Raw genomic sequence first — 111810 nt, forward strand, 5'->3', positions numbered from 1 at the left:
GATGTGTCTCCAGGGGCTTCTTCCCAGGAGGGAAAAGTTAGGACAGCGGTTGTAGTTGGTAATTCGATTATTAGGCATGTAGATAGCTGGGTGGCTGGTGGGCGTGAGGATCGCCTGGTCACTTGCCTGCCTGGTGCGAAGGTGGTGTCACATAGATAGGATTTTAGATAGTGCTGGGGAGTAGACAGCTGTCCTGGTACATGTAAGTACCAATGACATGGGAAAATGTGGGAGGGAGGTTCTGGAAGCCAAATTTAGGCTCTTAGGTAGAAAGCTGAAATCCAGATCCTCCAGGGTTGCATTTTCAGAAATGCTCCCAGTTCCACGCACAGTACCCAAGAGGCAGGTAGAGCTCCAGAGTCTCTCAAGTGTACAAACTGCACATATCCAAAACACGTGAAAAACTAAGGCATCCTGGAGGAAAAGTCCATAGTTTGTTATTGAGAAAAACACGGGGGAAGCCCGTATTGGTAGTATGGAATATTGCTACACCTTGGGTTTTAGCCAGATACTAGTGACCTGGATTGGCCACCGTGAGAACAGGCTACTGGGCTTGATGGACCATTGGTCTGACCCAGTAAGGCTATTTTTATGTTTTTATGATACATGTGTTTTCCAATAGATAAATCCTGAAAGAATGACATTCTAGTCCAAAACTAATATTAATGTTTACATTTTATGAAACTCCTTCTACTCCGTGCACCCACCCATCAGCAGCAGAGGAGGTCTAAAAATTTAAATACAGAATGGTTTATTAATCTTGTTATACCACCTGCTATACAAACATCAAGGCAATTTACAAGAAAATATAATAATAAAACATAAAAGAAATACTCCGGGGAGGAAATTGGATGGGACCAAAGTAGAATTTTCTCTTGAATTGAAAAAGGTCTCTGACAAAGACAGACAAACTTGAAGATTTAATGTCCAGGATGGTAAAGGAAAGAATTGTTGTCACTGCTGTCAATAGGAAGATTGAACAAATAGAAACCTTTAATCGTAGATTAAATATAAGAATTCTGAATTTCCCTAAATCTCTGGTGATGACTCCCGTTGAATTACTGAAAAAATATTTGCCTGAAATTCTAAGTTTTTCCTCTGAAAATATTCCGCCAGTAAATCGTATTTACTATTTGCCAGTAAAAAAAAAGAAATGGGTCCTGAACCAGTGAATTCACAGACAAGTCTGGTTAATACCCCTTTAAATGTTACGGACTTACTGGAATCTATTAACTTTTTGAAAACTCAATAAAATTTAATGGAAAAAAAAAATACTGAAAGAGCAACTTTATTGGTATCTTTTGTGTTTGAACAGGACGTTAATGCTGTCTTCAGAATGTTCTTTAGAAATTCTCAGGTACCATTTTGAGGTAAAAAAGGTCTGGATAGTTCCAGACGTCACCAGATAAACTCAAGAACAAAGGAAATTATTTCTTGTCATGAGACCTGAAGTGGTTTCCTTGGGTGCTTCATTTCTGCTCTCCTATCCTTGTAAATGTATGATAAAATATTTGGGGATAAAATATGTGTTCTTCTCCCCAGAACAACTAAGGGCATTTATTGATATGAAGAAATTGGTTGCTGGGAATGCTTAGTGTTAGCAAACAGTTAAATTTGAATTGTAGGACAACTGTTAAGTCTTGCCTTAATATTTGTTTTCTAAGATAGAATAATCTCCTCATTAATTTCACTTGGATTTTCTGATTCCTGATTTGATTGAGGTCTAAGAAAGATTTCCTTTTGTGTAATTCTTTCTGTATTTCCTAAACAAGCATGTTGTTGGATATAATTACTAAATATTAACAAAATAAATGAAAAATAAAAGAAGGAAAAATTTAAATGCCAATCATATTTTTAAAAGAAACCAGTACAACAAATGGAGGTTAAAAACAAGTCTGTGGTCAGGGTCTCTACATTCTGTAGGGTACTTTGAATAACCCAGGTAGGCAACATTAAAAAGATGTTTTTAGTGCCTCCCTAAAATTTGGGGGTATGTGGGTTCTATGCACAAGTCCCTAGAAAACAAATTCCAAAGTGAGGATGATAAAAAGAGCAAAGCATACTGATAGAGGTTATTCTTTTATAGACATACTGTATTTATTATGAATGTTTTTGAAATTGGATTATTGTTTGTTTTAAATGTAATGTTTTGCAGACTATCTGCTTGATATTCAAAAGTACTTGTTTGGATGCCAACATGAGCTGCCAGTCAGCGAATTTCAGTGGCATTAGCTACAAGACTGCCACTGAAAATGATACAGACTTTCCTAGAACAATCCAGATAACAGAACAAGGGCAGTCCCCAGAGTTATCTGGATAGTAGCGATATTCTGTCCAGTGTCCACTAACTGGTAACTCTCAGATAGTTAAGACAACAAAAAAGCTACCCTAACTTTAATCTGGTTAGCTATCTGGATATCGGGCTGAGTATCACCGCTAGCTGGATAAAGCCAGCACTGACTGCCTTATCTGGCTGAATATTACTTCTATCCAGTTGGCACTGGCCGCCCTATCTGGATACCTGCACTGAATATCATCTTATTGTTCATTTTAGAACAAACGCCAGGAAGTTCTTTTTCACACAGAGGGTGGTGGATACATGGAACGCGCTACCAGAGGATGTGATAAACAGGCGCACGCTACAGGGGTTCAAAGAAGCTTTGGATAGGTACTTGGAAGACAAAGGAATTGAGGGGTACAGATAAGAGTTGAGGTAGGTTATAGGGATGGGATTAGAGGTAAATTACAAAATTAATCAGGGACCACTGTTCAGGCACTAGGCCTGATGGGCCGCCGCGGGAGCGGACCGCTGAGCAAGATGGACCTCTGGTCTGACTCAGCGGGGGCCACTTCTTATGTTCTTATGTCCTTTGATTTCTTATATATTACGTTCAAGCCCAAAAGCTATTAAGGGAGTTCATTAATGTACTATAGGTATTTCCCTATCCCTGGTGGGCTCCCAATCTGAGTCAGCGCTGCGCACGTCTGGTAGTGCTATAGAAATAATTAATAGTAGTAGTTTGCTCCTGAGGTAAAGGAGGGATAAGGGCCTTTTACTAAGCTGTGGTAAGGGCTAGTGCATGCATACTGTGGCATACGCTGAGATGTCTTCAGTAAAATCCCTATGTGCATGCACAAACCATGCTCTAAATTTTTATTTTTCCCTGAGGGATCTTGACTGCAGGGTGGAGAGGGGGTGTGAAAGCACAAATCAGTTAGTGCAGCCACATTACCCTGACGAGCATGGGATTAGGGGATGAACCCTTACTGCCTACAAAATAAGTGGAGATAAGGGATCACATGCTAATTTTGGGTAATGGCCTTGCTTTAACCCTTTCAGGACCATAAGGATCGTAGGCCAATTTTTGTGGTTTTGACGACATTTTTATGGTAAAAAGGGCTTGCAGATGCCAAAAAATTGATTTTTTTTTGTGAAATATCATTATTTTTATTTAAAAAAATCACACTTCTGGCTTATGGACAGTGTGGCAAGTGAATCTTCTCGTCAATCTGGCAACGACGCTAATGAATGAATGTCGGAACCAGTTTGTTTACATAAAGGCAGTATCATATGGAATCCGTACATATCAAATTTAGAACCGTAGACCATCCCAATCAAAATTTATAGGATTTTAAAGTTATGGAACAAATATGTCCCTTGGTCCTGAAAGGGTTAATGGAAAATTGGCTATTTTCCAACTGTGGTAAAAACAGCATTATCGCGTGGGAAAATACCCTAAGACCACTTTTTACTAGAGCCTAGTAAAAGGACCACTACGAGTAAGTGACTTATCCAAACTCCCAAGGCGTTACAGAGGGATTTGACCTGGTGCGTCGCTGCTTCTTAGGCTGCTGCTCTAACCATGAGGCTATTTTTCCACTCTACTGAATCTTTATTTTTGGGGGTTTTTTTTATGCGAGTCAGCGTTTTTTAGCACCTACTGGTACGCTCAATGCTCTGCACTGCTCCCAGTGCTCATAGAGTTCCTACGAGCGTCGCAAGCAGAGCAGAGCATTCAGTGCGCTGGCCTGCACTATAAACTGCTTTCGTGGTTTTGTTAAAGGGGGGGGGGGGGGTTTAGTGTGGATATTGTCACAGGGAACGCCCTGTGAAGGCAAAGGAATCCTTGCAGTGCCCCAGAACTAATGAGCAAAATAGGGAATTGTCCCAGGAGAAAACAGTAGATAAACCTAAAATTCCTCCTAGGGCACTGCAAAGAAAGAAAATGCCTTGCATAGCAGTACACAGAAGGAGATAAAGACTCCTCATGCCTGTTTGCCTTTTTCTAAGCAGCAAGTGAAAAGCAAGGTAACAGGACTACAAATCCCATCAGGCCAAGGGCAAGAATTCCTAAAGCCAGGACAGGAACAACTCCAGTGCCTAGCAAATCCAGAACTGGTTTAAACCAGCACAACAAGCAGCTGAGCTCAGAATTAGCCATAACTAAGGGCATACCTGCACTCCAGCACAGGCAGTTAGCCACTGAGAAAGAAAGGGGTGGGACTCCTAGTTGAAGGGAAGCAGACATTGAAACACACACTGAGCCACACAGGAGAAACCCAACAGGGAGAGAGAAGGGAACTAGACCTTCTCTGCCAGGAAATAGAAATGCACCAGAGCCTTATACTCCAGAAGGGCAGGTAGGACCTCAAGCTTGGGAGGATTTTGTTGAGGACTCATTCATAAATGAAGATGATGAAGAATTGAATGAAGCTCAGAGTATTGAAGAAATGAGTGAGGATTTTTCATACGCTGATGACCCTGATTTAATAGAGTGGGGCTCAGGAACAGTAGAAAAAAGTTTGGAGTTTATCAAAGGGAAATTGTTGGTGAAAATTCCAGACTAGCCAGGCTGTATTATTTAAAGCCTCTGGCTGAAAGAGTTTTTTTCCCCCACTTGTATGGAACTTGTAGGGAAAATTGCACAGCCTAAATCCAAGTAGGACTGAGTTTTGTTTTTCTGTTATGCTGTTTGGGGGCAGTGCATGAAAATTGGTTACTGAAGCACTGCTGGCCACAGGACACTGGGGAACTCATTCAAATCTAGTGGGATCTTGGTTGGGATTTTTGTACACCAAAATCTAGAGGATGGGTACAGATCCCAACACCTCTGGGGGTATTTTAGCTAAGAAAATCCCAAGGTGAACTTTTCCCTGGTGAAAAGACTTATAAGAAATCATAGCAGAAGTTGTTTGAACTAGCCAGGTGGCAAACAGTGACTGGGCCGGGAAGGGCCTGGTCCAGTGTGGCAGGTGTAGGCCTGAGAGCCTCAGAGAAGGCCATTAAAAGGCTGAAATAGAAGTCAGTGGATGGAAACAAGCCAAATAAAGGAAACAAATGGATTGGTTGTTTTGTTTTGTTTGCTTGTATTTTGGAACTCATTTTGAATTGCTACTAACTTGAGTTAAATGCATCAAGTTGATTTCTTTTGTGGCACACAAGTGTTTTTCACTGTTTTTGAACTTTATTGCAGTCCTTCTCGCTTTCGCTCGGCTGAGGTCTGTGTGGCTTAGGGTATTGGCCCCTGGACAAGTCCAATCGGCCACAATATACAGTATAAGAATTGAATGTATGAAATAATTGTAAACCACCTAGAGTTGTGGGATAGAATTTTTTTAAATAAATAAAAAGATTTGTCCTCAGCAGCCAGTGTTTAACAAAAATGCTACCCATTTTACCTACATTTGATCCATATGTTTTTATTTTATATTTTTACCTTAATGCTTATTTTATTGTCATTTATGTCTGATTGTTTTGATTTAATTTAATTTTTTGGAGTAAATACACTGTTATCCACATTGGGCTAGATCCAGTAAATGGCACTTAAAAATCGGTGTCGTTATTCTGTAAAGGCTGCGGCAAGTGGAGTGTGTTTTGTAGAATAGCACTTGGAGCTGATTCCCGGGCCTAAAGTTGAGCACCCAAATTTATGCTGGTGCGGGACTTAAGGCTTTTCAGAATGTAAATGGTGATAGAGACATTTAAATACTGATCAAAATGAATGGAAACAAGTTCTTGTCTATACCGACCACAGGTAAGCAAACTTGTAAAGTGAATGTTTCACATATAGAAATGAACTCTCAGATGCCTGCTCTGGTGAATCATCAAAGATTTCTATCCAGATGTGCAGGAGAAGGTATCATTCATTGAGTTCTTGATAAATAATCAAAGTGACAAAAAGTGTAAATAAATCAAACTTGAAGTAAATGTATAACGTTAAAAAGCATCGCACTTATCTTTTCGTTGTGGTGTGCGGATGCCAAAGTGTAAAACCCTACGGGGACCCGTTTCACCATACGTGGCTTCCTCAGGGGTCAAAATGGTACAGCTCGACTCTGTTAAGGAGACAAAAAATGGCGCTGACCTTAACAGAGTCGAGCTGTACCATTTTGACCCCTGAGGAAGCCACGTATGGTGAAACGGGTCCCCGTAGGGTTTTACACTTTGGCATCCGCACACCACAACGAAAAGATAAATGCGATGCTTTTTAACGTTATACATTTACTTCAAGTTTGATTTATTTACACTTTTTGTCACTTTGATTATTTATCAAGAACTCAATGAAGGATACCTTCTCCTGCACATCTGGATAGAAATCTTTGATGATTCACCAGAGCAGGCATCTGAGAGTTCATTTCTATATGTGAAACATTCACTTTTTACAAAAGAGACATTTAAATACCTTCATGGCGTAAATGCGCCTGAGTCGAGTCTCTTTCATTTGAAAAGAAGCTCTGGAATAAGAGGGCATAGGATGAAGTTAAGAAGTGATAGGCTCAGGAGTAATCTAAGGAAACACTTTCTTACAGAAAGGATGGTAGATGCATGGCACACACCCTGAAGAGGTGGTGGAGACCGAGACTGTGTCTGAATTCAAGAAAGTCTGGGATAGGCACATGGGATCTCTCAGAGAGAGAAGGAGATAATGGTTACTATGGATGGGCAGACTAGATGGGCCATTTGGCCTTTATCTGCCATCATGTTTCTACTCTATAAAACCATGCACAATGTTTGGAATGCTCTTGCCCCTCCCCTTGTCCACACCCTCTTTTCCGTTACACTTTAGAGCAGGGGTATCAAATTCAGTCACATAAGAGGCCACAATCTAAAACACAGGCTAAGTCGTGGACCGAATACTTAGGCCCAGATTCTGTAATCGGCGCCTATCTAAATTGAATACCAAGCTCAATTAGGCTTTTTAATCAGCGCTGACTGAAACGTAGGCACCTATCAAGAAAGCATGATTTTGTAACAAGGCGCCTCTAAAAATTTAGGCGGCCTTCAAAAAAATAGGCGCTATGCATGTTGGGTGTGGCTATGTGTTGGGTGCCTTCTTACAGAATCGCTGCTCTTAAGCGCCTAACTTTTAGTTGTGCCTAGAGCTGGCCGTTTTATTGGGTGCCTCCAAAATAGGTGCCCAAATAGGTGCCGCTCAGCGCGATTCACTAAACAGCACCCAATTTTACTTGAATCGCGCTGAACAGTGCCTAAGTAGGGGGCCTAACTTTTGGGTGCTTCTTATAGAATTTGCCCTTTAGTGTTGGTAGAAGTATAGATTCTTCCTCACCCTGAGAAAACCATATCACATGCCATCCTTGTGCATGAATCATTTTCTGAAAATAACTATAAGCAAAACATGGAGTTGTATAGTCAGGCACTTGACCCGCGGGAAACCTTGCCGGCTGCGATTTTTGGCACCCTGTTGGGGGTTCTTTCTTATGTTGGTCTTCCCCCTGTTTCTGCAGCGTTTGTAGCAGGGCTGTGGAGTCGGAGTCGAGGAGTTGGAGTCGGAGGAAATTTCGGGTACTGGAGTCGGAGTCTGAAGTACAAAAAACTGAGGAGTCGGAGTCGGAACATTTATCTTCCGACTCCATTTTTGAACTTGGCATGCCAATCACGAGCGATTCTTTCAGCTATAGCACCCACTGTATACACAGCACAAATGTTGCGAGCAGCTTCTGCGGCCTTAGAACCTTGATTAAAAGCAAAAAGAAGGTGGTGTCGAAAATGCTCATTTCTCTCAACTTGACATTCCATTTTAACGATCTGAAAATTAACCAATGCTGTGGAGTCGGAGTCGAGGAGTCGGAGTCGGAGGAAATTTCGGGTACTGGAGTCGGAGTCTGAAGTACAAAAAACTGAGGAGTCGGAGTCGGAACATTTATCTACTGACTCCACAACCCTGATTTGTAGACGGTTTCTGCGGGCCCTCGGGGACATCTTTAAGCACTGGGGGCAGGTGGCCATGAGGTTCGCCTCCCTGAGGCAATGGATGCACACCTCGTGGAGGTCCGTGGAGCTCATTTTTCTTTTGCAGTCCGGGCACTTGTTAAAGCCCGGTTTTGCTGCAGTCTTCTCGTTTTTCTCAGCCATTCTTCTTTTTTTTCTTTCTCTCTTTTCTCGGTTTAAATTGGAGAGCGGTGATCCAACCGTCGGGAGGGCGGATGAACTAAACTGAATTAGAGAGGGCCAGCATAGGGCAACCTGCACATGCTCAGATGAGGCTCCCAAAAGCCTCACCTGAGCTCTGGGAGAGCAATTCTGAATTGGGAACGTTAGATGATGTCACCAAAGTGTGGCTGACTTAAGACTGCTTGTCCATGGAGAAAGCCTTAATGTTTCAGAATTACTTGAAACCAGCATGTCAGAATTAACTGAAAGATCAACTTTGTTGGTGTCACTTGTTTTTGAACAAGATGTCAAAATGGCATATTTAAAATCAATTTTCATCAGTCCCATGCATTATTTTATGGTAAAAATCTGGATGTTTCCTGATGTTATAGGTCATACGCAGGAATGAAGAAAATTGTTCCTAGCCATGGGGACTGAAACATTGACATTGGGTGCTTCATTTTTATTGGCTTACCCCTGTAAATGCCTAATTAAATATCTGGGGTTAAAATATGTAATCTATCTGCCGGAGCAATTAAGATCATTTGTAAATTTTGAAGAAATTGGGGACTGTAGGTAATTAGTAGTTATCAGCCATTTAAAAATAGCGGGATCCTTCGCTAAGCTATGCATATTTTCATTTAATAATTTAATGTAAATTAGATGCTCCTCTCTTATTTCAGGAACTCTACATTCTTTTGTAGTCTGAGGAAGAAAATTGTGTTTCAAGTATTTTGTATTAGAACACTAATTTTTCTAAGTCTAGTTATTCTTATTTCTTTTTCTGTATTTCCGGAGCAAGATCATTCTTGTGCATTATGTTAAAAGCAATAAAATAAAACCTAAAACTGAATAAAAAATAAAAAATAAAGGGGAGGGGGATAAATGGTTTAAATCAGGGGTGTCCAATGTCGGTCCTCGAGGGCTGCAATCCAGTCGGATTTTCAGGTTTTCCCCAATGAATATGCATGAGATCTATGTGCATGCACTGCTTTCAATGCATATTCATTGGGGAAATCCTGAAAACCCGACTGGATTGCGGCCCTCGAGGACCGACATTGGACACCCCTGGTTTAAATAAACACCCTCTTTTACTCAAGGAAGATGTTACAGTGATACATTTAAAGCATGAATGCAACAGAGACAGCTGAATGGTGGATCTTCCTCAGAGGCCCATGATGCAAACATATAGCATGGACAGCAGAAAAGAGGACGTAGGGAAGGAAATTGTAAAACAACTGGAGTTTGATCATAATAATATTCTGAATGTGTTAACATAACAAGAAAAGTTTGGTGATGTCTCTAAGGGCTCCTTTTATCAAGGCACGCTACAGGGGTCAGCGTGTCGCACATTTCATCATGCACTAACCCCCGCGGCAGCGTAAAATCCTAACGCCTCGTCAATGGAGGCGTTGGGTACTAGCGTGGCAGACGGTTTAACGCACGGTATTCCGCGCTTTAAACTGCTACTGCGCCTTTGTAAAAGGACCCCTAAGTCTGCAGGTGTGATTGGAAACCATGAAAGGGGGGTGGGGGTGGGGGGTGGAATGAGAGGAATGGGAGTTAGCAGGTGTTTTAGATTTACTTCCTTTTTCTAAGATCAAGGACAGTTATTTAAGGTTTTTTTAAAATCTGCCCCAGTAGACTCACAATCTGAGGTAATACAGGGTGAAGGGACTTTCCCAAGGTCATAAAGAGTGTTGGCTTCCCAAATTCACACGCAAAACACAGGGGAAACAAATCCACAGGAAACAGAATAGTAAAAACAAGTGGAATTGTCCAATAAGAAAAGGTGCAACAAATAAAGATGTCTTTCAACTCATCTGGATAATCAGGTTATTCTTTATTCTTCCAAAAATACTCGACCCGACGTACATGTTTCAGCCCTACGGTCTGCGTCAGGAGTCTTGGAGATCTTTGGGTATAAATAACCACGAGTATGGACCACTTTAGAATACTGTATATATCAGAACGCCGTCGTGTCAATACTTGCTGTAAAGTAAAAATCGAAAAGTATTCTAAAGTGGTCCATACTCGTGGTTATTTATACCCAAAGATCTCCAAGACTCCTGACGCAGGCCGTAGGGCCGAAACACGTACATGTCGGGTCGAGTATTTTTGGAAGAATAAAGAATAACCTGATTATCCAGATGAGTTGAAAGACATCTTTATTTGTTGCACCTTTTCTTATTGGACAATTCCACTTGTTTTTACTATTCCCAAATTCACAGCCACTTATCTAAGAGCTAAGCTATTCCACCATTTTACTGGACTGAGAGTGGGCCAAGGGATTACCATCCTGGCCATAAAACATGATAACATGTCCTTACATTTTTTTATTTTTTAATAAGAAGGCAACTTAAAAACTCTAAGGAAAATTGAAACTATTAAACAAATTATCTTTTTACTTACTAGCCCCCTCTTTTACTAAAGCTGATTTAGCTCGCACTAAATGATAACGCGTCCATAGACTATAATGGACACGTTAGCATTTAGCACGCGCTAATGATCCGCTAGCGCACCTAGGTGATTTTATTTTTAGAAGCTATAAAAAAGCGTAATAGTTCTGAAAATTAGAGAAGGAAAAAAAAAATACCCTATTAGTAAATGATTTAAGAACATAAGAACATAAAATGTTGCCTCCGCTGAGGCAGACCAGAGGTCCATCCTGCCCAGCGGTCCGCTCTCGTGGCGGCCCATCAGGCCTAATTGCCTGAACAGTGTCCCTGACTAATTTTGTAACTGCCTCTAATCCTATCCCTATTACCTACCTCTACTCCTATCTGTACCCCTCAATCCCTTTGTCCTCCAGGTACCTGTCCAGACCCTCTTTGAAGCCCTGTAGCGTGCTCCTGCTTATCACATCCTCCTTAAATTAAACTAAAAGTAATATTAGGTATAAACAAACAATGAAATAAATGCTTATTTTCTTTATCTTCTCTCTTTTAGTTATTTGTATTTATTTTTCTTCAGTCAAGTAACTTTTGCCTTACCATTAACAGGAATGCTGATGAAATCAACGCCGTTTTCTGCTCATTGCAAGATGGCTGCCTAGCTACCACCCCCCTGTCCAAGCTCAGCATATGCTGTTAGATGGTAACCCACCTTCCAAGAACTACCATTTCAGTCTCTCTTCCTGATGCACCAAGAGCAGAGATCCAGCGTAAACAGACCACCAGGCAATCAACAGAACGTGACATTGCTCGTTGTGCGATTAGCAGATGGCACCAGGCCCAGCCTGTCATAGATTTGCTCCTCCTTGCAACTCAGTCTTGCTTAAAAACTACATTTTTCACTGTGCACTTAAATGGTATTGGAACTACAAATCCATGCATGCAATGAGGCCGGGACCGTATCAGCCTGTCCCCAATGACCCTGGTAACCCTAGCACATTGTTACCCAGTTGCTAGGTGACAGCTTCCATGCTGCTACAAACAGAATAGGCCCAGAGGAGATGAGAGTCAACAGAGCTGCCTTAGATCTGGAAAGGAAAGGAAAGAAAGTACATTAAAAATCCTAATTATCATCCCTAAGCAGCAGCCCTGAGCATGGCATATAATGAAGAGGCCGACCAAGGCTCCCGAGGCATTAGTATTGGTTATCTGGCTGAGGGTGATCAGCTATTTCAGAAAGGAGAGTATCGAAAAGCCATTGATTGTTACACTCATGTAAGTATAAATCCTAATCCTCTGTCGGAAACAGGTATTTAGGGCTTGTGCAGACTTGCCGGGGCCCATGGCAGAAATTTCAGAGGGAGACCTAAATCCTGCCAGCAGACTGCGTTCCCTTCAGCTTCAGGCATGCTTGAGTCCTCCTGTGGCATGAGGGCCCAGGGCAATTGCCAAGTTGCACTGCCTTTAACACTGGCCCTGCAGAGACTCTGTTTTATGTGTATACTTTCCATGGGGCTTTGGAGTTCACTGTAGAAAACTACTGATTTGTCTGGAAATTCCCAAATATTTGATGGCTTCTCGTGTACTAAATACATCCGGGGAGCTTGTATTCCTGTGTGACTCTGAGGGACTCGGAAGGATTTGATGACTGTGATAATCTAAATTTTAAAAAATGTTTTCAAGTGTATGCAGCTCTGTCCCCAAAAATCTTTTTCCCAAAGGGCTTTTGTTTACACCTAGAGAGAGTAAATAACCTGCTCAGAGTCCTACAACGCAGGATGGAAAGAACAGAACCAGGTTCTCCTGCTTGGCAGCTCTTTGCCTTCTGTCTTAATTCTGGCTAGAACTACAGTATTGTGTACAAAGTTCTAGCACCACCAGTATTTTAAATAAAGAAACGAAGACATTCTGCTACAAGCCTGAGGGATTCCATGCTCGGCGGTTCTTAATGTTCAGATTCTGGAGGTTCTGTTGATATCATTCCGAGGGGTTTGAGGGTTCTGCTGAAGATTTTAGATATTTTTACTAAGAACATTTCAATACCGTGGGAGATTCTGGTATAGTACAGAGACTCTGAAGAACTGAAATTCCTAGAAATGCTCCCCCCAAAAGAAAAGTGCACCAGGAATGAAGATACCAGAGGAGACTGCAGGGCTGAAAATGGCAGAACAGGCGGCATCAAAACGTAGGTGACGGAAGCATGGGAAATGCCAGGGGCATCTCCTGCAAAACGCAGAGGCCCACAGTGGCTAAAGTTCAGGCGCTGAGCGCAAAGTCATGGCAATGAGACGTGTAATTTCAATTTCAATTTATTACTTCTAGTCCGCCTTTATCCAAGGCAGATTACAGAAAATACATACATAATAAAACAATAATAATACAAACAGACACTCTCACAAAATAAATCTGCAGTCGTAGTAAAACCCAACATTACTGAGCACCATATTTCATATTACTACTGCTACTATTATTTCTATAAATGCTTACACCAGGGGTGTCCAATGTCGGTCCTCGAGGGCCGCAATCCAGTCGGGTTTTCAGGATTTCCCCAATGAATATGCATGAGATCTATTAGCATACAATGAAAGCAGTGCATGCAAATAGACCTCATGTATATTCATTGGGGAAATCCTGAAAACCCGACTGGACTGCGGCCCTCGAGGACCGACATTGGACACCCCTGTCTTAGCTCTTGTCTCCCACTGCTTTAACGGAAGAAGCAGCTAATTAGCCAGTCTCTTTCTCTCCCCACCCACTTATCAGTCTATATCAGGGGTAGGGAACTCCGGTCCTGGAGAGCCGTATTCCAGTCGGGTTTTCAGGATTTCCCCAATGAATATGCATGAGATCTATTAGCATACAATGAAAGCAGTGCATGCAAATAGACCTCATGTATATTCATTGGGGAAATCCTGAAAATCCGACTGGACTGCGGCCCTCGAGGACCGACATTGGACACCCCTGGCTTACACCTAAATGCTGGCAGCTACTGTATGTATGTGGCTGACATTGGAAAAGCTCAACACACCCATGACCTGCACATTTATTTAGTCCATTTTCTATACCTTTCTCACAGGAGAGCTCAGAACGGTTTACACGAGTTTATTCAGGTACTCAAGCATTTTTCCCTGTCTGTCCTGGTGGGCTCCCAATCTATCTAAAGTACCTGGGGCAATGGGGGGGATTAGGTGACTTCCTCACAGTCACAAGGAGCAGCGTGGGTTTGAACCCACAGCCCTAGGGTGCTGAGATTGTAGCTTTAACCACTGCACCACATGCGTTTCCCATGTCCTGCTTGCAGTAGAGCACTTAGGTGTGAAGTAGAGAATGACGCGGGGACAAATTTTTCCCTGTCCCCCACAGGAACTCATTTTCCCGTCCCTGTGAGTTCTTTGCATGTTCCTGCCCCATTCCTGCAAGCTTTGTCCTCACCTGCGCAAGCCTCAAACACTTTAAAATCATAAGTTTTCGAGGCTTGTGTGGTTAAAGCAGAGCTTACAGCAGGGGTGTCAAAGTCCCTCTTCGAGGGCCGCAGTCCAGTCGGGTTTTCAGGATTTCCCCAATGACTATGCATGAGATCTATTTGCATGCACTGCTTTCATTGTATGCTAATAGATCTCATGCAAATTCATTGGGGAAATCCTGAAAACCCGACTGGATTACGGCCCTCGAGGAGGACTTTGACACCCCTGGCTTACAGGAATGGGGCAGGGACAGCGACCTAAACCTGTGGGGATGGGACAGGAAAATTGAGTTCCTACAGGGACAAATTTGTCCCCTTGTCATTCTCTAGTGTAAAGTTAGCAGTTATTTTATAGGTACAGTTAGGTGCTTCACTGCTGTTTTCCAACAGTTTAGAAAAAGGATGGTAAATAAGACTATGAATATTATGATGCCTCTGTTTTGCTCCATGGTGCGACCTCACCTTAAGTATGGTGCACACATAGCTCTGGTTGCTGTATCTCAAAAAAGATATAGCGGAATTAGAAAAAGTTCAAAGGGATAAAGGGATCGTGGGATACTGAGAGAGGTGCTGGGATGTAACACAAGTATAGAAAGCTAACCAGGTAATAAGTATAGAAACCCAATCAGGTCGTGCATGTGCAAGACCGGAGGGTTAGGACTTCGATGGGAAGATAGGACTTCAATGAGAAACCAAGGTGGCAAGGGAGCCCCTTCTGGTGATTCAGACAGGTCGTGACCTGTTTGGGCCGCTGCGGGAGCAGACTGCTGGGCAGGATGGACCTATGGTCTGACCCGGCGGAGGCACTGCTTATGTTCTTATGTTCTTAAGAGCGACCAAGATGATAAAAGGGATGGAACGCTTCTCATGTGAGGAAAGGCTAAAGAGGTTAGAGCTCTTTAGTTTGGAAAAAAGAGGGTAGAGAGGGGATATGATCGAGTCTACAAATCCTGAGTGGTGTATAACAGGCACAAGAGAATGATTTTTTTTTTTTTTTTTACTCCATCAAAAATTACAAAGACTAGGGGCACTCAATGAAGTTTCAGGGAAATACTTTTAAAGTCCCTTGTATTTTTTCACTCAAAGAATAGTTAAGCTTGAAACTCGTTGCCAGAGGATGTGTTAACAGCGGTTAACGTAGATGAGTTTAAAAAAGATTTGGACAAGTTCTTGGAGGAAAAGTCCCTAGTCTGCTGCTGTGACAGACATGGGGAAAGCCATTGCTTGCCCTGGGATCAGTAGCATGGAATATTACTGCTATTTGGATTTCTGCCAAATACTTGTGACCTGGATTGGCCAGGATACTGGTCTGACCCAATATGGCTCTTCTTACGTAACTAACAACTTCAGAGGGACAAACTTTCTATAAATTATGAAAATGTTTGCCATTGTACTAGGAAAATACACAGAGGTGCCTTTTACAAAGCCGAGAAAAAGGTTTCTAAGTTTCCAAGTTTATTATATAATTTGATTAATTGCCTATCACAATTTCTAGGCGATGTACAATTTCATAAATAATTAAATATGGGGAACAAATCAGACAAACAATAATCATATCGAATTAAAAACAACAAATACAAACATTTCTATATATAGTTTAACTTATACATATAAACTCAAAGCAGAGGGAAAATTATTAATGGGTTACAATCAATATAAATTTAATAATGTTTAAGGAAAAAACAATAGGAAGGGCAACAGATAAAATTTATAATGATATATAAAGTAGAAAGTAAAAAAAAGACCGAATCTTTGAGATTTATTCACTAAAAGCATCTATAAAAAGGAAACTCTTAAGTTTGGACTTGAATTTATCTAAGTGCTTTTCCTCTCTAATAAATAGTGGGAGGTCATTCCAAGATTGGGGAGCTGTTATAGAGAAAATGGCGTGACGCCTCGTATTGATAACTTTCAGTGAGGGAATGGCCAATAAATGTTGATCTTGTGAGCTTAACTGTCTTGAAGTAAGATGAGGAATTAAAACTCTAAAAATAAAAGCAGGGGTTTTAAATAATAATGATTTAAAAGTAAGCAGGCATATTTTAAATAAGATACGGTGTGGCCCAGAGTGCTAAATGGTCCAATGTTGCTCTGGATGGAGCATTTAGCGCTCCAGGTCATGCTAGAAATCTCTTCCGTGGCTTAGTAAAACGGGGCCTATATAATTGGTATATTAAAAGCGTTGTTCCAGCGCTTCTTTGGTGCGAGTCATGTGACCTACTTTGAGTTGTTTTGTTCTTTTTATACTGCGTTTGTCTTTGTTTACAGTATTTAGTGGTATGTTGTTTTTGTTCCCCGCTTAGATTTGTGGATAGGCGGGTATAAATAAATAATTTTAAATAAAAGAAATAAACCTCAAAGCTCTCTAAGGAGGTACCTTTATTTGCAAACTCCCCTCATAACGGAGACAATTCAGATTCTATTTTTTCCTTGGGACTGAATTGAACAGTCCCCCCCAAAAAAAACAAATCAAAAAAGATTTTCTCAGACCAAAATCCCTTTGGAGAAAGAAATGTCTTGTCCTACAAAAAAAAACCCCAGAACCGAATCATACAACGGCACAAAATCCATTGCATATTCCTTCCACCTAAATTAAAGACTTAGGGCTCCTTTACTAAGGCGCGCTAGCGGTTTTAGTGTGCACTTAGCGCGTACCACAATATCGCAGGTGCTAAACGCTAATGCCTCCATAGATGCTTGCATTAGTATTTTTGGTTAGCGCGTGGTTGAGCGCCGGCAGCAGCGGTAACTGCTCCGACGCTCGTGGGAATTCTGCAAGTGTCGGAGCGGTTACCGCTGCTGCCGGCGCTCAAACCTGCACTATGCGCTCATAAAAGAGGGGGGTTAGTCCAAGAGGTTGTTATTTTTACTGCATAGCACTTATCTTTCTCCATAGATCTGTTTTTTCCTGTCCTCTGTCAGACCGTAATGACTCCAACCAAAATAGTGGTTAGCATACACTGTTCATAAAGAATTATCCGACCCTTGATAATATATTATAGTAAGCATTATTTTAGTGCAGAAGTTAACCTAACTAATTGGTGGCTATTGTCAGATGCACTGTGTAGAATGAGGGGGAGAGAGAGTGATGGGCTAAATATACCAGAGCAGAGTCCAGGAAAATATAGATATTGCAAGGGCTGACAGTGCTTTATTAGTCATTCTTCTGTATAAGCTCCATTTGTTTATTCTTGTCTTTAGTTGGCTTCTTCTGCATCTGTTTAATGGTATTGTTTTAGAACATAATAGCCTTACTGGGTCAGACGAATGGTCCATCAAGCCCTGTAGCCCGTTCTCACGGTGGCTAATCCAGGTCAATAGTACCTGGCCAAAACCCAAGGAAGAGCAACATTCATGCTACCGATCTAGGACAAGCAGTGGCTTCCCCCATGTCTTTCTCAATAACAGACTATGGACTTTTCCTCCAGGAACTTGTCCAAACCTTTCTCAAAACCAGCTATGCTATCCGCTATTGCCACAACCTCTGGCGATGCGTTCCAGAGCTTAATTATTTTCTGAGTGAAAAAATATTGCCTCCTATTGGTTTTAAAAGTATTTCCCTGTAACTTCATCGGGTGTCCCCCTAGTCTTTGTAATTTTTGAGGGAGTGAAAAGTCAATCTACTTGGTCTAGCCGAAATCTGGTGTAAATCCTGGTATCCCCTGCCAAGCGGCCACCCCCCCCTTCCCTTCCCCTGTACCTTTTTAACTTCACCAGTGTGAGTAACATCTTCAACCTGCTGTTCACAACTTCACACCAGCCCCAGCTCTCCCTCTGTCATTTTCTGGTCCCGTGACCAGGAAGTGACTTCAGAGGGAGAGCCAAAACCCACAAGCAGCACGTTGGAGCTGCTGCTCGCACCAACGAAGAGTTAGAGGCACGGGAGTGGAAAAGGAAGGCGAATGTGAGGCCGGGAGGGGCATGAAAGGACCGGGGAGAGGAGGAGAGGTGCCGGCCCCCCACCTTCTACTACTACTGGCTACTGGGCACACAGCCCACAAATTCTATAACACAGTGTGTAAATTTTTGGAATGCCTCTGAGAAGCCCATGCCCCCTCCCATAACCATATCCCCTTTTGGGTTATGTGTGAGAGGATTTGGACGTGGATCCTTATAGAATTGTACATAGCCAGATCCAGGGGCAAATCCAAATTAGAGCCAATTAACGTCAATAACTGATTGTTAACAGCTTGTTAACTAATTTATTTGTACACGGATCTCAGTATCATGCACAATTTTGGATGCCATTTATAGAATCCGGGATTAAGCGTGCAATTGTCAGTGGGCGTTCTTGGAGGCACAGCAGGGGCAAGTTGCCAGGTGGGGTGCAGGCGTTTCCCAGCGCACTAAGGCACACCCACTTATCCCAACCATTGACCTGTCATAAGCAGGCACACCTAACTTTGGGCACCTTTAACCCCTTATAGAAATTTCACTAAGCGCACCCATTTGTGGTGCTTAAACGTAGGTGCCAATTTATAGAAAAAGGGATACTCTGGATCGTGGTGATATTCAGCTGTTATTGGATTTGGTTTAACCCAGAGGTTCTCAATCCACCAGGCCAGTCAGATTTTCAGCATACCCACAATGGATATACATAAGATAAAGTTGCATCCACTGCTTCCATTGTATGCAAATCTATCTCATGCATATTGATTGTGGGTGAAAACCTGACTGACTTGGTGTGTCCTGAGAACCCCTGGTTTAACCATTTGAGTAGGAGCTACCTAAACTGAACAGATAACCTTGTTCGATAAAGTTTAGGATCCTGTGTTCACCAGTTCTGTAAATGGATAGCACAATTCAAGGCCGGCTTAACCTGTGGCCCGGTTGAGGCTATGTCCCAGGGCACTGGCAATAAAAAACACCAAACACCTGGGTCTGTGACGTCACCAGCCCATAAGTTAAGCTACCCTGTTGCTTGAACACTTTCCTCCTCCCTCTTCTGATGCTGGTGTAGCTTCATAGGCCAGCTGCCCATGAGGTGGGAGAGCCAGCGTCAGAAGAGGAAGTGCATAACTCTATTGCTTGACACTGATGCTAGTCTATGAAGCCGCATCCTGATGGGACTGGGAAGTAGCATCAGAGGATGGAACTGGCTGGCGGCCAGGGCATGGACCAACTGATAATCTATTGAATGATATCAAGAGAACTTCTCTGGCTGTATTAAAGCTGTAGCCTCTTGCTGAATATTACCATTCTTCTCTTTGGATTTTACCATGTTTATGTTTATTAAAATTTGATATACTGCCATAGCATACAACTGTTCACAGCAGTTTACAATAAAATACAGCATAGAAACAGACTATCTAAAATTTAAACAATCCTTTAAGCACTGCCTTTGAACCTCTAAATTGTCTCCTTCATCATGACTTCAGTGGCAAGGCTTAGAAGACTTGAACAAAGAGCTGCTCTTATCCTTGTAAAGGCTTAAGGAACTGCAGTAATGGAATATATGTCTGAAGTAATATTACAGAGAACAAAAATAAACCCTAAAGTAAGGGAGGTAGAAAAATCACAAAACAAGCAAAAACCTCCCAAACCCCAAGAATAGAAATAAGATAAATCATTGGTTGCCAATATTATATAGAATTCAGTTTAAAATTTTGATGTTGGAACACATAAATTACTACATTTGCAGCAACCAATTTATCTAAACTCGCTTACTATCCCATAAGAATGTTGAGATCATTACAGGACAATAGGTTGGTTATACCATCAGTTAAAAGAACAAAGTGGGAGTTTACTAGAACTAGAGCTTTTTTTTTTTGTCTAGCGCCAAGTTTATGGAATCAATTGCCAAGGCAGATCCGTTTGGAATTAAATTTTAAATCCTTTAAGAAACTTTTGAAAACATATTTGCTTAATTTAGCGTTTGAACGCGAAGTTCCACAGAATGATCACATTTATTGAAGTACCGGGAGACGATCAAGGATTGACTTGCAGAAACAGCAATGCAAAATTATATTTTAAGATTGTTTGAATTTTTTTTTTTTTTTTTGTCATAATATTACTTCACAAAACAAGCAAAAACCTCCCAAACCCCAAGAATAGAAAATGGATAGGGGGGAAGAGACAAAGACAAACAAAGAACTCAGCTAGCTTTAATATAAATTATTAGAGCGGGAGAGCCCTCAGTCACACAGCCACCACTGGGAATTCCCAGGGGAGAGGCGGTCACGGGCTTACACCCAGAAGAGTGTTAACTGTGAAACATCCCCGGGCTCTCTCCGTGTGAATATATTAAAGCTAGCTGAGTTCTTTGTTTGTCTTTGTCTCTTCCCCCCTATCCATTTTCTATTCTTGGGGTTTGGGAGGTTTTTGCTTGTTTTGTGAAGTAATATTACGACAAAAAAAAAAAAAAAAAATTCAAACAATCTTAAAATATCATTTTGCATTGCTGTTTCTGCAAGTCAATCCTTGATCGTCTCCCGGTACTTCAACAAATGTGATCATTCTGTGGAACTTTGCGTTCAAACGCTAAATTAAGCAAATATGTTTTCAAAAGTTTCTTAAAGGATTTAAAATTTAATTCCAAACGGATCTGCCTTGGCAATTGATTCCATAAACTTGGCGCTAGACAAAAAAAAAAGCTCTAGTTCTAGTAAACTCCCACTTTGTTCTTTTAACTGATGGTATAACCAACCTATTGTCCTGTAATGATCTCAACATTCTTATGGGATAGTAAGCGAGTTTAGATAAATTGGTTGCTGCAAATGTAGTAATTTATGTGTTCCAACATCAAAATTTTAAACTGAATTCTATATGATATTGGCAACCAATGATAAAAAAAGATATAATGGTGTTATGTGATCAAATTTAATTTAATGGCTGTATTTTGGAGCGTTTGAAGGCATCTAATGTTAAATTTTAATAAACCAGCATCCGCTATGTTGCAATAATCAGTCTTAGAAACTATAAATGCATGAATCAATGTATGAAAATTCTTATTCTCAAAGAAATGCCTAACTGAACGAAGTGATCCAAGGGCATATTCTCAAAGTATGAGAAAAGTGAGTAGGATAGGGTTAAGCCAACCCATCATAAAAAGCTTTTCTCTGTCTTCCTCTCCAGAGCTTGCAATATCAGCCAACTGACAAGGACTGCCTGGTGGCCCGATCGAAATGTTACCTAAAGCTTGGAAAGCTACAGTTGGCCCTGCAGGATGCGGAGGCGTCTTTAAAGCTGGACAAGGAATTCTTCCGGGTAATCAAGCTCTCGTGGTTTTTGTGTTTTTGTTTTCTGCTTACTCTTACTCCTTTGTGAACAAATAGAATCATTGTTGTCTAAAAGATGGGCTATCGAAAAATAAATTGCTTTTAGTGGCATAGCAAGGATGGTTGGTGCCCGGGGCAGTGGTGCCCAGCATCTCTGGACCATGTACCTCCCCACTCTTTCCCGCTGTGCCATGCCAGCCCCCCCTACTCTTCCCTGCCACTTGAGTGCTGCCTTGCTCCCAGCGTAGCTCTTGAAATGCCAGCCTCGGCACCCTTCTGACATCACATCTTGGTCCTATGACCAGGAAATGATGTCAGAAGGAAGCCAAGGCCAGCGCAAGCAGCATGTGGAAGATGCTGCTCATGCCGGTGAACATTTCAATAGGTACACTGGAGGGCAGAGAGGAGGAGAGGTGCTGTCGCTGGCTCCCCCCACCCCTCCCGGGAAAGACAGCACCTGGGGCGGTCCTACCCGCCCCCTTTACTAAAACCACTGATTTGCTTTTTAACATAGTTATCAATGTAGGGTACTGTTAAGAAGGGTTATACATTCACAGCTTGCCCTATTTTAGCCCAGGTCCCATTTTATGCAATAAGGCCTAGTTGCTAATAACTAAGGTTAGGGTTACCAGACGTCCGGATTTCCCCAGACATGTACTGGGGGGGGGGGGGAAGGGGTCCGGACAGCTTTTCAAAACTCGGCAGTGGGGGTGGGGCTGGGGCGGGAGATAGGTGGGGATGGGTGGAACTAGGCGAGGCTAGGGGGCAACCCTAAGGTTAACATTAAAATAACACATCTCTTGGCCCCGTGCCATAAAATCTGGGATTTGGTATGTTGCCTGGAGATTGGCCTCCTCTTCATCACAACTGTAACACTGTGGGTTATTGTTCGGCTGGTGTGGGAGGGTTGGGTAGGGAGGTGGGGAGCTTCGGAGGGAGGGTATACTAGCTTAGGATTTGTTAATTAGTGTTCTAGTATTGCTGTCTGTTTTGTACTGGAGGGAGGTAATGTGGGTTATGGAGAGGTTATGGGTGGATTGTTGACACTGTACTGCTATTGATGTTTTGTTTGTACTTTTGATAAATTTCAATTAAAAAAATTATACAAAAAAAAACCCAAAAATCAACATGTCTTAACAATAACCCATGTTACTAACTTCCCCCCCTCAATGTTGGCATATAAGGACCATTTGGTCTAGCTAGCCTGGCCAGTTTCTACTGCTTAAGTCAGTGTTGTTTAATGCAAGAACTGGGAGCCAATGGTGGCCCCTGGAAACCTCTTTGGTGGCTTTTTTTCTGCTGCTCTGCCTCTCTACCCAGGTTTAGGACAGAAAGGGGAAAGTAGATGAGGGGCAAGAGCGCCTCATCTACTTGAAGAACAAGACATCTCTCAAAAGACCAAGAGAACACATTTGGAAACAGTCACAACCTGGGAAATACTCCCAAAAGAAGTCTGAAGTTGGGCTCCAGGGATGGATGCCAGCGGTACTGTGGCCCTTCCCCGATGGGAAAATATTTAGCTTCACTCCTTAAAAATTAATTGAAGACCACTGGCCTAGGGCGATATTAGAACCTGGCTGCAGTTTCCTATCAGCTGATTCACTGGTTTATTGAAATGTATCTTACCTGTCTTCTTTTCTTATCCTTTACTATCTAGTTCAATCTTTGTGGTCCTCAGCCTAATTACTTGATTATTCCCTCTGTTGCTAACTGAAGATTGCAGTCCTCAGGTAGGATTGCTTTCAGCTTCTTGGTCCCCTCACTTCAGTTAGAGTTCATACAATATATTTAACACAGTGGTGACGACCTGCTTTTTAAGCGAGCATTTGCACAAGTATCATAGTTTTATTCATGTTCATCTTTGTTGATGTGATCGTTTAGATCTTTTCCTTTCTGATAGACAGCTATTGTTTTATTATTTCATTTCACTCCATAGTTATATATATATATATATATATATATATATATATAGTTTTTTTCTCTTCTTTATTAATTTCCAGGTACTTTAGTTAGATTGTGAGCCTTCGGGACAGTAAGGGAATTTTTTAACTACCTTCTTACTTCTCATTTATAATCTTAATGTATATTTTCTTCAAACCGCTTAGAACCTAACGGATGTAGCGGTATATAAGAAATAAATTACATTACATTACATTACATTATATGTTTTCAGTCTTACTGGATTATATTATGTGGTTCTGCACATATCATCCCTTCCTCTATGGTTGTCCGATGTCTGGAATGTCTGATACAATAATCTACTGGCTCTTTAAACCACTGTGATGTTTTTGATTTGAATAGCAGTCTATTATATCTCCATTAAATAAATAAATAAATAAGAACATACCACCTCTCACACCCAACACCCCCCTCTCTCTTTTCCTTGTAGGGACTGTACCAAAAAGCAGAAACTCTCTATGCCATGGGAGATTTTGAATTTGCTCTTGTTTACTACCATCGAGGATACAGACAACGGCCTGAGCTGCAGGAGTTTCGGCTGGGCATCCAGAAAGCCCAAGAGGCCATTGACAACTCAGTGGGAAGTAAGTTGGAAAGGAATTTAGGGATGTTTGTGGACTGTGTGCTCAGGTCATCACGCTGTTTGGTCCTAGAGGTCTGCTCCTGGCAGTCCGTTGGTCAGTTCTTCATGCAGGACAGAGTATGCAAGGGTGTCTGGTGTCACAGGGCCAAGTCCTGCCACCTGCTGCATTTACTGAACAAGTTCTCTTTTCCTGTGTATAATGTGTTTTTGTATGGAGGGTGGATTCTAGTGAAGAGCTGGAGGAAGAATGAGACCCTCAAAGTAGCATTTCATTTTCAGTTTGGAAAATAAGGATTCTAGACCCAACACATATAGGGTTACCATAAGGCTCCAGAAAAAGGTGGACGGATTGAGACATCTTGGTTTTACTTCCACTGAAAGCAATGGAAGTAAGGAGGACAGATAGACAGCTGGGTTTTATTTCCATTGAAAGCAATGTCTTAATCCGTCCTCCTTTTTTCTGGAGCCATATGGTAACCCTAAATAGGTTTTAACCCATGTTCCCTCTAAGTTGTGCAGGAGTCTTCCTGCCAGTGGTGGAGTTGTTTCAATATCACTTTTTTTTAATAGCAGGGGACAGGCCGGTTCTGCAGGACTCCAGAGGACCTGCCTGTCCCTAGTAATTGAAAACATGATATTGAAACATTGCCTCCTACTGGTTGTGGATAATTTTTAGGGCCTGGTGATGTATTAAATGGTTTTTTCCATTGTGAGATCTTATCTTACTGGGATAGGTATGGGTTTTCCCTGCTGGAGAAGGGATATCTTGGGTGATTCTGGATCCAGGGATAAAGGATGAGTAGCAAAATACCAGTCTTAGGAAACAGAATCCAAACTGGTGCTAAGGAAGGGGCATTGCAGACATAGTACCTGCCACCCCCTCTCCCTTTCCTCCACAGGACTTGCCCTGTGGATTCTCAGGGTTGGAACAGAAGGAGGTAGCCCAGATTTGCTCCTTTTGAGTGCAGTTTCACCTTCTGATGTCCGCTGGGAACTCCTACGTCACCGTCCTTGGCATATTAACCGAGAGTCAGTTTTACATCTGCAGGCCCTTCCTCTGTGAAGCTGGAGACCAAAGGTGATTTGTCCTACTTTAAAAGGCAAGAAGAGGTGAGGCACTGGCGTTGACGCTCAAAGCTAGAATGAGGGATGGAGGGGAGAGAGGAATCACTGAGTCCATACAACAAACCCATTCTGCTTGATCCCAGGTAGAGAGGGTCTTTTTATGGTATCTTGAGACAAGCAGCGTGGGCATGGCTGGGAAAAGTGTTGGCTAGAAGCTTCTTGGCAGTTGATGTTTGCTGGTAATTGTGAAGCCATTTAGAGAAGTGGTTCTCAAAGTCTGGGTTGGGTCACATTTTCAGTAGATAGGAGGGAGAACAGCCCAGTTTTAGCGATCCTATCTGAACCTCATTGATAACCTGTGCCTAGTAGTGGTAGTCAGAATGTGGTCAGTGAACTGTCCCATTCTCCTGCACCAGCTTCCTATTAGACTGGAAACCTCTGCAGAGTACTGGGGTGACACTGACACATGGGCCCTGCTCTCTTCTTCAGTGTGGGCTTCCTATTGTAGTAGGGTTACTATATAGCTCCAGAAAAAGGACAGATTGAGACATCCGGGTTTTACTTCCATTGCTTTCAACGGAAGTAAAACCCTGATGTCTCAATCCATCCTCCTGGAAACCCAGGCAGAGTACTAGGGTCTGTTCTGACTGCTGATACTGTCACTGCTAATGCCACTGCATACCTTCATGCTTTGAACAAGTGGGTGGGGAGTAGAGGAGAGAGGAGGTGTGATATTTTGTTTTCATCACCATCTGGGATCACGTGAATTTTTATGTATTAAAATGAGGTCGTACTGGATAAATGTTTGAAGTATACTGCTTTTAAAGGTAATTTAGACATGGTTAATACTACAATCCTTAATCAATCCTGGTGCTAAATGCTAAAATTTAACTAAATAAACAAATATATGAATATAGTGATATATTGAGTGTGCTCAGAACCCCCACACACAACAATAAGCTCCACTCTGTTCTTTATACTTCCACAACTGTTTTATATAAGCTACTAGTATTTTAGCCCCTGTGTCTTTCTTCTTTTCTTTCTGTCTCCCTTCCTCCCTCTGTCTGTCTGTCTGTCCAAAGCAGCATTCCCTCCCCCTCCATTTCCCTCCCCCCACACCACTTCCCTGTGCAGCAGCATTAGCGTTTCCTCTACCCCCCTTTCCCTTCCCGTGGTCCCGACTATGAACCTGGCGATTCCAGCGTGTGCAGAAGTCTTCACACGCTGCTTTGGGTCCTTCTACTGCCCTGATTTACTCTGGCACGTCCCTGATGACATCATCAGAGACGCGGCAGAGCAAATCAGGGCAATAGAAGGGACCGAAGCAGCATGTGAAGACTGCTGCACACGCTGGAATCGCCAGGTTCGTAGTCGGGTCCGCGGGAAGGGAAGGGAAGGGTGGGGCGGCAAAGGACTCGGGTCCCGGGTGGCGGGGTCATCGCAAGAGCCGGTTCGGAAAGTTGCTGGACTCTTCTCGGCTCCGTTTTTCGGTTCATCCCGGAGGGGGCAGGAGGCGCTCTTTGTGCCCCAGTCCCGGCTTGTGGAGGCGATCGTCAGCTGGCTGGGAGCGGGCTTGTGGAGGCGATCGTTGGCTGGTGACGTACAACGCGCATGCACAGTCTCGCCTAGCGCGACAGATCAGATCTCAGGGAACACGCGGCGAGAGTGCGCATGAGCGGCTAGCATTTTATTATTATAGATTTTCACAAAATGCACTAATATTAATTATTAGTGAATTCAACCATCACCTAGAAAATTCTGTAATCCAGATTGAAACCCACTTAGCTGTGTGTCATTACAGACGACATCTATTTGCGCATGTTGCAGAGTACATAAGATGGTCTCTAGCATGCTCTGTTTCAAAGTCCCGACATAGTATGGTCCCCAACACCTTCCGTGCAAGTGAAAATAAGTGTGTTATAAAATACAAACTTAAGTTCATGTGGCTCTCTGTAAACTCATTGTTACTCCCCTTGACTCCGGCCAAATTTCAGGTGTCTTCATCAGGAAGGGAATAGCGTGAGTAAACACATAATCCCATGGGATCTATGGTGTTCCATTCATAAATCATTTTCTGTTTCAGCCAATGAGATGTCAGAGGGGGCTTTCATTCTCTGGGTACGTATGGTGCTGAGATGTTGCACAGTTCGTATTTTAATCTTTCGTTGAGTTTGACCTGTATAACATTTATCACAAGGACATCTAGTGCACTAGTGGTACAGTCAGTGTGATTTCGCAAGTGAAATAATTGATTACTATGGGGGGTTTTTATAGAAGAAATTTCTGGTGCATGAGGACAAATTGAGCATTTACCGCATTGAAAATGGCCTGGGTTCAGTTCCCTTTGGGTTCCCGTAGAAACTAAAAGTTTCCCTAAGTTTTTACTACGAGTGAACGTGAATTAAAAGTAAACACAGATTTGCGTTTACTTGGCATTTCCTTTTTTTTTTCCTCCATATTTTTATTAGAAGAACAGCTAATATCCAATACAAAACCAAAATAAACCAACAAGGTATCGTGTATACATATCAGGGCCACACATAATACAAAAGATATACCATAGTTCTTTATTACATGGCTAAAACGCATTAAACAACCCCAGCCCAATCTCTAAACCACCCTCCCCTCTCTACCCCCCAAACCAATAGCCAGAGCAGCTCAGGGAAAATGCAGAAAGCAAGGTGAGTGCACATAGAAAAAAGGAAGAACCCAAGAATAGGGGAAAGACATAGGAAGAAACCTCCCAAAGCACCCATTTAAATGGACTCAACCACAGTTCCCTCCCTCCATGCAGTATAAGCAGACCAAATTTTTTGAAAAGATGCCATGCGATTCCTGCGTAGAGCTGTGAGCTTAGACATATTATATAGATAATTCACTTTGATGCACCGCCTCCACTGTAGGAAGGTCCACACATTTCCAAGCAGCAGCTAACAACAAACGTGCCGCAGTCATTTCCGAGCAAGCAATATTTTACAGACTGAACAAGTGGAAAACCCCAATACTTCAGAAATGAAGCCCACCACCCGCATACTCGGCCCCTCTGACATCTCATTGGCTGGAACATCAGCACACTTTGAAATATCTCAGATTTGTGGTGCTGTTAAAGATACCAACTGACAGAAGGGGTAATATAACTAGTTTGCTAATATTTAAAGAACAGAAAATGATTTATGAATGGAACACCATAGATCCCATGGGATTAAACAATGAGATCGAGTGGCCCATAGGATGAGAAGAAGAGTTAACATCATTACGTCATCAGACGGATGACATCAGTGAGATGATTTAAACTTCGGCCAGCTGAACATAATTTACTAATAGCTTGGCGTTTTTTTCACCGGTTCCTGTTTGAACACTGTCGGGATGACTGCCAAGTAAATGATTTATTAGCATATTCAGAATGTGTTAAGTGATGTACACCATATGAAAGGTGAAGATATAGTTACATTTTTTTATTTTTCATCGACAAAATAGAGCAGGGAAAAAATTATTTACAATGTCCAACGTGACACGGACAAGAGGACATGGACTGAAGCTAAGGGGGGACAAGTCCAGGACAAATGTCAGGAAGTTCTGCTTCACACAGCGAGTGCTGGACACCTGGAATGCTCTCCCAGAGGAGGTTATTGCGGAATCCACCGTTCTAGGATTCAAAAGCAAATTAGATGCACATCTCCTTACGAGAGGCATAGAGGGATATGGGTGACTAAAACTACATCAGGTGTACACCTGACTGGGCCTCCGCGTGTGCGGATCGCCGGACTCGATGGACTGTAGGTCTGATCCGGAGATGGCAGTTCTTATGTTCTTATATAGAAATTAAGCAGAGGATGGCGTCACTATGTTTACTCACGCTATCCCCTTCCTGATGAAGACGCTTGAAACTCATCCGGAATCGAGGGGAGTGATAGTGAGTTTACAGAGAGCCACATGAACTTGCGTTTGGATTTTAAAACACACTTATTTTCACTTGCACGGAAGGTGTCGGGGACCATCTTATATACTCTGCAACAGGCGCAAATGGATGTCGTCTGCAATGACACACAGATAAGTGGTTTTCAATCTGGGTTAGAGAATTTTCTAGGTGATGGTTGTGAAAATAGCTTATACAAAACAGTTGTGGAAGTATGGAGAAAAGAGTGGAGCTATGATGGTTCTCCTTACTGTTGGGTGGGGGGTTTCTGAGCACACTCAATATATCACTATATTCATATATTTATTTGTTTATTTAGTTAAATTTTAGCATTTAGCACCAGGATTGATTATCTTTTGTGGACAAAGGGTGCTCAATTAATATTACAATCCTGCCACCTACAGGCAGCTTCCCAGTATTCTGGCTTATTTTGGGACTGTCCAGTCTGCCTGCACTCTACATTATCCTGGTTTTTTATTATTATTATTTATTTATTATTATCCTGGTTTTAATCCTTTGTATTTCCTACTTGCTTTCTGAAAATGTGAACTACAAGTTCATACGTGAAATGGGCCAAAGCCAGAACCAAAGATCCCAAATGAAACCCATCAGCCGGCAGTCCTACAAAACACAGGCATTCCCACTCAGGTCTGTCCTGAACTAGAAACACGCACCATGGGACATGCCCCCTGGAGCTCCTATCCCACCCACTGTGCACAGCCAAGCAGGGAAGGCAATGGATAGGACACAATTTTGGAGCCCCCCACCTCCGTGGCCACACCGCCCTCACATACACTAGTTCACTTCATCCGGCCCTGTTCCCACTCCTTCCCCCTAAAACATAGAGACAGGAACAAAACCAGAGGTGCTGATATACAAACCAACAAGTGTCTGAGCAAGCAGGAGTTAACTATACAAATCAAATTGCCTATACAACAGTTATCTTTGGGAGGAGCTGGAGGCCTGCTGGGGCCAGGTTTAGTTAACCACTAGCACTTTTTAAATTTCTTGTATATTGCCTATCAGCCCAAACACTTTTAAAACAGAGTGCATGCAGGTAGTTTTCTGACCTGGAGGCGGTGGAAGGTTAAGGCCCAAATTCTGTAACCAGAGCTCAATTAAGCTTTTTAATCAGCAATAATTGAAATTTAGGCACCTATCAAGAGAGAGCGATTCTGTAACAAGGCGCTTCTAAAAATGTAGGCGGCCTTCAAAAAAAATAGGCGCTATGCATGTTGGGTGTGGGCGTGGCTTCGTGTTAGGCGCCCTGTTACAGAATCGGCGCGCTTAAGCGCTCGCATGGCCGCCCCAATCTTTTAGTTGTGCCCAGAGCCGGCCTATTTATTGGGCGCCTCCAAAATAGGTGCCCAAATAGGAGCCACTCGGCGGGATTCGCTAAACAGCAGCCAATTGTTCTTGAATTGCGCTGAACGGTGCCTATATCGGCGCCCGACCTTTGGGCGCTTCTTATAGAATTTACCCCTAAGTGACTTGCCCAAGGTATCCCCTGCTCTAAGCATTCGGCTGTTTCGCCACTGTCTGCACGTTCTAATCCACGGCATCGACTCAACCAGATAAGTTTTGAATTAACTATAATGTTTGTTTTTTGTTTGTTTCAGACTTGATATACCACCTTAGCTTTAAACCACAGGTGTCGAAGTCGGTCCTCGAGGGCCGCAATCCAGTCGGGTTTTCAGGATTTCCCCAATGAATATGCATTGAAAGCAGCGCATGCACATAGATCTCATGCATATTCATTGGGGAAATCCTGAAAACCCGACTGGATTGCGGCCCTCGAGGATCGACTTTGACACCCCTGCTTTAAACAAACAAAAAAGGTCAAAGCGGCAAATACATAAAATACATAAGAAAAAGGACTCCAATAAAAATAGGAAAGCAGACATCCATGCAAACTAAAACACATAGGAAGGGAGGGGAGAAAACTGAGGAAAAAGTAGGGCGACAGGTAGGGAATTGGAATTAGATACCCCGAAAGCCCTTTGAAAATAATAGGTCTTCGGGAGGGACTTAAATTCAGGGGGTAAATTGTTCCAAAGTCTGGAACCCAAGAAAAATAATGCAGAGTTACGAGTTGATATGTAATATGCTTGTTTAAGGGAAGGCAACACCCTGCAATTTGCATCAATAGATGTAAGTGTACGGGATGGGGGGTATAGGGGACATAGGCGTTGGAACGGGGGAGGCCACAGGGTCCATAGTCTCCCCAAAAATTGGTAGTCAGAAGAATCATTTATGGCTCTACTCCCCCACCTGCCTCCTCCACTATCATTTTAAATCTATGGGTAGCCGCCGCGCAGCGTCGATGAAGAATAAAGACTTCAGGGGCAAGCCTGATTGCTGATGCTGTGCAGCGGCTGCTTGAAGATGGGTGGGGGAGTTGTCATGCCGCAAGGTCCTGCTGGGGCTAGGATGGAGCGCGCTCCCCCCCCCTACAAAAAAGCATACTTCTGCCTATGATAGGGGGTCATCAAGGACGCTATATATGATGGGCTGCCAAGATTATTAGGGTTACCGTACGTCTGGATTTCCCTGGACATGTCCTCCTTTTGAGGACTTGTCCGGGGGTCCGTCCGGGTTTTGAAATGCCTCCTCAAATCGCATTGGGCAGAGAGGAAGTCCGTGGACTTCTTCCCTGTCCGACAAGAGCAGTCAGCGGGGGGCAGGGCTAGGGTGGGACTGGAGGTAGGATTAGGGTAGGGATGGGGAAAACTGGGTGGGCCTGGGGGGGGCGGGTCTAGGGTGATATGGATTTTCTGATTGGAAAATCTGCCAACCTTAGCCAAGATAGAATGCACAGTTGAATACTGGTCTTTCTATGGAACCATCTATGGAATGTTAAATGTACAGCACTGCATACGTCTTTCAACCCTATAGAAATGTTTGTTTATTCAAATTTGATATACCGCTGAATCTTACTCAGCGTTCTCAGCGGGTCACATGAATACTAAATATATAAGATAAAATAACAAAGGAACGCCATATAAAATAGGAAAACAAAGAGAAAACAAAAGAAGAAAAAAAAATATGATACAACAAATTCCAAATTTAAAATACATTGTGTTTTTTCAAGGATGATCCACTGCAATCTTCAGTCTATTGCTAGGGAATCTGCCCCGATTGCTTGCTGGAAAAAATATGTTTTGAGAAGTATTTTAAAGGCTTAGGTGTTCATCTCTTATCTAATGTTTTTAGGGAGGCCGTTCCAAAGACTGGGTGCTAGTAGTTCTCAGCCTAGTCATTGGAACTCACACAGCCAAACGAGTTTTCTGTGAGAGAGAAATATGTATGCAGTCCTCATTTATATGCAAATCTATCTCGCGTGGTGGGTATCCTGGAAACCTGACTGGCTGGCTGTGGCCATAAAGAATGACACAGTGACAGAATTTGTCTCCATTCCCGCTCCTGCGGATAACTGCGGGAAACCATCTCCATGTCATTCTTTAAGGTGAGAGGGATGGATCGGAGTATGACTGGGCACAGCCACTGACCCTCAAGCCTTGCATTGAGAAATGCTGGTGTAAAAGGACTGAGGCTGAGATAGACATACTGGGACAGACTGAAGGTCAATCAAGCCCAGTATCCTGTTTCCAGCAGTGGCCAACCCAAGTCCCAAGTACCTGGCAGAAACTCAAAGAGTTAACAACATTCCAAAGCTGAGATTGTGATGTCATAATGCCTCATTCCACCAATGCCTATAAGCCATCCTCATCAGTGATGTCACAAAGGCTTCATTATCCTATACTTAGCTCACATAAGAATCAGAGTATGAATGGGCACAGCCACTGTCCCTCTTCCGGAAGCTGTTATAGGAGAAAACACTCTCCAGGGATTCAAGACAAGTTCCTGCTGAACAAGAACGGGCGCTGGTAGGGCTAGTCTTGGTTAGGGTGCTGGTCTTTGACCAGAGGGCTGCCGTGTGAGCGGACTGCTGGGTATGATGGACCACTGGTCTGACCCAGCAGCGGCAATTCTTATGTTCTTAAGCCTTGCATTGAAGAATGCTGGTGTAGAAGGACTGAGGTTCAGATAGACACTAAAGAATGACACGGAATCGTTTCCCGTGATTATCTGCGGGGATGTGAATGGTGATGAATTCTGTCACTGTGTCATTCTCTACTTATCAGGGCAAGAGTCTTAGTAATTGGGTATCAAGTTCTAGCTCATACCCAAATTTTAGAAGGATGTTGAAAAACTCACCTTTTTGATAAATTTTATAAATACGTTTATAATTCCCTGTGCATGTATAGTGTTTACATCTGTTAACTGCATAGAACTGAAAGGTATTGCAGTGTATAAATGGCTTGTTATGTTATGAATGAGCAGGCCTAGTAAGACCCCAGCTGATCCATGCCTGCTGACAGGGTTGCATGCATCTGTGATGTTCTTACTGTGCCCTGTGTTTCTGTATCCCAGCCGAAAAAATCCAAGCAGAAAGTTCATGCTCTGATTTCCAAGAAGGATATGAAACAGCAGAAGGAAAGAGACGAGAATGTGGCGAGAAGCGAGAAAACGGTCCGCAAGCTCCTCGGCCGCCTGTACACGGACAGGGCTTACCTGACGACGTTGCTCAAGGATGAAGGTCTTCACTCTGTGCTCTTTGGCTGGAAATAGTCTTGGCCCTTATTTCAACGGTCTTATGCCATTTCAGCCATCTCTTTCCTCCCACCACTATGCTGAAACCCGCTACCCGCTAGTGCTTGCTCTTAGAGGGGATATTTTAAGACTTCCATCCTATCCCGCTTTGGGCCACGGCATTTTTCACTTCCACTCTGAGATTGATCAGCTTGCAGCTGAACACGAGAAAGCACTTCGCTAAACCTGTACGGTAGGGGTGTCCAGAAATACCTAAAGCTGGAAAAAATATGCAAATTGAAGTTTTTCCCATTAATTTGATTGTGCGTGATCAGAAAATATTTTTTTTAAAAAAATTTTTAAGCCTATATTGGGCTCACTCAAAGCTCTGGGTTTTTTAAAAAATTTGCTATTATTTTTGCTTAATGGAGCAAATTTCTTGGTATTACAGCTATAAATATATTTTTCACTTGGCGATGATACATTGAAAAAAATACATTTGGGTACTTAGGCAGCTAAGTTAAGTTCAAAACATTGTTTAAAACGGTACGTACGTAAAAGAAATTTTAAGGTTCCTACTGGTGTTGGAATGGGAGAGGCGCAATTCATGTCAAAGGCAGGGACCAGAAATGTAGGCCTTGAAAACCCTGGCCTACATTTCTGGTGCCTACGTTTTCCAGAGGTGTGATTCTCTAAATGGCGCTGATGCATGATTAACATGGTGGCCAAACAAGTTGGCAAGGTGAAAGCGAAAGCTAGAAGGATGCTCGGGTGCATAGGGAGAGGTATGGCCAGTAGGAAAAAGGAGGCATTGATACCCCTGTATAAGACACTGGCGAGACCTCATTTAGAATATTGTGTACAGTTTTGAAGATCGCACCTTCAAAAAGATTTAAAAAGGAGGGAATCGGTCCAGAGGAAGGCTACTAAAATGGTGCATGGTTTTCGTCATAATGTGTATGAGGACAGACTTAAAGATCTCAATCTGTAGACTTTGGAGGAAAGGTGGGAGAGGGGAGAGATGATAGAGACGTTTAAATACCTACGTGGCGTAAATGTGCATGAGTCGAGTCTCTTTCATTTGAAAGGAAACTCTGGAATGAAAGGGCATAGAATGAAGTTAAGAGATGATAGGCTCCGGAGTAATCTAAGGAAATACTTTTTTATAGAAAAGGTGGTAGATGCATGGAACAGTCTCCGAAAGAGGTGTTGGAGACAGAGACTGTATCTGAATTTAATAAAGCATGGATATTTCAGTGGGAGGGGGGTGGGGGAGGTTTGGGGAGTATTGTGTACGGTATTGTTTTCTTATCTTATGTAATATGGGTAGACTTGACCCCTGTTGGGGACATACGCTGGGTCCGGTTCTGTGGCTTGGACCTTGTAGTTTGTATGTGTTCATTGTTTATTGCCCGATGGTCCTGTATGTGTTGCTGGTTGGCTTGGGTTTTTTTCAATAAAAATCTATTGATATTAAAAAAATAGAAAACATGGGATAGGCACATGGGATCTCTTAGAGAGAGGAAGAGATAATGGTTATCACGGATGGGCAGACTGGATGGGCCATTTGGCCTTTATCTGCCATCATGTTTCTATGACACACAATTGAGAGCCGCTTTTAAGGCGCTATTTAGAGAATCCGGGCCTTTATGTCAAATCTGTCCTATTGAAAAAGAATAATAAATCAGTACAGAAATAACACTACAGAGTCTCCAATAGGATTATTATAACAAGAGGGGATGGATTCCTTAGAACCCCATTAAACAAAGATTAGATTCTTACCTCGATAATCTTTCTTGTAGATGAGTCTACTAGTCCTAAACACAGAGGCGGAGGGGGGGGGCAAGGGGGATGGTCTGCCCTGGGCGCCATGTTGGTGGGGGTGCCGGCACTCCTCCTCCTTCTCTGTCCCTTTGCCTGTTCCCATTCCTCCCGTCCACGCGTACCCCGCCTTCCCCCATACTTCTAGTTGAAGTAGTTTGTGGTAGTCAACAGCAGGCTCTGCACTACCCCCCTCGTTAGCTCTCCCACTGACGTCACTTCCAGGTGCCATACATAGGATGTGACATCAGAGGAAGAGCCGATGGGATGGCGAGGAACACATTGTTGACCGCTGCGAGCAACAACTTCAACTAGAGATACAAGGGAAGGGTAGGATCGGAGAAGGAGAAGGGGTAGAGACGAGGGCAAAGGGTGGAGAGGAGGGCAGGGTGGGGCACCACCGCCCCAGGCGCCTCTCACCCTCGCTACGCCACTGCCTGAATGCTAGGGTTATGCATCTGAACCTGCAACTAGCTTGCAGAATACTGTCAATCGTCTTTGAACTGCACCGCCTTCTCAGGCAGTTGCTTCTGTCCCTTCAGTTTGTACACAAGCAATCGAGGAGAACTGCAATCACAGATATAACTGGAAGGAGGGAAACGGGGAAAATAACCCCGTTAATATAATTCTGTTCTGCTCTGTAACAAGCATATCAATAAACATTATAACATTCAACTGATCAGAACAGATACCAAAACTGTGTGCAACTCAGATTAATATTATACAGAGTTTGGAGCCACTTGTATGTCCTGCAATCAAGCAGAGACTTAGACCACACTTTACTGTCTTGTATGCTGTGTGTGTGTGTGTGTGGTGGGGGCTCACTTTGGTGTAGTCATCTACCAATGGCATGCCAACCATTCAGTCAATTACTGATGCCGTTGTACAGAGCCATAGTGAGGCCTCACTTGGAGTACTGTGTTCAGTTTTGGAGACCACACTACCGAAAGGACGTGCTGAGGATTGAGTCGGTTCAGCGAACGGCCACCAGGATGGTCTTGGGGCTCAAGGATCTCACGTATGAAGAAAGACTAAAGAAATTGCGGCTGTACTCACTTGAGGAAAGAAGAGAACGGGGAGATATGATTGAAACATATAAGTACATCATGGGACGCATCGAGTCAGAAGATGATATCTTCTGGCTCATGGGACCCTCGACCACCAGAGGGCATCCGCTGAAAGTCAGGGGAGGGAAGTTTCATGGCGACTTCAGGAAGTACTTCTTCACCGAGAGAGTGGTGGATCATTAGAACAGACTCCCACTCCAGGTGATAAAGGCCAGCAGCGTGACGGATTTTAAGAGAAAATGGGATACTCACGTGGGATCTTTAAGGGAGTAAATTCAGGGGAGGGGATACTTGGAATGGGCAGACTTGGTGGGCTCTAGCCCTTTTCTGCCGCTTTTTTTCTATGTTTCTATGTTACGCTCATGCACACAGTATTTTGTTACGTTGTTTCACATTTTTAAACTTGTGGCTAATAGCAGGACTGGACCTCAGAAGAAGGTCATTTCCACGACCAAAACAAGGCCTGCGTTGGATCTATGCCATATTTATATACCGTGTCTTTGTGTTATTGGATCATTTATATTTGATCTTGTACATTTCTGCACCATTTTCAAATAAAGTTTTTAACAAGATATCGGTTCCACATTTTTTGTGGAACTATTTTTGTGGACTGTTGGGGGGGTTTGTTTTTCTTTTCTATTCCAAACACTCAAGCATTCACTTTCTTCTTGAGGTAGTCAGGATAAAGCCTGTGATGCTGTTTAACTCTTTGCAATAAGGTCTCAAGCTGCAGTATGTTAAATTTCTGTTATTTTCCACCATAAAGTACAGATACTGAAGATGAGAGAATGTTTTTCTATTCTTATGTGGTTGTAACACTGTATTAGTGGGGTTCTAAGGAATCCCACCCCATTTGTTATAATAAGCATATTGGAGACTGTAGTGTTACCGTATTTCTGTGCTAATTTGTTGTTCTTATTCATTAAAATAGATTTGATATAACACCCCCCTCCCCTTTTACTAAGCTGTGGTAGAGGTTTCTACTGCGGCCTGGGCTGCTAAATGCTCTGACACTATGAGCATCGGAGCAGTGTTGGAGCATTTAGTGCCCTGGGTCATGCTCGAAAACTTTACTGTGGCTTAGTTAAAGAGGGCCCAAATGACTTTTTATCAATGTATCACTGCTGAGTGTGAAAACATTAAAAATATAGATATAATACCAAAAATTTGCTCCATTTAGCAAAAATAATAGCTTTGAGGTACCTCTGGATGGGCTTAAAAAAAATTTTTTTAAACTATTTTCTGGGGTGGGATGGGAGGCGTTGGGGATAGTTCTTCTTAGGAATTTCATGAATACCCTTTGCATTGTGATGATATAGTTTATAAACAAGCTTTTCAGAATTTATATTCTCTCCTGTTTGAATGTATGTTTATTTATATAAAATTTCAATGAAAAAAAAATTTGGAACTTTCTGATCAAGTACAATCAAAATCATGGGAAATACTTCCAATTCACACAGTTTTTCCAACTTTAGGTTTTTGTGGACAACTCTACTGTACAGGTTAAATTCTCCATCTCTCCCCCCCCCACGAAATTCAGATATTACTAAGTTCATAGTAAAGGCTGAGATGGCTCATAACCAGTGGCGTAGTATGGTGCCCCTCCCCTACCCCCCCATTGCACGCGTGCGCCCTCTTACCTTTCCCTGTGCCTTTTTAACTTCTCCAGTGTGAGCAGCATGCTCACGTTGGTGTGCGCTCGCCCTTTGACGTCACTTCCTAGGTGCGGATCCCGGAAGTGACGTCTGAGAGAGCGCTGATGCCGACGCGGGCAGCAACCTCACGCCGGGGAAGTAAAAAAGGTATGGGGGAAGGCAAGGGGTGCGCAGCAAGGAGAATAGCAAGGGGAGAGGAGGAGGGGTGCTGCGCCCTTAGGAAGACCGCACCCCTCTTAGTACACTGCTGCTCAAAACACATGGAATGGGAGTCTTCTACTACTCCCTACCCTGAACTTGTGATTTTATTAGGCATTTGCTTCTTTAATGTCACTGGGGTTCTAAGATCTCCTGCAACAGGAGTCTCACACCACACTCTGCTATAGAGAGGCGTTTTGCCTGTATCGGTGATTTCTATGCTAAACTGAGCAAACAGGCAGACAGAACAACACCTCACCTTGGAGTATAGACAGTCAGACAGAAAAGGCAAGGGAGGTGTCTTTTCAACCAATGATCTAGTCTTTATTTAAAAACAGTGGTCCCAACAAGGATCCCTGTTTCGGCGTATAGGAAACGCCTTCCTCAGGGGCACGTTTGCTTTAAAGACACTTGAGAACAAAACTCACGTGTGCAGTCAAGCAGCAGCGTTCAGAGCACTGGATAAAACAGCTCAGTATCTCGAGGATCTCAGTGGTGACATATATCAGAATACTGAGAAACAGAAAGACCTACCTGCTGCCCTCTAGTGTTTACTGGTAATAGCTCATTTTTATACACACTCAGTTACAGTATAAATAGTGGCGTAGTAAGGAGGGGGCGCCCCAGGCACCATGTTGGTTAGGGTGCCGATACCGCTCTTGTTCCCATTCCTCCCCTCGCCACATGCACGCCCCCTTCCCTTCCCCCGTACCTCTAGTTGTTCACCACTGCAAGCAACAATGTCAACGTGCTCCTCATGACTACATCATCTCTCCCACTGATGTCACTTCTGCGTATAGGAAGTGACATCAGAGGGGGAGCTGACGGGGTCGCGAGGAGCACATTGAAGTTCATGTTGCTTGTGGTGGTGAACAACTAGACGAATGAGGACGGGAAGGGAGCATGCAGCAGCGGGGATCGGGGAATGAGTGGGTGGGGGGTGGCGCCACTGCCCTGGGTGCTACTCACGCTCGCTACGCCATTGTGTATAGAGGAATGACCACTCTGTGCTGCTAAAGGTACCAAAAACAGCAAACACACAAACTATGTGTAGAGATATTTTTATATCAGAGGAAAAGACCTCGGAACACCCTGGTGCCATGTGATCACACCACACACCTTTTATAAAGAGAGGAATGTTCTGAGGTCTTTTCCTCTGATATAAAAATATCTCTGCACATAGTTCATGTGTTTTTGGTACCTTTGGTAGTTTTTGAACACATACATTAAGTCTCATCATTTTGGCTAGTTTTCACTCTCTGCTGCTGTTGCCTATAATTATCTAATGATACCAGTTTCCATAAAGAACACAACTTGCCCGTCCAATGATGTTTTCACTTTGCAGTATCCAAGAAGGGGTTCAAGCAGAAAGGAGTGATGCCCTCACCTATAGTGCCCTGAAAATCACTTGTTTAGAGTATCTTTTGCCAGAGGATAGGATATTTTCATGCTGTCACTGTGCCCTTTCAGGGCCATGGTGTAGAGAGTTGCGCGGGGACAGAAATCCCACCCGTCCCCACCCGTCCCCGCCAAAATCCCACCCATCCCCACCCGTCCCCGTGAGGAATCCCTCCGTCCCCACCCGTCCCCGTGAGGAATCCCTCCGTCCCCACCCGTCCCCGCGAGGAATCCCCTCCGTCCCCACCCGTCCCCGCGAGGAATCCCCTCCGTCCCCACCCGTCCCCGCGAGGAATCCCCTCCGTCACCATCCTTCCCTATAAACTTCAGAAATAGTTATTTTATTTAATTATGCTACTGAATTAAAGGCTCTGGTAGAGACCCATTTACAAATAAGCAAAGAGACTATTAATTTGGAAATATTAATTGGGAAGAATATATACTTTGTAAATGGGTTTCTACCAGAACCTCTAATGTAAATATAAAATATAAATACTCAGCTGATGAGAACCCACAAACTGTCAGCTGAGGACTTCCTTTGCAGTTGGCCTGGGGTCCCTTTTGCCAAGCTTGGCAGGCAGCAGTAGCGTCCCTGAGTCACAGATGCTGGCACCTCAGTGGCTCATGGATGCTGCCAGCGACTGCTGCGCTTGGTGGAGGGGAGTTCTGACCATCTCTAGAGGAGGTCCTCTGCTGGCGGTGCTTGGGGATCCCCACCAGTCACAGCAAGGGCCAACAAGTACTTCAACACTGTAGAAATAAAACCAGAAATGCATTTCCTTTTCTTTTGAACACAAAACAAAGATATCTGCCATATATATTTCCCAAGGCAGATGACTCTATGCAATGTCACCTCGGTAACAAAATACAAAAATAGACAAATACACCCCCTCCCTTTTTACTAAACCACAATAGTAGGTTTTAGCACAGGGAGTTACGCTGAATGCCTCGCGCTGCTCTCAATGCTCATAGGCTCCCTGCGCTAAAAAACAATATTGCGGTTTAGTAAAAGGGAGCCATAGTGCAAAATATAGACAGCAGATATAAATTCTCAAAACAGACACATTTTGATCACTAAATTGAAAATAAAATCATTTTTCCTATCTTTGCTGTTTGGTGATTTCATGAGTCTCTGGTTGCACTTTCTTCTTCTGACTGTGCATCCAATCTTTCTTCCTTTCTTTCAGCCTCCTGTATGTTTCCTCTCCTCCAGACCTCATTCTCTCCCCCAACTTTTTCTTTCTGTCTCCCTGTTCCCCCTTCTTTCTGTCTCTGTCTGCCCCCTTTCTTTCTTTCTCCGTGCCCTCCCCCAAGCCACTCGGTTTGCTGCCACCGCCATCGGGGAATAGCCCCCAAGCCACCGCCGTCCCAAGCTTTCCCTGCAGAAGCATCGCGCTGACCAGCATTCCGCTCCCTGACGTCAATTCTGACGTAGGAGAGGAAGTTCCGGGCCAACAAGGCATTTCTCCTCATTCCATCCAGCCTGAGCCCCATCTCTCCTTGATCCAGCATTTCCCTTCTGTGTCTGTCAGAATTACCATTCCACCTATTTTCCAGCATCACCCTTCTTTGTGTCCATCTCACCTATATCCCTATCTCACCACTTTTTCAGAATCTTCATTTGTCTCTGTCCTTGTCTTTACCCCATATTCACCATTTGCCCTTTCAATGTCTTTATCTCTCCCCCCCCCCACACACACTTTTTCAGCATTACTTCTATGTCTCTATTTCACCTCCTCTTCATGTCCCCTCTGTATCTCTATCCTTATTCAGTAGGTCCTGCTTACTCTTTCTCTTCTTTGTGTCACTATCTCCATTTTCAGCTTTCCCCCCTTTTCCTTTGTTACTGCACCCTGTAGCCAGAATCTTTCCACCCTCTCTCCACTCCGGCCCAGCCCAGTATGAAATATTTCCTTTTGTTTCTCTCCCCTCTCTCTTCTCCTCCCTCACCCACGAGTCCTGCATCTGGCCCTCTCCCTTCTACCTGCACCTGGCAACACCCCCCTGCTCCGCGGCTCTCTTAAGCAACTCGTCAGCAGCGGTGATCAAGACAAGCTGCCGACATCGAGGCCTTCCCTCTACGAGTCCCGCCTTTGTGGAAAAAGGAAGTTGAAACAAGCGGGACTCGCAGAGGGTAGGCCCCGACGTCAGAAGCTTGTGTCGATCGTTGCTGCTGAGTTGCCGAAGAGAGCCGCAGGTAGAAGGGAGAGGGAGATAGGAAGGCTGTAGAAGCTCCGGAGCATGACACCGAACCCGGCCAGGATGATTTCTTTTTCAGGCTGCTGCTGCCGCTGCCATCCCCCACCCGAAATGACAAAAAACAGCCTAATGCCCGCGTCGGGAAATAGCCATGCTGAGCAGTGAGCTCAGCACGTACACAGATGAAAGCCTTGCTTGCTGATTGGTCCGGCGGCACGGTGGGGCGGGGCCGCCGGACCAATCAGCAAGCAAGGCTTTCATCTGTGTACGTGCTGAGCTCACTGCTCAACATGGCTATTTCCCGACGCGACGCCAGACTTGTAAGCTGCATGCTTGCATCGCCAGAATTTAGGTAGGTTGTTTTCATCCCCGTGGGAGTCCCGTGGGCAAGGGGGCGTCCCCGTGGGAGTCCCGTGGGTCAGGGGGGCATCCCCGTGGGAGTCCCGTGGGCCAGGGGGCGTCCCCGTGGGAGTCCCGTGGGCCAGGGGGGGAACCCGCGGGATCCCCGCGGGACCCGCGGGATCCCCGCGATCCCCGTTCCCGTGCAGACCTCTACCATGGTGGAGGTTTTGCTGCTGCTATCATGACTCTCATTCTCTCTCTGTCTCCTGACCATGGCGGCCCTGGTTTGTGCAGACCTGGTGAACAGCAACAGCAAAACAGGGCTGAAGCTCCGAGACCTGATCATGGGTGGCATCACCTACCTGGATACCCGCACGGAGTTCTGGAGGCAGCAGAAGCCCATTTATGCACGAGAGAGGGATCGCAAGATCGTGCAACAGAGGTGGAGCAGGAACAAGAAGACAAAGCCATCTGATCCCACACGCTACATCCTGAAGAGCCTGGACGAAATCGACATGTGTAAGTGTATGGGCTGATATGGCTGTACAGCAACGCCTTCTCTGCTGAGCTCCCTATGAACTGCTCAGGCTCTGTAATAGGACAGCACTTCTCTGGGTGGGAAGTAGTTCTGTAGTTAGTGGAACCTGACAGCCCCAGGCTCATCTGAACTGAACTTGATCAGACCCAGCGTAGCTGGTTTTAAGAAAGGTTTGAACAATTTCTTGGAGGAAAAGTCCATTGTTATTGAGAGGGACATGGGGGAGGCCACTGCTTGCCCTGGATTGGTAGCATGGAATATTGCTACTCCTTTGGTTTTGGCCAGGTATTAGAGACCTAGATTGGCCACTGTGAGAACGGGCTACTAGACTTGATGGACCATTGGTCTGATCCAGTAAGGCTATTCTTATGTTATCAGACAGACTTTCCAATACCCAGCAGTTTGTCTGGGTTTTGGAAAACTCTGAGCTCCAGCTACATCTGGAGGGCTTCCAATAAGCATGCGCAATGTCACACGCATCCGTACATGCTGAAAGCCCTCCAAACACGGCCTGGAGATCAAGAGAAAAAGAGACATGCTTTTTTTTGGGGGGGGGGGCTTCTGGTGGAACAGGACGGGGCCATGTGCCTGAGTTTTCCCATTGGCAAATCTGGTAACCCTAACCACAGCAATGTTAACCACTGTTACCACATCTTCTGGCAACTTGTTCCACAGCTTAACTATTCTCTGAGTGAAAAAATATTTTCTCCTATTGGTTTTAAAAGTATTTCCCTGTAAATTCATCAAGTGTCCCCTAGTCTTTGTAATTTTCGATGGAGTAAAAAATCGATCCACTTGTAGCCGGTCTACACCACTCAGGATTTTGTAGACTTCAATCATATCTTCCCTCAGCCATCTCTTTTCCAAGCTGAAAATGCCTAACCTTTTTAGTCTTTCCTTATATGAGAGGAGTTCCACATATGTGTTTCCCAGTCCAGGCTGAATCAGTTCTGGTTTCACTCCATTGTACAATGGGATCCTGCATTGTTAGGGACACCAGAATTATGTCTTTATATTTGCAATGGGTAAAGCAAGGACCAGCTCAAACCACACAGGAAAAACTGAGGACCCTATGTTTGGTCCTCAAAATGGATGCAGAGGCTTCTGTGCATACTCAGCCATCTGCCCGCACTGCCAGGGCCCTCTTTGACCTCTCGCTTTGTGTCATTTTGCAGTGCTGACCCATGGCAACCCTGAAGGAAGCTGCAAGAAGGCCCAACATGTGCTGAAGCGGGTGGAGCAGTGGACAGATGAGGATGTGCCCAACCGGCATGAGCTGATCGGGAACCTGTACAGCTGCATTGGAAATGCTCAGATCGAAATGGGGCAGATGGAGGCAGCCCTGCAGAGCCAGAAGAAAGACCTCGAGATTTCAGAGAAATAGTGAGTACGTCCCCTTGGTTTGTATGTTTACTTGGGGGGGGAGGGGGGAGAGGGCATCATTGGCACTACACTCACTCCGTCTATACACACACACAGATGTACAGTGTTGAACTGAGTCTCAAAAGGAGGGAACACAGGTTCATTGACACCAAATGAGCAACAGAAAGGATGAAGGAGCAAGGCTGACCTCATTCTGGGACTGGGTGGAGGAACAGAGTTTATCTCCTCTAGAACTAGAAAATGCAAGGAGTTGTCACAGGGGTACAGAGCCTGCCGCCTCACGGACTCTAGGGTTCAGGGAACGGGCACACAGATACAGTCTGTCACCTCTAGGATTGGAAGGCTTGGGGTATAGGTGCAGGAATACAGAATCTGTCACCTCTAGGGATAAATGCAGGGATACAGGGGGACAGAGATTACTGCTGTGTGATTGTTTTTCATGAACTGATATAAGAATTACACAGAATGTAATGCATATGAACAGTGGCATAGTGAGGGTAGGAAATGCACGGGCAGTGGCGCCCTCCTCTCCACCCCCCACTCCTTTCACGCCTCTCTGCTCCACTGCCCTCCTATATCACACTTGCACCCTCCCTTCCCCTCAGTACCTCTTTAAATCTTCACCAGCGCGACCAGTTTCTCTGGTCTGCTCTCGTGCCAGCATTGGCTTTCCCTCAGATGTCACTTCCTGGCCCCATGACCTGGAAGTGATTTCTGATGGGGGGACAGGCCAGCGAAAGCAGCAAGCCAGAGAAGTTGTTCACACTGGTGAAAAGTTAAAGAAGTATGGGGTCGGGGAAGGGAGGGCATGAGCATGGCATGGGGGGGAGGCAAATAGGTGCCGTGCCCCCACCAAGATGGCGCCCAGGGTGGTCTACTTCTTCACGCTTCTTACTACACTACTGCATATGAATATTGGAAAGTGCAAACATCCTCTCTGGAATACCTCAGGAGGGCCCCTGTGTGATTCTGTGGCACTGTGGTAGAATTTCATCTCTTTGATTGATTTGATTTAATTCATTTGATATACCGCTCAACACCAAAGTGGTTTGCAATAAATTATACTCAATTATACAAAACAAGTTATAAAATAGCCACAGTAAAAATATACTTGCTGTACATTGTCTTGGGTGAATCTTCATAAAGGAGGTTAATAAATCCCAATAAGTAAATAATGTTTGGCTATATCAGTTATAACTTTCAGGCCTGCTATTTAAAATGGTACCCCCTCCACTCCCAGCAGATATTTAGTGCTGATGTCCAAACATGGCCTGACATTGAATATCCAGATCTAATTTGGCCAGTAGCAGTGAGCACTTTAAAAAAGCACTCACTGCTGCTTGCTGAATAGCGAGGGTGAGAGGCGCCTGGGGTGGTGGTGCCCCTCCCCCCGCCCCCTTCTCTGCCCCCACCTCCACACGTTCTTTCCCCACCCTCTCCTGCCGTGCTTACGCCGCTTCCCTTCCCCCGTAGCTCTATAATGTTCCTGGCGTGAGCAGCAGCCCCTCAAGCTGCTGTCAGCTCTTTCTCTGATGTCACTTCCTGGGCACAAGGAATGTTATAGAGGAAAGGGAAGCAGTGTGGGGGGGGGGGGGAAGAGCAGGGGAGTGGAGAGGAGGACAGGTGTCTGCACCCTCACCAAGATGGCACCTGAGGCAGATCACTCTGCCCCCTTACTACACCACTGAGCAGCTGGTTTATGTTTGAGTACAACAGAAGAGCATTGTTAACTATTAAAACCTACCTGCCTCTGGTGGCTAATAACCACAGGGACTGGCTGGGCTCCTACATTTCACCAAAGAAATGGCCAAAGAAACCAAGGCAGGATTTTCTTCTACACAATGTAAATACAGTCAAACCTCGGTTTGCAAGTAACGCAGTTACATTTTCGCAAATCATAACTCATAAACCGAGTATCGACTCGATTTTGTGAGTCCCCCCGCCAACGAACCAGCATCGCCCCCCCTTGTGAACCGGCATCCCCTGCCCGCCCAAACTGAAGCCTTACCCCATATCTGGCACCGGCACGCAGCACCAACCGACAGTAATAGTAACACAGTAAATGATTTTAGATAAAGACATATGGTCCATCTAGTCTGCCCAACAATGTGGCCAGAGCCAGAGCCACCACTCTGTTTCTACTATGCCAACCATATAGGCAGCCAAACTAATGGGGTCTTGATTATAACTACACATCATGCCCAAGAATTGCTGACAGTATTCAACTTTAAGACAAGATGTCTTTGACTCCCCCGAACTTCACAGCACCCTCACGCACAGCATGTGACAGCGATGCCCTAAATATATTTTTCTATCAAAGGATAATCTGAGAGATATACCTCATTCCCAACCATTCCCCATGAATGGTGACACAGAAAGGTCTAGAAAAATAGCCAGCTGAACCTCTGTCATAAAATGTGTGTTTATATTTATTATGTTCAAATCTTTTTATTGGCCAGAGAACAGTCCCAACAACAACACCCAAAAAAAGGTGAAACTACCTTCAGAACTGGAATAAAACTTGTACTTTATTGCATAAATTCTGAACAAGACATGTGACCCAACACTGACAGGGTTTCGGCTCTTGCCTGCCTCAGGGGTCTAAAATGAACATAAAAATATATAACAGAACATCTTGTATACATATAAACAGACAAAATTATGAAAAGACGTTTACATCATCTCAGATGTCTCGGTCACCATCAAACAAAGACTGATCACTGCCATTGTGTTCCCAATCACGACATATGACTGTGAGACATGGTCACTCATGAAAGCAGATAGAAGAAAAATTGATGCCTTCGAGCTGTTGCCCTGGAGAATCCCAACAAAGATGTTCTTCATCTTATAAACCCAGAGTTGTCCCTGGAAGACAAGATTACCAGACAGAAATTGTCCTATTTTAGACATGTGATGAGGGTAAATTCACTAGAAAAAGAAGGTACTACTTGGAATGGTCAGTTGTAAAAGGAAGCAGGGAAGACCAAAAGGCCTGTTGGCTGGATACCATCAAGAATGACACAGGAATGAACATCAAGCAATTGAAAGAAGCCATGGAAAACAAGGAAGCATGGGAAAGAAGAGTCGGACATGACTGAATGGATGTAGTAGTAGTGGTATACCACTGGGCTTTCTCAGAACAAAGTGGTTTAAAATAAAATATTATATAATTTATAAAGGGAAATTAAAGGAACTCCAGATAAAATTGAAAAGATCTAACACAATCAGACAAGAACTTACACATATCAATATTTTGCTATTTATTTATTTTAAAAAGTTCTATTCTGCCTATAACCTAAGTGAAATACAATATTCACATACATAAATCCAATTAATACAACATAGTAACATAGTAGATGACGGCAGATAAAGACCTGAATGGTCCATCCAGTCTGCCCAACCAGATTCAATTTAAATTTTTTTTTAATTTTTTCTTCTTAGCTATTTCTGGGCAAAAATCCAAAGCTCTACCCGGTACTGTGCTTGGGTTACTACTGCCAAAATCTCCGTTAAAACCTACTCCAGCCCATCTACACCCTACCAGCCATTGAAGCCCTCCCCAGCCCATCCTCCACCAAACGGCCCTACACAGACACAGACCGTGCAAGTCTGCCCAGTACTGGCCTTAGTTCAATATTTAATATTATTTTCTGATTCTAGATCCTCTATGTTTATCCCACGCTTCTTTGAACTCAGTCACAGTTTTCCTCTCCACCACCTCTCTCGGGAGCGCATTCCAGGCATCCACCACCCTCTCCGTAAAGTAGAATTTCCTAACATTGCCCCTGAATCTACCATCCCTCAACCTCAAATTATGTCCTCTGGTTTTACCATTTTGGTTTTACATCACAGATGTACAGCCCTTTACAGATAATCAATCATGCTGGATAGGAAAAAGAAAGATCCACCAATCTAAAGGAATGAACATAAGAACATAAGAAACGCCTTCACCGGATCAGACCTAGGTCCATCTAGTCCGGCGATCAGCACACGCGGAGGCCCAGTTAGGTGCTCCTTGTTGGAGACCCGGATTTCCCGTATCCCCCGATATGATTTGCAAGAAGGTGTGCATCCAACTTGCGCTTGAAACCCTGAACACTAGTCTCTGCCACAAGCTCCTCCGGGAGAGCATTCCAAGCGCTCACCACTCGCTGTGTGAAACAGAACTTCCTGACATTTGTCCTGAACCTGCTGCCACCCAGTTTCAGGCTATGACCTCTTGTCCGTGTCACATCTGAAATGCTCTAACAAATAAATGAGTTTTCAAATATTTTCAAAAGACTTCAAATTTTGACATTCCATAACCGTGGTCCAGCTGCTATAGTTCTTTTATAGTGTATCTCATGTACATTTTTAACCTCATTGTTGATTGTGAACGCAAAGAGCGAAATGGTAAATACTTCCTTAGAACTTGCATTAGAACTTGATATAGTTGTGTGTATGGTTTGATTTCTTATTTGTATCTGAAATTTTATGTATGTTTGTGTATACTGTAAGCTGCCTATTGGTAGGTGTACAGTGTTCCCCCCCATGAATTCGCGATTTGCGAATCGCGAACTCACTAATTCTCCATATTCTCCGACCGCCTCTTCCTATACTAAATTCAGGCTACACCAATCAGGAGCTGCGTGTCAAAGCAGTTCCTGATTGGTGTAGCCTGACTTTAGTAACAGGAAGAGGTGGTTGGAACATACCACGAACGATTTTGCACCTGCCGACGCCCCAGTTGCCCTCTCCTGCCTCAAGCAATTTTGCACACGCCAGCACCCCAGCTGCCTTAAGAGCATAAGAATTGCCGCTGCTGGGTCAGACCAGTGGTCCATCGTGCTCAGATGTCCGCTCACGCAGCGGCCCTTAGGTCTAAGACCAGTGCCCTAACCAAGACTATCCTTACTTGCGTACGTTCTGGTTCAGCAGGAACTTGTCTAACTTTGTCTTGAGGAATCCCTGGAGGGTGTTTTCCCCTATAACAGCCTCCAGAAGAGCAGTCCAGTTTTCTACCACTCTTGGTGAAGAAGAACTTCCTTACGTTTGTACGGAATCTATCCCCTTTTTATCTTTAGAGAGGGCCCTCTCGTTCTCACTACCTTGGAGAGGATGAACAACCTGCCTTTTAACTATATTTGCGGTTTTTCAAAATTTGCCCGTGAATTTTGGGGGAGTACTGTACATTTCTTTTTAAATAAGATAAGTTACTATGGTAACATGGGACAAAAGGCTTACTAAATTATACTGGGCCAAAAAAGACGATCTGTGAATCTTTGAAGCCAAACAGCCCTGTAAACCAGGAATTTTTTTCCCCAACAGTCACCTGCTGGAGGCCAAATCACGAGCAATGGACAACATTGGCCGGGTCTACGCTAGAATCGGGGAATTTCAGCAAGCCATTGATGTGTAAGTAGACAGATACATTGAGGGGCATTTTCGATGGGACATCTAAGTCTGACTTTGGACATTTTGAGAAAAACGTCCAAAATTTGGGTGGAGAAAATGCTCATTTTTAAACCCGCAAGCCATCTTTTTTTTTTTTTTTTTTTTTTTTTAATGGCCCAGCTAGCCATTTTGCCAACTAGATGTCTAATTTTTTTATTATTTTTTTTTGTCATTATCGAACACCCCCTTCCCCCAAATAAATGCCCTATTCTTTTATGGTTGTAACACTGTATTAGTGCGGTTCTAAGGAATCCAACCCCGCTTGTTATAATAAGCATATTGGAGACTCTGTAGTATTATTTCTGTACTGATTTATTGTTCTTTTTCAATAAAATAGACTTGACATAAAATGTCTTTTTATCAATGTATCATTGCTGAGTGTGAAAACATAAAAGTCATAGCTATTTTAAGAAAAAACGGAGCTTTATGTAATCAGTGGATTTGAGGAATCCCAGGATGGGCTTTAAAAATTCATGGGAAAAACTTCAATTCACACAGTTTTTCCAACTATAGATTTTTCTGGACAATCCTACTAGATGTTTTGTAAAATGTTTTATTTTCACTGTTAAAAACTCAAGTGCTAAGCCCACCCTAATCCCGCCCAAAACATGCCCCCTTAAGATTTAGATGCACTGGAGACAAAACGACAAGACATCTAGAAACTCAGTTTTGAAAATGCCCACTTGGACGTTTTGATTCGTAAGACATCCAGTGCTGGAGTATGCCATCTTTTGGACTTCTGTCTTTTTTGAAAATGAATCCCATTGTGGCATAATAGCAGACAGTAGATACAGACCAGCATGGTCCATCTCGTGTCTGCTTGGTGAGGAACCAACCTGCTGCTCGTGCCAGCCTCGTTATCCCTTTGACATCACTTCCTGGTCTCACGATCCGGAAGTGACATCAGAGAGCTGAGTCTGGCATGAGCAGCAGGTTGGAGATGCTGCTCTTGCCAGCAAAGAGCTAGAGATACTGGGGGTGGGTAGGGAAGGCGCATGTGCTCAGTGGGGGAGGGGTGGGAAGAAGCAGGAATGCAGAAAGAAGGAGAGGTACTGGTGCCCCCTGCAAAGACTGTGCCCTGGGCAGTCCGCACCCCCTTGCCCCCCTTGCTACACTACTGACAACGTCTGCTTTTGTTTAGGATTGTACTTTCTGCTCCATGCAAGTTACACCCATCTATGTCTCTTTTAAAATATGAAAGTTATTTGGTTGCTTGATCTCATCCTCTTGCTGCATAGAGCAGTGTTCTTCATCCTTTTTACACCTGTGGACCGGCAGAAAAAAAAAGAATTATTTTGTGGACCGGCAAACTACTAGGACTAAAATTTAAAAACCCCGTTTCCGCCCCATCTCCGCGAGCTCGGTCCCCACAAATCATCTGATCCCATCCACACAAGCCTCAGTTATGATTTTATATTGAATGTATTTTATATAAAGTATAAAAAGAAACAATATTCTGTACAATTGTCATTTTATAAATACAAATAATTCAGAGCAAGGATCAACAAAACCCCTGTCTCCCCTCCCCTTCACATATATCCCCTCTACTATCAAGAAAACTGAACAAGCCAAATTATTACAGAATGCTACACAGAAATATCATGCTAACAGAATACTGCAGTCACACATGACAGGAATAGTTTTAGGGGAGTGCAACTAGGGCAACTGCCCCCTGGTCAGAGAGTGCCCTAAGCCAGCTGGAAGCTAAAGAAGCACTGCCTGGGTTTTGCAATCCCCAGTTATGTCTAACACCAGCTCTAGCAGGATATATATTTCAAATCTGATATTCTAATCACAAAATAGAAATAAAATTATTTTTTACCTTTTGTCGTCTCTGGTTTCTGCTTTCAATCTTCTTTTCACTCTCTTCCTTCCAGTGTCTGCCCTCTCTATCTCTTCAATCCAGCATCTACCCCTTCCATCCACTGTCTGTCCTCTCCCCCTTCCATATGTTATCTGTCTTTTTATGCCCCTCTCCCCTTTCCATCCAGCTTGTGCCCCCTCTTTCCTTTTTACATGATTCATTCCAGCTTCACTGCTCTCTTCATTTTTATCTCTCCTACACCAGATCTATCATCGTTGTCTCTCTCTGCTTATTTTTCTGCTGACCCCTTCCTATCATCAATCTCTCTACTTTCTCATGCCTGTGTTTCCCCTTCCCCTCCTCTAATCTCTCTGCCAGCTGTTTCCTTCCTTTTTTCATTCTCCCTTCCCTCCTCCTCCTCTCCAGCAGTAACTCTCTTCCCTTCCTCCCCTCCCAGCAGCATCTCTCCTTCTCCCTCTCCAGTAGCAGCTGTCCCTTTTTTTCCCTTGCCCAGCAACTTCCCAGACTCCTTTTCCTCCTCCCCTCCCAGCAGCATCTCTCCTTCTTCCTTTCCCTCCTCACCTCCCAGCAGCATCTCTCCTTCTCCCTCTCCAGTAGCAGCTGTCCCTTTTTTTCCCTTGCCCAGCAGCTTCCCAGACTCCTTTCCCTCCTCCCCTCCCAGCAGCATCTTTCCTTCTCCCTCTCCAGTAGCAGCTGTCCCTGTTTCCCCTTGCCCAGCAGCTTCCCAGACTCCAATAGTGGCTTTCTCCCCTCCCAGCAGCTCTCCTTACTTCCCAGCGCAGTGATTCAGGAAGGCAGTCTCGGGTCCTTTGTTGGGTCGTGCCGCCTCTGAGGAAAGAGGAAGTTGCATCAGAGGCAGCCGCGACTCAGCAAAAGCCCCGAGGCTGCCTTCGTGAATCGCTGCGCTGGGAAGTAAAGGAGAGCTGCAGAGAGGGGAGAAAGCCACTGTCGGAGGCTCCCCAAGATCTCTCCGGCCCAGTGCAGACTTCAACTGTTGATCTTGCCGGCCCTGCGCAGACCGGCAGGAAATTGAAGGGAGTCAATCTTGCCGGCCCTGTGTGGACCGGCAAAAATTCCTGCGGACCGGCACCGGTCCACGGACCAGCGGTTGAAGAACTGTGGTATAGAGATTCTCTTTGCTTATCCCACGCCTTTTTGAAACTTGACACTGTTTTTGTCCTCATCACCTCCCATGGAAGAACATGCAGGCATCCAGCACCCTTTTCCTGAAAAGGTATTTTCTGATGTTGCTCTTAAGCTTACCTCCTGCAGTTTCATTTAATGACCTTTAGTTCTACATCTTCTCCAGCTTTGAAAAGGATTTGTTGTTTAGTGGCGTAGTTAGGGAGGAGAGTGGTCCACCCCAGGTGCAGTCATCTTAAGGGCATAGTCTTCCTAAGGGTGCGGCGCCCTCTCTCTTCCCCCCCTGCTCCTCTCCTTGCCACACGCGTGTCCCTTGCCTTCCCCCCCGTACCTGCGTGAGGTTGCTGCCCACATCCAGCATCGACACTCTCTCTGATGTCACTTCCAGGACCTGCACACTGATGTGGGCAGGCTGCTCACGCCAGAGAAGTTCAAAAGATATGGGGAAAGGGGGACGCAAGTGTGGTGAAGGTGGGGGAGGTGCGCCAATGCCCTGGGCGCTGCTCACCCTTACTACGCCACTGTTGTTGCTCAGTAAAACCTTCCAAGTACGTACACTTCTATATCATATCACCCCTGTCTCGCCTCCCTTCTCTAAGTTATACAAATTTTGATCTTCAAGTTTTTTTTCATGTGTCTTGTGGCACACATCCCATATCGTTCTTTTGTTACCTTCCTCTGAACCAGTTCAAGTTTTTGCATATCCTTAGCAAAATATGACCTCCAAAAATGAACACAGTACTTCAATTGAGGCTGCTGGTTATACCTCTCTCTCTGGAACCTTCTGGCTTTGGCCACCATCTTATCACATTGTTTCACTACTTTGAGATCCTCAGACTTACACCCTGAAATCCTCTCTTGGTCCTTGCACATCAGCCTCTCTCCTATTATCATATACAGTATAGTCACTTTGGATTTCTGCACCCAAAACAAATCACTTTGTATTTCAGAGTAACTGACAAATTATAGTCCATGCTTTTAATTTTTGTACTTCACTTCACATGTTGTCTACTCCCTCTGGAGTGTCTACTGTGTTGCAAACTTTCCTCTTAACCCTTAAGTAGTATAACTCAGAAAGACATTGAACAGAATTAGTACCAGGACCGATCCCTGTGGCACACTTCCACTCACATTTCTTTCTTCTGAGTGAATTCCATTTAGCACTGCCCTCTGTCATCTGTCAGTCAACCAATGTCTGATCCAGTTCACCATCTTAGGACTCACCTTCAGGGCACTCAGTTTACTTATAAGCCTCCCAGTGGAGTAGTAAGGGGGAGGGAGGCAGTCTGCCCCGGGCACAGTCTTGGTAGGGGCACTGGCACCCATCCTCCTCTCTGCACTCCTCACTCCCTTCCTGATCCCTCTGCCACACACGAGTGCCCCTTCCCTCGTACCTCTTTCATTTTCTCTGTTTGAATAGCATTATGAACTTGCTGTTCGCGTCGGTGTTGCCTCTCTCTGACACCACTTTCAGGCTCTGCATTAGCGGTCACCAATATCCAGGGGGCTGCAATTTACCTGGATACAGGTTCAGGAGAAGTTCCACAGGATGAAAATTCCTCTCCTATGCAAAAGAGAAGACTTTCCATCCTGGTGGATGTTAGAATAAATTGGACACAAAACGTTGTGTGCTATAATGAGCAGAATATTTGAGTTTATTTAAGAGATGTCAAGTAAAAATAATATAACAGAATTCCTTTGTATCCAGGGGAGGAGAAAAGGACCATTTAAAATTCTCCTGCAAATGTCCTTCCAAAGAAAAGTTATGAAATACTAAACATTTATACTTTCCCTGGCATCATTCTATAGAAATTAGCATACAATGGGCTAGCCAGTAACGTAACCAAGCTTTCCAAAAACATCTTCTTTGCACACACTTCCTGTGCCTAGTATATTTACAAAAACATATATTTTTTATTGTAATTATTCAATTAATCTCTTGTATCCTGGAACAAAAGTAAAATACAATGTAAAGCTTGGCAAAATCATTTGCGCATTAAGCCCAGTAGGTGACAGTGTTTCACTTTTTTCTTCTTATAACCTCTGTATACCTTTGGGAACATAAATTGTTTCTGTACAGGCCTGCTTCCTGCTTCTTCTTGGAAACTTATATTTTGCCTTTCCATATATCCTTTCCATACATCCTCTGTAGCTGTAAATGAAAAATGGATTTTCATGATTTCACCCTTCCTTCTCTTAACACAAGCTTGAGTGTAGATTTAAAGTATTGTATATTAAAAATATTAATCTTTAATTACAATGTCATGCGTTTTTACTGAAACTTTCATTTTAATTTCAACTTTAATATATTTTCACTTGGTTTTGATTTATTCACGAAACCTAGTATTGTTTTAATCCAGCAACTAAGTTTTCATATCACCTGTAACACCTGGAAATTCCAGAATTTCTCAACATATTCCCCTCGTGAAACAAACAGTCTGTTTCACATACTCTAGCTAAGATGGCATGTCATATAGAGGTTTTGAGGCATGATAATATGTTGGTGTGACAACTTGAGTTCTTCTTCCTAGTAGCTCAGGCATGCTGTTGCTCTTAAAGCTGATAGAAATAATTATAAGTAAACAAAGACAATATGCATTGAATCAAAACAAAGTAGTATAAGAATGCTAATTGTAAATCTTGGCTAGCCTAATAATGAGAGCAGGACCCTATTCATGAGACAGTACAAAAAAGATTCTACTACTTTCTCATGTAACTACAATCATAATCATTCATGTTAAGATCTATCAAGGTTAGAAAATGTAGCTGGCAATGAAAGGCTTCACAATGAGGACATCAAATCACGACGTCTTGCTGCGACATCAGTGGACTTTCAGAGTAAGGGAACAGAAGTAGAACCGGATACTAGGGGTTGAAAAAGCATAATATTTGTGGGGGGTGATCATTTACCTAACTAGAGGTAGGCAGCAAGACAGTACTAAAAATACAAGGACAATAATAAGATATCGGAAAGGAACTCCTAAAGAACTGAGCCATGGATCGATGACTGGATCTACTCCTCCTTCACCATACATCTTTTGTGACAAGTCACATAGTTGCTGAATTACATAGGTCAGATTTCCATGGCTGCCTGTAACCGATGGGGATATATGTACAGCAAAATGAACCACCTTCAGAAGCCAAAAGGTGATCTAAAGCTAACCTATTCCTTTGAGCAGGTTCTGTAGATATAGCATCAAGACCTGCAGTAGTACGGTTAACAAATTGCTTAAATTCATATCAAATTTTTTATATCTACTTAGCATTTGCAGCAGCCTTCACTCCTGGTCTAAAGAAAGAAGCAAACCAGATCTTAATGCGGGAAAATAAATTAAATTCATCAGGGACATTAGTATCTACAAAATAATTATGATGCTTGTTTAACACGTGAGTGTGCATGAGAAGAAAAGACAGGATGAGATGAAAAAGAAAAATGAGAATATGAAGCTATAAACAATGGTGCATACAAAGAGACAAGAGAGCAACATCCTGATCAACCCCTAGGCAAGGTCTAAAATATAGACGTACCACATTTCCAAAACACATCCATTATGCCCAGTGTTCCTGGTCTAATATGAGTAGCATAAACAGTAAATTGACATTGGCCATTGGAACCCAAATTCTGACCGGTGCATATGGAGGGAAAAAGCAATGATTAAGCAATTAGCATGAAATAGTGGAGAAACAGAAATGTTATGGAAAACAATAAATGAAAAGTGATGTAAATAGCAAGGGTCTGCGATCAGTGCAAATGATCTCCCCTAAGGGTGCACTCCATTTATGGTGGTTATAGACAGAATAGGAGATCTTGGATGAGATCCTAAGGAGGACAAGTTGTGGCTTCTGAATGATTATGAACTATACGGCCAGGACTAGGTCATATAAGCCCTTTGTCCAATTCGGCCTTGAAAATTGGAAGGCCGTGGATCCAACAGATACCTGAAGCATTATAACAGACTGTTCTAGAATAATGCAATACTGTGACTTGGGAGTATTGTGCATTTCCTAAACATTCTAGAAACAGGTAGAATTAACAGGAGATATCTCAATAGTTAATTTGAAACCAGCAGAATAGAATCTATGTGAACAAGCAATGCAATCTGTTTCAGGAAGGGTAAGAGTAGCATGCAAAGTCATTAAGTGATACCAGGCATTACTAGAAAAAATGGAATTGGAATCTAAAAGAGAAAAATTTACTTGCTGAGCATGGAGGGAGTAATTAGTATCTTCATAGTTAGGGAAAGAACCAGATGCTAATGTTGTTGTACCTGTACAACCTGTAATAATTTCATAAAGTAAGTAAATGATAGCAAATTATGTTCCCAACAGTAACATGCACTTACTGTGTCTCTCAAGTATCTTTGGAGAGTTCTATAACATGATCTGTAAAGGGAGCTGGACGTAAATTTTGTTGATGTATCCACTTAGAATGTCCATTTATTTGAGCAGCAGTGGGACTCACTTGGGTAATAATGTGTGGGCCTGTAATTACTGGTGCAGTCCAATTAGCTCTTGTGAAATTGCAAATGTACACCTTGTCTCCAACACTGTATACAGGCACAGGCTCCAAGATAGGGATGACCTGTCTGCTTGCTTGTTCTTCCTGTATGATCTTTACAGCCTTCTGGAGGCCACACCAGAAGTCTACACTGCTGTTATTCCTGGACTTGAAGCAGTCAAGCAAATCCACTATGACCTCTCGCCACAAGAGCCCCTTCACCAAACCAGGAGCAGCTGCGATGCACAAGGGCGTTGCCAATTCAGCTCCTACCCTACTAATCTCTGGAGTGAATTACTGTACCCAATATGGCTAGTAAATTCAACTCCCAGAAGGAAACAAACTCTCCTCTACACATCGGCGGTCACCAGTAACCAGGGGGCTGCTATTTAGCTGGATACAGGTTCAAGAAATACACATTTTTAATGAAAAAGTCCATATTATTGGAGCTGCTTGATATTTTAAACACTAAGTTAAGATCAAGTGTAGTATCTGTTCTTATCAGTTTAATATATTTTTTAATGTAATTATATACCTCTTATATCCTGGGACAAAAGTAAAATACAATGTAAAGCTTGGCAAAATCACTTACGCATTAAGCCCAGTAGGTGACAGTGTTTCACTTTTTTCTCCTTATAACCTCTGAATAACTCTTATACCTTTTGACCTTTGGGAATATAAATTATTTCTGTACAGGCCTGCTTCCTGCTTCTTCTTAGAAACTTATATCTCACCTTTCCATACATCTTTTACGTATATTCTCTGCAGCTGTAAATGAACAATGGATTCTCATGATTTCACCCTTTCTGTACGAACCACAAAAACAACCTCTAAAATCTCTTTACACAAGCTTGAGTGTAGATTTAAAGTATATTAAAAATAATAATCTTTAATTACAATGTCTTATGTACTTTCACTTAAAACTCTCATTTTAATTCCCAACTTTAATATATTTTCACTTGGTTTTTGATTTATTCACAAAGCCTAGCAATGTTTTAACCAGCAACTCATCTTTCCTATCACCTGTCATACCTGGAAATTCCAGAATTTCTCAACACATGCAAAACAATACTAGAGAAATAGAAATGGAGGTAAAAGAATTCAGAGATGTGCAAATTATGCATTTCCAAAGCCCAATATTATAAATTCAGAATAATAAAATACTTTTTTCTACCTTTGTGGTCTGAGCATTTTATTTTTCCATTCACTTTAGTCCCAGTGTCTCTTTTCTCTGTTTCTTTCCTGTCTATTTGACATTTCTTCTCTCTCAATGTCCACCATCTATCTTCCCTTTGTGCCCCTATTTGTCTTATCCAGCTTCTTATCCCTTTTCTTTCCCCATATTCAGCATCTGCCCTCTGGACCCCTACCCATCTCTCTGTCTTCAGTATTGCTACTCAGTGTCCCCATCCCTTCTCCATCCAGCATCTCCCCTCTGTGCCCTTGCCCCATGCTCCCTTCATTCCCAGCATATCTATCTATTTATCTCTCTCTCTCTCTGTCTAGCAGCACTACTTTCTCTCCTCCCCCCAATAGTACCTCTCCTGCTCCATGCCCCCAGGTCCAGTAGCACTTCTCCTTCTCCAAGTCTGGCAGCAACCCTCCCTATAGCTCCCACCTTGGTCCAACAGCACCTCTCCCTCTCCATCCTTCCAGGCCTGCAGCACCTCTCCCTCTCTTCCCCAAAGGTCCAGAAGCACCTGTCCCGTTCACCTCCCCCCACCCATATCCAGCAGTACCTCTCAATCTCCTGTCCCCAGTCTAGCAGCACTTCTCCCTCTCCTACTCTCACCCCCCAAGTCCAGCAGCACCCCTCCCTCTCCTACTCCTAAAGCAATCCTCCCTATCGCCCCCACACCAGTCCATCAGCACCTCTCCATCCTCCCAGGCCCAGCAGCACGTCTCCCTTCCCTGCTCCCAGTCAAGCAGCACCTCTCCCTTTCTTCCCACCACCAGTCCTGCAGCCTCTCTTTCCTATCTACCCCCACATGTTCAGAAGCACCTCTCCTGCTCATTTCTCCCCACACAGGTCCAGGAGCACCCCTCAGGTCCAGCACACCTCTCCCTTTCTCTCTCCCTGCAATTTGTTCTAATTTACGTGACTTGTTACCAGTATGACTTGTTACCAGTTCTTCATACAAGCAACCTTGAGGCCTTTGGTAGGCCATACCCCCATCTCTTTGATGCAACTTCCTGTTTCCTCAGAGGCAGGGCGTAGCCTAGTGAAGGCCCTGAGGCTGTATGAAACATAGGGTTGCAGGTACATTAGGATGAAGGCACAGGAAGAGAGAGGTGCTTCATTGGAATGAAGGAGAGGAGAAAAGGAGGAGGATGGGAGAGATGTTTATTTATTTAAATATTTTTATATACCACTTATAGCCTAAGTGGTTTTACATTCAGGTACTCAAGCATTTTTCCCTTTTTGTCCCAGTGGGCTCACACTCTATCTAATGTACCTGGGGCAATGGGGAATTAAGTAACTTGCCCAGGGTCACAAAGAGCAGCATAGGATTTGAACCCACAACCTCAGGGTGCTGAGGCAGTAGCTCTAACCACTGTGCCACATACTCCCTGGGCACCACACCCCCCTGCTAATGGGTTGCCTACTCCCCTGGAGTACATGTGCTACATCTTGGGAACCATTGCTTTAGAAAACCCACCAGAACCACTCAGAGCTCTCTCAGTGTCCTTGGATATATCTCATCTGGTCCCATAGCTTTGTCGCTTTTAGTTTTGCAAGTGGTTCATATACACTTTCTTCTATGAACCATGTGATATCTAATCCATTCCCACATGTGCCTACGTCAATCATTTGCGGCCCCTCTCCAGGATTTTCTTCAATGAACACCGAACAGAAGTATTTGTTTAGTATTTCCATTTTTCCTCCTCATTCTCTACACATTGTTCCTGAGAATCTTCCTCTTCAGTCCATTATACCCGAAAAAAGTCTTTGTCACCTTGCTTTGCATTATTAGCCATTTCTTCTTCTGCTTATGCTGTTGCCATCCTGATTTCTTTCTTTGGCGTTTTCTGTTTTGCCTGATATTCTTTTCTGAGTTGTTTTTATGATCTTCTGTATTTTGTGAACACTCCTTTATTTTTATAGTCACTTCTTTGGAAAACCACTTGGTTTCCTTTTTATGTTTTCATTTATTTTCTTTATGTTTATTTGTATTTATATACCACTCTTCACTACAATATTAGTGTGCATCACAAAAATTGAAAAAAGGAAAGGCACGCCAATATTAAAAGTACAGAAAAAGAGAAGAACAAAAAGGTGTAATAGTTGCTGCAGGAACTATTTCCCTAAAATTGCAGATTAAATAAAATCAAATTTAAAGAATAAAACATCAACAAATAGCTATAATTTTTTTTTAAAATCAAGAAAATGCCAATCCAAAAATATGTCTTCAATACAATCCTAAATTTAGGGCTCCTTTTACAAAGGCACGCTAGTGGTTTTAGCGCGTGCTAGCCGCTACCGCCTCCTTTTAAGTAGGTGGTAATTTTTCGGCTAGTGCGCTAATCTTGTACATGCGCTAAAAATGCTAGCGTACCTTAGTAAAAGGAGCCCTTAGAGTAAGAAAGCGCATAACATAGTTCATTTGGAAGAGAGTTCCACACACTTGGAACTGAAGCCAAAAAAAGCTGAGTTACTGGTTGACGCTAGCCTGACCAAGTGAATTGAGGGTAAGGCTAAAGATTTGTTACTTTTTCAAAGCCCGTTTCACTTTAGTCCACAGTTTTTCCACTTCCCTTATCTCCTCCCACCCTGCTATCTCCTCTTTCAGGTATATGTTCAGCAACATTAACAAGATTTGACAACCAGATTGGAGGAAGAGTCAGATCACTCTGGTTGACCAAGCCAACCTGGTTCTAGACCAAAGGTGTGACAGCATATCTCATGCACATTCATTGTGAATATCCAACCTACGTATCTGAGGCTCAGGGGACTAGACCTGAAAAACACTAAGCTAACAGCCATGTATCTTTTTTGCATTTTGGGGTTTCCTATGAAGGTGGGTGATGAAGATCCCCCTAATGAAGACCAGCCTGGAGAAGACATGGCTCTTTCATGAGATCGGTCGCTGCCATCTTGAGCTTCAAAACTTGTGGGAGGCCCTGGACTATGGTGAGAAGTCCCAGGCAGCAGCAGAGGAGGCGGGCGATGTGGAGTGGCAGCTGAATGCCAGCGTGCTGGTGGCCCAGGCGGAAGGTAGTGATCTCTAAGTGTTGTTGCTCTGCTGCACCTCCTGGTCAATGCCAGGACTTATTTTTTTGGTTGGGGCATGAAGTTAACATGGGTGAATAGTAGTTAGTGCAAAGTTGACACAGCCTCCAGAGCTTTTCTCATTGGCCTGTGCTGCTGCTGGTGAATGAGTGGGCCTCACTTTAAGTGGTGGGGTCATAGCCCACCCAGACCCATCCATGGCTACACCTCTGGTCCTGGCAAGGTTGTTGTACAGTGCCTAAGAAAAAACAGAGGAGATGCCTGCCTCAGTAGATGACCAGAGTAGATATGAGAGCTAAGGATGGTGCGTCAGAAATTCCAAATGCAGGAGTCTTGGAACCTAAGATGTGCCAAACTAGGTCAGACCAGAGAGCCATCAAGCCCAGTACCATGTTTCCAACATTGACCAATCCAAGGCACAAGTACCTGGCTGAATCCCAAAAGAATAAAACAGATTGCCCCCTCAGAGATAAGTGGTGGATTTCTTCAATTCTATCTCAATAATGGTTTATGGACTTTCCCAACAGGAACTTGTCTAAACCCTTTTTTATTCTTTCCAGCTCAGTGGGAGTTGAAAAGAAATTATGCAAAAGAGGTTGAGAATGTCCATCTGTGTGCCTTGTCTGTTTTGGGACAATATAATTCTCTAGTAAGTTAGTGGAATGGGATAAAACTTGGTATAGAGGAAAATCAGTGAAAGGGGTTAGGGGTTCCAAAGATATAAGGTCATACAGAAGGGATATGGTAAAAACAAAGCAATTAGGGAATTCCTCCTGTCAAAATGCCCCACTGAACCCCCCCAAAAAAACTTCCCCAGCCCCTTTCTCACCACTTCCAAACTGTCCCAGCCTTTACCCCCCAAAAAATATATCCATAACTGCCCTACCACCCCGTAAACTGCCCCATCATCAATAACTACCTCCCTGCAAAATGACCCACCTCAAATCCTAAAACCTGGCAACTGTCCAATCATCTCACAAAATGCCCCGCCCTTAAAGTCTACCAAACAACTGCCCATCCACTATCTCCTCCTCTCCCAAAGAGATCTCACATGCTTGACTCATGCTATCTTAAATTCAGACACAGACTTTGTCTCCACCACCACCTATTCAACACCTACCACCCTTTCTGTAAAGAAGTATTTCCTTTGTAACATAGCATAGTAGATGATGGCAGATAAAGACCCAAAAGGTCCATTCAGTCTGCCCAACCTGATTCAATTTAAATTTTTTTATTTTTTCTTCTTAGCTATTTCTGGGCAAGAATCCAAAGCTCTACCCAGTACTGTGCTTGGGTTCCAATTTCCGAAATCTCCATCAAAACTCACTCCAGCCCATCTACAGCCATTGAAACCCTCCCCAGCCCATCCTCAACCAAAAGGCCATATACAGACACATACCGTGCAAGTCTGCCCAGTACTGGCCTTAGTTCAATATTTACTATTATTTTCTGATTCTAGATCTTCTGTGTTCATCCCACGCTTCTTTGAATTCTGTCACCATTTTCCTCTCTACCACCTCTCTCGGGAGCGCATTCCAGGCATCCACCACCCTCTCCGTAAAGTAGAATTTTCTAACATTGCTCTTGAATCTACCACCCCTCAACCTCAAATTATGTCCTCTAGTTTTACCATTTTCCTTTCTTTGGAAAAGATTTTGTTCTACGTTAATACCTTTCAAGTATTTGAACATCTGAATCATATCTCCCCTGTCCCTCCTTTCCTCTAGGGTATACATATTCAGGGCTTCCAGTCTCTCCTCATATGTCTTTTGGTGCAAGCCTCCTATCATTTTCGTCGCCCTCCTCTGGACCTCCTCAAGTCTTCTTACATCCTTCACCAGATTTGTCTCCAAAACTGAACACAATACTCCAAGTGGGGCCTCACCAACGACCTGTACAGGGGCATCAACACCTTCTTTCTTCTACTGGCTACGCCTCTCTTTATACAGCCCAACATCCTTCTGGCAGCAGCCACCGCCTTGTCACACTGTTTTTTCGCCTTTAGATCTTTGGACACTATCACCCCAAGGTCCCTCTCCCCATCCATGCATATCAGCTTCTCACCTTCCAGCATATACGGTTCCTTCCAGTTATTAATCCCCAAATGCATTACTCTGCATTTCTTTGCATTGAATTTTAGTTGCCAGACATTAGACCATTCCTCTAACTTTTGCAGATCCTCTTTCTTATTTTCCACTCCCTCTTCGGTGTCTACTCTGTTACAAATCTTGGTATCATCCGCAAAAAGGCAAACTTTTCCTTCTAACCCTTCAGCAATGTCACTCACAAACATATTGAACAGGATCGGCCCCAGCACTGAACCCTGAGGGACTCCACTACTCACCTTTCCTTCCTCCGAGCGACTTCCATTAACCACCACCCTCTGGCGAATGTCCGACAGCCAGTTTCTAACCCTGTTCACCACTTTGGGTCCTAACTTCAGCCCTTCAAGTTTGTTCAAAAACCTCCTATGAGGAACCGTATCAAAGGCTTTGCTGAAATCTAAGTAAATTACATCTAGCATATGTCCTCGATCCAACTCTCCTGTCACCCAATCAAAAAGTTAAATCAGGTTCGTTTGGCACGATTTATCTTTTGTAAAGTCATGTTGCCTTGTATCTTTTGTAAAGCCATGTTGTCTTGGATCTTGTAACCCATTAGATTCAAGGAAGTACACTATCCTTTCTTTCAGCAACACTTCCATTATTTTTCCAACAACCAAAGTGAGGCTTACCGGCCTGTAGTTTCCTGCTTCATCTCTGTGACCACTTTTGTGAATAGGACCACATCCGCTCTCCTCCAATCCCCAGGAACCACTCCCATCTCCAGAGATTTGTTGAACAAGTCTTTAATAGGACCCGCCAGAACCTCTTTGAGCTCCCTCAGTATCCTGGGATGGATCCCGTCCAGTCCCATCGCTTTGTCCACCTTCAGTTTTTCAAGTTCCTCATAAACACTCTCCTCTGTGAATGGCGCAGAATTTACTCCATTTTCTCGTGTTACTTTGCCAGACAATCTCGGTCCTTCTCCAGGATTTTCTTCCGTGAGCACAGAGCAGAAGTATTTGTTATGCACATTTGCTTTTCCTCATCACTCTCCATATATCGGTTCCCAGCATCTTTTGGTATAGCAATTCCATTTTTCATCTTCCTCCTTTCACTAATATATTCAGGTTGAAACAATGAAAAGGGCTGTGCAGTGTTTTGGGTTTGGGTGCAATGAAAAGAGTTTTGCAGTGTTTTGGGTTTGGGTTTAGCTACTGGCATCCTACACTGGCCCTTAATTGGATTAGTAGACTGGACACCTCTAGGAGCCTAGAGTTTAAAAAAAAACCCCACACACAAACCAAAAAAGAAAACTTAAAGGCAATTGAAGAAAAGTGACCCAATTTTTGAAGGGAAAAGTGTAGGCCAATGGTTCTTAAACCTATCCTGGGTGGGCCCCCAGCCAGTCAGGTTTTCAAGATATCCTAATGAATATACATGAGGCAGATTTTCATGCCTGTCACCTGAATTATATGGATATCTGCCTCATGCATATTCATTAGCATCTGAATTAAATGCATATCTGCCTCATGCATATTCATTAGAGATATCTTGAAAACCCGACTGACTGGGGGTCCCCCAGAACAGGTTTAAGAACCCCTGGTTTAGGCCATTATTGGGTTAAAACTTCCACCCAAGTGCATTGTGAGGTTTATTCTCCAAGGAGTTTGTTTTCTGGTATCAGAATGCACCAGGCTAGAAAGCTAGGGCAGGGTTACAGGCTTCCTCCAGGAACCAGATTACCTGGAAACTCTAGACTTATTTTTTTTTTTCTTCTCTTACTTTCGTTTTTAAATTTCAGTTAAGCTTCAGAACTACCAGTCCGCTGTCACAAACTTTGAGAAAGCCCTCGAAAGAGCAAAACTCCTGCACAACAAGGCAGCTGAACAAGCCATAATGAACGTAAGTAACATCAGGTGGCTGGACAGAAAGGATGAGCTAGAAATAGGACTTCTTACATTGTCTAAGCTAAGCACTTCTTTAGATTGACTTCTAATTGTACTGCAAAACATTTAACAAGAACTGGATTCAGCCCTTTCTACACAGGGACTGTTACCAGGGGAAAGTGACTGATATCAGAGCTGCCCTTAATACCAAGGGTCCTCCCTTACTCAGAGGCTCCTAATCTAGCTGTGTTTATACCCCCTCCCCCAGTTAGTCACTTCCCAACTGCATCCATGCATTCCTCAGGGACCTAGCTGTACTCCCAGACATCACCCAGAAGCCCCCAAACAAATCTACTTGTGCCATTTTGAAATTAAATATTATAGTGTGTTCAGATTCTATATCCTGCTTTTCCCATTCCCAACAAGCATTCAATTCCTCCCTCCACCCTCTAATAAATCAGCCTCTAACCTAGTTACTCCCTACCTGTATTTCTATTCTAGATTTTAAAATATGGGAGGCAGTTTCATAAGAGGTATATAGCATGTGCCGTTTACATGTCTAGGCAGTGAGTCTAAGGTGGAAATTGGCATGCAGGTATTGTATGGACAAGCAGAGAGTTTGGAAAAGGTGAATGTGTACATATCTGGTTTGGGTAGTCCCTCGAAATATAGTATTCCATATCTTAGAATGCATTCCAGGACAGAGACAGGGTTTATTATTTAAGATTTATTAAACACTTTTTCATGAAGAGATTCACCCAAAGCGGTTTACAATTCATTGAATAGTAATCGGGTATTTTCCCTATCTGTCCTGTCAGGCTCACAATTTAACTGTGGTAGCTAGGGCAACAGAGAAGTGACTTGCCCAGAATCACAAGGAGCAGACTGGGATCAAACTCGCAACCTCTTCCACTTTCTGGTGCTCCCTGCAAATTAGAAATCAGCACCCCGCCTGGGTTAGTGCTACTGCATGGTACAGGAAGAAACTCTGGCAAGTCTAACAGTTTGTAGCCTCACAAGTTTTGCAAAGGAGTTCATTCCTGAACTGTGCAGTTTAAAGCTAAAGAGCTGAGCTGCAAAAACCTGGACAGGGCTGGCGGAAAAGAGACAGTAGAGCGATACTTGTGGCAGTTGCTGGTACCCTTCAAATGCCGGTTCTCCCCCCACCAGCCTTGAATGTTTTCCAGTGTATGATTATATTGTGGACGTGTTTCTGTGGGCATTTACACTTGCTTTAGTTTAGTTTATTTCTTGATAATCCTGCCTGTCAGCATTAACACTCAGCATTACATTGTATTGGCATTTCCAAAATGTCAGCAAAGTCTTATAGGATATTTATATTATATTAAACAATCTGACTCTTGGAAATGTCTACAGATAGACTGAATGGCCCCCTGCCATTGAAGAACTAAAAGACTTAAAAGATATTGGGGGAGGGGTTGGGGGAGTGAAGTTAAGAGATCCCTGAACACCTGGGGGGGAGAAGAGGAAGAGATGCTGGACTGGGGTCAGTATTCTTGTGTCCACCTACTTTTGGGCTCAAGTCTGCATAAAATTCTGTGTCTGGCTAACCACCTGACTTAAAAAAATAGTCTTGTCTTGTCTCAGCAAGGAACAAGCTCTGCCCCTTTTGTGCATTTTATTTATTCATTTGTTTAAAAAATGTGTAACCCATTCCATCTGCTATTCTGAGCAGTTTACAACAAAACATACATAAAAAAAATTGACATAATAAAATATTTGCAGAGTTCAAACGTCATATAAGACATCATTTTGCAGGCTTGTATAAAAGATTAGCAACTCTGAATTGGTTGGGCAGCCGAAGCCTTAGGGCCCCTTTTACAAAGCCGTGGTAGCGATGCTTCCGCAGTAAATGCACTGAAGTTGCAGTAAATGCACCAAAGCCTATAGGAATTGAATATTCCTATAGGCTTTGGTGCATTTACTGCAACTTTGTAAAAGAGGTCCTCGGGTTGCCAGTTGTCCTTGGCTTCTGTGTGGGGAATAAAGATTGTAGCAATATAACCGTGGAGGTCTCAACTAGTATTCTATTATTACCCTCAGGCACTGGAAGACGCTAACAGAGGAATCATTCAACAGCTAAAAGCAGATCAGGAACCATCTTTACTTGATGAACATGAGCTAGAAACAGAAGAGGAAGAGGAAGAGCAGTGTAGGTATCCACACTGGCTTGGAGGCATAAAGGACAAATGCTCAACATGTGACAGTGTGATTGGTTTAGCAACGACCAAACACACCGGTTAGGTTGTAGAATCTCACAAGACATCTCTGCTCATCACTGCTGTAAGAGGTTTTAGAAATAAGTGCTGTCATCCTAATTGGAAGGGGAAAGGGGGGAATGAGAATAATTCAACAGCAATGAGCGATGTCAAGCCTCTCTCATTAGAAGCAGGGCCAGCTAGGCAGACTAGGCTTCTACCTAGGGCAGTAGGCTTTAGGGAGAGGGGGAGAGCAGTGTTAGTACAGCTGGAAGTACAGCCCTTTAAAGTTGCTGTCAGCAGTTGGTCTTTAACCATCCGCATGTGTATGTGCTTGAGGCCTGCCATGTCCTGCCCCCTCCAACAGGATGCTGGAGGAGGCAGAGTGCAGAAGGCTTTGAATGCACACACATTCCTGCTGCAGTTTCCTTTCTCTTAATATGTTCTTACCCCTTAGCATTTTGATAAGCGTTTAATCAAATTTACAATAAACTTGGAAACTCCATTCCAGTTTTGGTTCAAGTAAGGTTGTGGCAGTGTTGTCAGGAGTGGTAGCACAGGGGAAAGGAACAAAGGAGAGATGCTGGACCTTGGGAGGGGGAGAGGAGGAGAGAGATGCGGGACACTCGAGAGGAAGGGAAAGGGGAGAGATGTTAGAATCTGGGGGGTTTGGAAGAAGGGAGAGATGCTGGACACCTAAGGACATCTGGGAGGGATAGAGAAGAGGGAATTCTGGAGACCAGATGGGGGTTAGAAAAATGAAAGGGAGATACTGGACTATGAATGAAATGATGATTCATCTAAGGCACATTCCCTTGGGCCAGCTGCAATTAGAATACTCATTTGGAGACTCACTCTCTCACTCTTTGAGATTTTGTTCTGCTTTCCTGAGAGGGGAGCTAAGAAGAGAAAAACAGGTAGCCCTACCAGTAGGAAGAAAGCTGAGCAGATCTTCTTGCATACTTTGCCTTCCCTTGTCCTGATTCGCAGGTCTTCAGAAAACTATGTATGTACTTTTAGCCACTGAGGGGAGGAAAGTTTTCAGTCTAGAGAATTTCCCCAGGTAAACCCCAGGTTGGTGGTTCAGTTGTTTAGGAAGGCTAAAGTGGGAGGGACTGGGGCAGGGCTGAGGTGGAGTCTGAGTTCCTAATTGTCTGAGATCATATGTCAAAGAATAAAAGTGACAAGGAAATTAAACAGTGCAAACTTTAGTGTGTGTGTATATATATATATATATATATACACACACAATATACACACACACACTTATATATATATACACATACACACACACACATATGTATGTGTGTGTTTGTATATATATATATATATATATATATATATATACACACACACACACTATATATATATACACATGTGTGTGTATATATATATATATATATATATATATATATATGTATGTATGTATGTATATATAGGCCTGCAGCCAGTCTGCCTCGCTCTTTCTCCTCACATCTCACCTGCCCTCAGCCAGTCTGTCTCCTCTCTGATATCCCACTTCCCCACAGCCAGTCTTCCCTCCTCCCCTAGGAGAGGCTGTAGATTTTGCTGTCCCAGGAGATTGGGAGCTGCAACACCAACAGGTTTTTCATGAATCTTTTTTCTCAAATTGTCTGGATGCTTGGTGAATGCATAGTGAGGTTGTAAGGAAAGTACATGTTTCCAATGTAGATAATCAGAACTTTTGGATGACATAAAATTGCCAGTGCCAAAGTACAATTTCTAGGCATCATGGTAATTTGGTATTCAAAATTTGTTGAGCCTTGAATTGAGACACCTATATATAGGTGGTAGGAGAGGGAAGAAAGATGCTATATCAGGAGTAACGAGATGCCAAGAGTGGCCCATTCCAAGAGTGAGGCATACCACCCCAGTGAGTGAGACTGAAGGCCAATGAGTGCGGTTTTACTTGCAGTGTACTTGGTATATCAATTTAGCATGGTTGTGAAGTGACCCTGGTCCAAGAAAGGGATGCTGGCTACTTCTATTGACAAGTAATGCCTTCATGCAGTGGCGTACCAAGGATGGGGAAAGGGGAGGGACCACCCTGGGTGCAAGCCATGATGGGGGTGTTCCGACCTTGGAGTCATGGTCCGGGAACTTCCTTTTCTCACAGCCTGGCCCCAAGGCTCTGGGTGGTCCCCGTGGCCCAGAATGTTCTCATCCTTCTCTCCTGTCCAGTCCAAAGTTGTGTTTCCAGTCCAAGCCTCTTATACAGGGTGCCTTTGAAGGTAACTATTTAGTTTCTTGGACAAATTCCTTTAAAAATTGTCCTAATACTGCCTCCAGTCTGTATCCTGACAAAAATTCAAGAAACTTCCAGAAAACAACAGGCATGATCTGGATAAGATTGCTTTATTAGCCAATCCAAACAAAGTTCAATCCAATGCAACCAACTTGAACCCAACATGGTCAGGAAGAGATGTACCAAAATGTATTTACGTGTGAAGAGAATAATTGTGGCGCTCATATATCTAAATCGGTACACGGACCATTTTGAGTTCTGTGGTTATCCACATCAAGTTGGCTGCATTGGATTGTACAATAGACTTAGGTGGTGTTGAATTTGGCCTTTGTTTGGGTTGTTTAATAAAGCAAGCTCATCCAGATCATCAGTTCCACTTGCCTTTTGTTTTCTGGAAGGCTCTTGTGTTTGTGGGACTCAGTGGTCTTTCCCTTTTGTAAAGATACAAGACAGACACATATCATTATGTACTGCCTTTTTTTCATTTGCAACGTAAATTAACACTTAAATTTTTCTATATTTATATCTTGGATACTCTGTCTGAAAAAAATCTCCCACTTTGGGTTAATATAGCTCCCTCTTGGATTGGTAAATCTCCTTCTGTTGGACAGTTCACCTTTGGCAGCTGGATAGCAACTCCCCTAGGTCCACGGCAGATTACCTGACCTGATAGCTGAGGAGGTGGCGGGTGCATTAAGGAACAAACAAACAGCGTGAAGTTGCAGCAATAATGTGCAAGATGTCAAGTTCTTGATTAAAAAAAACAAGACTTTTATTCACAATCCTTAAACCATTGAACAGTTTGTATCCAAAATTACATTACATTACATTAGGGATTTCTATTCCGCCATTACCTTGCGGTTCAAGGCGGATTACAAAAGGTTAATTTGAAAAAGAACAGAGTTACAATGATTAGCTAGAGAGGTAAATTTTAGATCTTATAGACATTTTGCGGGTTGTTGAGGGTGAGGTGGTTTGTAAAAGAGTTAATAGGTGGTCATAGTGGAGATTCTTTTGTTATTATTAGTGCAGTAATGGGTAGATCAAATGTCAGTTTTAGAGTTACTAAGAGGTCGTGGTGTTATTGCTGTTTCAGGAATTTCTTGAAAAGTGTGGTTTTTATTTCTTTTCTGAACGTCCTGTAGTCTGGGGTGGTCATCAGAAGGTTGGAGATCTGGTTGTCCAGCCTTGCGGCTTGAGTGGCTAGGAGGCCGTCGTGTAGTTTTGTTCTTTTTACTTCCTTGATTGGGGGGGGTATGAATGGGGAGTGCGTTTTTCTGTGTCTGGTAGTGGGTGCTTGGATGAGGCGATTGTTCAGGTATGATGGGCTGTCTCCGTGTAGGGTTTTAAATAATATGCAGTAGAATTTGAATTGGATTCTTTCTTGGATTGGGAGCCAATGTGAGTTGATGAAGGCTTCAGTGATGTGGTCATGTTTTTTCAATGAGTAGATGAGTCTCAGAGCTGTATTTTGGATTGTTTGGAGTTGTCTTATCGTAGTTGCAGGGCAAGGAAGGAAGAGGATGTTGCAGTAGTCCAATATACCTAGTATTAGGGATTGTACTATAAGTTGGAATTGTGTTCTTTCAAAGAATTTTCGGACTTGTCTCAGATTTCTCATGATTGCGAATGATTTCTGAATTGTTTTATTTATTTGCGGTTGCATAGTGCAGCATCTGTCTATGGTCATGCCAAGTAGTTTTATGGTGGTTTGGACCCGACATGGTCTGTTTCGAAAACGCACTCCTTCCTCAGCGGTCCTCAAAGGTATTCAACCCACCCCCGTTTTGGTCTGGTGGACTGGAAAATGGGAAGGGTAAACTCCTGCGTGGTACAATTTCAAAGTGGGCTGAATACTTTTGAGGACTCCCGAGGAAGGAGTGTGTTTTCGAAACACAGACCATGTCGGCTCCCGGTTTTCCACACAATTGGACCATATTTTGGATTCAAACCGTTCAATGGTTTAAGGATTGTGAATAAAAGTCTTGTTTTTTTAATCGAGAACTTGGCATCTTGCACATTATTGCTGTAGTTTCCCTCTTTTTGTTTGTTGCTTGACATTTTACTGCAGCCCCGTTGGATTTTTTTGCTTATGGGTGCATTAAGGAAGACAGGATCCCAGACAGCTGCTGGAACATAACATAGCATGGGTTCATAGACAACGGCGTGAAAGACAAAAGCGCGCGCCGACAATTGAGCGCAGCGCGCGCCGCGCTAAATTACAGTTTTTACGGGCTCCGACGGGGGTTTTTGTTGGGGAACCCCCCCCCAGTTTACTTAATAGACATCGCGCCGGCGTTATGGGGGGTTTGGGGGGGTTGTACCCTCTACATTTTACTGTAAACTGATCTTTTTCCCTAAAAACAGGGAAAAAGTGAAGTTTTCAGTAAAATGTGGGGGGTTACAACCCCCCACGCCCCCCACAACGCCCCCACAACGCGGCGAGATGTCTATTAAGTAAAGTGGGGGTGTTCCCCCCCCCCGTCGGAGCGCTAAAAACAGTAATTTAGAGCGGCGCGTGCTGCGCTCAATTGTCTGGGCGCGCCTTTGTCCCGACACCCATAGCATGACATATACCGCAAAACCTTTCAGATCCTCGCGGTTAACAATTAAAGAGAAGCTGGTACATTAACAGCGAAGTACAGCTAATCTTAGCAAATTAGTCGTTTATGCAGGCTGCCATAAAAACTTGCTGAACAAATGAGACTTTAATAATTTTCTAAAACTGATATAAGATGTTGACGTCATGAACCTAGAACCTGACTTACATGCTGTCACGCTGCCAAGCTGTAGGGAGAATCTGGAACCACAAGCCTATGGTTGAAATGGGGAAAAGCCGGGACAGCGTCAGCCTCCCACACAGATGCTTAGCTAACTGTCTTTATCCCATCAGCTGAGCAGGGATCCTGGAAACTTTCCAGCCTTTTCTCAGAGCAGTGCTGCTTTCCACTTTCCTTGGCCACTGTACAGTACAGTTCTCCCTCAGCTATTTACAGTCCTTGAGTTGGTTTCACACAATGCCAGTGATCGTCAGCTTTGTGCCTGTTAACTCTTCCCCTTCTTCTGGGCTGTTTGTTTTTCAGTTGAAGAAGACGAAGTTGACACAAGCATCATGTCACATTCAGTGCCAAATAAGGAAGTTGAAGAGTAACCTGAACCCTTGGATATGTCAGTTCAGCTTTCGGCATAACTTCACACCCTTAGAGTTAGGATTTGCTCTGTACAAGCTGGTTTATTTGGCAACTAGGCAATGTTTCTATTAAATCTCCCACAAAGCCTTTGCAGTCAGCAGATTTACTTCACGCGACGGAACCTGGAAATGTGCTTGTGGATCCGGCTCTCCATTCAGGGCCCGGGCACCCTTCCGCAGTTGTCTCAGATAATAGTAACCATTGCATCCACTCTTTGGTCTTCTCTAGCAGATGATCATCACTCACTACAAACTTTCACGCAGGCGTTATCTGGAACCTGGTTGCTAAAGGAGGGGGGGAAGGGAGAAGAAGGCACGGGACGAGTATCATAGAATATTTACAATCACCAAGACAGTCCCGGAGGACCCCCCCCCCCCTTAAATGGTAACGAGCCCTGCACACAGACAGCACACCAGAAGAATATTCTAGTTTGGCAGTAAGGCGCTTTCCTACATACTTCAGAGATTAAAAAAACAGCAGCAAAACGTTTTCTTTGGGGCAAACTGAGAAGAGGGGAGACCCCATGTTCTTTCTTGAACATCTCCCATTGTGCTTCTGAAGTCAGAATCCCTGACTGACACTGTCCCGTAAACTGTTGGAATGTATTTGGTAATGTGAATTGAAGGACCCTCCTTTTTAATTTTAAACTAATTTTACTGGTAGAAAAATGCCTGGCTTTTCTTTTTTTTTCAAAAACTATGGTAAACTTTTTGCTGACTTTTCACTTTCATTTTTGTAACTTTCTACTCGTGGTATTTTGTTTGGGTCTCAACGAATTTGTAGTTGGCCTGGTCTTCTACCCTTCAGTTGTCCACCCCTCTGTGATCCTCAGTCCTCATTTTCTCTTCCTTGATACAGGCGAGGTTGTGGACAGCTCTTTTATCTGTCCAACAAAATAAACCCCGATATATACCCAAAAAACAATGAGGTGTTGTTTTTTTTACAGCAGTTCTCCCCCCATTTCTGTGGTTGTCTTAATACTGAAACATTCCCTGGAACATTACATTGAAGATCCTTGACAATAGGAAATTGGAAAAAAAATTAAGGAGGGGCTCAGGTGGCCTCATACCCAAAGCAGCCAGAGGGGCTGCAGCAGTTCCACTGTGCTGGACTTAAAATAAAGTAGTCTCTACCTGAAAGGAAATCCTCCTATAATCCAGACCTTTTTTGAGTCTTTTGGTTTCTGATATTTTGGGCTTTAATTTTCCCTCTTATTGCTCACTAAAGTCAAAGGTAACAGCTCATTGGGGGGGGGGGGGGTCAAAGCACATTAAGAACACTGTCTACCCCAAAAGTACAGATCCTGCAGGACAACCCTCATCACCAAGAGTACAGACCCCATAGGAGCAACTGCATACCTAGCCTCCAACCCCTCTCCTCAAAACTCTGCAAGAAGAGATCCTTGGGTACCAAGAAATGCAGTCAAAGACCAAGAAAACATACAATACAGACATATTTCTCAGCCTACTGGGTGCAACGTCTAGGCATGTTTTGATAGGTTGCCTATATATTTTACAGTGATCAAAAACCAGGGGCAGTGGAAGGATACCAGAAGAATAGGAACTAAACACCAATATGGTGGACCAAGTGAAGTCTGTTTGACAGACTCCTGATACTGCCATGTTTTGGCAAACACCTGCATCTGCGGTATAATGTCTAAAAACAGAAATAAATACATATACTCTCAGTACACATTTATATAAAATTAGAATAGATTTTTTTAAGCCATACCAGTGATGAACAAGAATAAAATGTGTATAAATGATAGTTAAGTTAATGTCAAAACATAGCATTATGATTCTTCAAATTGGCACTTTGCAAAATAAGGCTCAGAATTTAGGAAGTTGGTTGGGCTGAGAACTTTTCAGAGGCCCCTCATATTGTGATGTCATAATGCCTCATTCCACCAGTGCTTAAGAGCCAACCTCATTGGTGATGTCACAATGGCTTCCCTATACTTGTGCCCATCTGCTAGATGCACTGAAACAAGAGCTCCTTTTACGAAGGCACGTTAGGGCCTTAACGCACGGAATAGCTTGCACTATTATATAGCAGGCGGTAGTTTTTTGGCTAGTGCGCGCTAATCCGGTGCATGCGCTAAAAACGCTAGCACACCTTCGTAAAAGGAGCCCTAAGTGTGTCAAGAAAGGTGTAGAATAAGTTGTACGTTTTCATGGTGCCCCGTCATTCTCTTCTTGGTTGGGCTTAGAACTTTTCAGCAGCCCCTCATATTAAAGATTCCATCACTAATTCCCCCTTTTCAAAGCCACGCAAAAGCCCTGAAGCCCTTTAAATCTCTGTGGGCTTCAGGGCAGTTACCGCAGTTGCCCACGCTATCGGGCTTTATAAAAGAATGGGTAATACAGTAACATCATGGAAATCTTTTGCTGGCTTACAATCCACCTTCCATCTTCCAGATACCCAGTTTTATAAATGGATACAATTATCTCAAACTATTAAAAAAGTTAAAAAGAGAAATGAAAGACTTAGCAGATTTTCCTTCATTGTTTATTGTAAACAATTCTTAGTTAGAGGTCATACAGTGTCTCATTTTTACAAATTAATAAAATCTATATCTTCCAAACATTTAACAAGTTTACAAAATAAATGGGAGGAAGATTTACAATATACTTTCTCTGAAGCAGACTGAAGTAATTTTTGGAAGATAACTTTTTAATCTTCAAGAACTGCTTTTATTACCCAAGCAATGTTTTATATAGCCCATAAGTCTTGCTGGAGACCAATTAAATCACATCATATTCATCCACGAATATCTCATAGTTGTTGGACCTCTAAAATCCAATTTGGCACAATAAAACGTGTTAGTTGAATATAGTTATTATGTTCAATCCTTCTGGAAAGAAATACAGTGTACTGTTTGTATGATCTTCAATTTATCAACCAATGTAACATATAAACACATTATTCCAGGGATCTCAAAGTCCCTCCTTGAGGGCCGCAATCCAGTCGGGTTTTCAGGATTTCCCCCAATGAATATGCATTGAAAGCAGTGCATGCACATAGATCTCATGCATATTCATTGGGGAAATCCTGAAAACCCAACTGGATTGCGGCCCTCAAGGAGGGACTTTGAGACCCCTGCATTATTCTATGTTTCCAACATATTTTAAGTCAACAACAATGTTTATTATTAGACTCTCTTATCTTTTCCTTTAACAACTATTCTGAATTCTTGGAAAGATTTAACTAAAATTAATTATATCCAGGACTTTGAAATGTAGAACAAATCCATATGAAACTTACCAGTGGTGTAGTGAGGGTGAGAAGTGCCTGGGGCAGTGGTGCCCCCCCTCCTTCCCCAATTCTGCCTGCCGTGCACACACCCCATTCCCTTTCTCACAACTCTGTTTGAAGCTGTTGCCCATAGCAGTCAACAACATGCTCCTTGCAACCCCATTGGATCTCTCTTCGATGTCACTTCCTATGTGGGGTACCCGGAAATGATGTCCGCAGGAAAGCCAACGGGGTGGTGAAGAGCATGTTATGTACTGATGCAAACAATTTCTTCAACTAGAGCAGGGGTAGGGAACTCCGGTCCTCGAGAGCCGTATTCCAGTTGGGTTTTCAGGATTTCCCCAATGAATATGCATGAGATCTATTTGCATGCACTGCTTTCAATGCATATTCATTGGGGAAATCCTGAAAACCTGACTGGAATACGGCTCTCGAGGACCGGAGTTCCCTACCCCTGAACTAGAGGTATGGGGAAAGGGAAGGGGGACGTGCGCATGGAGGGGAGGAATGGGAAGATGGATAGGAGGGAGGGTGTCAGCGCCCCACCAACATGGCACCCAGGGCGGACTGCTCCCTCCCTTACTATGCCACTGAAACATTGCTTAAAAAAGTCTTTTAAGATCTAGAGTTACTGAAAAATGATCTACTAGTGGGTGCTAAAAAAGCTGTCAGCCCAACCATGAAGAGGATGAGGTGGATATGGTTCCATCAATGATCTGAAACAATGTCAAAAACAAAGAATGTAATTTCTGCAAATTAGCACTTAATGAAATAAGATGACACTCTTTTTAACAGTAGCAAAATTTAGGAAGTTTGGCCCACAACTTTTGTCTTCATGGTATTACCTCAGAGAACATTTATTTCCAGTATCTTAAGTTTTATATTTCTGTTTGAACCTGTCTATATTATGCCATACAAATATTTGTTATGCTGTTAGTGTTATATATCTTTGTATTGTTATCTATATATATTAATAACAATACAAAGACTAAAAAAAAGAAGGTAGACCCGGGGAGGACCTGCTGGTGGTGGATGATGGTGGTAGCAAGAGTGATGGGGGGGGGGGTAGTTTCAGCTGAAACCAAACTGCAAATTTTGGTTGCTGGCCAGCATCTAATTTAGTGGGCACAAACCTGGGGCTAATAGCATGTTAATGCTGGCGGTACTTTTGACCATCGGCCCCGAAGACAAGTAGCAAAACGTTAGTTTGGAGCCGTCAATACAGATAAGTACTACGTAGGTAAAGACTATTCTGGCCTTCCGGTGGAATCTGCTAAACTGACATCTATCAATAGCTCACTTAAGACAATGTCTTCACTTTTCCAGATCCACACTCATGGACCCAGCCCTGGAAAGCTGTCACTCCTTATCTTGAAAAAACAAGGAAGGCAACCAAGTCACATCAAGGTCTGCGTGGGGGAAGCTCAAAGTGCCAAACTTGGCTCACAACTTACAAGCCAAATACAGCGTAACATGTCAAAAAGCATGTCACACTGTATAATGTTATAGGACGCTCACTTAAGTGATAGGAGCACAGCTCCGACACTTCACTTCTGGGTCAAGGCGAAGGCTTATCGCCTTGACCCAGAAGTGAAGTGTCGGAGCTGTGCTCCTTTTTTTTTTCCTGCTGTAGTAATATGTAGCCCATCAGTGCAATATAGCTTCTTGTCCTTCCATGTATTTCCCCATCCTCCTATGTACCTGAAGCCTTCTTGATGACACCAGGCTCTGAGCCATCTATTAAAGTCCTCTGTGTTATTCATTCTTTGCTCTCCTTTTCCATATGCAGGCAGTATTTCAGAAAAAGCTAAAGTCTTTACAAAAGATTTCACGCCCTCACCAAGCTCCCGAAAAGCTTTCTGTGCTGCAAGTGTGGAGTTGTTGGCCAGGTCATTTGTTCCCAGATGGATAACAACATCAGTGTTAAAATCCTTAGTTTCTTCCTTAATTATAGTCAGTATTTGCCTGGAACTCCTCCTATCACTGAGGGTTCACACTGAGAGCGCCCTATAACATTATACAGTGTGACATGCTTTTTTGACTTGTTACACTGTATTTGGCTTATAAGTTGTGAGCCAAGTTTGGCACTTTGAGCTTCCCCCACGCAGACCTTGATGTGACTTGGTTGCCTTCCTTGTTTTTTTCTAGTTTAGGATTTGTTTGGCAAATCAGGAGTGTGTTGTTGTTGACTCCTTATCTTGAAACAGTCTCACCCCCCAGCACGAATTAGCTCTGAAACAGGTTTCGATCATTGCCCTGAGCTTTGTATAAGGCTCAAAATGAGGCAACAGCAAAATAGAATAGTTTGCCTAACACTGTTTCGTTTTTGAACTGTTGCCTTATACAAAGCTCAGGGCAATGATCGAAACCTCAAATGCCAGGTCTGAAAAGAGCGTGTGAGACTCTTTCAAGACCATCGTTTCTGGGCCTCTCCTGTTTTTTTGGTATGATGGAAGTCGACACTCCACACGGTCAGAGCAGCAACTGGTCTGGCAGTTCTCTCTTCCCGCCTCTCCAAGGCTTTCGCGTCTCCGCCTCTAGCCCCTCCCCTTACGTAACTCCTCCCCTTCCCCCTCGCTTTCGTTTCTCAGCCCAACAAAAGCGGGGGATCGGGGGGCTATGCTGAAGACGGTGCACGGCGCTTTGTGGGTGAGTGATTGCGGATTACCGAGCCGACGCTGTCTTTTACCCCCCCCCCTTTCGGTATTTGGACGAGGGGGTGCCTGATCCTGCCAGCACCGGGTTCGGTCTCCGCTGCACCGGAGCGGCTTTACTCCTCCTCTTTTCCGTGGAACCCTGCGAACGGGGGAACCGGAGTCGCGTTCAATCCTCGATTGCGGCTGCACCAGTCCCCGGGCTAATCTCCTGGTTGGTATGGCCGCATGTTAACCCTTCCCGTCTCGGGATTTCCCCAGTACTGCTGATCCCAGCTTTAGTTTCGGTTTGATTCTAGACTTCAACAGCTCGGCTTAGTGCTATATTTATTATTTCCATAGCGCTGAAAAGGGGGTACGCGGCGCTGTACATTTTAACATACAATAGACAGCCCCTGCTCAGAAGAGCTTACAATCCTAATTTAGACAGCACATTACAGAGTTGGGGAGATTAGGGTAGAGGAAATGATACAGTGGATTTAGGTATCTGACAGCAGAAGAGGGAGTTGAAAACTGTTTCAAAACAGTGGGATGGAGCAGGACTGTTGATTCAGCACTACGGTGCCGCAAGAAAGAAGGGACGGAGTCTGGAGTTGGCAGTGGAAGAGAAGGGTACAGATAAGAGAGACTTGCCCAATGAGCGGGGATCACGGAGGAGCGTAGGGTGAGATAAGTGAGGAGAGATATTGGGGGGGGGGGGGGGCTTCAGAGCGAATGCACTTGTAAGTCAACAAGAGAAGTTTAAACTGCTTAGAGAAGAGGAGACTGAGAGGGGACATGATCAAAACATTCAAGATAATGAAGGGAATAGACTTAGTAGATAAAGACAGGTTGTTCATCCTCTCCAAGGTAGAGAGAACGAGAGGGCACCCACTAAAGTTAAAAGGGGATAGATTCCGTACAAACATAAGGAAGTCCTTCTTCACCCAGAGAGGGATAGAGAACTGGAATGCTCTTCTGGAGGCTGTTATAGGGGAAAACGCTCTCCAGGGATTCAAGACAAAGTTGGACAAGTTCCTGCTGAACCAGAACGAACGCAGGTAGGGCTGGTCTCGGTTAGGGCACTGGTCTTTGACCTGGGGGCCACCGCGTGAGCGGACTGCTGGGCGCGATGGACCACTGGTCTGACCCAGCAGCGGCAATTCTTATCCCGGTGTAATTGTTGAACAGAGCTGTGGTTTGTGGTCTCTCTTTCTAATTCCACTTCGCTCACCACTTCCCCCTCACTGTTGGGCAGATATACTGGAAGGTTTTCACTTTTCCAAGTACTTCTGACTAGTTGCGACTTTAGGTTTTGTCACCAACTGAGATACCTTGTATAACTCTGTAGAAAGTGGTTGGTTACAAGCGGAAGAACTGCAGATCCCAGGCAGAGAGTCTGTGGCTCTTAATACTAGATTGTTCAATTTGCTAAGAATTGGTAGTGGTTGGGGGGTGGCTTTCTTTTGGAACCCTGAAGTTACCTGTTTGAATCCGTTTTTGTTGCAGCCTTCTAATATCCTAGTGACCCTTGGAAGAGTAAATAACTACTGCATAGCTACCATGAGAGCTGCTATCCTCGCATTCATACTCTGTAGCTCCCACAATATCTCACTTCACTTATCTTCCCCTCTTATCTGTACCCTTCTCCACTGCCAACTCCAGACTGGACCCTTCTTTCTTGCCACGCCACATGCCTGGAACAGGCTGCTTGAATCAATGTCATGCTCCGCCTGTAGCAGTCTTCGAATCCAAGCTAAAAGCCCACTTTTTTGAAACTTTTTTGAGACATTAGAGAAGAAACGTCTTTTTGAGAGATCTAGCTTTTTAATTGCATGTGACTTCACTACCAGCTTTAAATCCAGCTGTATTGTCAGTTCCCTGACGCAGCCACGAAACGTGCACGTCGGAACCAGTCACTATTCAAAGCTAAGTCTTTTTTTCATAACTATAAAACTCATGGAAGCATTTATATTCTCAGCATAGCTTTTTAGCTAGCATATTTAAAGGTACTTTAAATTTAAAATCCTTTTTGAACACTGCAATGATTGGTAGGTGAGGCCGAGTTTTCAGCCTGAGCAGAGTTCTAAATAAAAATAAAAATTAGTTCTTTAAGTTTATTGATGAACTAGTGGTGACTTTATTTTTGTTCAATTGACCTCTTGAGTCACTCGATAGTAATTTTGATTTGAATAAGTTACCCCTGCATATCTTTTTTGACTTAGTCTGCACTTTTTTGAAACGGCTTTCAACTCTTAACTCCCACTCACTGCAGTCAGAGACCTATAACCCATTGTATCATTTTCTCTACCAGAATCTCCCCCCAACCCTGAGATGTCCTGTCTGTCCAAATTAGATTGTAAGCTCTTCTGAGAGTCTATTGCAGGGGTAGGGAACTCCGGTCCTCGAGAGCCGTATTCCAGTCGGGTTTTCAGGATTTCCCCAATGAATATGCATGAGATCTATTTGCATGCACTGCTTTCAATGCATATTCATTGGGGAAATCCTGAAAACCCGACTGGAATACGGCTCTCGAGGACCGGAGTTCCCTACCCCTGCTATTGTATGTTAGATGTACAGTGTTGCGTATGCCTTTCAGCGCTACAGAAATAATAAATAGTAGTACTAGCTCTGTGGGTACTAGTTCAGTATTGGGGGTGCTCTTTTACCATGATCAGGAAGAATTATTTGGCTCCAAAGACTAAAGTCTAAAAAGCTGGCCTAATTTTATGTTTGTATTAGTGATTTGATGTGTCTATATCTGAGCCCCTAACTTTGAGCAATTTGGGGGAAGAAAGCTAAGCATTAGGTTTCCCCACATCTGTAAGTGCGCTATAATTTGTTTTTAATTTGTTGGCCATTTTAGCATCTTTCAGGGATGCCGAGTGCCTCTTGTCTCGCTGTGTGTTTGCCTACATTTCAATAAATTGGATACCCCGTATATCACCAGGGTGACGTTCTGAATTCTTAGTGGCAAACCGATGGTGATAACAATTCTCTCTTGTTGCTCAAGATCTTTAGATGAGGGAAGATGGCTAGATTTAGCATAAATACCTTCCTGCTCAAACTCGTTCTATCACTCTTGCCCTCTTTCAAACTAAATCTGATCCTTAGATTTAGGGTGGCAGGACTCTTGCAGCTGCTGGAGTCTGTACAGCTGCTCATTGCAGACTGTTCCCATTCATTGAGGGGGAAACGCAGTCTTCGTGTGCATCTTGTTTTATTTATTTAGAGATTTTGAGAACTGTCCTCTTAGAAGTTCAATGTCACTTGTTGCTCTGCAGACGCCATCATATTTGCTTCTTGAAAATCTGTGCAGGAAGCCAGAAGTCCAGCAAGAGAAAACTGTTTAGGTTTGGGGTTTTGTTTTTTTTTTGTAATCCTAAAGCAAGTGGTCATTCATGCAAGGATGCTTCTCAGATTCTCAGTGGACTATAGTGGCTCATTGGAATAGTATTTAGACTGGCATCAGAATAATTTCAACTTGCTGTCTTCCACATCCCTTTGTAGTTAGGTGTTGCTTGATATACATACACTTGTTCTCATCTAGGGCTGCTCTGACTAATATTATAATGTTGCTGTTGTCCTCATATTTATCCTAATGGTATTGGAACATTTGCAGTTGCAACACATTGCTGAAATGCAAGGCTGGAGCTCTGTCCTGGTGCGATTCTACTACCTTGAGTAAAAGGGCTTGTTTACAGTCCAGAGGTAGAACCTGTAACGTGAGCTCTGGAGAACTGTTCTATCCTTAGGGATTCAATAGGAGCAGCAGGGCTCTAGGAAGGTGTTCGAGGACCAAGCTGAGATCTTTGAATTTCAGAGGCAGTGTTGTAAAAATAGGCCTGGTTGAAATTTGTTTAAATTTCTCCGTTTCTCTTCCTTCAAGAGAACTTGTGCCCTGCTGTTTAAATCCTGTGATGTGTAATAAAAGAAGCACACACATTAAATCAGAATGGTAAGAGTAGAAGAAAAAATAGCTAAAGATGTAAAACGAGGTGAAACTATATATTGGGGAGAAGAGGGCTAGATATGGAATTACATGAAGCAAAAGACTGATGCATGGAAAGTGAAGAGGGGACCACGGAAATGCTCAAATACTCTTCTCCAGTATTCATGGGAAAGAAAACCCGGAGAAGGTCTGCAGATGATTGGCAGAGAAACATATGGGAATGGCATGGATTCCCGCACTGTTCATGGAAGAAAGTGTTTATGGACAACTTGTAAAACTGAAAGTGGACAAAACCATGGGACTGGGTGAGACATCCCAAGGTACTGAGGGAGCTCGGAGGGATTCTGAGAGATAGGCCATAGTTCCTCTTCACAAAAGTAGTAATAGAGAACTCTAAGGTGGGAAGCTACCATCTGGTAAATCTTACCTCCGTGATGAGAAAGGTAAGGGAGATGCTGAAAGAAAGGATGGCGTACTTTTCTACAGTCCAGTGGTTTGCAAGAACCGAGGCAACATGGCTTTATCAAAGGCAGTACCACACACGTAAAAACATAGAAAATAACAATACAAATGTACAAAGAACTCTTCTACTAAGCAAACAGATTGAAGCCTGTGTACAACAAAATTGTAAATATGCAATAAATATGTACTAAATTTAAATTGAGATACAATTGTATCGGGCCATAATCAGCCTCCAAAAACAAGGGGAGGAAAAAGCCTCAAAACCCCCTCCCCCCAAGACCAAGCAGTGGATTATAAAATGGGTGGGAAAACCTCAACGGCATAAAAAAATACCTCCTTCAGTGGGGCTTATCTTTTTAGCCTTGTGCAATGCAAAGATTCAAAAAGGATTAAATCAACCAAACATTTATCGTCAAATATATTTTATTGAGCACCAAGAAAAAACATCATGATAAGGTGATTCTCCGTACCCATCCTAAATTCTTGCCTAAGATTGCTTCTGATTTTCACATCAACCAATCCATTGTTCTTCCTGTGTTTTTCCAAAGCCCCATTCTCACCCTGGAGAAGTGGCTCTGCATTCTCTTGATTGTAAGCATGCGCTGGCCTTCTACTTGAAGCGCACCGCTCCTCATCGTTCTGCTCCCCAACTGTTCCTCTCTTTCGATCCCAATCGCTTGGGTCGCTCTGTTTCTAAGAGGACCATTTCTCACTGGTTGGCCGCTTGTATCTCTTTCTATTACGCTCAGGCTGGTCTCTCCTTGCCGGGTCGAGTCACAGGCAACAAGGTCCAAGCGATGGCGGCGTCTGTTGCTTTCCCCCGTTTGACTCCCATCGAGGAAATCTTTAAGGCTGCCACTTGGTCCTCGGTTCATACATTCACCTCGCATTACTGTCTGGATGCTTTCTCCAGGCGTGATGGCCATTTCGGCCAATCTGTTTTGCGAAATCTTTTCTCCTGAACTTGCCAACTCTCCCTCCATCCCCTCTTTAGTTAGCTTGGAGGTCTCCCCCATATAGAGAATATGCTGCCTGCTTGTCCTGGGATAAAGCACATTTACTTACCGTAACAGGTGTTATCCAGGGACAGCACCCACAACCCACCCACCTCCCCGTGGTTGGCTTCTTTGCTTGCTATCTGAACTGAGGACACACTGAGGAGACGCATGCCATAGGCAGGGCGGGAGGGGCACGCGCGGGCCAATTGAAAGCCTGAATGTCTTCGAGCAAATCTGCATGCGAAAACGTTCACTAGAGGGCTCCTTCGGTGACGTCACCCACATGTAGAGAATATCTGCCTGTTGTCCCTGGATAATACCTGTTACGGTAAGTAACTGTGCTTTAAAGTCATCTGCCTTGACTTCTTTGAAACCCCCCCTCCCGAATATAAATGATAATTAACATTTTCTCTGGGTACAGCAGTGATCTCAAATTCGTGGCCCGCCAGGTACTATTTTGAGGCCCCTGTGCTTTGTGTTTTTTAAAAATTTTATTGTTGGTAGATCACTTTGACTTGGTCATTTTAAAATTAGCTCGCAAGCCAAGAAAGTGTGGGCACCCTTGCTCTAGTCTGTGTTCTTATCAATGAGGGCAAAACCAGAGATTTGCCACTTCCTCAGGTTTGGGGTCCTTTTCAGGCCTAGCCGGTCGGCGCCAGAGGCGCTGTTCATTCTCTATGATTCATCTGCTGCACCATCGCGTACCCTCTTGGCGGACCTGTTCTCCTCATTCTTCCCGCAAGGTCGCTTTGTTGGTTTCCTTTCTCAACACCGGCGGTAAGATGGCAGCTGCGGATTGCGATGTGATGATGGTGCCAGAGGTTACGGTGGGAGGCGGCGAAGACTTGGAAAGGTAACGGATACCAGTGCCCCCCCCCTATGTGTTCGTCCCAATGGCTCCTGATAACGCAGCGAGGGTCGGTACTCTGGCGGGATGAAGTGAAAGAGAAAGAAGGGTTAGCGGGGGAGGGGAAAATGTTAGCCCCAGGGAGTAGAGGTGGGAGAGAAGAGAAGGAGCATGGGTGCAGTTGCTGAGAAAGTAAGGAAAAAGAGGTTAGCTTTCATAAACTACAAAAGATCGCAGAAAGAGGAAGACAGATAAGAAAAGCTGGTCAAGTAGTCAGGAAAGCAAAGATGCAAATGGAGGAAAGAGACCCAGTGATGGGAAGAAGTGAAAAAGTGCCACTGTGAAACTTAAAGGTGAAGGGGAGAAATATGTAGAAGCTAATAAACATAAGGATGAACTGCTTAACAAATATTTCTGTTCTATGTTCACAGCTGAAGTGCTGGGAGTGGGACCACAGAAGATAAATGCAAATAGGGATGGAGATGTGGTAGACTCTGATTTTCAGGGGATTGTGCTCATGAGGAGTTGGCTAAACTAAAAGTGGACAAAGCGATGGGGCTAGATGTTGTACATCCGAGGGAACTGAAGGAACTTGGAAGTTCGGCAGCTCTGCTGGCTGACCTTTCCGATGCTTCTCTAGAATGGGAGTGGTACTGGGGGACTGGAAAAGGATGGGTGTCACTCTCTCCTTAAAAGTGGAAGGAAGAAGTAGGGAACTACAGGCCGGTAAGTCTGACTTCTGTGGTAAGTATATTAATGGAAACACTTTTAAAGTGGAGAATAGTGATATTTCTGGGATCCAGTAGATTACAGGACTCGAGTCAACTAGAGGTAGGTCTTGTCAGACAAAACTGATCAATTTCTTTGACTGGGTGACCAGAGAATTGGATAGAAGGAGTGTGCTAGATGTGGTGTATTTAGATTTTAGCAAAGCTAAAGGCGTATAATAAATAAACTGAGTGCCCTCAGAAAGCCTTTAAACCATTCCAGCACCACTCCTGATATTCCATAACTACTCAGTATACTTAGCAATATTCTATGATCTACTAGATTAAATGCACTGGATATGTCAAACTAAAGTATTATACACCCCACTTGTGTGATAAATGATGTTAAACTGAAAACCAGTGCTCTAGCATCAGTTTTTTTTTTTTTTCCTATCTTCCTAAAGTATGACACATTTTATGTCAATTAGAGAATTACTACTGTAGTAATTTAAGAAGTTTTTATAGATTATTAAGGTATTTAAATTTTTGTACATTTGGGTCAGGAACTGGATGGGTAGGGGGTCAATGGAGATTGCTCTGAGGAAAGGGATGTTACCAGTGGTGTGCCTCAAGGTTCAGTCTTTAGCCTATTCTTTCTAACATTTTTGTAACCAATATTGCTGTCGGGTAAGATTTGCCTCTTTGCGGATACCAAAATCTGCAATAGAGTAGACACTCCTGATGGTGTGAATAATATGAGGAAGGACTAGTGAAGCTTGAAGAATTGTCTGAAATTTGGCAGCTAAGATTTAATGCTAAGACATGCAAGGTCATGCATTTGGGTTGCAAAACCCTGAGGGAATGGTACAGTTTAGGGGTGAAGAACTTTTGTACACGAAAGAGGAACAGGACTTGGGGTTTGATTGTATGTGATGATCTTAAGGTGGCCTAACGGTTGAGAGGGCAATGGCAAAAGCTAGAAGGAAGCTAGGTGCGTAGAGAAAGGTATGGTCAATAGGAAAAGGAGGTATAAAACTCTGGTGAGACTTCATTTAGAATATTGTGTACAATTCTGGAGACTGTTCCTTCAAAAAGATATAAACAAGATGGAGGTCGGTCCAGAGGAAGATTACTAAAATGGTCAGTGGTCTTTATCATAAGACATATGGGGGACAGACGTTTAAATATCTATGTGGCTTAAATGTGCACGAGACAAATTCCATTTGAAAGGAAACTCTAGAATGAGAGGTCATAGGCTCAGGAGTAATCTGAGGAAATACTTTTTTACTGAAAAGGGTGGTAGATTGATTTTATTTATTTAGTATTTACTATACCGCTATTAACTGAAGGTAACGGAGCATAACGGTTTTACAATCTAAAATGAGTAGATTTAGTTTGAAAATAACTACAGTCGTTTTATAGGATAGGAAAGAGTATTCGAAATATTGTTCATATGACAGATTCAGTAGGGAGGGTGGGAGGTGGGGGAAAGAAGTTGGTAGAAGAAATGGGAAACATGGTGGACAGGTGTAGAGTGGGCTTATTGGCTGACCATGTTTGCCTTTAAAGCTTCCATCTCATTTATTGAATGCCTGGTTAAAAAGCCAGGTTTTTATTGATAGTTTTAAAATTCTTTAATTGAAGTTCAGAATGGATGGTTTGTGGCAGAGAGTTCCAGAGAGCTGTAGCTATGAAGGAAACAAATGATGCGTTGTAGAGACTAGAGAATGACACAGGGAAAAAATTTGTCTCTGTCTCCGTCACTGTCCTGTCCCCGCAAGCTCGGTCCCCACCAACCTAGAGAGAAAAAGATTGTTCTTTAAGGAGGAGTTAACCAAATTGGATGGGATCGGGGAAGGAAGCTGGGGAGGTAGGGAGAAAAGGCAGGGGAGCTTGATAGGGAAGAGTCAAAAGGGGAAAATGATACCTAGTGATAGCGAGACAAAGGGTTGAGTTGGGGAAATAGATGTGACACACAGTGACAGTATTGTGTGAGGGGGAACTTTTAAGGAATGAGAGATGTGAAAGATAAAAAGCAGCACGAAAAAGAGATGTAGAGAGAGAAAGAAAAGAAGAGGTAGGCATGAAAGGGACAGAAGAGGCACAGAAGAGAAAATGAAATGAAAGAGAAAAATAAGACAAACAAATAAGTAACAGATAGGAGGAACAAGAAGATAAGCAAAATGAAGAGGAGAACCTGGAAAAAGTTACAAGACAGACAAGAAGAAAGCAGAAAAACGAATCCGTATGATTAGATTTTTAAAACCTCCTGAACAACAATGGTAGAAAAGGCATTTTATTTTCAGTTTACTGACTGGAATATGTATCGTGGGTATGGGGGTGGGGAAGAATCACGGCACACGATCAACTGAGACTAAGGACTTGTAGTAATGATTATCTATGAAACTTAAGCTGTGCTCTCAGATGCTTGCACCGGTGAATCAGGGTAGCCATGCTGTGCTTGGTTGGAAGAGAGGGAGAGAAAAGGTGGAGGAACCAAAGAAATTTATGAACCATATGACTATTGATATCTATGTCCTGGATGCACTGCAGTAGAGTGACCTTTCTTATGAAAAACAAATATTCTTAATCTAGCCTCTTTCCCAGCGTCTTCTCCCCTCTCTCTCTTCCCCAGTTCCCTTCAGGCTGCTTCAGCATCTTTTCCTCTTCATCCCCCCCACCCAGCACCCTTCAAGCGGCTCGGCAGCCCCCTCTCTCCCGCCAGCCGTTCGTGCATCTCCCTCATCATGTGTGGCTGCTGGTAAGGTCTCCTTTGACGCAACCGGAAACAGGAAGTTGAATCAGAGGAGACCTTCCCAGCAGCCACACGCGACGTGACTTCAAGGCTCCGGCTGCAATAGAATGCATAGCCTTGTAGAAATTTCCACGAAGGGAGGGAGATGCCCAGACAGACGGCAGGAGAGAGGGGGCTGCCAGACTGCTCGCTCGGTGACTGCGCGTGGTCATGCCCTTAACTGCGGAGACAAGGACATTCACCGCTCCATGGGGTGGTGAATGGCCTTGTCCCCATACTTGCGGTGCCCATGTTTTTGGTCACTGTTTCGGCAGGTAACAGTCACCGTGTCATTCTCTAGTAGAGACAAAGGCTGTGTCTGAATTCAAGAAAGTATGGGATAGGAACATGAGATCTCTTCGGAAGAGGGGATCGTGAATGGGCAGACTGGACCATTTGGCCTTTATCTAACACATTTCCAAGTTGTTTCTCAATATTTTACTTTAATATAGCCTCTTCAGTTTATGGGTTATCTAGAGCAGTGGTTCCCAACCCTGTCCTGGAGGACCACCAGGCCAATCAGGTTTTCAGGCTAGCCCAGGGACCCCTCCAATCCTGCCTATAAGTTAAGTAAACCTGTTAGAACTTGCTACAGGTGCAGTGACAATTGCAATTTTAAAATTAGTACCTTGTTTGGACACTTTTGGAAGTTTTTTGAAGTGGTTTTTTGCACAATACCTTTGAAGGAAGTGATTAAACATTTTACATAAGAGGACTATGACTGGAAGGTAAACTCTTTCCCTAAGGGAGGTTTCAAAACCTTCCCTTCAGAGTTTCGAATCTCTGAGCTTTCTTATAAACTTTTGTTTGATCACCCTTCACTGGTTTACCATTTATAAGGCCAGTTCCTGTTTTGGTGTGTATTATAGCTTTTCTGGCTTTGAGTTTATAAACTCTTTATCCCTGAAAGTATTTCAGCAAATAGCCCTAATGAATATGCATGAGAGATATTTGCATATAATGGAAGTGACAGGCATGCAAATCTGCTCCATGCATATTCATTAGGGCTAGCCTGAAAACCTGATTGGCCTGGTGGTCCTCCAGGACAGGGTTGGGAACCACTGATCTAGAGAACAATGTTTTAACTTACTGCCTGAAAGGAAAGATTTCTGGGGAAATCAGTGCCTGTCTGACCCCCTTTTTGATATCCTAGTTACCCCAGATCTGGTAGGGCACAGGTGTCGAAGTCTGTCCTCGAGGGCCACAATCCAGTCGGGTTTTCAGGATTTCCCCAATGAATATGCATGAGATCTATTTGCATGCACTGCTTTCAGTGTATATTCATTGAGGAAATCCTGAAAACCCGACTGGATTGCGGCCCTCGAGGAGGGACTTTGACACCCCTGTGGTAGGGTGAGGGGAAGATGTTCTCTTTTGATCAGGTTCCAAACGCATGCAAATCTGAGGAAGGATGCTCTCTTAGCTCTCATCCATCCCGGAGCTTACATTCCACAGCTGGTAAAGCATTTAATGATGGCAGGGACTTTTCTGATTCCACATTACAGAACCTGCTCCATCTCTATGCCTAGCCCAGGCAATTTCAGTTACTGTTCTACAAGAGCCCTTTCTGGGGAGAAAAATTTCCTTTCAGCCTCCCGATTGTTTGTTCTGGAGTTTGATGAAAATTAACCACATATCTGGTTTTATTTGAACTCTGATTTCCAAGTGGAGTTTTTGAAGCAAAAGATGAGCTTCATCCCGGTGTGAGTGTCTCTGCTGGGTCCTACTTTGTAAGCTGGTTTCCTTTCTGTCAGTTGCACTTCAGCCACCTGCCTAAGCCACTTTATGTGGTTTATATAGAAACCAACCTGCAAGGGAAGAAACATCTGCTGAGAATCTATATTTACAATAGTCCCTATTCTCACTTCTGGTATTTTGGAGGTAACTGATGATGCACATGGTACGGTAAAAGACGAGAGAATTGTTCCATGCCATCTGTGCCTTGACTTAATATCTGGGAGGGGGAACCAATGTTGTTAAATAATGCTTGTGAAAAGGTGATAGTTATTTCCCCTCCTCCTTCCAGCTTTATATACCTGGCAGCAGACACCAGTATACAAGTGCTCAGCCAACCCAAACTATGTGATTTTAAACACAGATGGAACTAGAGAATGACAAGGGGAAAAAATCTGTCCCCATCACCGGACCACCGTCCCCTTCACCGCCCCGTCCCCGCAGCATACACCCTTCTCTCACGCCACCTCACCGCCCTTCAGCGGCCCAAGAATCTCCCTCCATCCCCTTTACCTTTGTGGCGTAAAGAAACTTAAGCGAGGGAAGGTGTGTGGAACTGGAAATTGTGTCAGAGGACAAGCTTCCACCCACACACACGTGGCTGTAGGGCGGCACAGGCAGGCTTTGCCAACTTCAGTTTCTTTTCTAAAGCGCTGCAAAGTTAAGGGGATGGGAGGGTGGGAGATAGATTTGGACGGAGCTAGGGAGGTGACCGCGCGCCTTCCCTTAACTGCGGGGACAAGGCCATTCACCGCTCCGTGGGGCAGTGGATGGCCTTGTCCCCGTGCCTGAAGTAAGCACTTTTCCCTCCCACCATTTCGGCGGGTTACCCCGCGGCTAGCCACGGGCAACTGCCACCATGTCCATCTCTAGATGGAACCTTTTGCTTTCTAGGCTGCAAATGAGTCTTGCCTTTAAGATATTGCTGAAGAAGGCATGAGCTAAATCCAGAATCCCTTCTTTTCTAGAAAAGCAGAAGAGAACCCCCCCCCCCCCACACACACACACAAGTGCGAGTGACTTGTGGTGACGGGGCTGCATTGTTCATCTGCTACTGTTCATTGTTCACCAGAATGCTGGTTTCAATTTATTACTTAAAGCTGGCTTTCATACCATAGAGCCTTACAATAGAATTTATTATCTCATTTTTTTTTTTAACTTGGGGTTTGTTTGAAATGTTTATTTGGAGGTTGTGGGGTGATATGGGAGGATTGAATTCTGTTTTGTTTTAAATAATAGAGGGTTTTTTTTTCCACTTGTTGTAGGACTGTGCCACTGCCAGCAGCTGGGCAAGTGGCAGTGCCCTGAATGATGCTTCATCGTTTAGACTTTTGGTACAGTCCCTCATACTCAGTCAGCATGATTACTGTAATACATTACATTACATTAGGGATTTCTATTCCGCCTGTGCCTTGCGGGTCTAGGCGGATTACAAAATAGAAGATATCTGGGCATTTCCAGTAGAATTACAATACAGGAGAAGAGTAAGTTACAGGAACAGTAAAGAATTATGATACTTCAATATCACAGAAGATATTACATATCAACTGAATCAAGTTACATCGGGTGGAGAATAAAAGAATTACAATACATTCTAGATCACAGAAGGTGTTGCATGAACTGAATCGAGTTTCTTCAGGTGGAGAGTAGCATCATATAACTGTAAGCGAGGTGTATTTATAATGTTGATGAATGTATGATGTTGGCTACTTAATGTTGATGAAATGGACTGTAGAGTGTTTGCCTATTTGGCAATATCTCGGAAAAACATGCAGCAACTGCATACGGTTCAAAATGCGGCGCTCAGATTGATTTTTGGGCTCAAGAAATATGACCACATAACACCTTCTTTTTGAAAATTGCATTGGTTGCCGGTGGAAGCACGGGTGAAGTTCAAATTTGGTTTCTGTTTTAAGGTTTTGTTTGGTCTCACCCCATAATATTTAGTTGATCTCTTTTCCTTTGCAACTAATAAACACAGGCGAAGTTCGCACTTGGAATTTCATCTTTCTGCCTGTTAAAGATTGTAAACTTAAAAACAAAATCAACACCTTTTGTCATACCAGGCGGCATTATGGGGCAAGGATTTGGAACATTTGATCATGTCCTCCAATTCCTATGTGGAATTTAGGAGACATTTAAAGACACACTTGTTTTCTAAATATTTGTGTAATTAGTTTTCAATTACCTTGGATATCTTAAACTTTGTAAACCACATAGATCTTTACAATCGTATTTCCTAATCATTTGGGCATTTAATTTTAACTTAATTGTACATCCTCTCTTGGGTAAACCGCATAGTCCTGCAGTATAAAAGATGCATGCAAGGACATTTTCTTACCTAAAAGCAGACATGGGTGATTTTATTCTGGAGTAGATATGAATCGGCTTCTCTGCTTTAGTTGCAACCCTCATTGGAAAAGGGGGTGGGGGGTGGCTATTGTGTATTTTTACTCATATGACTCTCATTAGGGAGGTATCATACATGGCCTCTCTGTCTTCCTATGTGACTGCCTACTTGGGCTACCATTAGGCTGATTACATAGCATGCAGACAGGCATTGTAGACTGTCACTGTTTTTTTTTTTTTAAATCAAAAAAGGACCATTTGTCTGTATCTCTTCATATTGGACAGCCTAACATAAGCAAAGATGCATAACTCCTGTGCCACTAAGGGGCTCGTAATCAAAACAACAACAAAAAAATCTAAAAAATGGCCTAAATCGGTACTTGAACGATCAAAAAGCCAGATCGTCCAAGTACCGATAATCAAAGCTGGTTTTAGACGAGTCTAAAACCAGCTTAGGTCTTTCCCCTGCCTCTAAACGCATAGAGCGAAAAGAGGTGTTTTTAAGAGGAGGGGAAAGAGTGGGAGGTGGGCCGACTTAGACATAGTTGTATAGCAGGAATAACCAAAAGTTTAAACAGGTGCCTAGTTGGCACTTATACGTTTTGACTTTAGACCATCTCTTCTGCCGCAATTGTTGCTGGAGGAGGGAAATTTTTTTGGTGGGGAGGAGTTGGATTCTGTAACCGGTGTTTTTGACAGACACCAGTTACACAGACTCCAGCTTTTAGGTGAAGGACTGGCCCCTCTTTCGCCTAATAGCTCTTGTTTTGGGCGTTTGGGACTTAGGCTTTTTTGTTGTTGTTGTTGTTGATTATATGTTGTAAGTTTAGACGTAGTGGTGGTCTGGGTATTTAAACAACTGAATGTAGAGGCCATTCTAAAAAAAACCATCATTGAAAATAAGTGCTTACTGTTATGGCTACTGGATTTATAGTGTTCTGCACTTTTTACTGATTTCCCTGTTTCTACTTTCAGCATTTAGAGCCTAGGCCAAAAGGGGACTTAGATGTTTGTTTTTTTTTATTATGCCCCTCTAAGTGTTTGTATGAAAAAGGCCAAAGAATTTCCCCTTTTTACATTTTAGGTTCAAGGGCCAAAGGGGGTGGTTCTTCCTAGATACTAAAATGATATTAGCACTAGCAATAGTGAACTAAATCAAACAGGTGTTTTTTCCAGCTGGACAATAGAAGGAAGCTAGGGAACTTGTGACTTGTCCAGTGTCACACAGACAGGTGGGGTGAGTCTTGCTTTCAGTTCCCAAGATGTCTTCTGAATCATGGTGCATCTCACCAGGTACAGCTTAGAAGGAAAAATTGCCCTAGAATTTGAGGCCAGGCCACGCTATGTGCCACAGCTTTACTGGCTGTAATGAGTTGTTTTGCATTTAAACTTATTTTTTAACTGCGCTTCTCTTGGAATCCTAGGAAAAATCCTCGGCTATGTGCCTTAAACTGAATACTCCATCAGACTGTGGGCCAGGCAAAACATTTTTTGTCATGCCACAAAACCAGCTTCTGCCTCTGTCTGTTTTTAAAAGTTTTCCCATTTCATTAATTCCTCAGCACCAGGCATTGGACACTTTGCAGACTTCCTCCAGTTGAGCACCTGGAGATGGCCAAACAATACAGGCTGAGCATGCATCTATGATAGCTTGTTGACCTGACAGCTGTTATAATAACAATCATGTTTTCAAGACAGCTAAATAGAGTTAACTTTTTCTCTTTCTCATTTCTAGAGCAAAGGCATCAGAAGGATTACAGGGCCTTTAATTCCTAGAATATTGCACTGCAAAATGTCTGCCCAGGCATCTACAAATCATCCTGAAAGCCTGAATTTCCCTTTCCTATCTGACAACACTACCATTGCAACAGTCAAAGAATCCAAAATCTTTTTCATTATCAGGGGCTTGCCTGGCAGTGGGAAATCCAGCCTTGCCAAAGAAATTCTAGAGAGGTACAAGGATGCCTGCAGGGTGATCTCGGCAGATAAATTCAATATCAAACCTGAGATAAGATGTGCCGTTCCAGACACCTACCACAGATTTGACGATGAAGTGATTAATTGTTGCCAACAGGGAGCCAGTGTCATTGTGGTAGATGACACCCATCATGAAAAGGAACGTCTGGACCAGCTTCTAGACATAGCAGACCTGCATAAGTTCAGCGTGGTCATCGTGGAGCCCAAGACAGCCTGGCATGGTGACTGCTTTACACTAGCGCAGAAGAACCACTGGGGGCTGACCGTAGAAGTGCTGAAGAATCTGAAGGGCACCTTGGACTTGGAGCCCCTTCCTCTCTACTATGGTTGGTTCCTTAGTAGAAAGAGTGCTGATCTATTGTGGAAAGCCAAGTTGGCTTTTTTGGAACGACTTGGGAACTTGAAAGCCTTCAGGAAAAGGGTAAAAGACTGTAAGTAGTCATAAGCTTTAGAGTTTTGGAGAAGAGGGTGATATGCAGCAAGGGGGAGGTATTTAAATAAATGGGGCAGGGGAGGAGAGGCAGAGGAGCTGTGGACTGCTGATAAATTCTAGAACGTCTTTATTTCAAAAACCAATCTCGCTTGTAAATAGATCCTGCTGGTTTAATGAAAAAAGTGCATAAGCATTCAGGCCTGGATGCATGAAACTCTCTGATCGCCTGATGGTCATCGCTATACCAATTTGAATTAGTTTAGCAACAATCTAATTTGCTGACCTGATGTACACAATGGCTCACCTTCTGGTTTTCCATGCGTTCATATATTCTCCAACTCTGCCATGCAAACAACCTCATCACTTTTAAAACAAGGTCATTAATATTAAAACGAGCCCTCTGATTGATGTCCATAATATTGCTAGGGCATGTCTTAAATCTAGCAACTGCTACTAAGGGTCCAAGATTATCAACAGGTCTGCCTTTTTTTGATGGGCACAGATGTGATGCGTTTTACACATGCACAATATCTGTCCCCTTCAAAAAAAAAAAAGGTTGGGCCAGCCTCCCCCCCTCACCCGATGATGCCCCAGAACAAAAATAAAGAGACAAGAGGAATGCCCACTCCTTCCTGCCTCGGGCACCTGGATCCCTCCACATTCCTGATTTCTCCCCCCCTCCGGTGACGATTCTTGGCAGGAGGGCTGCCCACTCCCTCCTGCCTCTCCCATTTGGCTTCCCACACACACCCTGACCCGCACCTGGATCCCTCCACATTCCTGATTTCTCCCCCCCTCCGGTGACGATTCTTGGCAGGAGGGCTGCCCACTCCCTCCTGCCTCTCCCATTTGGCTTCCCACACACACCCTGACCCGCCCCTGTAACTTATTTGTAAGAAGAGAGTAGACGGGATTACCAGTCCTTCCTGCGTCAGGCCCGTCTCTCCAAAATGGCATGCCTTCTCCTTCCCAGTGCATCCTGGGGTGCATTGGGAGGGGCCTAAGGCTCTGATTGACTTAGGCATCTAAGACTCTCCCACAGGGGAGGGACCATAAGCACTTGAGCTAAGTGAGGCCTTAGACCACTGTCCAGTACATTCTAGGATACACTGGGAAAGGGAAGGCCCACCATAAGGTACGGGGGTGGGTTGGTGGTGTGGGGGGAGTTGAGTAGCAGAGGCAGGAGGAAGTGGGCATCCCTTCTGCCAGGGATGTTTGTGGGGGAGGGGGCTGCAATCCTCATGAGGGGTATCTGGGTGGTTGCAATCTTTGTGGAAGGTAGGGTGTGTGTGGGGTCTGGATTCACGTCTCCCCACTACTTACCAATCTTCACTGGCTCCCAGTACTTTCCAGAATTCATTTCAAATGCTCCTGCCTGGCTTTCAAGATCATCCACGGCATCCTTCCGCCCCTAATCCCTCTATCCTTCCTCGCCCTGACGCCTGCTACCACCAGATATGGGCATCTAGTGGGGCTGTAGGTATTCTGGTTTCCATAGTCCATATATGAGTCTTATTGCTGCATTTTGAACTAGTTGTAGATGCAATAGCAATGTTTTAGAGCAAAGAACTAGTGTTACATTACAGCAGTTGAGATAGGATTAGGGATTGCACTACAATTCAGAAAGCCTCTGAGGCTATTTTCTGATGGATCTTAGCTTTCTCATCACAAGGAAAGATTGTTTTATTATTGATTGTATATCAATTTCTACTCCTAAGATTTGGGATTGGAGTTTAGCATGGGTCAGCTGAAGGTCCTAGCCAAAGGAATGTGGTTTTGTTCTTATTTAGTTTGAAGCAGTGGGTTGAGGTCCAGTTTCCTATAATGTGAACACGTTTTTGACAGCAGTAAGGGTGTTGGCTAATGCAGCAATTACAGGTAGCATGATGTAGTCTGCATAGGTGAAATGTTTTATTTGTGCGAGATATAGGTTGGCTCCCAAAGACTGCATTAGAAGATTGAACACAGATAGTGAAAGTGAGGACCCTGCTGGCAGGCAGGAAACAGAGAGTTGGAGTAAAGGGCCATTACTCAGACTGGCAATGGGTCACGAGTGGATTTCCACAGGGTCAGTGCTGGGACCACTCCTGTTCAATATATTTATTAACGACCTGGAGACGGGGACGAAATGTGAGGTTATTAAATTTGCTGATGACACCAAACTCTGCAGCAGAGTTAGAACCACGGAAGACTGTGAAGACCTGCAAAGGGACCTAACGAGACTGGAAGAGTGGGCAAAAAAGTGGCAAATGAGTTTTAACATAGAGAAATGCAAGGTCATGCATGTAGGGAAAAAGAACCCGACGTTCAGCTACAAAATGGGATCATTGCTAGGGGTGAGCAACCTTGAAAGGGACCTGGGGGTGATGGTGGACACAACACTGAAAGCATCAGCACAGTGTGCCAACAGCCTCAAAGAAAGCGAACAGAATGCTGGGTATCATTAAAAAGGGTATCACAACCAGGACGAAGGAAGTCATCATGCCGCTGTATCGTGCAATGGTGCGTCCACATCTGGAGTACTGTGTCCAGTACTGGTCGCCGTACCTCAAGAAGGACATAGCAGTACTTGAGGGGGTCCAGAGAAGAGCGACTAAACTGATAAAAGGTATGGAAAACTTTTCATACGCTGACAGGTTGAAAATGCTTGGCCTGTTCTCCCTAGAAAAGCGGAGACTTAGAGGAGACATGATAGAAACCTTCAAAATCCTGAGAGGCATAGAGAAGGTAGACAGGGACAGATTCTTCAGACTGTGGGGAACCACAAGTACAAGGGGTCACTCGGAGAAACTGAGAAGGACAGGTTTAGAACAAATGCTAGGAAGTTCTTTTTTCCCCAGAGGGTGGTTGACACATGGAACGCGCTTCCGGAGGTTGTGATAGACCAGAGCACATTACAGGGGTTCAAGGAAGGTTTAGATAGGTTCCTAAAGGATAAGGGGATTGAGGGGTACAGATAGAAGTAGAGGTAGGTTATAGAAATGGTCAGGAACCACTTCACAGGTCATAGACCTGATGGGCCACCGCGGGAGCGGACCGCTGGGCGCGATGGACCTCTGGTCTGACCCAGTGGAGGCAACTTCTTATGTTCTTATCTCTTCAAAATCGTTCCAAGATCTGTCTGCTGATATTTCCATAGGTGGTTTTGTTGCGGCGGGGGCGGGGGGGGGGGAGGGTAGCTGGTCTCATATGGATTGAATCTTTGTTTTAAAAGAGTTAACAAGTTCTGGGGCTGTTGGAATAGAGGGGTTGTTGTCATTTGTGATCTTGTTCGTGTTGGTTTGGTTATCTAATATTGAGAACAGTTTTGTTGATTGTTTATTTTCTATACTGATCTGTTTCGAGTAGTACTTTTTCTTTTATGTCAGTAGTGATTTAAATTCTAGGCTTTTCTGGCACCACTTAGTCTTGTTTTCTGGGGAGGGGTAGTTACACCAGTAGTACTTGGCTTGTCAGCAAGTTCTCTTATTAGGGACATAAAATGCTGAGTCAAACCACTTCTCTGATTATCTTTGGTTTCTTTTGGAGCATTTGAGTGGGGCTAGTTTGTTTTAGGATTTGTTCATTGATTGTTTTCCAGTGGCCCGGGGAGGGATAGTATTGAGTTATCTATTTCATTCCAGTAGGAGTCAGGGGCTACTTTATTTCTATAATAAGAGGGGGTTGGTTTGGTTATTGATATCACTCTCTGAATATGGTGAATTCTAGGAGTAGATGGTCTGACCAAGGTACGTACTTTGGATAGAGAATTAAATTCTAAGTAGCTTGTACTTTTCGCTGAAATGGAGAAGGTGAGAAGATCTAACTTGGTAGCCCTTTTTGTGTGCAAGTTGTTGAAACAATGGTTTGAGGTCTTAGCTCATTTAAGAGGTCATGGAATTTCAGGGTGTGAGGTTGAGTTCTCCTATGATGAAAGTGGAGTCATATTATACCTTGGTTCTTGAGATGATTTCTGAGAGCTGTAGTTCAGCTTCTAGATACTTTCCAGGAGGGATGTAGAATAGTATGCAGCAAATGGGGCATTGGGAAGTCACTCTTTATATCTATCATTAGCAGTTCTAGTGAGGTGAGAGATATAGATTCTATTATTTTGATGTGAAAAGATGATTTGTACAGTATGCCCCTACAATCAGTTTTCGATAGGTGGGTGATTTTGTAATCGATTGGGTAGAGTAGCTGTAACTTGATATCCATTTTGGTTAGGAATAGAAAGCTGGGTTGTAATTCATTAAGCAGATCTTTTATGGCTTTGTCTTGTTGACCACTGATCTCGTGTTAACAAATCCAGAGGATTGAGGCGCATATGACTAAGTATTTATATTCCCCTAAATCCACAAGTTCTGAGTGTAAATATGTGGGATTCTTATTAGGTTGTTGGGGTTTGGTTTAGTGATGCAATTGTAGCGTGGTTTTCAGTGTCTGGGCTCCAACCAGCATTGGGCTTACCCCAGTACATGTGGTCGGTGCAGTTTACAAGGCGATTCTTTGATGGGACTGTGTGGTCTGAGGTGTTATCTGATTTACTGTTGGGAGGGGTGGAGTGAGCTTTGGTTTGTCTGATGCTGATCAGTAGGCAGAGAATTGTTATAAGATACTCACTTATGCTGGTTAGTTCACTGTAGAAGATAGATTGGGTGTAGTTGAGTGAACTTGCATTCAGAAATTAGGACCCTATAGCAAGTTAGTTTGGTTAGGCACTGTAAATGTATCTGAACTGGCCAACATTCAGAGGTTGGTTCACCATGGCCTGTAGGTGTGATTAGTTGCTATAATTGTGTGTGAGCAGGTGCCATGCCGGGGTGGTGGCAGGGCAGAGTGAGTCTCCCACTCTAGCCCCAGCTCTTTCTGTTTCTCTGATGCATTTTGGGCCGCTATGGTCATTTGGGGGTTTCAACAGGCAGTTTTTGGTAGATGAGGGGGTTGCCCCAATGTCCTGCCTGCTGCTCTGGAAGATGGTTGCTGGGGGCCCTGTTTAGTGTCAAGGGGCCAGAGTGATTTTTGCATGCTGGCTCCAACTCTCTCTGCTCCTCTGATGCTTTTTGGACTGCTGCAATCATTTAGACTTTAGAGGCTTCAACAGGCAGCTCCTGGTGAATGAGAGATAAGTGAGCAGAAAGGTGTCTGTTTTGAAACTAGTTTTTAAAGATACAGGGGTACCTAATTCTATAAAATCTTATTTGCTTAAATTGGTGTTAATTAGCACCTTTTGGCACTGTGCTCACAATCATCCTTAGGTGTATGTACCAAGTTTCCAAGTTTATTAAAATTTACTATCCTGCACCAAGGGTCAGAGTCTTCTGGGCGGCTACAATTTCTGTTACACATAACTTCCAGGAGGCACAGCCATGTGAAGGGCATGGGCAGGACAAGGGCTGCCTGAGTTACAAGAGCAGGTTACAGAAGACGCGGGGTTGGGCACAAGCATTTACACTATTGCTGTCATGTGCATGTACAGAACTGCTATTATAGAATTTACACATCAACCTGGTGCCTACATTTCAGCCCCACTTATTAAATTTACCCTAACGTCTAGTTTATGCAGATAAATTGCAACTCTGCCCCTACCCACACCTACTCTAAAGGCATGTGTCAACTTGCATCAGGCATGGCCTAATTTTGCTGAGCCCATTTATATACGCATACTATATAAAACAACCTTGTAGGTACAAAAATGGTTTATACAAATATTCTTTATTGGTAAACTAGTAAAATCTGGCATAGCTTAATCTAAGTGATGGGAAACCCTGCCATACTGGCAACAATTTTCTTTACATTGGTTTTAGCCAGTCTAAATGAAACGTTATTCTGCAGCTAATGCACAGAAGCTTTCCATCATTACTTTATTATACAAAACAAGTGCACAAAAACCCTTACTAAACTACCGTTGGTAGGATCCCTCTTACTTTCCTATCATTGCCTGAGTGCTTATTGGCTTAGGTACTGAAGGGAAAGTACATTCTGCTCCCCGCCCCCACCAAGCTAAAAAAAAAATCCTAGATGGTCCCCTGAGTGGTTGGGCCCCCCAGCTCAATACTGGTCGTATGCATCCAAATCAAACTGCATGTACCTTTGTGCAGGCAGAAGGACCTGCCCTGTTCAAATGGCAGTGCCCCTGCCATTCTGGGATGTATTTGGGAGGGGCTGAAATGTCATATAAGAAGAGACTCCTTTTATGGTGCTTATGCTCTCCTGATGCATCAGGCAGGGCACTGCCATTTTGATGAGTGTGGCCAGTGCGCCTGTTTGGGGGGGGGGGGATGTTGGATGAGTATGGCCAGTGGGCCTGTGTTGTTAGATGCCTGGCCAGGCCACTGAACCACCAGGGATTTTTTAAATTTGAGGTTGGGGGAGCAAGGGGGACTGCTGGACATGCACACAAGAGCTACCCTACCCTACCTACCCTAGGACGTTCCAACCCCTATAGTGACCAATGCTCAACACTTAACAGCATGCCTATGCTATTAGGGTTGAGCATTGGTTGCTAATAAAAAGTCTGGTGTTTCCCCAGCAATATAGAGGAACAGTGGTGGAATTTTGTTCTCTGGTGGTAGACCTTGTGCTAGATCAGTCTTGGGGACAGAAAACACTGGAGTTATCTGATTCTAAAGAGAAAGGGAAAACAAATGCAAACATATGACAGGAAAATACTTCAAATTCCTTCCTGAGATGCAAGAAGGGTCTGAAATGCTAAGGGCAGGGAATAGACACTGTACAATAATCATCTTTTATTTAATATTGACTTTGTTTGATTTCCTAGTTGGCATGGAGGAGACCAAAAGAAAGATCAACCTACCCGATTACTTTAGTCACAGACCCAACATCCTGCACTGTACTACAAAGTTTACCAACTATGGGAAGGCTCCTGGATCGGAACAGTACGCTAAACTGGAAGTCAGTGCTAGGGGTTTTCTTTCTGAGACTATTTTTCTTACAGGGGAACTGCTGAGTGCATTTGCTGCTAGTTTAATGCCCTGTGCAGTGTTAAGGAGATTGGGGGTGGAAGAGGGATTTAATTTCTGACTGATGGGGCAAGCTGAACATGAATGCAACATAGAGGCCTGGATACCGGCATTGTCTAAATAGGGGTACTGAGGAAGAACTGTGCACCCAGTCAAAGGCAGGCTGGGAAGGTCAGGGCTAGCAAAGACTGCTGCCAGCACAAGCTGTAAAATATATGAAGGCTGATTGGAAAGTAATGAGACTTGCCTGTGGTTTTCTTTCCAAGTAGATGTGGCAACACTGTGATGGTTCTTATGAAGCTCATACATTGATGTTTCTGTAACATTTAAAGAGTTTCAATACCACTCCTTCTAAGTTTTAACACAAAATTCCATCACACAGCTGTGGTATACTCTCCTTATCTGCCATGATGAAACGTACGAAGTTCTTCCTCTCGCTGTGATTCAGCAACAAAGACTATGGCAGTCCTACTGCAGGTTCAGAAACGTCAGTACAATGAGGCCACATCTACTTCTTGGAAAGAAAAACATAGGCAAGTTTCATTACTTTTGTGTATATCTGCTCTAGGTTGTGAGATTTTCCTCCTAAGTCAGTGACAGGTAAACTCTGAGACTAAAAATGGCTAACAAAGGAGCAATTAGGCAGACTATTCTACAGAGCAATCCCAACATTTAGTCTAATTCTTAATTTTCTTTTTTCAAAAATGAAGGAGCCTTGACCACTCATCTGTGCTTAACGCAACAAAAAAATAGCCTAACATGAGATGTTCTAACAGGGGTCTCAAAATCCCTCCTTGAGGACCGCAATCCAGTTGGGTTTTCAGGATTTCACCAATGAATATGCTTGAGATCTATGTGCATGCACTGCTTTCAATGCATATTCATTGGGGAAATCCTGACTGGATTGCAGCCCACAGTAGTTTTAACATCTGTATTTATTTTGGAGGGGGCATTGTGGGGCAGAGAATGCCTGTGGATGTGCTAATTAACTGTCTTATGTGTGGATGTGCTAATTAACAGTGTCTTATATTCATTTGGGGCCCAAAAAAGGCACAAGGTTTTATTTTTGGGGTATGCACATGATCATCTCACCCTCCCTCTCCCCAATTCTTCCTCTTTCTTTTCTCTCCCCCACATGTGCAGCATCTTCCCTCCCATCCCCCTGTGCAGCAGAACCCTTGAGTACCCCCTCCCACTGCACAGCCAAACCCCTGCCGACCCACCATCCTTCCCGCTCGTTGATCGCAAGCGAGCCTTACCTTCATCCGAAGCAGCGTCGGGCCGGCAGCACTCTAAACAGGCTGCTGATGTCATCAGGAACGAAGCAGAGTGAAATCCCCGATGGACAAGGCCAAGCAGCCTGTTTAGAATGTGGTTGGTGGGGAGGGAAGGATGGAGGGTCAGCAGAGGTTCAGCTGTGTGTGTGTGTTTGGGGAGGAGGGGGGGGGGGCTGAAGAGTTGCTGGTGAATCCTGTGACTAGGGCTTATATTAAGACCTACCCCCAAAATGATGCTAGGGCTTATGTATGGGGTAGGTCTTATTTTCGGGGAACACGGTAACTAATGCATAAACATTACTACTGTGCCAATTGTTTAATGCCACCTAATTAGGAGGTGGTAACTTCTTTTAAATGGCTGCATACTAAGGGAAAGGGATTGGGACCAAGAGCTAGATGTACTAAAAGGATTGGTAAGACTGTGTGGATCTGCACCACTCTGATTTTTTTGGCTGATTCAGAAAGAGCTATTGATGCACTAAAACGGTTGCATGCAAATGATTCACGTGGACATTCCTCATAATCCATGACTCTGCCATCCGATTGCCTGCAGTGAGAGCGACTCACACATGCGCAGAGCTGGCAGGGGAAGCTCTGAAAGCAAGCTCCTGTCACTCAGCCTTGCGGGGTAGGAAACCTTTTTATTTTTATAATGGGCACAGATGCTGTACGTGTGTAACACGCATAATACCTGCCCCATTAAAGAATTAAAAAGCCCCCCTCACGAAAGAAAATTGAGAGGTACCTTCCCCCCATAACAGTGATACAGGAAGACCCACTCCTGCACCAGGCACCGCCCTCCCCCCCAAACATCCCCTACCCTCCCTCTTTCCCCTTGAAAAAAAGGCAGATGGGATGCCCACTCCCTCCTCCCCATACCTTTTTAGACACATTGGAGCAGGACAGAAGCTCAGTCCTTTCCGCTCATAGGCCTGCTGCTCCATAATTGTGGGCCTTTTCCTCCCTGGTGCATGGGGAGGGGCCTAAGGCTCCTTTATCCTGTGATACAAGGGGGAGCCTGATTGGCTCAGTCAAGTATTGCACACTAATGCTAACATAAGTACATGAAACAAATAGAAAAAGCAGCCCATTTCTTAGTGCAGTTTATACCTTACAGTTGCCTACTTTATCTGCTCTAGTATGGTATTCACAGTGTGTATGATGCCTAATGAACTGGAGTATAGCAGCAAAAGCTGTTTGTATAAACCTTTACTACTACTATTAATTATTGCTATAGCGCTACCAGTTGTATAGAGTCACAAAGCCAGACCCTGCTCGGAAGAGCTTACAATCTAAACAGACTGTTCATTTGATTTTGTATGTATTTTACCTTTGTAAACCGCCTTGAAGTTTGATTAGGTGGTATAACAAATTTTAATAAAACTTGATGTCATGGATACAATTAAGGGGACCAGTTAAAGACTAGATTAGCCCTAGGAATTTAAATATCTAGTTTATTTCTCACTATACCACACTTTGTACAACAGAGCCTCTTATAATGGCACAACTGGCAGCAGCATTAGCTGGCTTCTTTTTAATATGCTAATCTGGGTGCACAAGAGCGCTGTACTGAAAGAATGTCTCAGGCATCCCTGCACCTGATTTACTGCACTGTGGACTATACAGAGGAAAAGCACAACATACTCATTTTGGAAATGTAACAGAGCAGATAAAAAAAACTAAAACCTGTACCTTTCATGCTGGCTGGATTATACAGAACAGCTGAGATCCCTTCAGACTGGACTTGACAGTAGGGGAGAGGTAGGAAACCAGTCATAGCTGAGTATGACAGGATCAAACAGAGGTCCAATAGCCCTGTATATCTGGGTGAGCTGAAACCTGGAAAACCTCTTGGCTTATTAGTAAATGACCTTTAATGTTTGCAGGAGGTTGCACAAAAAAACCCTACATTTTTCAAGGAACGGATAATTAGGTAAATTTCTCTAGAGTAGGGGTGGGCCACAACACAGTTGGATTTTCAAGATTTCCACAATGAATATGCATGAGTGATTTGTATACAATGGAAGCAGTCCATGTAAATCAATCTCATGCTATTCAAGGTAGAAATCTTGAAAACCTTTGAGGACCATCATTGCCCACACCTGCTCTAGATCAGGGATTCTCAATCTAATCCTTAGGATGTACCCACCCAGGTTTCTAGGACAACCTACAATGAATATGTATAAGAAACTTGCATGCACAACCTTCATTGTATGCAAATTTATTTCATGTATATTCATTGTGGGTATCCTGAAAACCTGGTTGGCTAGGTCTGTCCTGAGGACTACACTGAGTAAAGCATAGACAGGGGGCTGGTGTTAGAGCAGGAGTTCTTAAATCAGGCTGTGGGACACACCAAGACAGGTTTTCATGATATCCCAACCAGTGGCATAGTGAAGGAAGCTTGTGGCTGGCATCGCCATACCTCCCCATCCTCCCTGTAACTCTTCAAACCTTCAGCAGCTGAGAGCAGAATCTCATACTAGCTTCATCTTTCCCTCTGCTGTCACGTCCTAGTCCCCAGAACAGGAAGTGACATCAGAGAGAGGGATGAGGCACCACAAGCAGTAAGATATACTGCTTGTGGCTAAAAATTTGAAGAGGTATGGGGCAGTCCATCTCCCCTTACTATGCCATTGTCCACAATATGCATGAGCTAAATTTGTATACTGTGAACACAAGGTGTGCAAATTTAACTTATGTTTATTCATTGCCACTATCTTGAAAACCAGACTGGCTTGGTGTGGAATGAGCTAAGACCACTCTTTGCTAAAAAAAAAAAACCCAACCAAAACAAAAGAAAACCAACTTGCCCATGTGCACTGCCCACAATATAAGGATATAGCTCAGCTCCCAGCCTTAGATGCTCGACTGCTTCTCATCTTCCCCTGTTAGTATGATCTCTTATTTAGCTCATCCCCCACTCTTCCCTTGTATAAACACAAAGCTTTGTAAATATCTAACAAGCCAGCAATCCTAGTGTTACTGCTATCCAAGAATGTCATCTTCTGGGGCCCCAGGACCTTTCTGCATCATACCAGGCCAGCTCCAAACTGCTATAAGAACCTGGCAACTTGGGTGGTGGAAGGGGTCAGTTTTGCCATTGCTGCTACTAATTCTGCATAGCCCCTAATTTGTAGTTTGCTGCTACAATCTTGGTTGCCCCATGGCCTGCCATTGCACTAGTTCTTGCCTTTAGTCTCACTTTTATAACCAATTCTGCATGTTTATTCCATGCCTACCTGGATGTCTATTACCAGCATTCTTGTAGGCTGTGTAATAACTCCACTTGTAAAGACAATTAAATTTGTTAAATAACATCTGTATATATATATATATATATATATATATATATATATATATATATATATATATATATATATAGTATAACATTTCACATAGTATGACTTAGATTCTCTGTAGCTTGTGCTAGTTAAGCTAGTAAGAGTCGTTTGAAGAAGGGATGTCCGAACTGGAAAGGTCTTTCGATAAAGATAAATTTTGATTAAAAGGTACCTTTTTCCTCGTCTCTGCCTGTTCCCTGGCCTTTGCAAGGCCTAGCCTGTAATTATTATTATTTTTTTGTTCCTACAGGCAGTGAAAACAAGCAATGGAAAAGCTTTCAGCTTGACCATTACAGCATTGTTTGTGACCCCAAGAACCACAGGTGCTAGGGTACAGTTGGGAGAGCAGGAGCTCCTGTTGTGGCCAGCAGATGCTGAGAAGGAAGCCATGCCATCAGAAAACCTGCCCAAAGGGAGCCGGGCGCATATTACTTTGGGCTGTGCCGAGGGTGTGGAGAGCAAGCAGACAGGCCTTGATCTTCTGGAGTTTGTGAAGTTCCAACAGGCTGGGACTGAAGGCGAGGACATGGGAGAATTATTGGATGGGATGCTCCATTACTTTGATAAGGGTTTGTGGATGCTTAGTCTTTCTAAAAAGATAGAAGTGAAGGTTATCTTTTCAGGCTTTTATGGCAAGGATAAGCCAATGAGCACAGAGGGAAGTGGCAGAAGAGACACTGCATTTTCCTCTTGCACTGTCATGTAAAAAGATTGTGGCCCTCTTATTTTTTTTTAAGCCCAATAAAAAATGGTTTGATTTAAACTATAAAACTTTTTTAAAACATTTTTTCCCCCGAGGAATAAGAATTATTCCTAGTTTTATTCCACTGAAGTAAAATTTATCCACAGAAAAAAAAAAAAAAAGAGCCACAAAATCCCAGTCCCAGGTTTTTATAAGCACAGGGTTAACAGTAGCAGAAGCAAACCTGACGTGACTAAACGAAAAGTTTGACTTTCTAGAAGGGAAGGTATTAGCTACTGCTAGTACCACTGTCCTGCTGCTGCCTAGGCTTATGTTCCTACATTGAGCTTACCACTGAAATTAAACCTTTTGTCATGCTTAATCAAAGCGAGAACACAAGCCCTGTCGCACAAGTTTTAAGTGTTTTATACTTGATGTCTGGGTTTGGGTTTATGAAAATTTGTTTCTCTCCTCAGTTGCTCACTTCCTTCCTCCCGTGATTATTATTCTGTGACAGCCACTTGCCTCAAACCTGGGGAGGATTATTATGCATTTCCAAATGACTGAGCTTGCAAAAGCATAGAATAGATTTAGAAATCCCAGCACAGGTCTTGCTTCTCTTTGATTGACAGACCTAATCTACATTTTCCATAGGCTGCAGATTTTCAGAAGTTGCTAGGCTTACCTCCAGCACAGGTGGGGCTAAAGATCGGGGCTTGAGAGCCTGCAGGTTCAGTGTGCAAGTGCTGCTAGGGGAAAACTAAATAAGTGAAAAATATTTTTTCCACTGCAGCAAATGAGCTGTGGCCACAAAGCTTTTTCTGTTAAGCTACAACTAAGCTTTACCTTTTCCAGTTTTGTGAACAGCACCGTTCTCTTTGGTCATCGCTGAAATGGTAGACTTCTGGGACCACATTTGACATTCCCCAAAAGATCTGTTACCTCTAAGTTTTTATAGAATTGACAACTACTAACACCAAAAATCTCCATGGTCATTTACGATCGTATCAAGCAAAAACATTGTTCCATCCCTGTACTGAAATGTTTTTCCACTTCGGGGTTTAATCCTTAAAAACTGCTAAGGGCTGACAATGGGCATTCACCCTACTTCAAAGGTTCAATGCATTTCAGCGACAGGATCCTAATAAAGCATAATACTGTGAAAGGGTCACTTCAAGATACCTACCGTTAATATTTACCTAAGTTTATGATCCTGTAATCTATTTCTGTCTAAGTTTATAAGCTGCCATGTATGTTTTGTAACCTCCTAGAGTGGATAATAGAGTGGGATATAATTTTTACATTCTACAGAGTGTCTTGTATCCCCAACAACTGGCACAGGCCGAGGACAGTTGCAGATCACTTGTGTTTTTTGTTTAGTTAACCCTAGGGGAAGCTACAGATGAAAACTGCTCTGTTAAAGGGTGCTGGCACTCACAGGCACGTTCTGATTTAGTTAAAGCAAGAGAGGGGGAGATCTGACAACTAATGCAAATTTGAATAATAAGCCAACTGCTAACAGATGTCTTACTGAAAGACAAGACCTTACCACCAAGGTATCCTTTGGAAAAGGCTTCTATATAATATAAGGACTTAAAAGAAGCCACCAGTCAGTAACCTGGGTGGCAAATTAATATTCTGCCCCAACCACTTATTTCACAATCAGACCATTCAGTGATTAACAGAAAATAATTAATTTAAGAGTGTTTGATTTAGTCTGTCCAAGTACTGGTAACACTAACTTCCTAAACAAGTTCGGTAACACAGTTATACAAGATCCACACTTACCAAAGCCAATGTAAGTTTCAGTGTATTCAAGCTGAATACTGCAACCAATGTCAGCCACTGCTTTCTCATGATAATAGCATCCTACAACACCCGTCAGCTGTGCTTCTTATATCATATGTAAAAAGTAAAACATGCCTTTGATTAATGACTGTTTGTAAGCAGCTTTAAAAATGTCTAATGCAAGGTACTTTTTGTTCTGTGAACTGAAAGAAAACCTGTTTAAATAAATCAATCGCACTAAAGGGTTTGGCTGTTTTAAACATAACGAGAACTATTATGGTATTTGGAACTAGTTGCCAGAAGATGTGGTTAGTGTAGCTGGGTTTAAAAATGGGTTGGATGAGTTCCTGGGGGAAAAATACATAGTCTGCTATTGAGACAGACACGGGGGAAGCCACTGCTTGCCCAGGAATTGGTTGCGTGGAATGTTACTACTAGTTGGGTTTCTGTCAGGAACTTGTGACCTGGACTGACCACTACTAGAAGCAGTATACTAGCTTAGATGGACCGTTGGTCTGTCCTAGTATGGGTATTCTTATGCTGTGTAAGGGCAAGGCGGGGCATTGCACATTGCAGGGCAAAGTACAACTGTGCACCTATAGAGCACACAGATATGTGCTCCTAAACACCTGGAACACATGTAACAGTATTCTATATGCTTCCCATTAAGACACAGAGAAACAGCAGAGTCGAAAAGAAATGGTTGGATTTTGATTTATACTCATTATTGCCATTTTTATTTATGTGTTCAAGACTTTTATTCTTCGATTGTTATAGAGTCCTGATGCAGGCAATATAGCCCAAACAGAGTATAGTTAAGCTGTGGAATGCGTTGCCAGAGGATGTGGTAAGAGCGGATAGCATAGCTGGTTTTAAGAAAGGTTTGGACAAGTTCCTGGAGGAAAAGTCCCTAGTCAGTTATTGAAAAAGACATGGGGGAAGCTACTGCTTGCCCTCTATCGGTAGCATGGAATATTGCTACTCCATGGGTTTTGGCCAGGTACTAGTGACTTGGATTGGCCACCGTGAGAACAGGCTACTGGGATTGATGGATCATTGGTCTAACCCAGTAAGGCTATTACGTTCTTAAGTGAAGATATTTTATTAAATGTGTTGGTGCACCATTGGTTTTCATTGTTTTGTTTCTTGACAACTCTGCTGTTTCTCTGTATCTTGCTAAGAAGGGTGGAGGACTATCCTGTTGTCTTCTGCCTATGTTTAAGACAAGCACAAGAACAGCAATTAGGCAGGTTATATACCATTGTAATAATTTACATTTGTAATCAGCATGTCTCTTTATTTATCTATCTATCTAAACAGGGCAATGTCTCTGAATTAGATGTTGAAAACAGCCCTAAGGATTTTGATGAAATGGGATGAATCTATGATTTTCAGGTGCAAAAAGCAATTTAGCTAGGTCTGGAGTTTGGCAAAAGGCATTGAGGGGATCAAACACAGTACATTTCATCAAAATCCTTAGGGTAGTCTCTTTGTAGATACTGCTCTCACCTCCCCCTGAAGCCCATTGGTCACCTACTTCTAAGCCAATAGGCCAAGGCAGTATACAGACTAAGACAACACAGAAGAGCTAGTGTAGATAAGGGGTTGTGAGGAAAATATATGAATAACAGACACATTCAGGGAAAAGTAGGACTGAAGGTTGTTAAAGCACTGTGTCTGTAGCTACTGCTCCTGCCTCCCCCTAAAGCCCATTAATTTGGAATGATCTCCCTACTTTTAAAGATGTTAAAAAAATTTTATCTTGAAATTTATCTTCTACTGTTAATGTTCTATTTGAATATTTCAAATACTAATCACAAAAATGATTTCAACTTATATCTGACATTTGTACTCATTTACTAATGTATTAGAGATGTCTGGCAGAATGTATTAACCCTGTGAAAGAGGTGATAAATAAGCCCATTTTCTATATTCAAGATAAGTTCCAATTTTTGTTTGAATACCATTATAAGTTTTGAAGAAGTGTGCGTTTTTTGAAGATGGTAATATATAATGAGGATTTGCACTGCACTTTTATAGTTATACACTCTGCTAGCCATCTGAAGATACATCTCTAATACTTTAGTAATTGAGTATGAACATCAGATATAAGTTGGAATCATTTTTGTGATTAGTATGTGACATTGAATTTGATGGTTTTATATACTAATCAATTAGCTAGCCTAGAGATATCTATTTGATTTGTCATTCCATTATTTGATTTATTAAAAACACTAGTCTTATAGCCCGTTACATTAACGGGTGCTAGAATATATATGTGTGTGTCTGTCTTTATTTCTTTCTCTTTCTCTCTCTCTCCTTAGCCGCTTTCTGTATTTCTGTCTCTTTTTTTCCTCGGCTGTCCATCCATTCTCCCTTCCTTTTACCTTTCCTGTGTCCACCACCACCCCTTCACTGCTCCCCTTATCCAGCAGCAGCCCTTCTCCCTTATTTTTAATCTCCCCCCTGTCCAGCAGCACCTCTTTTCTGTCCTCCTGTCCAGAAGTAAGCCTCCCTTCCTTTTTCTCCCCCCGTCTCTTCCCCTGTCCATCAGCACCTCTTTCCTGCTCCCCCGTCCAGCAGTAGGCCTCCCTTCCAAAAAAAAGCCTCCCCTGACAACGCGCTCCCTCCCTTCCCCCCTCCCTGAACCCCAAAAAATGGCAGAAGGAATGCTGACTCCCTCCTACCATCAGCGCTCCC

The 111810-nt window shown here is 43.4% G+C and overlaps 2 protein-coding genes across 6 annotated transcripts; both read left to right on the plus strand.

The window, feature by feature from the left end:
• The first annotated feature begins 4385 nt into the window (after positions 1-4385).
• TTC25 (tetratricopeptide repeat domain 25) lies at positions 4386-73334 on the plus strand. Of its 3 annotated transcripts, none has more exons than XM_033919148.1 (13): positions 4386-4641; positions 11395-12060; positions 21323-21454; positions 23855-24008; positions 25056-25117; positions 33423-33588; positions 42556-42780; positions 43975-44182; positions 49490-49576; positions 61101-61297; positions 65159-65259; positions 67308-67416; positions 72812-73334. In XM_033919148.1, exons 2-13 carry the CDS (start codon positions 11941-11943, stop codon positions 72877-72879), a joined length of 1629 nt encoding a protein of 542 aa, XP_033775039.1. In that variant the 5' UTR covers positions 4386-4641; positions 11395-11940; the 3' UTR covers positions 72880-73334. The 3 variants fall into 3 exon arrangements, with proteins under 3 accessions (XP_033775039.1, XP_033775042.1, XP_033775041.1); XM_033919151.1 differs by having other exon boundaries at positions 4387-4641; positions 11395-12970; XM_033919150.1 differs by lacking the exon at positions 4386-4641 and adding an exon at positions 4642-4735.
• A 5385-nt stretch (positions 73335-78719) lies between these two features.
• On the plus strand, positions 78720-108625 carry CNP (2',3'-cyclic nucleotide 3' phosphodiesterase). 3 transcript variants are annotated; one of them, XM_033918174.1, is made up of 4 exons: positions 78720-78823; positions 94386-95058; positions 101818-101951; positions 106891-108625. In XM_033918174.1, the coding sequence occupies exons 1-4, from the start codon at positions 78794-78796 to the stop codon at positions 107344-107346; spliced, it is 1293 nt and encodes a 430-aa protein (XP_033774065.1). In that variant the 5' UTR covers positions 78720-78793; the 3' UTR covers positions 107347-108625. The 3 variants fall into 3 exon arrangements, with proteins under 3 accessions (XP_033774065.1, XP_033774066.1, XP_033774067.1); XM_033918175.1 differs by lacking the exon at positions 78720-78823 and adding an exon at positions 78830-79046; XM_033918176.1 differs by lacking the exon at positions 78720-78823 and adding an exon at positions 78902-79042.
• Positions 108626-111810: the final 3185 nt, after the last annotated feature.

Source organism: Geotrypetes seraphini, chromosome 13, assembly GCF_902459505.1.
Source record: "Geotrypetes seraphini chromosome 13, aGeoSer1.1, whole genome shotgun sequence".
In the NCBI taxonomy this organism is placed as follows: Eukaryota; Metazoa; Chordata; class Amphibia; order Gymnophiona; family Dermophiidae; genus Geotrypetes; species Geotrypetes seraphini.

What these genes read in the sequence shown, in the direction of transcription:
- TTC25 (XM_033919148.1), top strand. Translation starts at nt 11,941, where the DNA reads ATGGCATATAATGAAGAGGCCGACCAAGGCTCCCGAGGCATTAGTATT. An exon ending in CATTGACAACTCAGTGGGAA is followed by an intron (nt 24,009 to 25,055) that starts GTAAGTTGGAAA and finishes TTACATCTGCAG; the next exon opens with GCCCTTCCTCTGTGAAGCTG. An exon ending in AGAGGAAGAGGAAGAGCAGT is followed by an intron (nt 67,417 to 72,811) that starts GTAGGTATCCAC and finishes TTTGTTTTTCAG; the next exon opens with TTGAAGAAGACGAAGTTGAC.
- CNP (XM_033918174.1), top strand. Translation starts at nt 78,794, where the DNA reads ATGCTGAAGACGGTGCACGGCGCTTTGTGG. An exon ending in CGGTGCACGGCGCTTTGTGG is followed by an intron (nt 78,824 to 94,385) that starts GTGAGTGATTGC and finishes TCTCATTTCTAG; the next exon opens with AGCAAAGGCATCAGAAGGAT. An exon ending in AACAGTACGCTAAACTGGAA is followed by an intron (nt 101,952 to 106,890) that starts GTCAGTGCTAGG and finishes TTGTTCCTACAG; the next exon opens with GCAGTGAAAACAAGCAATGG.